At 42.2% G+C, this 137,575-nt stretch overlaps 4 protein-coding genes across 5 annotated transcripts; 3 read left to right on the forward strand and 1 right to left on the reverse strand.

Annotated features, from left to right (window-relative positions):
- The first annotated feature begins 392 nt into the window (after positions 1-392).
- Positions 393-36,854, forward strand: UAP1L1 (UDP-N-acetylglucosamine pyrophosphorylase 1 like 1). The gene is made up of 9 exons (XM_027851237.1): positions 393-962; positions 22,085-22,289; positions 22,647-22,822; positions 23,568-23,740; positions 24,217-24,410; positions 28,548-28,688; positions 29,623-29,808; positions 33,794-33,860; positions 34,923-36,854. The coding sequence occupies exons 1-9, from the start codon at positions 674-676 to the stop codon at positions 35,007-35,009; spliced, it is 1,518 nt and encodes a 505-aa protein (XP_027707038.1). The 5' UTR covers positions 393-673; the 3' UTR covers positions 35,010-36,854.
- A 12,610-nt stretch (positions 36,855-49,464) lies between these two features.
- MAN1B1 (mannosidase alpha class 1B member 1) lies at positions 49,465-89,834 on the forward strand. Its single transcript, XM_027849126.1, has 13 exons — positions 49,465-49,693; positions 54,011-54,119; positions 54,641-54,768; positions 57,410-57,567; positions 60,478-60,590; positions 64,082-64,267; positions 72,460-72,608; positions 73,301-73,489; positions 74,767-74,957; positions 78,847-78,967; positions 84,647-84,844; positions 84,947-85,078; positions 86,874-89,834. The coding sequence occupies exons 1-13, from the start codon at positions 49,577-49,579 to the stop codon at positions 87,075-87,077; spliced, it is 1,995 nt and encodes a 664-aa protein (XP_027704927.1). The 5' UTR covers positions 49,465-49,576; the 3' UTR covers positions 87,078-89,834.
- Positions 89,835-91,454: 1,620 nt separating this feature from the next.
- Positions 91,455-109,194, reverse strand: DPP7 (dipeptidyl peptidase 7). Its single transcript, XM_027849156.1, has 13 exons — positions 109,080-109,194; positions 104,966-105,079; positions 104,323-104,462; positions 103,563-103,726; positions 101,677-101,812; positions 101,231-101,312; positions 100,626-100,792; positions 99,923-99,983; positions 94,589-94,707; positions 94,329-94,485; positions 93,973-94,037; positions 93,536-93,606; positions 91,455-92,292 (listed from the first exon to the last, which is right to left on the reverse strand). The coding sequence occupies exons 1-13, from the start codon at positions 109,177-109,179 to the stop codon at positions 92,193-92,195; spliced, it is 1,476 nt and encodes a 491-aa protein (XP_027704957.1). The 5' UTR covers positions 109,180-109,194; the 3' UTR covers positions 91,455-92,192.
- LOC114033565 (kelch-like protein 9) lies at positions 94,721-98,822 on the forward strand. Of its 2 annotated transcripts, XM_027849144.1 has the most exons (5): positions 94,721-96,311; positions 96,822-97,074; positions 97,859-98,019; positions 98,351-98,486; positions 98,624-98,822. In XM_027849144.1, the coding sequence occupies exons 1-5, from the start codon at positions 95,370-95,372 to the stop codon at positions 98,692-98,694; spliced, it is 1,563 nt and encodes a 520-aa protein (XP_027704945.1). In that variant the 5' UTR covers positions 94,721-95,369; the 3' UTR covers positions 98,695-98,822. The 2 variants fall into 2 exon arrangements, with proteins under 2 accessions (XP_027704945.1, XP_027704940.1); XM_027849139.1 differs by having other exon boundaries at positions 98,351-98,822.
- Positions 109,195-137,575: the final 28,381 nt, after the last annotated feature.

Genomic DNA, 137,575 nt, shown 5'->3' on the forward strand with positions numbered 1-137,575 from the left:
GTGGTTCAAGATAAATAACTAAGCCCAACACTCTTTACAAGTTGAGAGAGAGATGGGATGTGTATTCACTCTCCCACCACACCAACCCCCTAGTCGGTCGCCAACTCTACCCAGTCTCTTAAGTCCTGAGCCACTGAGAGGGTGAGAAAAAGCTGAATCTTCCTCCCTGGAGCAGAGGCTTTGGAGAAAGTGCTAGCTAGAGCAGCAGAATCTGCCCCATGGGGCAGGAAGGAGCTGGACTCTGTGCTTTATGATTTAACTCTAGGCCACCTCGTTCCCTTGTTATCCAACTGGTGATAGTAAAGTCCAGGGCTACTTCCACCAGGAAGCCCAGCAGACATTTAGCACGCCTCTACGGGAATGGTACTGGGCATGCGCGCCAGAAACTTTTCAGGGGTGGGAGGGAGCGGGGGAGGAAGACCCTTTAGCTGACCCAGTCCAAGGACCCGGAGGCCCAACCCACAGGTAAGAGGAGAATATTTGCTGGCGTTGGGAGCCTATAGGTTGCCTGGCCCTGGAAGCGCGTGACATTAGCTCAGTTCCTGGACCGGTCACGAGTGCTCTGTGCTAGCTTAAGGCGGGAGACCACGTCCTGGAGCAGTCGCGACCTCCTGGGGACGTTCCACGGGCTCTGGCTTCTGCTTCTGCTGGTGGTGGTGCCTGGAGCGCAGGTATGGTGTCAGAGCAAGAGATCCGAGCCAAACTGGAGCGGGCCGGCCAGTCCCATCTCCTGCGCTTCTGGGCTGAGCTGGAGCCGGCCGAGAGGGCGTCCCTGCTCACCGACCTGGCCCTGCTGGACTCTGACGAACTGAGGGAGCACTGCCAGCGGGCGGCTGCGGCCTGCGCCCAGGAGCAGGGTCCTCTGGAGCGCCTGGACTCCAGGATGCAGCCGGTGCAGCCCGAGTTCCTGGGCAGCGTGCGCAGGAGCGACCCCCAGACCCTGCAGCGCTGGGAGGAGGAAGGTAAGACCGGGGTGCGAGATCGGGGGTCCTGCCTAAGGCAGAGGGCGTGAAAGGGAAGGAGTGGAATGGAAGAGCGGACCAGAGGGCCACAGCTTGACCCAGGGGCCCGCTTTGACTTTAAAGGCATCAGCCCAAGCCTGGGGCAGTGTGGTGAGGGGGACAGACGGAGCGCTGAGTCTGAACTCTGGGGAAGTCCTGATTCATGCTCATCTCCACCCATGTGACTTTAAGCAAAGTGCTTCATCTTTTTGGGCCTCAGTTTCCTGACATTTAAATGTAAGGATTTGGAGCAGATGGCCTAGAAAGGCCCTTTCAACTCCTATTTTCCCTGTGACCTTTTGGAATGCTAGGAGGGAGAGGCACCCTGGGGCAGTGGGAGCTGCTACTTGGCTCACTCCTGCTTTTAATCTGAGCCTCCTAGCAATCAGTTCTTTCAAATCTGTGGGCCCGCCTCCCTGCCCCCTAGAGGTTAGGGAGGAGCTCGGGTTGCCCTATGGAGAAGTGAGGCAGCTGGTGTAATGGACAAGTGACTTCCAGTGGGGCACACAGTGGGCCCTTAATAAATACTTGTTGACTAATTGGTTTTCTCAACTGTAAAATCTTTTCCAGTTCTGACATTCTATGATGTGATCCTTCTTTAAAACGTTAGTGGTTAAAGTCAGTTCCTGTGGTCTGGGATAAGATTAGGAAGGGTTGGAGGGGGAGGGCTGAAAGCCAGTGGCAGTGTGGATGAGTGGATTAGTAGGGGTTGATGGAGCTTTTACTTAAAAAATATTTGCCGCCTGCTATTGTTTGGTGATAGTTCTAGAACTGGTAGCACCAGCAATAAGAGAAGAGAAAGAAATTAAAGACTTAAGGACAGGCAAAGAGGAAACAAAATTATCCCTAGTTACTGATATGATGGCTTACCTTGTCAGAGTGGACATTGATTTAATAAAATAATGAAGGCACACCATCCCACTAAAGAGACAAAATGGCATGTCCTCTTACCATAACCGAGTGAGATCAATCTCAGTCATAGATTTTAGACTAAATAAATAAGACCAGAGTGACATTGCCCACGAAGATTCTTCAGATTCACTGAGGCAACTGATGGGTCCTGTATAAAACCAGGGAGCTTGGGGGAGAGAAAAAAGTTCTACCTAAATTCCGAGAAGGAATTGATCAGTGACAAGGGAGCAGATGTTGCTCTCTGTGTCTCTCTCTACCAGAGAAGAAAGACTTTGTGAATTTCAGATATCTAGAGTACTTCCCATCTTCCCATCACCATCTTAGCATTGCCCCCTGAATCAACTGAGTCAGTGCTGTTGTAAGAATCTAATGAGACAATTTATAAAGCTTTTAGTGTGGTGCTTGGCATACTACAGGTACTTAATAACTGCTTAGGTACCTATGTGGTTTGAGCCAGCTAAGTGGCTCAGTGGATAGAGTACCCAGCCTGGATTCAGGAGGATCTGAGTTCAAATTTGACCTCAGACACATGACACTCACTAGCTGTGTGACTTTGGGCAAGTCACTTAACCCCAACTGCCTCGGCAAAAAAAAGAAAGAAAGAAAGAAATACCAACCTAAAAAATTGGAGGAATGTTCAGTACTCATGGTTGTGCTGTATCAATATAATAAAAATTATGATACTATCAAAGTTAATTTACAAATTTAGTGCTATAACAATTAAATTGCCAAAGAGATACTTTAGAGTTAGACACAACAATAACAAAATTCATTTGGACTGACAAAAGATCTAGAATATCTAGGAATAATGAAAAAAAAATAATGATGGGGGCATAGCACTTCTACGTCTCATACTTTATTGTAGAGCAGCAGACATCAAAACCATTTAGTTTGGATAAAGTAATAGAAAAATAGATGAATGAAACAGACTAGACAGGGAAGCATCAGAGATAATAAAACTCCAATATCCTAGGGTTCAATAAACATAAAGCCATGAATTCCCTAAGACTTTACTATTTAATAAGAATTTCTGGGATAATTAGAAATCAGTTTGGTAGAAATTAGGATTAAATCAATATTTATATCTACAGTATCTGCAATAAGTTCATAATGGATACATGATCTAGATATTTGACTAGAAGAAAAGTGGGGGGAAGCTAGATGGTGCAGTGGATAGAGCACTGGCCCTGGAGTCAGGAGGACCTGAGTTCAAATGTGGCCTCAGACACATAACACTCACTAGCTGTGTGACTAGTCAAGTCACTTAACCCCAATTGCCTCACCAAAAAGCCAAAAAAAAGAAAGAAAGAAAGAAAGAAAGAAAATAAAAGTGGGTAACATACCTTTCACAGCTGTGAGTTAGAGGTGAGTTTTTAAAAGGGACAGACACAATTACAAAAGATAAAATAGATAATTTTGATCACATACAATTGAAAAGCTTTTTCATGAAGGAAATTAATGATAATAAGAATAGTTGTGTTTCAGGAAAAAGTCCATATTAAACATCACTTATAAGGGTTTGATTTCTAAGATTAATTAACTGCTAACAAATATATAAGATAAAAAGGCACTTTATTTCCCTATGACCTTTTGGAATGCTAGAAGGGAGAGGCACCCTGAGGCAAGGAGAGCTGCTACCTATCTGGCACCAGTTCTTTGTCTGAGCCTCCTAGCAATGAATTCTTTCAAATGTGTGTGCCCACCTATTTGCCACCAAGAGGTTAGGAAGGAGCTCAGGTTGCCCTACCTAGGGTTCTGGAATAGGGTTTTTTAAATGCACTGGATCTCAGAGAAGTGAGACAGCTAGTGTAATGGACAAGTCACTTCCAGTTGGGAACATAATGGGCCCTTAATAAATGCTTGTTGACTGACTGATTAGTTTTCTCATCTGTAGTATCTCTTCCAGTTCTGACATTCTGTGATCAGACCTTTCCATAAAACTTTAGTGGTTAAAGTTAGTTCCTGTGCTCCGGGGTAAGATTAGAAGGCATTGGTCGAGGGATAAAAGCCATCTCAGTGTGAATAAGTGAATCAGAGGGGGCTGATGGAACTTTTACTTAAAAAAATAATGTTTGCTGCCTGCTATTATTTGATAATAGTTTAGAAATGGTAGCACTAGCAATAAGAGAAGAGAAAGAAATTAAAGACATAAAGACATAAATAAATAAGACAAAAAGCTATTCTATAGTAAGATAAGGGATCCAAAGATATAAACAATTTTCAAAAGAAGTGAAAATTATTAGTAATCATATGAAGAATACCCCAGTCACTAACAAGAAGAAAAATATGAATTAAAGTAACCCTAAGGTGTTACTTTCCACTCAGAATATTGGCAAAGATGACAGAGGGCCTGAATAGTCAATATTGGAGGGGTTGTGAAAAGACTGGCACACTAATGTATTGTTGGTGGAGTTGTGAATCAACAGAATGTTGTGCACAACAAATTAGAAAGCAGTTTGGAATTTTGCAAATAAAGGGAGTAAAATGTCTATAGCTTTGACCTAGAGTTTCTACTGCTAGGCATATACCCCAGTGAATTAATTGACATAACAAAAGGTTCTATAGATTCCAAAAATATTTATAGCAACACTTTTTATGGTATCAAAGGACTGGACTCAAGAGCAGTGCCCATCAATTGGGGAATGGCTAAACAAATTGTGGTATATGAGTATAATGGAATATTACATTGAAATATTGCTGTAAGAAATGATGAACATAACGTGTACAATGAAGCATGGAAAAATGTATATAAACTAATGCAAAGTAAAGTAAGTGGAATCAAGAAAACAATATATACAATGACTAAAACAATGTAAATGAAAAAAGCAACAGCTACAATCAAAACTGAATGTTGCAAAATTGTGAAGCACAAGGTTTGCCCCAAAGAAGGATAGGAGAAGATACATCTTGCCCCTCCTTTTCAGAAGTGATTGTCCTACCATCTAAGCTAACTATCATCCTGTATCTCTTCTCTTTCACGACTAAACTTCCTGAAAAGGATTTCTATAATTGGTGTCTTTACTTCCTTTCCTTTCACTCTCTTCTTAACTCTTTGCAGTCTGACTTCCCTCTCATTCAACCAAAATTGCTCTCTCTAAAGTTACTAATGATCTCTTAATCCTCATCCTTCTTGACTTCTGTGGAACCTTTGATTGACGCTGTTGATCTCCATCTTCTTGATATTCTTCTTTCTAGGTCTTCATGACACTACCATCTGACATTATTCTCTCTCCTACCATTCTTCTCAGTCTCCTTTGCTGGGTTCTCATCTAGATCATGCCTGCTAATTAGAGATGTTCCTCAAGGCTCTATCCTGGGCCTTCTTATCTTCTCCCTTTACACTATTTCATCTGGTGAACTCATGAGCCCCCATAGATTCAGTTATCATCGGTCTCTATGCAGATGCTTCTCAGATTTGTTTGCCTAGCTCTAACCTTTCTTTTGACCTCCGGTCTTACATCTCCAACTGCTTTTTGGGTATCTCAAACTAGATGTCTTATAGACATCTTAAATACAACATATCCAAAATTAAATCCTCTCCTTTTCTTAATTGCTCTGTTACTAGTGAGGGCAACAACATACTCCCAGTCACCCAAGTTTAGTCAGTCAACAAACACATGCAGGGTACTGTATTAAGTACTCAGTACAAAGAAATTCAAAAGATAGTTCTTACTCTCAAGGCATTCATAGTCAAATGGGAGAGACAACATGCAAACAACTCTGTACAAACAAGTTGTATATAGGATAAATTGGAAATAATCAACAGAGACAAAGATTTACTGTAAAAGGTGGGATTTTAGCTGAGACTTGAAGGAAGCCAGGGAAGCTAGGAGGCAGAGATGAGGAAGGAGAACATTCCAAGTATGGAGAACAGTCAGTGAAAATGCCTGGAGTCTGGGATGGAGTGTCCTTTTTAAAGAACAGCAAGGAGACCAGTGTCACCAAGTCTTAGAGTATGAGGAGGATGTGGGGATGGGGAGATGGTGGGAAGAAGGTTATAAAAAGGATGGAAAAGGTAGGGAGAACAGTTTATGAAGGACTTTGGACACCAGTGGATTTTATATTTGAACTTTGAAGTGATAAGGAACCACTGGAGTTTATTGAGCATCAGGATTGCATAATCACATTGACAGTTGAATGGCAGATGGACTGGAGTGGGGAGAGATTTGTAGCCAAGAGGCCCACCATCAGGGACTGCAGTGGAGAGGCTTGATGCCCCAAACTAGTGGTAGTGTCAGAGGGGAAAAGAGATGTTACTAAGATAAGGTTGACAGACTTTCATAATAGATGGTATATCAGAAGTAAGAGAGATTGAGGATAGCATGTAGGTCTGAGTGACTGGGAGGATGGTGGTGCCCTCAACAGTAGTAGGGAAGTTATGAAAAAGGGAGGTTTTGTTGGGAAAGATGAGTTCAGTTTTGGACATGTTGAGTTTAAGATATCTATGGGACACCCAGTTTGAAATGTCCATTAAGCAGTTGGAATTACCATCCTGGAAGTCAGTAGAGAGTTTACTGTTGGATAAGTGGATTGTGAATCATAAGCATAGTTGTTGTTTGTCCTTCATTCTCAAAGAGGGCCATGATATCAAGATGGTGATGTGAGACTTGCAAGTGAATTGGATTTAAGTGAGGAGGGTTGTGCAAAGTCCCCAGCCTCACTTTCTCCTCCAGAGCCATCTGGGTCTAATGGCAAGATAGAGATCTGGGTTACTGGAAATGACCCTGGATGCAGTGGGAGACCTTGGCCTTTTTTAAACTGAGTTTTCACTTTGACTGAGGCAAGCCCATTTAGTGATTAAGGCTAGGTAAGAAATGAGCCAAGGAATAGCCCCTTTTACCTAATTTAAAAAAAAAATCGGTCTGGGAGGGGAAGACCCTCAGGGTTTCTGGGCAAAACTGAAACAATTATTATTTACTTTCACTGGGAGCCATCCAGGCCCAAACAATGACCATTAAGTGGTGTTTGGGCTGGGACCTATTGTTGGCCAATCAATGAGAGCCAGAATGAATTGGGTTTAAGGTATGTTCTTTAAGAAAGAAATCTAGTAAACCCTAAAATAATCTTGCTAGGATTCAGCCATCAAAAGTTAGATTCCTTTGGGCAGAGTGAGTACCGAAAGGTAAGGATGTGATAACCTATGTGGACTGAGTGACAGGAAGAAGGAAGGGAAAGAAGGAGTTGCATTGCCCAACTGGAACTGGCCAGTTGGGTCCCCAGTGGAGCAGCTCAGACTACTCACTGGTTGTTGTTTGTTCTTCGTTCTCAAACAGGACCATGACATCAGGAAGGGGATGCCATGACTTGCAAGTGAGTCGGATTTAAGTGAGGGAGGCCTATGCAAAGTCACCAGTCTCACTTTCTCCTCCAGAGCCATCTGGGTCCAGTAGCAAGATACAAATCAGGACAACTGGAGATGTCTCCCCCGCCATCAACATAGAGATTATAATCGAATCCATGGGAACTAAAGAGATCAAGTAAAATAATATGGTGGGGGGAGAAGAGGAGACCCAGAACAAAACCTTTTAAGACAGACCCAGTTAGGGGCAGCTAGGTGGCACAGTGGATAGAGCACTGGCACTGAAGTCAGGAGGACCTGAGTTCAAATCTGGCCTCAGACCAAACACTTAACACTAGCTGTGTGACCCTGGCCAAGTCACTTAACCCCAATTGCCTAAAAATAAATAAATAGATAAATAGAGAAAAACAAAAGACAGCCCCAGTTATTGAGCAAGACTTAGATGAAAAAACCTTCACTTGATTCTTCCATCCGTGCTATCAACTTTTGACTTTTGTAGCTAAACTCTTCAAGTCTACCATAGGTAATTCCACTTTCTGTCCTCTCACTTTCTTCTTAACTCTTTATAATTTGGCTTCTGATATTATCATTCCACCAAAACTGCTCTCCCCAAAGTTACTAATGATCTCTTAGTTGCTAAATCCAGTGCCTTTTCTCAGTCCTCATTCTCCTTGACCTCTCTACAGCCTTGATCACTTTCTCCTTCTTGATACTGTCTTCTCTCTAGGTTTTTCCAGACACCACTCTGTCCTAGTTTTCCTCCTACCAACCTGACCTCTCCTTCTGTCTCCTTTTATGAATCCTCTTCTAGATCATGCCCTCTAATCATAGGTGTCCCTCAAGGTTCTGTACTGGGTCCTCTTCTCTTCTCCATCTATACTACTTCACTTGGTGAGCTCTTTAGCTCTCATGGATATAATTACTATCTCTATGCTGATGATTCTCAAATCTACCCTTCCTGCCCCAGTCCCTCTGGTGATGGCCAATCTCACATCTCTAACTTCCTTTCTGACAACTTGAACCGATGTCCAGTAGACGTCTTAAACTCAATATGTCCAAAACAGAGCTTTTTATCTTTCCCTCAATCCACCCCACTCTCTATCTTCCTTTTAACTATGGATGGCAACACCATCTTCCCAGTCCCTCAGGCTAGAAGTCCTGCCAGATTCCTCACTATCTCTCTCTCACCAACCATATCCAAGGTGTTGCCAAGGCCTGCCTATTTCACCTTTGCAACATCTCTCGAATGTGCCCTTTTTTCTCCTATGACATTGCCACCACTCTGGTGCAGTCTCTTATCAGCTCACGTTTGGATTATTGTAGCAGCTTGCTGGTGATTCTGCCTGCCTCAAGTCTCTCATCCTCCAGTCAGCCACTAAAGTAATTTTCCTAAAATTCGGGTCTGATCATGTCAAACCCAATCCTTCCTCCCTCCTACCCCCCAATAAACTCCAGTGGCTTCCTGTTGTCTCCAGGAGCAATACAAAATGTTCTGTTTGACATTCAAAGCTCTTCCTAACCTAGCCCCTTCTACTTTTTGAGTCTTCTTATGATTCAGTAACACTGACCTCCTGGCTGTTCCACAAACCTGACCCTCCATCTCTAGGCTCTGGGCATTTTCTTTGACCTTATCAAATTCCTAGAATGCTTTCCTTCTCCATTCCAACTACTGACCACCTTGGCTTCCTTTAAGTTCCAGCTAAAATCCCACCTTCTTACTATATCATACCTATCAGATTGGGTAACATGACAAAACAGGAAAATGATAAAGGCTGGAGAAGATGTGGGAAAATTGGAGCACTAAAGCATTGTTGGTGGAGTTGTGAACTGATCTAACCATTCTGGAGAGCAGTTTGGAACTATGCCCAAAGGGCTGTAAAAATGTGCATACCCTTTGACCCAGAAATACCACTTCTAGGTCTGTATACTAAAGAGATCATACAAATGAGAAAAGGACCCACATGTACAAAAATATAGCAACTCTTTCTGTGGTGGCAAAGAATTGGAAATTGAGGGGATGTTCATCAGTTGGGAAATGGCTGAATAAGTTGTGGTATATGAATGTAATGTAATACTATTGTGCTATAAGAAATGGTGAGCAGGCAGACTTCAGAAAAACCTGGAAAGACTTACATGAACTGATGCTGAGTGAAGTGAGTGGAACCAAGAGAACATTGTACACAGTAACAGCCACGTTGTGTGATGACTAACTTTGATAGACTCATCTCTTCTTAGCAATGCAAGGTTCCAAGACAACTCCAAACGACTCATGATGGAAAATGCTGTTCACATCCAGAAAAAAAACTATGGAGTCAATGCAGATCAAAGCATGTTATTTGCTCTCTCTCTTTTTTTCTTCTTCTTCTTTTTTTTTTGTTTGTTTGCTTCTTCTTTCTCATGGTTTCTCCCATTGGTTCTAATTCTTCCTTACAACATTACTAATGTGAAAATACATTCAATATGAATGTATATGTAAAGCCTATATCAAATTGCATGCCATCTTGGGGTGGGAAAAAAATTTGGAACTCAAAATCTTATGGAAGTGAATGTTGAAAACTAAAAATAAATAAATTTAAAATAAAATAAAATCCCACCTTCTACAGGAAGCCTTCCTCAACAGCCCTTTTAGTTCCAGTGCCTTTCCTCTGTTATTTCTCATTTATCCTATATTTAGTTCATTTTGTTATATTTGTTTGCATGTTGTCTCCCCCATTAGATTGCTAGCTCTTTGAGGGCAGGGATTTTCTTTTGCCTCTTTTTATATCCCTAGCACTTAACATAGTGCCTGGCACATACATAGTAGGTACTTAATAAATGCTTATATGATTTGATAGAATGGCCTTTCTCCTCTTTCCTGGAAGGGAGGAGTTTGGTACTAGATGGTACTAGATCTTCCCAAAAGAAGGCTGGGTACTAGGCAGGAGACCCCAAAGGCAAGAGACTGATGCATGATGGAATGGTGTTTCTCTTCTCACCCTAACAGAATGGAGACCAGGCAGGAGATGGGTGAGCTGTACAATGGTGTTTCCCCCTTGTGTCAAAAGCAGGAGACTGGTTTGGAATGGAATAGCCTTCCAAACCTAGAAACCGAGGTGTTATTATCCTTGACTCCTCATTTTCTCACACCACCACCAAATACTGTCAAATTGATCTTCCTAACATCTCTTTAAATATGCCCTCTTTTCTCCCTCAACACTGCCACCATCCTCATGCAGACTCTCATTTACTTGAGCCTGGACAACTACAATACCCTGCTGACTGGTCTTCTTGCCAAAAGTCTCTCCCCATTCCAGTCCATCTTTCACTCAGTAGTCAAAGTATTCTTCCAAAACTATAGGTTTGACCAGGTCACCACCACCCCTCACCCCTGATTCAGTATACTCTGGTGTCTTCCTGTTATCTCCATGATCAAATATAAAATCCTCTGTTTGACTTTTAAAGTCCTTCCTCCCTTTCCAGTTTTCTTACACCTTGCTCCCCTCCAGGTACTCTATGATCCAGTGACCCTAGTCTCCTTGCTTTCTCTCTAAACACATGACAGTCCATCTCCTGAGTCTGGGCTTTATTACGAGTTCTCCCCTCTCCTTGGAATTCTCCTCTTCCTCACCCTCACTTTTTGGCTTCTCTGGCTGCCTTCAAGTCTCAGCCAAAGTCCCAAATTCTATAAGAAGACTTTCCAAATCCATCTTAATGCTAAGACTCTGAGATTACATCCAGTTTATCTTATATCTATTTTTGTTTTTTACGTAGTGCATGTTGTCTCCCTGAATTCCTGGAAGGCAGGGGCTGTTTTTTGCATTTCTGTGTATCCCCGGTGCTTTGCACAGAGCCTAGCACATAATGTAGGCATTTAATTGACTCTTGTTGACTTGACATGACTTTTTTGATGTGTTGACTGGTTTTGCTGGTTCTTCTTTTAAAAAAACAAAGTTTATAGTTATTTGTCAAATAGTCCTCATACTCCCTTGACAATCATATTCCCTCTAGAGGTATGGGGACTAGGACTGTGCTGGAGCCAGCTTATACTGGATATAGCCGTTGGTTAAATTTTCAGTGTGAGCATTTATACCTCAGAAATCAACAAACACTACAAATCAGGACTTGATATATTGTTTTATTTAAGAATGTGGTGTAGGCAATGTTAATTATGTTGATTAAATTTGAAAGTATGTCCTGCATATATTTGGGGGGGGGTTGGGAATTGTTAAATATTTACCAGCACATTTGATTGGAAACCCTTGAATTAGATGTTCTTAAAGATTCCTTCCAACTCTAAAGAATACAAGACCTGGAAGAGATTGATCATGTTGTCCAGCCAGGCCAGTCATTTACAAAGAAGGAACCTGAATTCCTTGGAGGGTCCAATCACACAGAATTAGTGGTTGAATCCTGACTGTACCAAAGTTTGAAATTGGAATCTCTCTTCTAGGATTGTATCTTTGAGCTGTTACATTGAATATTAAAACCATTTTTAGTATCTCTAATCAAAACCATTTTAAGAGGAAAACAGCTCTGACTTGGAACCACAGAGAGATTTAGAAACAAATTTTACACTGTCTTTTTTTCTCACTCCCCTGCTGTGGGTTTGCTCTTCTCTGAATGGGGTTGACTGCTGCATGGGCGATACTGGTTGATTGATTGGCAGAATCATTGAACCAGTGGGTGGTTAATTACTCTGCACTGACTTGGAATAAAGAGTGAGTCATCTCCCTGCAGCATTATCGGCAGGCTCTATTGTTTGGTATAAACTCTCATATTCCCTACAAGGCGCTGTAGTGGGTAGGGTGCTAGACCCAGAAGGCCAAACTGAGTGGCCTTTGCTTGTCCTGTAGGTAACAGGAGAACCTCAATTCATCAGAAATACTCCCTTATTGTTGCTTTGGGGTCCTGATTATGAGACAAATATGGTTACCCTCTTCTGATCACCCCAAAGATTAGGTATATATTTTTTTGTAAATAGTATTTTATTTTTTCCAATTACATGTAAAGATAGTTTTCAGCATTCATTTTTATAAGATTTTGAGTTCCAAATTTTTCTCCTTTCCTCTTTCCCCTCCCCCTGCCCCAGACAGCAAGCAATCTGATATAGGTTATACATGTACAATCATGTTAAACATATTTTCATTTTAGTTATGTTGTGAAAGAAACAGAACAAAAGGGGAAAACAGGAAAAAAGTGAAAATAGTGTGCTTTGATCTGCATTCAAACTCCATCAGTTCTTTCTCTGGCCGTGGATAGCATTTTCCATCACAAGTCTTTTGGAATTGTCTTGGATCATTGTGTTGCTAAGTAATGTTCCTCTGGTTCTGCTCACTTCACTCCTCATCAGTTCACATAAGTCTTTCCTGGTTTTTCTGAAGTCCACCATTTCTTAGAGCACAATAGTATTCCATTATATTCATATACCACAACTTGTTCAGCCATTCCCCAATTGATGGGCATTCCCTCAATTTCCAATTTTTTGCTACCACACAAAGCTGCTATAAATATTTTTGCACATGTAGGTTCTTTTCCCTTTTTTATGATCTTTTTGGGATACAGACCTAGTAGTGGTAATGCTGGATCAAAGGGCATGCACAGTTTGATTGCACTTTGGGTCTAATTGATTAGATATATTCTTAAACCTTTTCCATGCTGCTCCCCACCTTACATTTCATAGTGATCTATAGATATGCCACCTAGACTGATTGCTCCAATCCTTTAAATTAAAAATTTTTATTTTCATTTTCAAAGTCTTTTTCTCCTTCTACCCCCTTCCCCGTCATTGAGAAAACAAGAAATATAATACCCATTATACATATGAAGTCATGCAAAATGTATTTCTATGTTTAAATTTTTTAAATTAGAAAAAAAAATTTTTTTTAAGGCAATTGGGGTTAAGTAACTTGCCCAGGGTCACACAGCTAGTAAGTATCAAGTGTTTGGTCTGAGGCCGAATTTGAACTCAGGTCCTCCAGACTTCAGGGCCTGTGCTCCATCCGCTGTGCCACCTAGCTGCCCCCTAAATTAGAAATTTTTAATATTTACATTTATTTTGACATAAAATATCTTTAAAAACTGTTTATTTTTAACGTTTATTTAGCACTTACTATGTGCCCAGGCACAGTTATTATGTCATTTAGTCCTCACAGCAACGTTGGGAAGTAAGTGCTATTGTTATCTCTGTTTTACAGATGAGGAAACTGAGGCAACCAGAGGTTAAGTGACTTGACCAGGGTTGCTCATCTAGTAAGTGTTCCAGGCCACATTTGAACTTAGATCTTCCTGACTTGGATCTATATACTGTGCCATCTTACTGCCTCGATTTCTACAATCCAACGTGGAACCAATTTATATTCCCACTTCTCCAGTAACAAGTTCCATGAGCCTTGAGCATTGTGGCATAGTGGAAGGAGCCCTGGATTTGAAATCAGAAGACCTTAGTTTGAAGCCTGGCTTCAGCCACTTACTACCTCTGTGACTGTGGGCAAAACACTTCTCTAGGCCCAAGTTCATCAGCAAAATGGGGGTTAGACTATATGACCTCTAAGAGCTTTACAACCTCATAATTTTATGATCCTTTGTTCTGTTAGGTGAATGAAATAGGATGGTTCATCATCACTGAGTTTCCAAGATGCCCTTAGATTAATAATAATAATAATAATAATAACAACAACAACCACAACAAACAAGATTTAGTGCTTTACAAATATCATCATTCAAGCCTCTCAACAACCTGTGAAGTTAGTGCTATTATTATTCCCATTTTACAGATGAGGAAACTGAGGCACACAGTGAGTTCACAGATTTTTGCCAGAGTTAGGAACGACAAGTCCAGCATTCTGCACTGCAATAGCTAGAGTTTAAGAGTTATAGTTCTAGTGATCACGCTTTTATGAACAAGCCCATTTTTCTTACTTCCATCCCCTCTGTGATTTCATTCAAATTTAATTGAATTTCATTCAGATCTACATTTTGCTGGAGACCTATAGAACAGAGATAGGCAGACATTGAGGCCAAAGCTGGGGCAGCTAGATGGAGCAGTGGATAGAGCACTGGGCTGGAGTCAGGAAGACTCATCTTCCTGACCTCAGACACTTACTGGCTGTGTGATCCTACACAAGTCATTTGTCCCTGTTTGCCTTAATTTGTCATCTAATAAAATGTGCTGGAGAAGGAAATGGCAAACCACTCCAGGATCTTTGCCAAGAAAACCCCAAATAGGGTCATGAAGAGCCAGTCATGATTGAACAACTGGGGCCAAAGCTGGTAAATAATATATGACACTGAGGTAGGTAGTACACGTATTATTATCTCCATTTTACAGATGTGGAGATAGAGACTTAGAGAAGGGAAGCTAGAGCTCTAGTTTCCCTCAAAGCCCAGCTCAAGCATCGCTTCCTGCAGGAGGCCTGTTCTGATCTCTCCAGCTGCTAGGGCCTCTTCCACTCCCTGAAATGCTCCTGCATTTATTTATTCATTCATTCAACTTATTTATTTATTTATATTCATTCATCCATTCATTCAATTTATTTGTGTGTGTACATGTGTAAACACACACACAAAAACATGCATTGTTATGTCCTTTTGACATGCATACATATTGGAAGGTTTTTTGTCTTTTGTTTTTGATAGAATGTAATCTCCGTAAGGGTAGAGACCATTTAATTTTTGTCTTTGCATCCCCCAATACCTAGCACAGTACCTGGCACATAGTAGGTACTCAATAAATGTATGCTGACTGATTGATTGAAGTGACTTATCAAAGGGGTCATATTACTAGTAAGTGCCTAAGCCAGATTGGGATCCAGCTGTTTGTACTCCTAAGTATTATTATAAATTATTATAAACTCAACATTCTCTTAAGGTCAAAGATTTAGAGCTGGAAGGAACCTCATAGGTCATCTAGCTCAACCCCCTCCTTTTTACAGATGAAGAAACTGAGGCACCAAGAGGTTAAGTGATTTGCCCAAAATTTCCTAGGCAAGAAATGTCAGAGCCAGGATTTAAACCTAGGTCAACAAATGCAAATAAAATATGGAATTGAATCCTAAATATAATCAGAACTATTTATATTTTTATTAACAGATATGTGCATACAAGATTATATATATTATAGGGTATGATAATACATAACATATAGAATATATAATTATATATAACGCACCATGTCTTGAAAGTCTTAGTTCAGTTTAAAGCTTTAATAGCTTAAAATTGCATTCAGACTTCTGTAACACTTTGTATAAACTTTAAGAAGATAATAGCAATTTATTTGTCCTGTGTTCTTTTATCTCTCTTCTGTACTTAAAGAGTTTGTATGACTGTATTTTTAAAATATAGTCATAGTCTCTGTTTAGGTTGTTCTAAATCTATTTTCCTCATGTTGAATCACTTCATGTGTCATTCCTCTTGCCTGGTATTTTTCCTATTTGTCATTTTTATGGCAAAAGAATACTAGATGGCCCCTAAGGTCCTTTCCGGCTCTAAATCTAGCATCCTAAGTATGCCATAATGTTCTACAATTTACTCAATCATTCCTCAATCTTTGAACAAGTACATTGTTTCCAGTGTTTTGCTATTACAAATGGATATTACAAGTAGTAACTATTTTTGTAGAGATAGATCTTTTTTCCCCCCCACTTTCAGGATGTTATTAACTATCCTGCAGTGAGGCCACCTGCTCAAAGATAACTGTGTTTTTTTTATTTTTATTTTTTTGGTGAGGCAGTTGGGGGGGGGTGTTTAAGTGACTTGCCCAGGGTCACATAGGTAGTAAGTGTCAAGTGTCCAGGCTGGATTTGAACTCTGGTTCTCCTGACTCCAAAGCTGGAACTCTATCCACTGTGCCATCTAGCTGCCCTGGTCAAAGGTAGTTCTTAATTTGGGGCTTACTCTCCAAAAGCTTGCTACTGTTTATATCCCAACAATGTCGTAAAGTATCTGTTTCCCTATGGACAATCTATTTTATTCTTTTAATGTGTTGTTAACAATTTGATGGGTGGAATATGGTATCTTTTTTTCTTTTCTTTTTAGGCAATTAGGGTTAAGTGACTTGCCCAGGGTCACACAGCTAGTAAGTGTCAAGTGTTTGGTCTGAGGACAAATTTGAACTCAGGTCCTCCTGCCTTCAGGTCTGGTACTCTATCCACTGCACCACCTAGCTGCCTCATGGAAGGTGGTATCTTAAAGTTATTTTTATTTGCATTTCTTTGATGCTAAGCATTTAAACAACTTTTCAAATGGCTTTTGACAATTTGTATTTCCTATTTTGAAAATGATGTCCTTCAACAAGTTCTTACTTCAGTATATTTATGCTAGTTCCTTATAGATGCTAGAGATCAGATTTTTATCAGACATATTTACTGTGAAGTGTTTTTCTCCAAATCTGTTTTTCTTTCTTAAAAAATGTTGCTTTCAACATGCAAATTCATTTTATTTTTGTGTAATTAAATTAATCAATTCATCTCTAATACCATTTGTTTGATAAATATTTTTCTTCCCTACACTACTGACATGAAAATGTTCATTTTTCTTCCCTTTTAAAAACAATTTCTAGTTAGAGTGTTGATCCAGTTGGAGCTCATTGCATTTTGTGGCATAGGAAATGTGGCTCTAAACTCCTTTTTCACCATCCTATCCAATTTCCCAACATTTTTTTGTTGAATAGGTGTTCTATTCCCTACCGTTTTTTTAGTCTTGGTCTTATCAAACACTAATCTCTTAGGTACACTAGGTTTTATTTCCGAATTCTTTGTTCTGCTGAGCTAGTTTTCTATTTTTTTAATCCTGTGCCAGACTTTTTTTTTTTTATGATTGCCACTTTATAATATACTTTAAAACCTTGCAAAGCGAATCATCAAGTGCACTTTCCTCTGCACCAGGCTGAACAGAATTTTCCATTTTACATTCTCTCTCATCCTTGGAGCATGACCTATCTTGGGGTCATCCCTAGCCTATAGCCCCTCCTTCAAGGAAAGGAGAAAGAACTAGACTCCTGAGAGACTCAGTACCAGGGAAAGAGTGCTGAGCAAGGAGACATTAGCTCGGAGTTTTATCCCTAGTTCTGCCATTTGTTGTTTCTGTGACCTGATAGAAATAATTTCGCCTTACTGAGTCTCACTCAGTTTCCTCATCTGTCCAATGGGAATGATAACGTCTGCCTTACCTGCTATAATGAGGATCAAATGAGATTATGTGAAAATACTTTACAATTCTATTACAAATTTAAGAGATTAATGGGCATAATAATAATGTCATAGCTTTTCTTTAGTTCCCTCTTACTACTTTCTCTGAAAACAGAAACAGAGAATCAGAACAGGATTTCTGGGTTCTAGAGCTCCTCTTCCCCTTTCTCTGCCAAGTATCATTAGATTCCCAGCCCCTGAACTTGTCCCTGTCAGAGATGGGGAGTGGGGCGGAGTGGGCAGGGAACCAAGTTTCTCTGCAGAGGGAGTTGGGTCAAACGGTGTTGTCTGGCAAGGAACGTACCACTAGGCGTGAGAGAGGCAGCTTGGAAGGATCAGTGCCAATCTGAAATGCGGAAGATCTGAACTCTAGGGTAGAAATAGCAAACTCTTGTCTTCCAGACCTCAAAACGCCTGAGTGTGGCAGGAATCAGATTAAATGTAATTGGGAAATGTTTAACAAAGTAACTGAAAATATAATTCAACACAAATAATGTGAATTTGTGGTTTTCTAAGTCACTATATATGCAGCTGGCAGGGACCCATTTCTGTTTTAGTTTGATAGTACTGCTCTAAGGCATCCCCCAGTTTTCTTGACATGGGATTATAGAAATGGTTTCCCTAGACCTAAGAACATTTACCATAGCCCATATCCACCCCGACTCAAAAAGTTTGCAAGGTTGGTAGGACTTGTCTGAGCTTGTGCTCTCTGGGAATAATCTTGGCAACTCAGGTCTCTCCTCCTTACTGAAGCAACAGTCAGATTATACAGCAGGGCTTCGTAAATTTTTTCCACTCATGACCGTTTTATGTCTGAGAAATTTTTACGTGACCCTGGGTATGTAGGTATATGAAATAGGTACACATATCAAACATTTAATGATAATAAATCATAAAGAAATTTATTTTCAAACAATTCTTTGGTATGCATATAATTTTGCCATTTATTGAAGATGAACGCAAATTTGCATACTAATGAGATGAATGTGCTTATTTATTTTTACATAAAGAATTAAACCTTGGTGGAATATTTGATACTGCAGGACAGAGAGCATTTACAACATTTTTCAGAGTTGATTGATATTTTGATTTTATAATTGTCAATGTTGAGAACGCCTTTTTACATAAATACATAGTACAAAATGGCAGAAGTATGTTTAGGGCCATTTGAGAAATTGTTGGAAATTCTATCCTAATCCCAAACCAAAATTCATTTAAAGATTTCTTAGGAAACTCAAGTTTTAAACCTGCATTGCTTGATAGGTTGGCAAATTCTTCTTGAATTTTTAATGGCAAATGACTGACATTTTTTACTTCAGTTGAGTACAGTTTATGAACCCAACTTAGTTTTTTAGAATCAAAATTTGAAGGGAAATATTTCTGAAACTGTGTCTCCAAGCACTTCAGATGATCAATTATAACTCTTATAGTTAAATCTTTGGGAAGGTTATTTTTGATTATAAAATCATCTGTAGCTGTAAACATTTCTAAAGAACCATTTCCCACCCTATTCTTCCATATGTTAACTTTCTTTAGTAAAACTTTTGATTTTATCTTTTAACATGAATGTTACAAGTGAAGACCCTATCACATTGTCATTAATATTTTTACCTCTTCTATTTAAATTTAGCTACTTATCCATACCCCAAAAATATTTTTGTCCTAAAATATAAAAAAATTGCTAATAATTTCTCAAATAAATACTAGCTTTAGTTTATGAAATTACATTTATTTGTACCTAGTTTAAAAAATTGATATTCATACTTACACATACAGTGGTGATGGTTGAGAAATATTATTGAAAGGCTTTTGTTTTTACTTGCTGTAATTAAACATTTACATTTCTATTAAAGAAGCAGATAACAACAATTTTTTTTTTTTGGTGAGGCAATCAGGGTTAAGTGACTTGCTCAGGGTCACACAGCTAGTAAGTGTCAAGTGTCTGAGGCTGGATTTGAACTCAGGTCCTCCTGACTGCAAGGTTAGAGCTCTATCCATCGCACCACCTAGCTTCCCCAATAACAATTTTTAAAATCAAACATTCTAACACAATACAATCCAAATATATACTAATTTGATAATTATATGCTGAGTAATAATGATAGGAAAATATTAAAAGTCTTTATTTTCCATAATTAAACTATTATGTTTCTGTAAGAGCAGAAAACTTTGTATATGCAGTAAAAAAAAAACCAAAACACTGCAATTCATAACATACAGTAGTCTTGAATCTGAACCAAGGTGTTTCTGACAGTGTTCGTTGGCTTTGCGTGGCATGATGGCGTGCATAGTGCAAAGTATGTAAGTTTTGCGTTCAGGACCAAGGCTGCAGTGAAGTTGCAAGATGCAACGTGGGCAAGTGCTACCAGAAACACCTTGGATTCATTAAGCATTTGATTTTGCATTAATTTTTGGTCGTTGCATATTCAGAAACCTTTTACCGTCGCCAAATTTTTCACGACTCCCACATTCAGTTACATAACCCCGTATGGGGTTGTTACCCACAGTTTAAAAAGCACTGTTCTAGAGCAGGAGTGAGTAGACCCATTTCATTTACAATTAGCTCATTAGTTGTATGATGCAGTTAAGTTCTAAAAAGCAATTTCCGGGCAGAATGTTTAACATAAAAGAAAATAATTCTTATTTCTACGATTGATGAGCTTATGAAACACTTGGCACATTGGGTGCAGGGAAACTTCAACCCAGAGACTGCCAGTTGATGGTGAATGTCGGTCTGACTCCCAGAGATTTTACTCTAAACGTGGACAGCGTTGGCTCTCCATGGTCAGGAATGGGTGATTCTGTGGAGAAGAGGCAGGTCCCAGGCCTTTGACTAATTATAGTTCTTCTTTTTGGGGTTATACTGAAGCCAAATCCAGTTCTTCTGCATTAGCTCATCCTGAGGTCTTAGGATGGACAGTTTGTCAAGATCAGGCTCTTTCTATCCTCAGATCTCCTTAGTGTCATATTGATTAGTCACACTCTGCTTAGTGCGACCCCCTGAATACTACTCCCATATCCAAAGAAGAAACAGGATCAAGGGATCACAGATTTACAACTGGAAGGGACTTTAAATGTCATCTAGTCCAACACCTTTGTTTCAATTATTTATTTATTTTTCTTTTAAAAACAAAAGCAAAAACGTGCACTTATTTTCTCTCCCTCCCAACCGCCTCTTTAGAAAGAAAAACAAAACCTTTGTAACAAAAGTGTATACTCAATCAAAACAAAATCCGGCATTGGCCAGCTCCAAAAATCTATGTCTTGTTCTGCATCTTAAGTCCATCACTTCTCTGTCAGGAGGTGGGCAGCATGCTTCAGCATCAGTCCTCTGGGATTGTCAACCCTTTCATTCTACAGATGAGGAAACGGAGGCTTGGAAAGGTTAACTGAGTTTCCTAATGTCAAGAGCCATTAAGTGGCACATTTAAGAATTCATTCTCCTTTCTATCTTCTGCTGTCCCTGGTCTGTTGGTGGACCTTCAGGGGTGGACAATTGCACAACTCCTGGATAAGCGTCTTTTCCCTCTTTAGGGAGACAAGCATTGAGGAGTATCCAAGGGACCTGAACATAGTCATAGTATCAACTCAGACAAACCAAGAGGAGAGAACGCCTCGGTAAGGGTTTTGTTCCCTTGTTGAGGGGAACAAGAGCAGGGTTTTCTGTTTAGGAAGCAGATTCCTCCAAGCTCTGGACTCACCAGCTCCTGGGCAAAACAAGTACTTTAGAGAAGGGAAGAGGAAATGAGAAGGGAAGAAGGGAATATAACATCTACTAGGGAGGTGTACCGATGTTCAAGGAGGACTAGCCCCTGTGGTGTGAGGGATTGCTGAAATCTTTTTAGGGCTGCTCACCCACCTTTTGTGTCCACCTGGCACTCAACTCTCATCTGTGGCTCCCAGAAGCTGTAGCATATTCAGTGGCCACCCTTCTGTAAACCATCTCTGCAGATGAGCTAAACCAGGTTGAGGGTAACTCTCAGGCCTCAAACCCATCAGTAAGTTAGTAGGACGTTCCTGATGAAATGGCCAGATGAGAACAATTTGTTCCAAGGGCCATGAAGGCTGCTGAAGCAGGTGCTGTGGAGCACTTAGAGCTTGGTCAGACATCGAAGATGCCATGGTCATCCAGTGCATTCCAGGCTATCACCAGTCATCATGACTTTTGTCCTGCCACTGAACTTCCATGACTCTGGAAGAGAGTGAGGTTGATGACTTTGTGAAGCTCTGTTTCACTTAAATCCAATCCAAGAGCAAGTCAAGCTATCACCTCTTGGTGTCATTGGTTCTCTTTGAGAACAAAGAACAAACAACTATGTGCCAGGCACTGATAGAGGGAGAGTAGCTAAATGGAAACTTCTAGGTATCCCACTATCAGAATCATTTATTCAGTGACCATCCTCACCTGGAAATGGGCAAAGAGGGCTCCTATCTCCTAAGGAGTGATGATCTTTTTTTAAAAAATTATTTATTTTTGAAATTCATTAAAAAATTTTTTTGAGTTCCAAATTCTCTCCCTCCAGCCCCTCCACCACCCATTGAGAAGGCAAGCAATATGATACAATTATATATGTGAAGTCATGCAAAACATATAGGAATGATGATCTAAGGCAGATATGTCTTGCCATGATGGCAGGTGGACATGCGTGTGGCCCTGACTGGAAAGGAGAGTTAATGGATTATGGTTCCTGACTCTTTTCTCCCCACAGGTTTCCGCCAGATTGCTCAGAACAAGGTGGCTGTCCTGCTACTTGCTGGGGGACAAGGCACTCGCCTAGGGGTGACCTACCCCAAAGGCATGTACCGAGTGGGCTTACCTAGTGGGAAGACACTGTATGAGCTCCAGGCTGAGCGAGTCCGCCGAGTGGAGCAGCTGGCTGGCCACAGACACGACACACACTGCACTGTTCCCTGGTGGGTTTCCCTGCCCATTGCCATCTAGGCTTTTTTTTTCTTCCTTTCTCTTCCCCTTTCTCTGCTATCCCTCCTAGAGTAACCCCTCTCTTTGGGATGCAGAGAGATGACTGTTATCCCTGGGGCTGAAGTTTCCACATTCTAAAGAGACTGGGAATTTTTTTTTTCATCTATTGTATTCAGGTCAATATGCCTTTGCTGAGACTCGCTGCTTACCCCCATGCCCAATATATCCATTGTTCCTTTGACTGGTCCCTGTTTTTAGCTTCAAGTGAATAATTCTTTCCTCTTCCATTTTTCTTAATGTCCGTGATATGGCCTGTTTATCCCACTCAACCTCCTCCCCTCTTCCTCTAGGTACATCATGACCAGTGAGTTCACTCTGAAGCCAACAGTTGAGTTTTTTAAGGAAAATAACTTCTTTCAGCTGGACCCAGCCAATGTGATCATGTTTGAGCAGAGGATGTTACCAGCTGTGGACTTCAATGGCCAGGCCATCTTGGAGAGAAAGGACAAGGTTGCAATGGCCCCAGGTATGCTACCTGGGCCTGTTTTCTGGGTGCTTTGCTGTCCAAAGAAGATTAAAGGAAGGAGATAGGGACAGAGATTTAAGTTGGGAATCAGGAGACCTGGATTCTGGTTTATTTGTTCATTCACTGTACTTTTTAAAAAGCGCTTAGTGTATTGATATCACTGTTCTCTGTGCAAGGAAAGAAACAAAGTTTAGGTAAAACATAGTCCTTACTCTGTTGGACTTTTATAGTCTAGTAGGAATGAATTAGACAAAAATATTACAATGCAGAATATTAAGCAATAAATTAATCTGAGAGGTAAACAAAGTGTTATGTAAGATTCCATCCTACTAATAACTTTTGTGACCATGAACAAGTCATTAAATGTCTCTGATCATCGGTTTTATCATCGGTCCAGTGGGAATATTAATACCAGTCACATCTTCCAAAGTTAGGGTGAGGATAGCAGTGAGACAGTGTTATCACCTGAGCCTGCAGCCGGTCCCAGGAGGCACTGCTGATGGTTAGGCTATGGGGTCTAGCTCAGGAGACCCTTTGGAGTTAGAGTTTGGCTGCGGTGATGTAGGCTTGATGCTTTTACTTCATGATGGGAGGATAACTCAAGGTAGCATTCCCGGTGGGGGCCTTACTTAGGCTTAGCTTAGGATCATTAGTGCTCACTCCTGTTGCTCTTAGCCTGAGCGAAGGCTGCCAGATACCTCTCTTGCTGTGTGTCCTCTTCCCTCTCTTCCTCTTTTGTATTCAGATGGCAATGGTGGTCTGTACCGAGCTCTGATGGACAATGGAATTTTGGAAGACATGGAGCACCGTGGAGTAGAGTATGTCCATGTATACTGTGTGGACAATATCCTTGTTAAAATGGCTGACCCCGTCTTCATTGGCTTCTGTGTCCTGAAAGGTGCAGACTGTGGGGCTAAGGTCAGCATGCTGTCTTTACCCTGGTTAGATATTTCCCCCCAAGCCATACCTAGATCTTTATCTAACCTGGACACTAATTCTGGTTCCTGGACTAGTTTTATAGAATCAGAAGATTTAGAGCTGAAAGAAACCCAAGAGACTATTTATTTTAACCCTCTCAGTTCAACCCATGAATACGAGCTTGTCTGAGGTGACACAGAGCTGGGCAGATTGAGGATTTGAACTCAAATCCTCTGCTTCTTAAGTCCAGGGTTATTTACTCCATTGTACTCTAGTTCCTTTCACCTGATGGTTTGATTTTTCTACAGTCAGAATATCTTAGCATCTGGGAGGGAATGTCACCAGGATTGACTGCCCCTGAGGATCAGCCTATGGGGACTATAAGGATACAGGGAAGAGAACCCCATTGTCCACTGGTCCCTAGGAATAATGGGCTTCCTGACACCTCTCCTCTTTTCCCTATAATTTGTCTGTAGGTAGTGGAGAAGGCCTACCCCACAGAGCCTGTGGGTGTGGTATGCCAGGTGGATGGCATTTACCAGGTGGTAGAGTACAGTGAAGTGGACCTGGAGACAGTACAGCGTCGGGATGAGAGCGGGAATCTGGTCTTCAATGCAGGCAACATCTGCAACCACTTCTTCACCCGGAGCTTCCTCCAGACCATTACCCAGTGAGCTTTCCTCTCTCAAGCTAGTGATCACTGACGTGGGCCTCTAGGACTCTCTGTATGGACAGTGTCTTTGTCAAAATGACTGACTGTTTTCATTGGATTTTGTGGGCTGCAGGGTATGGAATCCACTATGTGTCAGGCACTGTGTTAAGCACTTTAGATACAAAAAAAAGGCAAAAGACAGTCCCTGTTCCTAAGGAGCTCACAGTCTAATAGAGAAAATGTGCGAGTAACTATGTGTAAGCAAGCTATGAGGATAAATTGAAAATAATCAGCAGAGGGAAGGGAAGGCTTGCTGTAGAAGATGGAATCTTAGCTAGAACTTGAAGAAACTCAGGAAAGCCAGGAGGCAGAGATGAGGAGAGAGAGCATTCCAGGCATGGGGGACAGCCAGAGAAAATGCCTGGAGGCTAGTGATGGAGTGTCTTGTACAAAGAACAGCTAGGAGACCCGTGTCACTGGATTGCAAAGTATGTGAGAGGTTGTAAGAAGACTGGAAAGGGGTGGGGGTGGGGCAGGGAATGGGTTTTGAAGGGCTTTGAATACTAATCAGAAGATTTTATATTTGATTTTAGAGATGATAGGGAGCCACTGAAGTTTATTACTAAGAGTGGGGAGGGGGGGATGCCGCATTTTGTTTTATTTGACATGATCAGACCTGGGCTTTAGGATCACTTTGACATCTTAATGGAGGATGAATTAGAGTGGGGAGAGACTTGCGACAGGCAAACCAACCAGCAGGCTATTGTAATAGTCCAACTGTAAGGTAATGAGGACCTGCATCAGGATGGTGATAGTGTCAATGGAGAGAAGGAGAAATATGATAGAGATGTTGTGAAGGAAGAAATGACTGGTTTTTGCAACAGATTAAATATGAGGAGTGAGAGAGAGTGAAGAGTGGAGGATAACATGTAGGTTGTAAGCCCTGGTCACCAAGAGGATGGTGCTACTCTTGGGTTTTTTGGTTTTTTTGTCAAGGCAATTGGGATTAAGTGACTTGCCCAAGGTCACACAGCTTGTGAGTATCATGTGTCTGAGGCCGGATTCAAACTCAGGTCTTCCTGACTCCATGGCCAGTGCTCTATCTACTGCGCCACCTAGCTGCACCCCCCATGGTGGTACTCTTAATAGTAATAGAGGACGTTAGGAAAGGGTTTAGGAAGAAAGATAATGAGTTTAGTTTTGGACATGTTGAGTTTAGGATATCTATGGGAAATCCAGTTTGAAAGGTCCAATAGACAGATCCAGTTGGAGATGCCAAACTGGAAATCAGCAGAGGGGTTAGGACTGGATGAATAGATTTGAGAATTGTCAGCATAGATATGATCATAGCTGATGAAATCACCTTGTAAAACAGATGGAGGACAAAGCCGGTTGGGATACTGGATGACTTGGATGAAGCTACATAGCAAAGAAGACTGAGGAATGGTCAGCTATCCGAGTATAAGTTTCCTCCATTGTACTCTAGCTCCTTTCACCTGATTGTTTGATTTTCCTACAGTCAAAATATCTTAGTATTTGGGAGGGGAACATTATCAGGATCTGACTGTCCCTGAAGATCAGTCTGTGGGGGCTATAGGGATACAGAGAAGGGAATCCCATTATCCACTGGTCTCTAGGGATAATTGGATTCCAGATTCCTATCCTCTTCTTCTTATAATTTTTCTGTAGATAATGGAGAAGGCCTACCCCACAGAGCCTGTGGGTATGGTATGCCAGGTGGATGGCATTTACCTATAGGATACCTATAGGTAGGAGGAAATAGCAGTGTCATGAAAACCCAGAGAGAAGAAAGTATCAAAAGAAAGAGGGTGATCAACGTGTCAAAGGCTGTAGAGAGGTCAAGAATGATGAGGATTGAGAAAAGGCCATAATCATCAGTAACACTGGCGAGAGAAGGGCTGAATGATGAGGTTGGAAGCAAGACTATAGAGAGTTAAGAAGAGAATGAAAGGAGAGGAAATGGAGGCACCTCTTATAGATGGCCTTCTCAGGGAGGTTTGCTTTAGTGTCCCAGAGCCCAGTTCTTCCCCAGGGCTTCGTCCTGAACTTGTTTCTTATGTTGGGAATAAGTCCTTCAGCTTAAACTGAAGTTTAATAGTTCCTAGGAACTGCTGGTAACCAGCCTATTCTTTGAATTCATCTAGAGAACATCTTCAGTGAACTTCCTAGCTGTCCCCTCTTCTGAGATTGTTTCACTGCCCCTCATGGGCAGCATCCTTTTGACCCTCAGATTCTTAACCCCTTTTCTGCCATCTGTAATAGGTGCCTCTAAGCAACTCAACTTTATTGCCCTTCTATAAAGCTTTCTGTACTTTCCCACTCCACTGGTGATTATCATTTCCTTAAACTTCCTTCTAGCCTTTTGTTTTTACTATCTGATTGGCTTAAAATAGTACTTAGGATACAACCATTTTGGAGAGCAATCTGGAATTATGCCCAAAGATTAAACTGCCTAAACCCTTTGACCCAAGAATATCACTACTAGGTCTATTTCCAAAGATTGGGGGAAAAGGAGAAGCACCTATGTTCCAAAATGTTTAGAGCATCTCTCTTTGTGGTAGCAAAGAACTGGAAATTGCAGGGATGCCCATCATTTGGGGAATGGTCACGCAAGTTGTGGTATAGGATCATGATGGAATACTACTGTGCTATAAGAAATGATGGGCTCAACAATCTTAGAAAAACATGGAAAGACTTACATGAAATAATGAAAAGCATAATGAACAGAACCAAGAGGACATTATACAGTAATAGCAATATTGTTTTAAGAATGACTTTGAACGAATAAGACATTTTGACTATTGTAAATACCCAAATTAACAATAAAGGACATATTAAGAAAGATGCTATCTGCATCCAGAGAAAGAGCTGATGAATAGAAGTATGTATAGAATAATTTTACATACATATACCTATTTGTGTCTAATGCCAAGCATCTCTAGGATGGGAGGGAGGGAAGAAAAACAGGGGGAAAAAGAAATTTACATGATAACTATTATAAATTTAAAAGGAATAGCAAGTTGTACATAATAGATTTACAGTTTCTTTTGCAATCTCTTTTTTTAATTATACTATGTTATGGAAATGCTTGATTTATTCCATAAATTAAAAATAAAATAAATTTTTTAAAAATAGTACTTATGTACACAATATCCCTGTTTTCTTATCCCTTTACTAAGTTATGGCCAGGGACCAATTCTTATCTAACTTTTTTATCTCCCTATCACCTAAAACAATATTCTACACACAATAATACCTATTAAATGTGTGTTATGCTATATATTTGGGAGATATTCCCTTGAGGTTCTTGGACTTACCTCTTTGTCTTTCCCTGATGTTCGCCAGAATAAATAGACTGGTATGGAAGAGGAACATTATGGGGTAAAACTATGCAATTAGGCACAATTTTGCCTCTCTGGGTGGAATGATGAAGAGAAGGGGTAGAGATTTGGGTGCTGGTGCCCTACGGCCATCCCCAAAGTTCAGATACAATGGTCATTTCTCCTGGAATCTTACGGGAGATGCTGGAGGGGTGTTGGAGAGAGTAGGAAAGTCCCTGAAGTCCCTCCTCCTCCTCCTGCTATTTCTTCATGCCTTCAGAACAACACTGTCTTTGGAACAGAGTGGCCAGATTCAGGGGCAGCCTCTAGCTGGGTTTTATCTGTTTGACTATAAGTAAATACCACATCCCAGACTGGGCTGCCCAAATGTGAATAGCCTGGAAAAATGTACCAGCTCTCTCTGCCACTTGCAAACTGGAGAAACATTTCCCAGGTCTTTCTCTTCTCTTTACCAGCCTGGAGTCCAGTATCTGTGAACACTAGTATTAGATCCAAACTTCCTCCAATTTAAGTCCTTCAGAGGGAGGAAGGAGGCATTGAGCCTCCTGGTGCTTCCTGCACAGGGTCCTCAGATTTATTTTCATGTTTGCCTGCTGATATAAGTGTTGCCCCCACCTGTTAGGCCTCATGCCAACTGTACCTATTTAACTCATGTTAGGGCAAGAGCTCCTGGTGAGATTTTTGGAGATTGCTTCTCCAGGCTCTTCCCTATCCTGTAGTCCCTATTGAGGATAATACTATAATGAAGTGAGATGGTTTATGTCTTCCCCTCTCTTCTTCTTGCTCCCTACAGGGAATCTGAGCCTTTGTTGAAGTCACATGTTGCCATCAAGAAGGTCCCTTTTGTGGATGAAGATGGAAATCTGGTAAAGCCACTCAAACCGAATGGTGTAAAGATGGAGAAGTTCGTGTTTGATGTGTTCCAATTCTCAAAGTTAGTGGCAGAAATGAATCTTTCCCTTCTCAGCCCTCCATTCCCTGACTATCTCTTCCTTGGTTGGGTCAAAGTTTCCATGACCTAGTACTTCCCAGGGCACTAGGAAATTTGGAATTATTGTGTGTGTGTGTGTGTGTGTGTGTGTGTGTGTGTGTGTGTGTGTGTTGTACTGGAGGAGGGAAGAAAGGAGTGGAGGCTCAGGACACAGTGGAAAGAGTCTTGGATTTGAAGCCAGAGGATTGAAGTTCAAATTTTAGCTCTGCCATTTGACACCTATGTGACTACAGACAGTAATTTCTCTGGGCCTCAGTTTCCTTTATTTGTGAGATGAGCAAGTTATACTAGATAAATTCTAAGCTTCCTCTCAGCTCTAAAATGTATGGTCCATGTCCCCAGGTAGCAGGTTTCCAGAGGGGTCCAGGCTGAGGTCAGGCAAGCTCACCACACCCAATCTCTTCATTAAGGAGTCAGTGTAGAAATGCTTTGCATTTCTCCAAAAGCACTAGGGAAAAGAGGGCGCTGAAACATTAAAAATGGTAGGGAGATCATGATAACTAAGCAGCTTCAGACCCGAAGAGAAGGCATCTGTTTTTAGGGAGAGAGGATGGTGTGAGAGCCAGTGAGTTTAAGTGGCACTGCTCTTCAGAGTCATAAATAGAAGAAGGTGCAGGTGTTTCAAGTGGCCCTCTGCTCCCCTTTCTCCTTTCTCACCACTGAGTTTACACACCTGATGTTTTTTTTTTTTTACTGTTTTTGGAGAAAGAGTTTAGAACTATAAAACCCCGACAGACCCAGTGTAGTAGGGTTGAAATCAGAGTCTAACCAGACTACCCTTTCAGAACCCCTCTCTTCCCACCTCTCCCCTATTCTCTCCAGTACTCCCCGCACACATGACAGGGGCTTCATTGGATACCATCTCTTTTTCCACTAGAAACTTTGTTGCATTTGAAGTCCTGAGGGAAGAGGAATTCTCTCCCCTAAAAAACTCGGACGCAGCGAACAAAGACAACCCCACTACTGCCCGGCAGGCACTCCTAGCTCAGCACTACTGTTGGGCTGTGCGGGCTGGTGCCCGCTTCGTGGATGAAAATGGAGTCAGGATCCCAGAGCAGCCCAGGTGAGCCTCTGATGAGCACAGCCCTCCCCCAAAGGCTGGTGTTTCATTTTGTCAACTTCCTCTCCCTGGTGAAGCCCCCCTTATAGAGAGCCAGCACTCTGGAGCTCCCCACACTTGTTCCCTCTGTCCTATCCAATTCAGCAAACATGGAGTAAGGGCCTCTTATGTGCAAAGGTCCGTGTTAGAAACTTGGAATATGAAGACAAAAATGAAGAAGTCATGCCCTCAGAAAGCTTACATTCTCTTTCGGGGGGGGCAGGGGGCATGTGCTATGTGCTCCATGTGCACATAGGAATATGATCCAGTGTAAGGAGCAAAGGGGACAAAGGAAAGAGTGCACACAGTACTCTAGTTTCTCCTGCTTGTCTTCTTTGCTGGATCATCATTCTCAGCCTCTTAACCATGAGGTCCTCAAGACTCTTCCCTGTACCACCCTCTTCTCTTTTCTCTCTATGTACTTTATGGATCTCATTTGCTTCCATGGAGCTTTAATGACAAACTCTACCCAGATGATTCACAAATCAAGATGCCCATTTTTTTAAAAAATGGTATTCATTTTTTTGTTACATTTTGAGTTCCAAACCATCTCCCCCTCCCTCCTAACCCTGCACTAGAGAAGGCCACTATTTGACATAGAGGGTGGATGTGGGTGTATGGAACCATACTATGAATACTTCCATTTATCAGTTCTTTCTTTGGAGGCAGCTAGGTGGTGCTAGTGGGTAGAGTGCCTCACACTAGCTGTGTGACCCTGGGCAAGTCACTTAATCCTGTTTGCCTCAGTTCTTCTAGTGAAGAGTCAGACACAACTGAAACAATTGAACGACAACAAGATTCCCAGAAGGTGGATAGAGAGCATCTTCCTTCATAAGTCCTTTGTAGTTGATTTGAATATTTATAATACTCTGAATAGCTTAGATGTTCACAATTATTCTTTGAACGATATTGCTACTACTGTATACAATGTTATCTTAGTTCTGCTCATTTCACTCTTCGTTATTTCATGCAAGTCTTTCCATGTTTTTCTAAAATCAACTTGTTCATCATTTCTTACAGCACAAAGATACCCATTCTGAAATTTTCCCCACGACTTTAGACTTGCTGGACATCTCAAACCTGGATGTCTCCTCCATATCTCAAAGGCAGCATGTCCACCATGGAATCTATTATTCCCTTCCCCCTCTAAGTCTTCCCTTGGTCCAAACTTTTTTTTTTCCAAATGGTACTACAGTTTTAGTCATCCGGTCAGAACCTTGGCATCATCCTAGACTCTTCCTTCTCTTTCACCATTCCCTACCCAATCTGGGGCTCATTCTGTTGATTCTATTATTGCTCCTACATCTATCCTCCTCTTCATTCATAGGGCCCCTATCCTATCAGCTCCTACCTGACCTCTAATTGTCTCCCAATTGGTCTCCCTACTTCTCATCTCTTCCCTCTTTAGTCTGTCCTCCACACAGCTATGAAATAACCTTTCTCTCTTCAAAAACATTTCCACAGATACCTCTCATCCCCAGGATAAAATACAACTCCACAGCCTGGCATTTAAGGTCCACTTTTCCAGCCTTATTTCACATTTCTCCCTTTCACATACTTTATGTTCCAGCCAAACTTGACAAGTCATAGAAAATTCCTGGAGGGCAGAACAGAGACTGTTTTGTTTTCACCTTTATATTCTTAGGGTCTAGCATAGTTCCTTGGGCAGTCAGAGCTTAATAAATGTTTGTTGAATTGAATTGAGTTCAATTGAAGAGTTCACTTAACCTCTCTCATTGAGTTGAGAGAGCCCTAACAGCTGGCAGAATGGAAAATCTAAGCAGAGGCGGTGGCACCTGAGTCAAACCTGAATTAATATAAAGATTTAGCAAGGGGGAGTTGAGGAGGGAGTATGTTTCAGGCATAAGGGACTGTGTAAGCTTTCAGAGGTAGAAAATAACATTTTGAGTTCACACAGATAGAATGTTAGGTAGAATGTGACATTTAGACAAAATGTTCTAATAACATTTGGGGAGGAAAACAAGACATCTGAGGACAATATCAGGGAATGATTTATGGAGCAAGTACCATCTGAACTGAACCTTGTAGGCCAGAGAAGGATTTAAAACAGGGCTTCTTAACCTTGGGTCTGTGGATAGATTTCAGGGGGTTCATGAACCTGGGTGGAAAAAAAATTTATATTTCAATATCATTAATTTTCTTTGCAACCTTATTTATTTTGTTTTGTTCATTTAAAAGCATTATTCTAAGAAGGAGTCCGTAGGCTTTACCAGACTGCCAAGGGAGTCTGTGACACGTACAAAAGGATAATAGCCCTTAATTTAAAGAGAAATCAGGAGGGAGTATTTTTTTTTAATTATGGAAGATAGCCAGTTATACTTGAAATAGGGAGACAGTAAAACAAGTTTTGAAAGCATCTGTTAGTACAATTTGCCTGAAACATGGAGTGCATGAAGGGGAATGGTATGAAATTAGGTTGAAAAGGTAGTTAAGTTAGGACCAGGTTATTGAAAGCCTTAAATGTCAGGTCTCAGGGAATTTGTAAGTTATTCTGGAGGCCGTAGGGAACCACTGAAGGCTGTTGAGCAAGAGTATGATGTGATCACACTTATGCTTTAGGAAGATTATGTTGGCAGCCTTATGAAGGATGGCTTGCAAAGGGAAAAACTAGAGGCTAGGAAACCTAGGTGGCAGTTGTGCTGATTTACTTCCCCCTTTCTAATTGGCTCTTTTTCCAATGTGTCTCCCCACTTTTTTTTTAAGGCAGTTGGGGTTAAGTGACTTGCCCAGGGTACAGCTAGTAAGTGTCAAACATTTGGTCTGAGGCCAGATTTGAACTTGGGTCCTCCTGACTCCAGGGCCTGTGCTCTATCCACTTCGCCACCTAGCTGCCCCATCTCCCCACTTTCTAAGCAGCTGTTATTCATCTTAGTTGGCTGTCACCCAAGTATTCCCCTCTCATTGTAGACAACTGTTATCCCTTCTCCACTTATCCTAAATAACATTTATGCTGGTCTGATATCATGTTTCCCCTCCCTCCCCTGCCAATGTCGAAAGCTGTTGCTAGGAGAAAGAGGTTGGCCCCCATCATCCCACTGTTGTCTATGGTCTCTTGACAAGTGCCTACATTTAACCACCCTTGTGTCTAGTGAACCAGAAACAGTAAGACCTTTGCTCCTAGTTGGTTCTCCTAGTTGCTTTAGCAATCCATGGAAGTGGGAGGACTGGGCTTGGATGGAGAGGATCTGAGCAGTGCCATATGATATTTGTAGAAGAGAGCTTAGACTTATTCTACCTGGCTGAACTAGGAGAAATGGTTGGAAGTTTCAGAGAAGCAGATTTAGGCTCTAAGTAAGGAAATGCTTCCTAATAATAAGTCATGCTGAAGGGAAATGAGCTAGCTACCTTGGGAGGTGGTGGGTTCCAGGTCAGTGGAGGTGTTTAAGTAGAAACTGTCTAATCACTTGTCAGGGGACTGGTAGAAGGGAATTCCTGTTCAACTATGGGCCTATTAGAGTACTTCTAAGGATGATTATGAAGATCTCTCCCCATCACAGATGAACAGCTTTTGGACTGTCTAATGAGCCTGTGAGATCTGCTCAGAATATCAGCAAGAGACAGGCCCTTAGAAGCCCTCATCCATATATTAATAAACTCTGAAACACGAACTGAGTGATGATATTCCAAAGATGGCTTGGGTCGTTTCATTTTTCTGAACCAGAAAAGGAAAGGAAATTAGATGTCTTTTTCCACTCCTCATTGACATAAACTGCTGAAATCTGAATGTTCCCAAAGCCAGGCTTTTGAAGCCTTTATAATATGAATATTTTACAGCCCAAAGCAAGAACTTTTCTGTGGGTGGAAGGAGAGTTTGGGTTCATGATGCTATAGGTCATGTCCGGCCTCTGTAATTTGAGCCCCCAGAGAAGGCTGGGCTAAGGAGGAGCTGTATACTAAGCAGGTGCTAATACGTGCTTTTCTTTTACAGTACTCTGGGAACTGAAAACCCTCCTGTCCTTTGTGAGATTTCTCCGTTAGTATCCTATTTTGGGGAGGTGAGAATCTTTTTCTCAGTTTCAGGGCCTTGTTGGGTTGGAGTTGGAGACCCTGGAAACTAAGATGAAGGATGTACGTGTTAGAACCAAACACTGCTTTTAACTGACCTTGAGCAGAATTCGCTCTCAACTGCATCTGTTTACCAATCTGAACCATGGGCCCTAGAGTTTCTGGGGACATCTCAGAACATGGTAGCATAAGGAGATTCCTTCTGCATGGGGCATAGGCTGATTCTAGGATCTGAACAAAACCTGTGCCAGGCTCTGGATTTTTCTTCTTTTATTGAATGGCAAAATGACCCTTAATATTACATGCCATATGAAATGTGGCCTCCCTTCCACATCCTTTGAACAAAATTTTTTTTGCTCGGTTTCCTGAACCACATGGTGTCTTGGTTTCCCTAAGAGATAATCTTGAGTTTGGTTTTTGACCTTTGCCCTAGACACACCACACACACACACAGCCTAGTGCTTGGAAGGATGTCAAAAAGAGGATGTTGTTAGAGGACTTTGTAGACTTTGACTTGAGGTCCTTTAAATTTATGCCATTGGTGTCTTACTGGGTTCTAGTTCCTATTCGGTCACTAATATATTTCACCATGAACAAATGTCTTCCTCTCCCTGAGCCTCAGTTTTTTCATTGGTAAAATGAGAAGGTTGGGCTAGATGATTCCCAAAGCCCCTTCCAGCTGTGACAGTCTATGTACTGTGACATTGGGCTTGGCTTCAGGCCTCCTATTTTCACAGAAAGCTCTTCCTATCTCTTAAGATGTCCTCTTTCAAGCCTAACCAGGAGAGCTGGGGTGGAAGTGGCCTGGTTATTCTGTCTATTAAGTGGTAGTAGAGAAAGAGGACAGTGGGATCCAATCTGAAGTCAGTGTATGTCAAAAAATTTGCTGCCAAATCCAAGTAGCTTCCCATCATCTCCTGCTGTCTTCTTTGGGCTGTATGAGATGTTTCGGACATTTTTCTATGACTTTAGTATTCCTGAGATTAGCCAATCACATGTGTTGATACATCTCTGGAGGAGGAAGAGACATTTCTTTACCATTGTTCTTGCAGGGTCTGGAAGTATACCTGAAGGATGAGGAAATCTGTTCACCCTTTATTCTTGATGAAAACAAGGCAAAGCTGCTGGAAAAGGCTTGATTCATTTCAAGACCAAATCAAATCTGTCCTTGAGTCCACCGGCATGAAATTGTTTTTTGATTTGAATAAGACACAAATATTTCTGGAAGCAGTGCTGCTCAGCCTTGGGTACTAGACTTCAGTAGCAAATATATTTATGATGAAATATAAATGCTAAAATTTATTTTGCTAAGTATAGCTGGCTTCTATCATCTAGGGCTGATCATTTGAGTCCTGTGCACAGTACTGCTTTTCTTGTTGAAATGTGGAATAACTGCTATAAAGCTAAAAATATTATTCCTCTCTCATTCCTGCCTCCTTTTCCCCCTGAGGCTAAAATCTTGCTCTGCTGATCAATTCTGTTGACATTTTTTATATTTCTGAATTTTTGCTAAATTCCTTCAGGCAATCAATGGAACAGATCCAGGCTGCTAAGAAAGTACTGGGTCCTAAAGGCAAAATGATGTTGTATGATGTTATGACATTGTTGTTAATCATCATACCATCATAGTGGAACACTAGCTCAGAGGCTGCCCCCTGTCCTTGTTCTGGGTTGCAGATTAATTTCATTTGGGTGCATTTTCCCCTGGCTCATGGTGCCTTGTGGGTCAACAGGCCTTCCACTTCCTGTTTACCTACAAACCTGGGGCAAATGGGAAGACAGCTGCTATTGCCCTGGCTTTAGTTCTCAGCCCAGAAGGAAACTGTTTGGAGAATCAAGGAAGAAAGGCCAGTGTCTAGTGAGGTCTCCCACTGCCTAGAGGCCCCCAGCAGCTTTGTAATAGCTAGGTTTATAAGACCTTCTTAGGATTCGAGAAATACCTTCAGCTGTGAAACAGTAAACTGGGTGGATCTTTCTGTTTTCCTGCCTCAATGAGCAGGGCCCTGAGCACTGGAGCTGCTTTGTGTCTAGCCTTGTGACCCTAGGCAAATTGCATGGTATGCCTGTATTCTGCCTTCTTCCCCTCTGAGTAGGGATGGTGCTATTTACTACCTCGGCGCTGTTGTGAGGAATAAAACAGAGAATAAGCCTTCTACAAACAGCGCTATTTAATTACCCTTTCCATTTTTTTCTTTGCTAAACCTTCCCCTGGTATTTTGTTCAGTGGCTGATTCCTGCTTGGTGTCTTAGGCTCATGCAGACAGGAGCTAATTACCATCTTTCCCTTTTCTAATCAATTTACCCAGTGGAAGGAAATTATCATGAATGGAGTAGGTCTTGACTCTAGAGCCTGCAGGTTCTGCAAGGGATTGGTGAAGGCTCAGCCTAGGCATAGGAAGGCAGACAGTATTGGGAAAGATTAAAGCCCTGTGGGATGGGCTCTGGATTGCTAGGGAATTTTCAAAATTCTCCTCCTCCCTATAACCCCCAAGAAAGCCAGGCCTTACTGGTAATGGAGCTTCCAAGGAGGCTGGCTACTCTGTAGTTCTAATAGAGAGATTTCTCCTTAGAACCCTGGGGCCTGGTAGGGAAAGGGGAAGTCCCTGTGCTCTATGTCTGAGGTAGAAGGTCAGATGGAGTTGGTTAGCCTGGAGCACCTGCAGGACGTGTCAGACATGGGAATGTACTCTGGATCATAGCTACTGTTGGAGCATTCTGGAGAAGGTTTTTTTTTTTTTAAATAAGCTTTAATGACAACAAACTTCCAACTTCCAAATAACTGCATGTATCTTTCTCTATATAAATGTATAAATTCAGTCAGTTTCCTGTTATCAACTATGAATCTTTTTGAAAAATGTTTTATTCATACATTTTGTTTTTCCATCACAGCCAACTATGAATTTTAAAAAAGCAGATTGCTTTATCTTTTGTTTTAACTCTGAACATGCCAGACTTTGATAATAAAAACCATGCAATTATTTCTACCAGCATCCTGTCGGTTGTTTTTGTACTAGAGCATAATGGGTGGTGATAGAGAACCTATAGTTGTGGGATTCTTAGTCCTTCATTTAGGTGTGCCTTCTTTGTTTTGTTGCTTTATTCTGCTGGATAAACTGCTGTTCCTTCCAGGATCCAGGGCTTTGTATCAAATCAAAGGCAGTAGGGACAAAGAGAGCCAAACATACCACATTTGGTATCAGTTGGGCTGAGCGTGAGCTTTACCAGGCCATAATCATTGATCAATAATATAGCTGGAAGAAACCTTTCCAGTATCTGTCCATTACCTCTGCCTCATGTCAGAACTGCACTCAAACCTCTAAATGCACAGCTCTCTCTTAATACCACTTCACATCTGTCTCTTAATTCGGCTCGCTTCTGAACCATGGTTTCCCACAGCAACCAGTTCCAGTTACCTACCTAACCACAGTGTTTTAGAGTGGCTTTGACAGAGAACAGTGGTATAATAGGATGACTCAGAGAACAGCAGAGACAAATTAATCTGCTTACTGGAGGAAAAGGTCAGAGACCTACAAGAATCCTGTCTAGATGGGAAAGTAGGTCAAAACCTACTTTTGATTGAAATTAATCTAAACCAATGTGCTAAAATGTAATCACAAAAGGCAAAAACTGAAAGATAACAGGAATAAGGTAAAATGGTGGAATTATAAGGTCTGAGGAACAGTCTAGGATAGTTCTTAGAAAAGGACTTTGGGGAAGCTGTGATATGGTAGGGAAAGCTCCATATTTGGAATAAGAACAACTTGATTTTGAATCTCGGCTTTAGCCTTTGAGTTTCAGGTATTTCATCTGTAAAATGGGTTTAATAATACCTGTCCCTGCAGATTGGGGGAGGAGGTAGTTAGAAGCAAAACACTGCTGAGGAAGGACAGGATGAAAGGAGAGAGAATAGAATAAAGAGTGGGGGGATAGAATGGTGGGAAATACAGTTAGCAATAGTAACTGAAAAAAAAATCTCAAAGTAAGTTTCTCTGACAAAGGCCTCATTTCTCAAACACATAGAGAACTGAGTCAAATTTATAAAAATAAGAACCATTCCCCAATTGATAAATGATCAAAAGATATAATCTATTTTCAGATGAAGTAATCAAAGCTATCTATAGCCACATGAAAAAATGTTCTAACTCACTTTTGATTGGAGAAATGCAAATTAAAACAATTCTGAGGTGCTACTTCCTACCTATTAGATTAGACAAACGTTGGAGGGGATATGGGAAAAATGAGGCATTAATGCATTGTTGGTGGAGTTGTGAACTGATTCAACCATTCTGTAGAGCAATTTGGAACTATGCCCAAGGGTCTATAAAACCTAGCAATACCACTACTAGGTCTGTATCCCAAAAGAGAAAAAACAAAAAGGAAAAGGAAAAGAACCTATCTGTACAAAAAGATTTATAGCAGCTCTTTTCTGGGGATAAAGAATTAGAAAGTGAGGTGATACCCATCGATTGGCTGAACAAACTATGCTATGTGATGGTGATGGAATACTATTGTACTGTGAGAAATTTTTGATAAGCAGGATGCTTTCAGAAAAACTTGGAAAGACTTGCATGAGCTGATGCAAAGTGAAATGTACTCTGTGTACAAAGTAATAGCAATATCGTATGATGATCAGCTATGAATGACTTCTCAGCAATACAATGATCCAAGACAGCACTGAAGGACTTATGACGAAAAATGCTATCCATCCCCAGAGAAAGAAGTGACAGTGTCTGAATACAGACTGAAGCACATTTTTTTAAGCTTTATTTTTCTTGAGTTTTTTTTTGATCTGTTTTCTTTAACAGAATGACTTACATGGAAATATGTTTTGTATGACTATACATGTATATATCAAATTGCTTGCCTTTTCAATGGGGGGGTGGCTAAGGAGGAAGGGAGAGAATTTGGAATTCAAAGTTTTAAAAACAATGTTAAAAATTGTTTTTACATGTAACTGGGGAAAAATAAAATACTAAATACAAAAAAAAAATCAAAAAAATACCTGCCATGAGTATTCTACAGGGTTCTCTTGTGGATCAAATGAGATAATTTGGGTAAAGCACTTTGTAAACAGTGAAGTGCTATGTAAATGGCAATTTACCATTTTTATTATTATCACTAAAAGGGCTACTAGGTGGCGAAATGGATAGAGCCCCTGGCCTAGAATCAGTAGGACCTGGGTTCAGATTGGGCCTCAGACTCTTAGCTGTTTGACCCTGGGCAGGTCATTTAACCCTATTTGTCTCAGTTCCTCATCTGTAAAATGAGCTGGAGAAAGAAATGGCAACCCCCTCCAGTATCTTTGTCAAGATAACCCCAAATGGAGTCATGGAGGGTTAGTCACAACTGAAATGACTCATCTATGACTACAACAACAAGAAGGCAAATTGCAGATGTGATCCCAGCACTGTCCTAGGAGAGAGGTGCTTGAACAAAATAATAGTCAAATAGCCCTAGGAAGTATGCTTGGACCATGGGAGATGATGGCTGTGGCACTGTACCATGGTCCTGGGTACATACAGTCCCATATGATTCTTACCTGGAGAATGGTTTATTATGTTTTAATGTAACATGAAAATATTACTTGAAATCATCATATTCCCTGATTCCAAACTTAACAAGTGATCTTGATGATATTAATTTGGTTTCACAGGTAAGTCTCCTTGCCTCAGAAGAAGGGGAGCCCTTTGGGTAGCTACAGTACTTGTTGTAGGAGTACCCCCAAACGACCTGGTCCAATATTAGGTGTTCACTCCAGTCTAGCTTGTCTAGGTTTCCACAGAGGTAGGCAAAAGCAACCCCCAAATCTCATACAAACATTTAAGGTAACTAAGTAACAGGTACAAGAAGGTCTTTATTAACACTCCACAAAGAAAAAGCAGACAATTCAGAGGAGTTCTGAATTTTTGTTTACAGACTACATGAAACAATAAAAAACATGCATCTCCCTCTTTTGTGGGTCCTTTAACTCAAAGCAGTGCCCTGTTGTTTGGATTTTTCTTGTAAGGAATGTAAACTCGGTATTTCTAAGCAGCTTATTTCCAGACCCACACTATTCAAAAAACACATGATAATGACACAGGGCCAGGTCTAGATCCCTTGTTCCCCCACATATCATGGCTTTTGTCCCATGGAGTTGTTCCCCTCAGTCCCATGGACCACAGGCATGATCCCATTCTCACAGCTGGAGACACATTGCTGAGGAAATTCACCTCCTTTCAATAGAAGGCCAGATCCTTAAACTCTTACACCTGGGGTTCCTCCTATAAGAATAACTGTCTCAGAAATAACCCTTTCTCTTGCTAGAAGACTAGGTTCCAAATTTCCTTCGGTTAGAAGGCTGGCTGGATTTGGGGACTCAATTTGAGGCCTATGCTAGAGATGCAACTTTCACAAATTTGCCGCCTGACAATGTGGTTCCTTCATCCGTGACAGATATGTAGTTGAGAGATTATATACTGCCTCTTTAAGTCTAAGGCCAGGAATTTGACCTATCCTGGGAGAATAGTTCCACACAATGTGGGTGAGCACTTGACTGCCTCTGCCATGTTCCTCTAGCAACTCTTGATACTTAACTACTGTCTAGCATGTTATCCTCTGGTAGTAACTCTGGTACTAGGGGTTGGGGAAAAGGTCTGTTAGGCCCTGGGGTTCAGGAATTCTCCTCCTGGGCCACGATAGACTTGACTTGAGCACATTCAGTTTGTCGTGGACTTCTGCCCCACAAATGCTCTGGAATGGAGGTGGGAGGGGAGGAATCTCACCCCCTTCCCACAATGCTCCAGAAGAAAGGCAAAGGAGAAAATATCTATTGGCTTCTTTTTATAGACTAGCATTACAAAAAGGTTTCTCCTAGTCTGTCTCACAATATGGAGTACCATCCTCTGGGCAATTTTAATCACTGAAACATTCTGCAGGAGGTCCCAAAGGGACACAGTAGCTCCACAGGAGGTGATAATCTCATGTCCTAAACAAAGGTTCACCTCTCTGTAAGCTCATCAAGTTGATTAGAGAAATCACTTGATCAATCCCTAATATTAATCAGCCAGAGGCCACAGTTAGTTCAAAGGCACTTAATAAAATGGTATACAAAGAAAAATAGCAATTAAACTTTTCTGCATAAACCTGAGGCATATTTTCCCACAAATATACATAACATAAGTGGGAAGCATGACTATTTGAATATGTGGACCCAGAGAACAAGGATGGCAGAAATAGACACATAGGGAACCTGTGGCCAGGGTACACAATGTGGAAGGGCAACTTACCTCAGATGTAGGACTAGAAATGTATTCTGGTGATGTCATCATCTTACTCTCACTAACATATTCTCTATGGTAGCTACCACATCCCTCTGCTGCTCCTTACCTCTTAATGCTGGTTTCTCTGTCTCACTGTCTCTCCTTTATTAAAAGAAATTTTAATGATATTTTGGGTTTTATATTACCTTAAATTCCAAATATATCCTTCTTCCTCCCCTACCCAGAGGTCTATCCTTTTGTAGCAAAGATATAAAGATAATAATAATAATAATAATAAATAAAATATAAAGATAATAACCCAAGACATCCACCTGGTCTGACAGTATATGCAATATTCCACACCCATAGAACCCCTGTCCCATATCTTTTTTTATTTTGACAAACTGTAGTATTTATTAAATTATAAATTTTGTAACAAAAATATATATGTAATATATAAGTGCATATGTGCATATATATGTATATATGTGTATATATGTGTTTCCCATATCTTAAAGATGGAGATGCATTTCCTTATCTCCTCTGATGCTAACCTTGATTATAATTATAATTATACATCATTCAGTTTTGATTTTTTTGTTTTTTCCAAGTATATTGTTGTAGTCATTGAATATATTTCCTCCACACCTTCTGCTTATTTCCCCCTGCATTAATTAAATAAGCCTTTTTTGATTCTCTGAATTAATCTTTGTCATTCCTTACAGTACAATAATTATTCCATTACATTCATGGACCACAATTTGTTTAGCAATTCTCCAGTCACTGGGGAATATACCTACTTCATTTCCAATTCTTTGTTATCACAAGAAACAATCCTAAGAATACTTTTTGTCTTTGATACCTTTCTCTTTGTGTTTTGTCTTCCTTGGGGTAAATGATCTGTGGGTCAAAGAGTATGAATATTTTAGTCACTTTTTAAAGTATAATTCTTAATCATTTTCCAGCATGATAGGGCCAATTCACAAATCTCTCAAGTTTGTTAGTATGCCTTTCAGCAGCCCTTCCAACATTAATTTTTTCCATTCTGTCATCTTTTCCAATTGTTTTTGTGTGTGAAACCTCAGAGTTATTTTAATTGCATTTTTCTTAATTACTAATGATTTGGAAAAATCTTTCATATGGTTGTTAATAGTTTATAATTCTATTTTTAAGATTGTTCATATCCTTTGTGCTGATCTGTCCTTGCTGCTGCCATCTGCTGGTCCTTAGTTGAAATGTTAATTCTCTTTAAGAGGACTAGGTTTTACCAAGCTTTCTTTTAGCTTGGACTTCAGGATGTAAGTTTTAGGGATTTTTTTGGTGAGGAATGTAGATCCCTCACACACACTGGCATCTGATTAGGAAAAAAACATTCAACAGCTTCTTATTCCATAAAGAGACTGAGAGATCTACCAGTCCCCAGAGTCATGTGCCACTTTTCTCTTGATAGGGAAAAAAGTCTATCAGTTCCTAGAGTCTTAAATTTCAAGAGCTAAACTCTCTTAGAACCAATTAGAGACTTCAGACATTTAATCTGCCTTTGAACTTTTTCTTTCTATAATCAATGCTTCCATTTCCTCTCTTCTTACTCCCTTCGCAACTTTGCAGTCTGGCTTCCCAACTCAGCATCACTCAACTGAAACTGTTCTTTCTAAAGTTACCAATGATTTCATAATTGCTGAATCTAATGGCCTTTTCTCAATAGTTATTCTTCTTGACCTCTCTTTATAGTCTTTGACACTGATGATCATCCTTTTCTACTTGATATGTTCTCTCTGGGTTTTCATGACACTGCTGTTCTCTTACATGGCTATTGCTCCTCAATTGATTTTACTGGATCTTTATCTAGGTCATCCACGTTAACCATGGATTGTCCCCTAAGGTTCTGTCTTGGTCCCTCTTCTCTTCTTCCTCCGTACTATTTCACTTGATGATCTTATCAGCTCCCATCATTTCAACTATTGTCTCTATACAGATGTTTCTCAGATTTATTTGTCCAGCCCTAATCTCTTTCCTTGATCTCACATTTCCAACTGCCTATTAGGCATTTCAAATTATGTTCCATGGCCATCTTAAAATCAACATGTCCAAAACTCAGCTTATTATTTTTCCTCCCAAGCCCTCCCCTTTTCTTAACTTCCCTATTAGTGTTGAGGGTACCACAATCCTTTTGGTCACCTGGGCTCTCAACCTAGGTGTCATCTTCATTTCCTCACTCTTTCACTCCCACATATCCAATAAGTTGCCAATGCCTGTTATTTCTACCTTCTCAACATCTTTTATATGAACCCCCTTCTCTCTTGTCACTGTTACCATCCTGGTCCAACCTCACAGTCAGACTATTGCAATAGCCTGTTGTTTGGTCTTCCTGTCTCAAGTCTCTCCTCACTACAATCCAAAATTACTCTTCCTAAATCACAGGTCTGAATATGTCATCTCTCCTATTTAATCAACTCCAGTGGTTCCTTATTGCCTCCACTATCTAGTATGAAACCCTCTGTTTGGCATTTAAAGCCCTTCACAACCAAGTACCTTCTTACCTTTCCAGTTTTCTTATACCTTACAACCCTTCCTCCCCTCTACCCCAATATACTCTGAGATCCAGGAACACTGGCTTCCTTGCTGGTTTTTTTTGAATAATGCTCCATCTTCTGACTCATGACTCCAGGCATTTTCCCTGGCTTCCTTCAGGTCTCAGCTAAAGTTCTATGTTCTGTAAGAACCCTTTCTGGAGCCCTTTTAATGCTGTTGTCTTCCTTCTGCTGATTAACTTTAATGTATCCTTTATATTTCTTATTTGTACATAGTTGTTTGCATGTTGTATCTCCTCCATTAGAGTTTCTTGACTGCAAGCATTATCTTTTACCTTTGCTTGCATCTCTAATGCTTAGCATAGTACCAGGCACACAGCAGGTACTTCATAAATTCTTGTTTAGTAACTTGTTGACTTTTCTTCCTGCTAGTAGAATTCAGGTCATTGTCCCAAGCCTTTGGCTGACTTAAGGCTAGAAAATACTGATTAGATCTTGTTTCATCCATGATTGCTAACCTGCATCTGTTCAATAATTTCTGGGCCTATCATCCAGCAAAATATAAAAAAGTAATTTGAGTCTCAGGTGCTGAAGTTCTTCTCAGCTCCCCACAATCTTTTGGGTCATCTATGCAAATAGAAGAGGGAAAGTGGATACAAAATCCTGATGGAGTCCCTCAGAATCATTGTCCTCTTCTTCAATCTTTTGTTCTAAATTCCCGCCTTTATCATGTTTATATGTTCTTACTCTTTGTCACAAAACCCTTTTTGGGGTTTTCTTGGCAAAGATACTAGAGTGGTTTGCCATTTCCTTCTTCAGCTAGTTTTACAGATGAGGAACCTGAGGCAAACAAGGTTAAGTGACTTGCCCAGGGTCACACAGCTAGCAAGTGTCTGAGGCCATATTTGAATTCAGGAAGATGAATCTGACTCCAGGCCTAGTACTCTATCCACTATACCACCTGGCTGCCCAGATTATATTTATGCGCATGTCTACTAATCTTCAAGCTGCAGACTTGCCAGACATTGAAACTGGTTATCTTGTTTAAATTGTATGTAAGTCATACTCTCATAAGTCCTTCTGCTTAGGTTGAATCAGTTTGGCTGAAATGGCTGGAATAAATTAGGCCTTTCATCAGAAGTGCCAGTGGGTTCAGCACGATCCCAACCTAACTGTGAGAGTACTTTGGAGACTGTTAGAATTTAAAATGACTAGCACTTTGGAATGATCAGAACCAAGTTGAGTCTCCAAAGTCCTTTCCAGTTGAAGCATTCATTCTGTGAATTTATGAGCAGAGTTCTAAAAGATCGGGTCTAAGACCATTAGATAAGGTAAACCAAACCATTGTCTAAATAAAATGTGAGAAATCGGGTAAAGCTAATCTCAATGTTACAGTTGTTTTTACAGTGCCAGTGGTATGTCCAGAGAGGGATCCTTTTGTGTTGCACTAACTGTGCTTTCTGAAAAGAATATATAGGTAAATAAGACCGACTCTCTGTCCTCAAGAATGCCATAGCTTGGACTTTTGGTGAGCCCCAAGCAGTCCTACTTAATCTTATTTTGTAAGGAGGGGTATAAAGCAGAGTGGGGAAAATGGGGCAGGGCCTCTGGGCTTGAATTTCTGGAAGGGTCTTAGGTCAGAGCACTAGTGGAGAATAGGACCACCACTCTCTGGTGGAGAATAGAATCATAGAAGTGGAAGGTGCTATGGAAACATTTAAAACGTTTATTAGTAAAACTGAAAATATTAAGAAACAATACTTTCCTCTGAAGCCCTTTCCAGACTCCTGGGAAAAGTCCCTAGGAAAGCTGGGATAGGCCAGAACAAAAAGGGAAAAAGGGAAGCCTTTCATTAAGTGAACAGAAAATCAGTGAAAACCAAATTTAACTCCCAGTCTTATTCATTTCCTTGCCTCCCCACCCACCTGAAGTGATTGATTCTCCATAGAGAAAAGATCAAACAATGTTGGTTCCATCAATTAGTTTAATTTCTAGAGCTAGTATAATGGCATGAGAGGGAACTAGAGAGTGACTTGGTTGCTCAATTCTAAAATGTGAACTCTGAGTGTATTTGTAAGATATTTTTTCCCTTGTTTAAGATTTCTTGATGAACAGGCTGACTTCAGAAAAACCTGGAAAGACTTGTATGGTCTGATGCTGAGTGAAGTGAGCAGAACCAAGAGAATGTTGTACACAATAACAGCCATGTTGTATGATGACTAATATTGATAAACTTAATCCTTCCCAGCATTACAAGGATATAAGACATCTCCAAAGGTCTCCTGATGGAAAATGCTATATCCACATCCAAAGAAAGAATGACGGAAGTTGAATTGCTATTTTTTTTCTTTTCTGTTGAGTTTTGTTTCCTCTTTCTGGTGGTTCCTCCTATTTGTTCTAATTCTTACTTACAACATCACTAATGTGAAAATATGTTTAATAGGAATGTATATGTATAGCCTATATCAGATAGTGCGCCTTCTTAGGGAGGGTGGTGGAGAGGAAGGGGGAGAAAAATTTTAAACTCAAAAGCATATGGAAATGATTGTTGATAAATCAAAATAAATTAATTAAAAAAAAAAGATTTCTATGTCACCTGAAATTATCTTGGGGCAGACTGCCATCAGATAACACTGGGAACTATGCCAGTTTGGAAAGCTTTCCAATCTAGAAATGGCTGGGATACAGATTAATGTTAAATAAAATTGTTTGAGGGGTAGACTTGTGCCTAAATCTGAGTACAGTGTAAGTATTAGTTTTTTTTCTTCCATAGGACTCGGTGATAACCTGGTAGTCAACCTTTTGGATCACTATAGATCTATAACACAGCAATTTATCTAAGTCCCCCAAGCTTGTTTATACTCCAATGTGTGGCATCTCTTAAGGAATAAATTCTCTAAGTTTTCTCCTAAAGGACATATTGGGAGGGAGCATGGTATAACAGAAGAATGAATGCTGGATTTGGAATTAGCAGATCTAAGTTCAAATCCCATCTCTCAACTCAACCTCTCTGGGTAAAATGATGTAGTTCAACAGCATGACATGTAAGGTCCTTTCTGGTACTAAATCTATGATGCTAAGTAGGGAGCTTGTGATTTATATGTGTTGTCTCTCCCAGTAAGAATTCGAGCTACTTATGAACTGTTTAACTTTTTTATATTCTCAGTGCTGAGCACATTCATAAACAACATTTATGTCATAATAAGTTTAATGTAAATAAGTGCTTAATAAATGATTTTTCATTCATTCATTCATCGTAGCACGGAGTTGGCCTTGGGCTCTTGAACAGAACAGTTATATACAAACAGGACCTATCAAACTGGGAAGGCTTTGTGCATGGGCCAGGGATACCGAATTTGTGTATGATCTGAGGATCAGCCAAGCTGAGGGCATTATTATCAGAAAGGCACAAAATGATAAGGTTTTGGGTTTTTTTTCCCTCAAATATAGCAATTCACAAAGTTCTGCCCCAGACATGGAAGGAATAATAATTTTGTTGTTCAGTCATTTTTCAGTTGTGTCAGATACTTTGTGACCCCATTTGGGCAAAGATACTGGAACGGTTTGCCATTTCCTTCTCTAGTTCATTTTACAGATGAGGAAACTGAGGTAAACAGGGTTAGGTGACTTTCCCAGTGTTACACAGCTAGTAAGTGTCTGAGGCCAGATTTGAACTCTTGAAGATGAGGTTTCCTGATTCCAGGCTCAGTACTCTATCCACTCTGCCAAAATAGTTAGCATTCATGTAGTACTTTAAATTTGCAAATAGCTTTATATACGTCATTTGATTCTCACAACATCCTGGGAGTTAGGTGTTATTATTATCCCCATTTTGTAGATGAAGAAACTGAGGCTAATAGAGGTTAAGTGACTTGCCCAAGGTCACACAGTATCAGTGGTAGAATTCAGAATGTCTTCCTGACTCCTAGTTCAATACACTATGCACTGGGCCACCTAGCTGCTTACAGAGTACCCCATACTAAAGAAATTTTACCTCTTTGTAACTTGAGGGGGAGGTCCCTCTTTCTGGGTGGGAAATGCAAGCTCACATCCCACATCTGTGTCCAGGACACAGATTTTTATAGAACTACATCACATCTTCAGAGCCTGAGACTTTCTAGATTTGGACAGGTCTCAGCCTTATAGAATGGCAGTCCTTAAGGGACTTGGAAATCATCTAGTCAAACTTTTCTACTTTACAGACATGGAAACTGGGGCTCAGAGAGAGGCATTATCTTGCTCACGGTTACACAGAGAGACTGGTAGATCTGGGAACTGTTTTTTAGTCTCCTAAATGCAGATCCAGTGTTCTTCTACACCATGCTGCTTCCCATCTGGACTTCCCTTGGGGAGCTCGTCAGCTTCCATGGATTCAACTATCATCTCTATGCCTAAGATTCTCAGATCTATTTATCCAGCCCTGACTTCTCTCTAAACTTCCAGTTTGGCATCTCCAATCTCCTATTGGACATTTTGAACTGGATGTTCCATAGACATCTTAAATTCAACACATCCAAAATTGAACTCTTCATCTTTCCCCACAGATCTTTTCCTAATTTCCCTCTTACGGATGAGAGTACCACCATCCTCCCAGTTACACAAGCTAGGAACTTAGGTATTGTCCTCAACTCCTCACTCTCATCTCCCATATAGCCAATCCATTGTCAAGTCCTGTTGTTTCTACCCGGTAACATTTCTCACCCTGGCCCCTTTCCCACTTGTGGCATTGCTACCTCCCCAGCACAGGCCTCAGCACTTCACAGATGGACTATTGCAGTAGCCTGATGGTTGGTCTCCCTGCCTCAAATCTCTCCCCCTCCAGTCATCTTCCATTCAGGTCTCAAATTGATCGTCTTAAACAATGCTACCCATCTCCTCAATAAATTGCAGCGGCTTCCCAATACTTCCAGGATCAAATGTAAAATCCGGTGTTTGGCTTTTAAATTAAAACCCGAAGTAGCCTAGCTCTTTCCTACATTTCCAGTCTTCTTACACCCCATGTAATCTTAAACCACAGTGACACTGGCCTCCCTTCTGTCCCTTACATGAGACACTCCCCCTCTAACTCCTGAGTGCTCCCCAGTAGTGCAGTCCTTTCTCACCTCTACCTCCTAGCTTCCCTGGCTTCCTGCAAGCCTAAGCTAAAGTCCTACTTTCTACAAGAAGCTTTTCCCAGTCCTCTTAATCTTGGTACCTTACCTCTGAGACTTATTCCCAATTTTTTCTGGGTCTTGTTTGTACGTAGTTGTTTGCATGCTGTTTCCCTCATCAGACTGGGAGCTCATTGAGGGACGGATGTTTTGTTTTGTTTTTTTTAATCTCCAGCACTTGGCACAGTGTTTGGAACACACTAGATGCTTAATAAATGCTTGTTGACATGTTGCCCGAGTATGAGACAGAGCTTTGGACAAAGAATTCAGGAATCTGGTTTTCAGTCTGCGTCAAGAATCTTTTTCTTTTTCTGGGCTTCAGTTATTCCAACTGTAAAATGGATGGGTGAAGTTAGCCTTAAGGATCACTAAAATCCTGCCAGCTCTGACATACAGTGATTCTCTCTTGTTCGCTCTCCCCCAAACCTATCCACCTGAACCCAAACTAGTGTATTTAGACACAGATGACTGCCTGTAACAGCCAGGGCTGGGGGCGGGGTTCAGCTTCAGGTACTTCCTGTACCTGGTCCTCGTTCCCTTCCTATGGCTGCTACCATAGAGTCAGGGCTGGTGAGATAGACCTGACACTACGGAGTCGCCCCGGAAGTTCCCGCGTGCCCCCGGATGTGGCCTCTGCCGCGCGGGTCTGGGCGGCGTCAGCTTTCGGCGGCGGCGTCGCGGCTATGGCTGTCGACTGTGGGCGACAAGGAGGCGGTGAGCTTGCGGCTGCTCCTAACCCGGCTTCCTGACGTGCCTCGGCCGCTAGCCCGGTCCGGCCGCTGCCATGTACCCGCCGTCTCCGAGGCAGGACTTCTTCGCGGTGACTCTGAACTTGGGGGAGCGGTCCCAGGGCGGCGGCGACGGGAGCAAGTACTGGAGGCGGCGGCGCCTCTGTTGGCGGGTGAGGCCCGGGCCGGAGGGGCCGGGTGTGGGGGCACCTGGGGAGGGGGACGGAGCAACCACAGCTGCTCCGGCAGGGGCTGGGGAGGGCCTGGAGCGGGGCAGGGGTGGGGAAGAAGGCTCTGGGGGTCGGGAGCGAGTCCGTGGAGTTGAAGGTTTGGGAGAGAAAAAGATACCAGGGACCTGGCAACAGGGTAGCGGCTGCTTGTTAGTCTGGGGTCGGGAGCAGCAACGGGGCTGCACGTGGAGGAGGCCCAGGTTTGGGGTATAGAGAGTGAGGAAGGGACAAGGGATCTGGGGGGCAGGGCAGCAATGAGGCTGGGGAAGGCCTGGAGTAGGGGCACGGGAGGGAGGAGGGAGCAGGGACTCTGGGAGACCTCCATAAGTAAGTCCACCTTACTCTACGCAATGGGGGTGTCCCGAGTGCACCGGGCCCCAGGGAAGGGCAGGGCCTGGTGGGAGGAGTGGGACCTGATGGGAAAGCGTGCTGGAACTTTAGACTGGGTTCAGGGAGGGGAAAAGGGCAGGGGACTGTGGACTTGGGAAGAGTCAGGGTGTGTGTGCCTGAAACCCAGGGCTGTGTACCCTGGAGGTGGTATTGAGACTGGAAGAGCCAGGGTGAGAGGTGCCAAGGAAGTTCTGCTTATGCTGATGGATGGGTGAGGTCAGGCTCCTGGTTGGGGAGTAGAGAGTGTTTGGGGGGGAGGGTGTTGCAGATTGGAGAGGAATGGCTGCTGCCTGGAAAGGCCTGGGTGGATTTTCTTAGTGGGAATGATGAAAGAGCAGGCCTTGAGAAAGGGGCGGGGGGAGTTCTTGATAACTGGGTAAGGTCTTACTCAGAGAATGGGGCACTGTGCTAAACAAGAAGGTTTTGCTGGTGGCTGAAGGGTATGGAGGGATCAGAATAAAGGGTGGAGAAATAGAGAAAGTTTTACTTGGTGAATGAAGCTGGGGATCAAGTTGGGTTTGGGAACTGAGCTGGGCATCTCTTATAGGTGGATAAGGCCAGAGGCATAGGGGAGATAGGAGAGTGAGGCCTGAAACAGAGAGCTACAGAGCTTGTGTGGGAGGCCTGGAATGAAAGGGCTGGGAGAGTAAAGGAGCAGGTGGTAAGAAAGAGTAAGCGAGAGAACTATATTCCAATCCTGGTTCTGGGGCAGTAGCAGGGCTGGGGAGGACCCGGAGTGGGCACACGATCAGGGGCATGGAGAAGGAAGAATCAACTAGGGACCTAAGGGATGAGGCAGCGGTGAAGCTGGGGAAGATCTAGGGTCCTGTGATTCTGAATAAATTCCTTAACCTCTTTGAGCTTTAGTTTCTTCATTTATTACAATAATATTTAGGCATAAAACTATGTAGATTTGAGTTTTTATTATCATTTTGAGGAAAGATTAGAATCTTGGTAGATTGGAGGGTTGATTGGTGGAGAACAGTGTTACTGAACTGAATTACTGAGGGGTGTTGGAAAGACAGTAAATTCTTGACTGTATGAAGTGGGAGAGTTGGAGTGAGGACAGGCCAGGGAGCTGTCTAGGGAGGGAGGGAGTCAGGAAAGAACAGAAAGCTGGGTTTTTGGTCACGAGTGGGAGATGGATCTAATCTGGTTCAAGAAATAGTAATATTTGTTCCATTCTCTTTCTTACTTCCCTCATGGTCAGCTATATTGTCAGTTTACCCATTCCTCTGTGGCGTAGAGTAAGGTGGACTTACTTATGGGAATCACCAGAGAATTGTACCATCCCCAAGACAGACAGAAAACTTGCCGTCCTGCCATACATAACACTAACTTGGGGGGAAGCAGGATACAAAATTTGCAATACAGAGATGACTAGAAAGTAAGATTAGACAGAGCATGGAAAAGAAAACAAAATATTTCCTAAAGAAGTTACTGCATGAATACATCAAGGAACTATTGTCCATAGTAGACGGGTAGTGTTTGATTATACCATTGATTAGTAAACAGAGTGCTGAACTTGGAGACAGTGAGACCTTAATTTGAAATTAACCTCAGACGCTTACTAGTGTTATAATCTGGACAAGGTACTTTAATCTGTCAGTCAACCTCAGGATTCTTATTTTTATTAATGAGGATAATAACACCTACTTCACTGAGGATCAGATGAGATGATGTATGTAAAGCACTTTGCAAACGTTAAAGTATCGTATAAATGCTACCTGCTATTATTATGATTATTGATATTAGTAGCAGTTACAGAGAATGTAGCAGCTCCACTGTCCAGTAAGGCCCAGGCTGGAGCAGGCCCTGAGCGTCAGGGCAGGGGTAGTAGTCTTAATAGTATGAGTGGCAATAGCAGTAGTAAGAATAGTAGCAATAATGACCCCAAGGGGTCCCTACCTCCACTTATTTACAGTTGTGGCCTACTGGAAGGATTTGTTAACTACTGGGAAGAACTGATGTTGGTGATAGGGATAGAGAGGGAAGTGGTACTGGATCTGGGCCTGATAAGAGATGGGACCTGGCCAGGCAGAAAAGGGGCTTCAGGGTGGTGTGAGTAGGAGGGGGAGGAGGAAATCTGAAGAATGTGTTTGCTAGAGGATTGGACCAAGACCAGTCACATAGAAGAAATGAAGAAGCATTGAGTTTGGAGAGTAAAAGGGAAATTGTGTATGTTCTAGGGCAGGAGGAACCAAACAATTCTCTACCCCCTTCTTCCTCCTTCAGTTCCCTCAAAGATTAGGGTTAGGATTGAGAGGTATATTTGCTTTTCAGGGGACAGAGATATTTTCTTCTTCTCTTTGACATTGCTGTTCAACCTTGCAGAATAGAAAGAGCACGTTAGCTGGTGGGGAGTCCTTGGTATCAGGGATTCCATCTTTTCTGAGGAAAGCTGTGCTCCACAGCCACCAGTGACCCTCCTACCTATTTGAGTGCTGACAGACAAACCTGGCTCTGAATTGATGCCCGCAGTGGCATCTAGCCACACTTCTGGGCAGCCCATTGACAGATCTTTAAGAGACTTATGGAGCTGGCAAGTTCTCCTGGGATACAAGAGGTTTTTTTTTGTTTAGTTTTTTTTGTTTGTTTTGTTTTATTTTGTTTTTTGGTGAGGCAGTTGGGGTTAAGTGACTTGCCCAGAGTCACACAGCTGGTAAGTGTTATGTGTCTGAGGCCAGATTCGAAAGTTTTTTTTTTTTACAAGAGGGTTTTGAAAGACTACTTCTAGGACAAAGACAACTTGAACACCTGTTTATGGTCATTTAGCATACTTATATGAGGAAGCTTCCAGTTTCATTTCTGTGTATTGTACAATATCATGCCCTGCCCCACTCCCAGTTCCACACTCGAGGCTGAATGTTTTTTTTTTTCGGGTTTGGGTTTGGTTTTGTTTTTTTTTTAACTATGTCACTCTTCTGCCGAAGAAGTTCTAGTATCTGCTTCTTTTATTTCTAAAGTAAAAATTTTTTTCAAGTAAAGATATACTTCACCTCCCTTCTAACCCCCCCAGTTGAGAAAGTAAGAAACACAAATTCCTATGTCCATAAAAAATATGTGGGAGTATTTTGTTTTGTTTTTTTACTACAACTTTGTTTACAGTGGTTAGAGGTGTACTCTAGATTGACTTCCATTATTTCCTTGGCCTATCTCTTCCAGGTCACTGTGATATTCTACTTAAAGGATGGCATGTTTGAGTAAATATATTATTACTGGCTATTAAGTCTTTGAGGACCAGGATTATCTTATATTTGTGCCCCCATTTCCTGATATATAGTAGGTGCTTAATAAATGCTTCCTTGCTTGATCAAATTAAACAACATTAGGACCTACTATATATAATACCCTAGACTGTATGCAGTGGCCTAGATTCTAGGGATACAAAGCTGAAAAAAAGGCACAGTCACGGTCCTTGCTTTCAAAGAACTTTACTGTATGGGGGCTCAGAAATGTACACAAATAATTGTTGTGATCAGATTCACGCATCCCTGTTAGTGTCCTAATGAGAAACATGACTCATTTAAGGCTCTTACATAAACCAAACATAAAGGAAAAAAGTTAACTTTCTGAGCAGCTATACCTGATGACTCTTTTCCCAGTGAGTTTGACTAGAAAGAGTTTTGAAATAAGTTATTTATTCTCATCTGGCATGTTCCAGCACGTTATGTTATTATCCTTATCCAAACAGGGTATAACATGTTCAGAAATAATTTATTCTTGTTCAAAGTAAACAACAGAACTTAGCACTTGCATTCTTTCTCTTGACTATTTTTGGAATATGGTAGAGATTTTTCAGTAGCTCTATTCAGTTACTGTGTTATCTTCAGTAAAAAAAAAAATGTAATTTTTTCTCTTTTTTTCTAGAAATGGAAACAGTTATCACGATTACAGCGGAATATAATTCTTTTCTTCTTTGCCTTTCTTGCTGTCTGTGGACTCATTTCCTACATCAATGTGGCTAACCACGGGAGAGGTATCAGAACAGTTTGCATCTAAAAGTTATATTTATGTTGCATGTTGACTAAGCAGGAGGTGAGTTCTAGAGTGAATTAATGAGCCTGTGGATAGCATGACATGGCACCAGATTGATGAACCATCAAGGTCAGTAGAGATGCCAGAAATGTAATTGAAAGTTTGTTGGGTGTTTTAGTGTGGAGGTCATTGAAGAAAACCAATTTGATCATAATTCAAAGTTATGGTTCTTTTATATTCTGTATTTATAATAGAAGGCTGTGTTAGTAAGGTATTAGATCCCTTTTAAATTTGCTAATTATAGTCACTTTCAGTGGGACAGACTAAATCTGTTCCAATTTTCCAAGCCTTTTGGAGGTGAGTTATTATCATTCATCTCTTCTTGACTCTATAAAAACTTTCCTGGGAGAATATATTTCTATTGTATATGGGTAATAAATGTTAGAATTATTTTCCTAATGATTTTTAATCAATGTTACTCCTCAAAGCATTTTATATACTAAGATGTACTTTCATATGTAGCCTTCACCAGCAGATCATCAGAAGAACAGAAGATAGAACTTGACATTCCTGAACTAAATCCAGCTGTTTTAGCAGCTCCTCAGAAAGCAGATGCTAATCAGGGTGACTTTCCTGAGATTTTGCCTCAGGTATTTTACAGACTTTGTTATAATGGAAGCTGTGGTAACCATGTAGTCAGCTATAATAGTGTGAATAATAATAAATACAGCAACAATAATAGTATTTATAGAGCCTACTATGTGCTAGGCACTCTGCTAAACACTTTACAATTATTATCTAATTTGATTCTCACAATAACCTTGGTAGGTAGTTGTTGTTATTATCCCCATTTTACAGTTGAGGAAACTGAGGCAAACAGCTTAAGTGACTTGCCCAGGATCACACAGCTGGTAAATGTCTGAGACTGCATATGAATTCAGTCTTCCTGAAAGCAGGCCAAGCATTTTATCCACTGTGCCACCTTAGCACTAGTTCAGCCAAAAGTTATTGTTTTAGAGTAGCATCACATGCTATCATTTCTGCACTTTACTCTCTAAGTTCGTTTGAAGTATGAGGGTATACTTCTTCCCAAAGGTGCTAAGAATGCCATTGTTTCTTAAAGTGAATTAAAATTAAATGTGTTTTGTTGATGGCATGATAACTTCTTAGAAGGAGATATTGAGGGGAAGGGGTGTTTCACAGCAAGGCTAGGAGGAATGCCAGAGTAGTTGCTAGAATATGAGCTAGAAGGGGCTTCTAAGATGTAATTAAAAAATCTTTGTTCTACAGATAAAGACTCTGAGGCCCAGAGAGGCCAAGTAGCTTGTCCAAAGCATGTAAGACATCATAACTAGTTTTGTAGGTAGAGACTTTCTCAGAAAAAAAGCATTTGTTTACATTTATTTCTATTAGATGTCTGTTTAAATCAATTTTCCCATTGATTAATTCAAAAGCATTTCAGAAATGCTATATTTTTACATTTTATTTACCTCCTAAGACTTGAGTTAGAAATGTTTTTCCTCCTTTACACTGTTCTTAATCAGATCTATAAACAAACCCTTAAATATACTTTGGGAATTAAAATGTAAAGAGCAGCACAGCTGTGATGAATCTTCAGTTGTAAAGAGTTTCCTCCTAATTTATCATTTGGTTCTGCAAATATTGATATCAAAGTCCAGGGAGATTTGTATGCCATAGTTTATTTGAGTACCTTTTACTTAGTTAATCTTATCTAATCCATAACCTTGAGCTTTCAGAATATGCCCTTTTTTGCAGCTCTTAAGAATGATCTCTTGAAGTTTAATGTAACTTCTGAAGTATAGTTGATTTAATGGAAGAAACATTTGTGAGGTTATATAAAAACTACTGAAAGAGACTGGCATAGTGCTTTGTTAATGGCTATAAGTACTTTTTTTGTGTGCTTGAAAAAAACCATGTTGTTGGTTTCTAACGGTACAGTATGTTTCTAAGCTTACTGTCATCTTTAAAGAGGAGAAAAGCACATAATTGGTTTTATTGGCCCCATTTTTGTCCATTAATGCTCTGTAATTTTGTGAAAGGAACATGTAATTTTCCCCCCTTTGCAAGTACATTTTTATTGCTTAAAAGCATTATATAAGCCAATCTTTTGGAAGTCATTTGGGGGATAAATGTGGAGGGGGCGGTATGGCAGGAAATGAGCTTTCTTTCATATGTTCTATTTGGAAGAGTTGCATTTTCTCAGTGCTCTTTGCATGTAAAAAAATGAACTAAATTGGGGGCATTATGTTCCATAGAGGTCCTTACTGGTGTTTTTTTTGTTTGTTTGTTTTTACTTATTGTAGACGTGTAGCAGTCTTTGTAAATGGCTTGTGTGGGTAGTGATAGTGTGTCTCCACAAAAGGATGCTTCCTAACCCTACAGCTGTCAGGGGTTGAGTTCAGAGGGTAAAGCTTTAAAGTATGAGCCCTTCTCCCTTTTCTGTAACATACCACCAGAATTTCATCATTTTTAGTTTGGAGAGTTAACTACATGCAGCCTCAGCTGTACAGTAGACTGAATCTGTATATTTTGAACTCTAGCAGTCATCATGACTGTCCTGATCAATATTGACCCTTTATTACAGTATGGGTGGGTGGAGAAGAGGAAGGGTCTGGTTGAAGTTTGGCAAGCTAAAAATCTAGGTAGAGCTATATGAGAGAGAGGGACAAATAGGGCCACATAAAGCTGAGAAAAACTAATTCCAGTTCTGGAAGGAAATGTTTAGGTCTGAAGTAACAGGTCTGGAAGCATTCTTTTGCCACCTTCTTCACTTTGCTACTAACCCTTTTTTCATCTAGGAGTCCATAACAACTTTGATGTACCTTTAGGGAATTGGGCATTCACACTTAAATTAACGTAGGCACCTTCCCCATGAATGAAACACTTCTGATTTCCTCATTTAAAATTTGTGATACTGGGCTTCAGGGCTTTTGGTGTTGGGACTCTATATCTGTTAGGCTGCTATTTGTAGGTTTTCAGGGTATCAGCAGATAACTTACCACCTGCAGTGCAGAGGAAGTTATCAAGGGGAAGCCTTTAGAATCTCTCAAGCTGTGCTGGTTAGTCTGATAGTTTCTCTTTTGTTTTAGGCTCGTCATAGAAACAAGGATCTGAAATTGTGTGGGCACCCGAAACTCTGTGTACTATTTTAATAATTTTCATGTTTTCATTGATATAAGCCACTCTACTGTGCTTGAGGGTAGGGATATTAAAAAACCCCAAAAGAGTATATGCAGTTAATTTCATGGGAAGTGCTTACATCTCTTACAGAAAACCCGAAATCCTCGTCGAGGGAGGCTTGTGAATCTACAGATCAAAGCTCCACAGGAAGATTTGAAGGAAAGGTCACATGATGATGACACCAAGAGGCTGGAGGAGGAACATGGCCAGGCCAGCAAGGAGAATAAATCTGAGAGGACTGTTATTAGGTATTATAACAATATCTTGTTATTTGTTGCAAGACAAAACATAGATACTAGGATGGTTTGAAATTTGTTTTTTGGAAAGTAAATCTCACCATCACCCCCCCCCCCCCAAAACCCAAAAAAACAAAAAAATCAACTTATCTTTTGCCTTGTCCAGATTATATATTATCTCTTGATTCCACGTTATGGGTTAATAATTATGCAGGTTACATGAAAAATAAAAACCAGAAACAGCTAGTCTAGAAGCCTTTCCCAGAATGCAAAACCCCTAGTAGTTTTTTCTCTTTTAAAATCCATTAGCTACTACAATTTGAGATGGAATAAGGTGGGGTTTGGGGTTTTTTGTTTGTTTTTTGTGGAGGAGAGGGTGGAAGTGGGGACAGTGAGTCAAAGTTAGGAGATGGAACGGAACCTCTAAACACATTGGCGAATATTTAATCTGTCTTTCCTCTATCTTGTGGGTCAAGCTACTCTGCTAAGATAAATGCTTTGAGTTATTGGCAGCTTCCTGCCATTTAAGTTGCTATGAGAGTTTTGGAGGTGGCATTCTCTTCCCAATAGCTGAGCACTTTCAGTTCTAGAGGCATGGGACCTCTAGGCAGTTGTAAATTGTTTCTAGTTATCACAATGATGGTGTGTAACATTTACCTGGCAGCGTTTTTTAATGTATGTGGAAAACCTTTATGCTGTGCAGGTTTTTTTTTTTCATTCTAATTTTTTTCATTAATTTTTTTTGAATTATCAACAGTCACTTCCGTAAGCTTTTGAGTTTTAAGTTTTTCTCCCCCTCCCTCCCCAGGATGGCACGCAATCTGATATAGGCTTCACATTAGTGATGTAAGGAAGTATTAGAACCAATAGGAGGAACCATCAGAAAGAGGAAACAAAAGACAACAGAGAAAAAAAAAAAGCAAATCGTATGCTTCCATCTGCATTCAAATTCCACAGTTCTTTCTTCTTTGTGGATAGCATTTTCCATCATGAGGCTTTTGGAGATGTCTTAGATCCTTATATTTCTGAGAAGAGTTAAGTCTGTCAATATTAGTCATCAAACTACGTGGCCATTACTGTGTACAACGTTCTCCTGGTTCTGCTCACTTCACTCAGCATTAGACCATGCAAGTCTTTCCAAGTTTTTCTGAAGTCAACCTGTTCATCATTTCTTATAGCACAATAGTATTCCATTACATTCATATACCACAACTTGTTCAGCCATTCCCCAGTTGTTGGGCATCCTCTCAATTTCCAATTCTTTGCCACCAGAAAAAGAGCTGCTATCAATATTTTGGTACATGTATATCCTTTTCTCATTTGTATGATCTCTCTGGGATGTAGCCCTAGAGGTGTTTTTGCTGGGTCAAAGGATATGCACATTTTTATAGCCCTTTGGGTATAGTTCCAAATTGCTCTCCAGAAGGGTTGGATCATTTCACAACTCAATTTCACCAACAATACATTAGTGTTCCAATTTTCCCACACCTTCTCCAACATTTATCATTTTCCTGTTTTGTCATGTAGGCCAATCTGATAGGTGTGATGTGGTACCTCAGAGTTGTTTTGATTTGCATTTCTCTAATCAATAGTGGTTTAGAGCCTTTTTTCATATGACTCTAGATGGCTTTAATTTTTTCATCTGAAAACTGTCTGTTCATATCCTTTGACCATTTATCATTTGGGGAATGAATTGTATTCTTATAAATTTGACTCAGTTCTTTATATATTTTAGAAATGAAAAAGGGGTTTTTTGGGGGGTTTTTTTTGTGAGGCAGCTGGGGTAAAGTGACTTGCCCAGGGTCACACAGCTAGTGAGTATCATGTATTTGAGGCTGGATTAGAACTCAGGTCCTCCTGACTCCAGGGCCAGTGCTGTATCCACTGCGCCACCTAGCTGCCCCTGCAGGTTTTCTAAATGCTTGGAGCTTGGCTGTGAGATACATATACTGTTCTTTAATATATTTGACTTGAAGAATTTTTATTAAACTCAATATTTAAATATCTGAAAACATTTTTATTGTTTAATATATTTGTATGTGTGAAATTATTTTGTGAAGATATTTCCCTCAAGCACTACACCATTAGAAAAGTTTTGTGGGATTTTTAGCTCTGTTGAATGCTCTAAAAATCTAGGAAAGGCTGCTTGCAACTTAAATATAACTAGGGATTGATTTTTTAAAAAGCTGCTCAGTAAAGAGCAGTTTTACTGTATTCTATGTGTGCAAACAGACAAAAAAAACAGCATTGCTCAAACAATAGCAAAATATTCCACCTCTGGTACAATAAGCCTGTCCTAGCATTGGCATAAAAAGCAGAATTCTAGGTTTGTAGCTTATTGAAATAGTAATTAGCTTCCTTTTGGTCAGTGGAAATACTTTCTCCCTCCTATTTATATCATGATGTTCTTTTGCTAAATGGTAGGGCTCACTAAGCTTTAGAAAACAAAAATCTTGGCGCCTGGAGCAGAGTGTCTTAATGATTATCCTTTTGTTCTTGGTGAAAATAATTAGTAGCAACAACTAGTATCCTGCTATGATCAAGACTGTGCTGGGATCCTTATGCTAACTCCTCTTTTACCCTTAGGAGTTATCAGTTCACAGAAGTTTGAACTCTCATTGAAAAGCTGTGGTTGTTTTGTCATTCCCTAAAGACATCATCATCCTGAACTGATATTCCCAGGGAGTCTTACCCACCTTAAATACAACCCATTCTGTACAGTCTTCTTTGCGTTGTGCCACATAATTTAGTATGTATTAATTGTCTTGTATTATTCCCTGTGTCCTCTAATAAGTCTTAAGCTTCTTTGATATAGATTAATACTCCAGCTTCTAGTGGAGAACCAAACAAATTGGTATTTAATTACTTGATAAATTTTATGTTCTTAAGTCATTTTGATTATTGTTTCCCTGTGTCTTATAGCTGGAGAGGTGCAGTGATTGAGCCTGAGCAGGGCACAGAACCCCCTTCCAATAAAATGCGAGAGCCAAGTCACAGGTCTTCAACAGCAGAAATTAAAAGCCAGAAGAAACCAGGTAGTCCTCTCTCCTTTCCGTGTTTTTGTTATTTATTCTTACATTAAAGTTGAGTTGTAATCTATTTGATAATATTTTATTTTGTGTTTTTGCATCTTCATTAGGGAAATTGGTCTTTTTCTTTTTTAATCTGTATTTTAAACATGTTTCAATGGCAGAGAAAAAGTCTTTTTAATATATACATAAAAGCAAGCAAAACAAAACAGATTTCTGCATTGGCTGTATCTGAAAATGTGTGTTCTGCAATTTTAGTCCATCTCTCCTTCAGGGACTAGTTAGTATACTTCATCAGTCTTGGAAACTTGGTTGGTCATAGCATTGATGAAACTTCTCATGTCTTTTGAAGTTATTTTTCTTTTTAACACTGTTATTGTATAACTTGTCTTGACTCTGCTTCACTGCATCAGTTAATACTAATCTTCAGAGGTTTCTCTGAAAACATCCATTCCATCATCAATATTACGTTAGGTTGATACACCATAATTTGTTCAACCATTCTCCAGTTGATGAGTATTTCCTGAGCTTCCAGTTCTTTGCTGTAACAGAGAGCTGCTATAAATATTTTTGCACATATGGGTCCTTTTCCTCTTTCTTTGATCTCTTTAGGGGGGCATAGGCCTAGTAGAAGTCAAAGAGAACACATGTTTAGTGTTATCTTGATCAGTGTCATATTTACTCAAAAGCAATTGGATAGGGTTCTGTCTTCATATATAAATAATCTGTGTGATAATTATGGATTATTTATTCTTGGAAAGTTTAAAAGAATTTGGCTGTGAATCTTTCTAGGACAGGGTTGTTTTTTGTTTTGTTTTTTTTTTTTTTGAAAATTTTTTGGGTTACTTTTAAAATCTCTTCAGCCAAGATAGATCAATGTATTTAATTTCCTCTTGTGTCAGTTTGAGTAATTTTTTTTTTTAGGTAACCATTTACTTTCTTTACATTCTCTAATTTGTTAGATTATAGCTTTGGTTTTGTGTCCACCTTTTGTGTTCTCCAGACTTTCTTTTGTGTTGTGATCTCTTCTTTTTTCATTTGGAATTGCTCCTGTATGCATCTTTTTTCTTCTTTTTCTATTAAATTTGTGAATTTTATTGGCCTTGTTTTATTCAGTCATTCTTTCATTTTCCATTTCATGTATTTTGTTAATTACACAATTTTTCCTTGTCTCCCAGATGAATTCACAGATAAACTGTTTTAAAATTTTCTAAGATGGTGTAATCTACATATTATAGATTACTAAAAAATAGAGAAATAAAATACTATCCAACACTTTTTATGAGGCAAATATGGTGTTGATTTTTAAACCTGGCAAAAATAAAACTAAAAAAAGGAAATCTTAGAAAAAATAAGTTTTTTTAATGAACAGTTACAAAAATACTAAATAAAGTATTAGTAGATTTTAGTAATGTATTTTAAAAAGTTACTTATTGTTGCCAACCAGGGTTCATACCATTATTTGTAGGTATTTATTTGGAAAGCACAACTATCTTAGTAGAATCCACCTAGACAAGACTTTAAAAAACGGGGACTATAAAAAAATATGAGAATGAAATATCTTTATCTTATTTAGGAAGGGAAGATGCCTTTTTAAAATTCCCAAATAAAAGGAATTATTAGAGCCAAGATGTGTGCCTTTGATTGATGTACATAAAATAATTTTTAAAATGAATAATAGATGGGAGAAGTGTTTTTTTGCAAAATTGACAAAAATATTTAAAATCTAAAAAATTTCAAAGGCCCTGTTGAAATGATCCTTTCCACCTGCTGTTATTTCTCCTTCCTTTGGATTTCTATAATAACTTGGCTTGTATATTTCATGTGGCATTTCCGTTTGTCTTGTCTTATAGTTTATTTTGTATTTGTCTTTTTTTTTTACTTGTATATTACTAGATCCTTGAGAGTAAGAATTGTTTTATCATTTTGATATCTTTTTAACCATCTAGCCTGGTGCCTTTCACAGAGATTATATTTATTTATTAAATAGTTAAAGACTTTCCATCAAACGAATAGAATAGACACATGTTTTATATGAAAGGAAATAACAAGAAGTAACAATTTTGCTCCTTAAATTATTGAGTTAAGGGGGATCTAGGTGGCATAATGGATAGAGCACTGGCCCTGGAGTCAGGAGGACCTGAGTTCAAATTCAGCCTCAGACATTTGACACTTACTTGCTTTGTGACCCTGGGCAAGTCACTTAACCCTGATTGCCTCCTCCCCCCAAAAATTACTGAGTTGTAATATGATATGATTGATAAATAGACTAAGAATTCAGGGGCTCAAACTTTAATTTCTCCTTTGCCATTTGCTATGGGATCCTGGAAAAGTCATATATCCTAGTCCTCAGTTTAAAAAAGGGGGGGAGGAAGACTTGTTTTGTTTTGAAACATTGCTGATTGAATGTAATACTATCAAAGTACACAAAGGCTATAGCATTGCAGATTCAGGCAAGTGATTATGTGTTTGGTTGAAGTTTTGTCAGGTATAGGTAAGTTTAGTAGTAACTGGGGAGAGGTGTTAGCATCTCTGTTCATCTCTGTAAGCATTTCTAAAACATGCATGCTTATGTTTTGAAAACTCTTTGGGACCCAGTACCTTATGATACAATTTGTTTGGTGATAACTTCTGGAGAGGTGGAAAGGGCATTTAGATCTGTCAAATGAGTGTCCCAGCTACTGCAACCCTTAGGCTTAGAGAGGGCAGGGTAGTCTGAACCAGGAGGAGGGTTATGGTGACCAGGAAGTAAATGTAATAGGATTTTATAGTTGGAAAGGAGGTTTAGTCCAATGCTGTCATTTTCTAGACTAGGAGATAGGCCTAGCGAGGCTAGTTGACAAAAAGTGACACAGCTGGGATTCAAACCTTGGTCTTAAGGTGTAATACCATGTTCTCCCTGTGCCTGTGATTCTCAAACCTTTCTGTCTCAGGACCCCTTTACAGATAAATCAAATTAAAAAAGAAAACCTATTGAGGATCCTTCCCCCAGGAGCTTTTGTTTAGGTTGGTTATGTGTATCAGTATTTACTATATTAAAATTTTAATGTCATAGTATTATTATGAAAATAGTTTTGACCTTGTGAACCCCCTGAATGAGTCTCAGGGACTACAATTTGAGAACCACTGCTCTGTACTAAATTGCTATAGTAGTCTTATGGGATTTTAAAGCTTTCTGTAGAACTCCTGAGCAGCCAGATTTCTTGTCAAATTCATGGTAACCCTTACTTCATCTCAATTTAGCTCTTTTCCTCTCTTTTTTTCCCTCTGAGTTCTGAGGTAGAAGTGAAGTTCTTTATTTTTATCTTGGTTATGACACACAATGTCTCCTACTGTTGACTCTGAATAGTAGAGGTTTAGAATGCAGTATCCATAGCAACCATAACTCCGCAGTAACAGATGGTCCTCCTGAGGATCTTGAGACTTGTTTATTATATTCAGTCAGATCTTCCATCTTTTTGCCATATTGAAAGACAATGTTCTCTTTAATCTTATAGTTCTCATCAATGAAAGGCAAAAGGCTGTGATAGAAGCGTTCCGCCATGCATGGAAAGGATACAAAAAGTTTGCCTGGGGACGTGATGAACTAAAGCCATTGACACATTCATTTAATGAGTGGTTTGGACTTGGTCTGACAATAATCGATGCCCTGGACACCATGTGGATTTTGGGTTTAAAAGAAGGTATTATTTATTGTTCATATCTCCTGATTATCCCTTGTTTGAAAGTATACTTTGCTAGACATAACCCAAAGTAGTATACCAAGTACTTGATGCCTTTTGTTTTGTTCAGTCAGCAAACATTTATGTACTGTATTGGAGGTGGAGGAGATAGAAAGGTAAGTATAGTTCATCCCACCATTCAACTTATATAGTAGAAGAGGAAAAGACTTATAAACAGAAATATTACAAGTTAGAATATGTTAAGTACATAAAAGAAGTATAAAATGCTATGTGATCAAGTGAGGAGAAAATGGCACTTTTATATAAGAGGTAGCTTTTAACTGACCATGGAAGTGTGGGTGGAATACCCGCAAGTGGAGATAAGGCATTTCAGGTGTTGGAAAGAATGTGAGTAAAAGGAGCAGAGGTGAAAAAATTTGCATGGGGGGATGGTGCACAATCCATTTTAGCTAGATTATAGAGTACTTAAAGGGAGAAAGAAGAGGAGATAAGGTGGGATAGATTGGAGCCAGTTTGTGGAGAGCCTTGGATGTCAGGCTAAGGAATACAGGCTTCATATCATAAGGAGTGGGGAGCTATTAAAAGTTTTTGAGCAGACAAAGAACATGAAGACCAATATGTGAATGATGTGTAGAATGGATTGGGAAAGGTATGGTGCTTTCTGATGGCAGGGGTTGGATTAGATAACTTTTTTTTAGATTAATTTATTTTTAGTTTTCAACATTGAATTTCACAGGATTTTGAGTTCCAGATTTTCTCGTCTCCCCACCTCCCACTCTAAGATGGCATGTATTTTGAATAGTTTTTCCTCTAATCTGCCCTCCCTTCTATCATCCCCTCCTTCTCTTATCCCTTTCCTCTTCTATTTTGTTTTGTTTTGGGGGGGGGTTGAGCAATTGCCCAGAGTCACACAGCTAGTAAGCTTTATGTGTCTGAGGCCAGATTTGAAATCAGGTTCTCCTGAATCCAGGGCCTGTGCTCTATCCACTGAGCCACCTAACTGCCCCTCCCTTTCTATTTTCCTGTAGGGCAGGATAGATTTCTATACCCCTTTGTCTATGTATCTTACTTCCCAGTTGCATGTAAAAACAATTTTTAACATTTTTTTTAATAAGTTTGAGTTCCAGATTCTCTCCCTTTCTCCCTCCCCACTCACCCTCATTGAGAAGGCAAACAATTTGATATAGGTTATACATGTGTAGTCATGCCAGACACTTCCGTAATAGGCATTTGTGAAAGACTATATTTCCCCCCATCCTGTCCCGTCCCTCATTTTTTCTATTTTCTCCTTTGACCTTGTTCCTGCTCAAAAGTGTTTGCTTCTGATTACCTCCTCCCCCGATCTGCCCTCTCTTCTATCATCCCATCCCCTTCCTCCCCTATTTTCTTATAGGGTAAAATAGATTTCCATACCCATTTGAGTGTGTGTATGTTATTCCCTCCTTACGCCAAATCCGATGAAAGTAAGATTCACTCATTCTCTTTTACCTCCCCCCTCTTCCCTCTTCACCTCCACTATAAAAGCTTTTTCTTGTCTGTTTTATGTGAGATAATTTACCCTATTTTACCTCTCCCTTTCTCCTTCTCCCAGTACACTCTTCTCTCACCCCTTAATTTATTTTTTAGATGTCATCCCTTCATATTCAACTCAACCTGTGCGCTTTGTCTGTACACACACACACACACACACACACCCACACACCTCCAACTACCCTAATACTGAGGAAGGTCTCATGAGTTACAAATATTATCTTTCCATGTAGGAGTGTAAACAGTTCAACTTTAAAAGCCCCTTATGATTTCTCTTTCCTATTTACCTTTTCATGCTTCTCTTGTGTCTTGTGTTTGAAAGTCAGATTTTCTATTCAGCTATGGTCTTTTCATCAAGAATGCTTGAAAGTCTGCTGTTTCATTGAATGTCCATTTTTTCTCCTGAAGGATTATGCTCAGTTTTGCTGGATAGGTGCTTCTTGGTTTTAATCCTAGCTCCTTTGACCTCCGGAATATGATATTCTAAGACCTCTGATCCCTTAATGTAGAAGCTGCTAAATCTTGTGTTATCCTGATTGTCTTTCCACAATATTTGAATTGTTTCTTTCTGACTGCTTGCAGTGTTTTCTCCTTGACCTAGGAACTCTGGAATTTGGTTATAATCCTAAGAGTTTTCATTTGGGGATCTCTTTTAGGAGGTGATCAGTGAATTCTTTTAGTTTCTATTTTACCCTCTGGTTCTAGAATATCAGGGCAGTTTTCCTTGATAATTTCTTTCTTTCTTTCTTTTTGGTTCATTTTGTTTTTATTATAAAAAACAACAAAGAACATGTACATATACAAGCATTTTAAGAAATAATGAATACAAGATAAATCAGAACCATGTTGAGTTATTAAACCCCTTTTCTATATACAAACATTAAAATTCCCAAAGTGGGGCATCACCAAATGTGAAACACATAGCATTATACTGTACATTTCAAACATACAGAGATCTGGTTATCTCTGAATCTTTTATATACTGTAGTTGATACATAAAACTGCATTTAGAGTTTAGTTTTACTTCTCAGATGTCCCTTCCTGCTACAATAAGATGAAATTGAACAGTTTTTACTAAAGTTTACAAATGAGGAGAAAATAAGTTAAAATGAATTTCTGGTAAGAGCTTTGTCTTTTATTCTGTCCAGAAGCCCACTAAAAACAAAAAATACAGTTTTGTAGCCCATCCCTAGGTTCAGTAGTGGAAGACTCTGCTATCCAAGTCTTTTTTAGCTATATAATTCTCTCGTCTTGAGTACATAGTCCAGAAACTGTTTCGGTTCAGGAAGCAATAGCATTTTCATTTAGTTAGGTTAAATTTAAAATGCCATGTATTTTTTAAAAGCCAACACTAAAAAAAATACTTTCTGCAGCATAAAGGGCAAAGTTCAAGTTTTTGTTATCTGATCATAATACAATATTTCAACCATCATCATTTGAAACACGTTGGGCTTATATGAAATGTATAGTCAATAATACGATAATTTTGTGAAGGATATCCCTTCTCGAATAAAGTCATTCTTATTTTTTCTTTTCTGCTTATAACAATAAGGAATGTCTGTCTTTTGCTTGGTTTTGTTGTTGATATTGCTTTGATTATTTCTCAGCTATATCAACCAGCTCTTCTGATAAAGACAAAAGGGCACTTGGACAGATGCAGTGTTTTTCTCCTCCGTGGTTTAGCTGAGGTCTCCTGCACACAACAAGTTGACTTCAGTCGTAGCAGCAGATGAGATGTTCTTTGCGGTCATTCTTGTCCAATTTTCTCGTACCTTGGACACTTCTGCTGGATTGCTGGGACTCAAGTCACAAAGAGCATATACAGTGGCTAACTGAATACTCCAGGATACATCTTCTTCATTTAAATGTTGTGTGAACATACAAATCATGGAACTGATATTTTTCACAGCAGAAGAAAATCCTTCCTTCAAACGTAGTTGGCCTAAATGATCTCTTTTCCAGTTGGGAATGCTTGCTGGAAGGCAGGCTTTCATAAGCAGTTAGCCAGAATACCTTGATAATTTCTTGAAAGATGATGTCTAGGCTCTTTTTTTGATCATGGCTTTCAGATAGTCCAATAATTTTAAATTAACTTGTCCTGGATCTATTTTCCAGGTCAGTTGTTTTTCCAGTGATATATTTCATCTATTTTTTCATTGTTTTGGTTTTGTTTTATAATTTCTTGAATTCTCATAAAGAGTCATTAGCTTCCATTGCTCCATTCTAATTTTTAAGGAAGTATTTTCTTCATTGAGCTTTTGGACCTCCTTTTCCATTTGGCCAATTCTGCTTTTTAAGGCATTTTTCTCCTCCTTGGCTTCTTGGACCGCTTTTGCCATTTGGCTTAGTCTTGTTTTTTTAAAGTGTTATTTTCTTTTTTTTTGGCAATTGGGGTTAAGTGACTTGCCCAGGGTCACACAGCAAGTAAGTCAAGTGTTTGGTCTCAGGTGAAATTTGAACTCAGGTCCTCCTGACCTCAGGGCTGGTGCTCTATCCACTGCGCCACCTAGCTGCCCCTTAAGGTGTTATTTTCTTAGGTATTTTTTTGGGTCTCCTTTAGCAAGTTGTTGACTCGTTTTTCATGATTTTCTTGCATCACTTTCATTTCTCTTCCCAATTTTTCTTCTATTTCTCTTACTTGTTTTTCAAAATCCTTTTTGAGCTCTTCCATGGCCTGAGACAAATTCATGTTTTCCTTGGAGGCTTTGGATGTAGGAACTTTGACTTTGTTGTCTTCTTGTGGTTGTATGTTTTGATCTTCTTTGTCACCAAAGTAAGATTCTGTAGTCTGAGTTTTTTCCCACTGTTTATTTACGTTCCCAGCCAATTACTTGACTTTTTAACTCTTTGTTAAGGTAGGGCTCTGCTTCTAGTGTGGAGGTGTACTGTCCCAAGCTTCAGTGGTTTTGTGCAGCAGTTTTCAGAGATAGTTCTAGGGACCTGTAAATGTTCAGTTCTTCCAAGGTGGTATGATCAAAGGAGAGGTGTTTACTTCTTTGCTGGCCTGTGCTCTGGTCTATGAGTGACCACAAGCATGCTTTTCTGCCTTGGAACTTTGAGGAGGACTCCCTCTCCACCGCTGCCATAAGCTCTGCCACGCCAACACTCCTTCTCACCCCAGGACCGCCACCCAAAACTTCGACCCAGATCCAAGCACAGGCAAAGCAAGAGAATCCTGCCTCAGCTCCAGCAAAGAGATCTCTGCAGTCCCCCTCTGATCAGCTGTTCGTTCCTCCCACTGTCTGTGGAAGCACCTGCCAGGGCAGGGGCTGGACTGAGCTCCTCTCTCACCTACGTCCAACAGACCTTTCCCACTGACCTTTTAAGTTGTGTTTGGCGTTTGTGGGTTGAGAAGTCTGGAAACCGCCTGTGATTCAGTCTCTTGAGTCCTACTCTGGGTTTGTCTTTGCCTGTGCGGCCCACACTGTACTGTTCTCCTCTTCCAGCCCACCGCAGCAGAACTTTCCTATCACTCATCCAGTTATCCTGGGCTGGAAATTTGTTTCACTCTGTCTTTTTGTGGGTTCTGCTACTCTAGAATTTGTTTAGAGTCATTTTTTACAGGTATTTGGGAGGGGTTTGGGGGAGAGCTCAAGAGAGTCATTGCTTTTACTCTGCCATCTTGGCTGTGCCCTGACTAGATGACTTCTTAATGTCTTTTAGTTATATGATGTCATGCTGTTCTCATAGGTTGTCTAATGTAACTTAAAAAATATAGGGTGGTATTCAGTATCCCTTATTGCATATTCTTGTTTGGCTGTCAAAATCATGAGTCCTATGTGCTACTCCCTTTATTTTTAGGAGACTGGAGACAACTACTTATCGCTGTAGTGCAAGTGAGACATAATGAAAGCTTGAATAAGCATTTGTGGCAGAGGTACAGATATTTGGGTGTTTCCTTAATCTGTTGTCAGTAGTAGTTAAATAAATGCCTGTGTTTTATTCATATCTCCATTAACATAGATTTGGGATTATAGGGTTTTCTTTCTGGAAACCTTTTTTTTTTCTAGATTTATTTTTTTTATTTTTCTTTCTTTTTTTTATCAATTTATTTTAATTTATCAGTAATCACTTCCATATGCTTTTGAGTTGGAAATTTTTCTCCCCCTTCCTCCCCACCACCCTCCCCAAGACGGCACACAATCTGATATAGGCTATACATTTACATTCCTATTAAACGTATTTTCATATTAGTGATGTTGTAAGTAAAAATTAAAACCAATAGGAGGAACCAGCAGAAAGAGGAAACAAAACTCAACAGAAGAGAAAAAAAATAGCAGTTCAACTTCCATAGTTCTCTTTGGATGTGGATAGCATTTTCCATCACGAGGCTTCTGGAGATGTCTTAGATCCTTGTATTGCTGGAAAGAGTTAAGTTTATCACTATTAGTCATTGTATAACGTGGCTGTTACTGTGTACAACATTCTCTTAGTTCTGCTCACTTCACTCAGCATCAGACCATACAAGTCTTTCCAGGTTTTTCTGAAGTCAGCCTGTTCATCATTTCTTATAGCACAATAGTATTCCATCACATTCATATACCACAACTTGCTCAGCCATTCCCCAATTGATGGGAATCCTCTCAGTTTCCAATTCTTTGCCACCACAAAAAGAGCTGCTATGAATATTTTTGTACATGTGGGTCCTTTTCCCATTTGTATGATCTCTTTGGGATATAGCCCTAGAAGTGCTATCGCTGGGTCAAAGGGTATGCACATTTTTATAGCCCTTTGGGCATAGTTCTAGAAACCTTTTTAAAGAGAGACAGTGTAGAGTAATGTAAAGAGTGCTAGACTTAAAGTCAGTAGAGACTTGTTTCACTTGCCACCTTCAACACTTAATATCTGTGACTCTGGGCAAAACTACCTCCTGGATATCAGTTTCTTCATCTGTAATTGGGGATGATAGTTGCACTCTCTACCTCATAGGAATTTTGTGAGGAAAGTGCTTTGTAATCTTTTAAGAAAATGTTATTTGTATTCGTAAATTAATAACAATAATAATAAATTAATTATACAAACTATTTTCTCTTGGAGAAGATGTTTCCCGATGGTAGGAATTTTAAGGATTTGTCCAACCATGTGAAACTACGCTATCTTATCAGCTTGCACAGTATAAACATAGTGCATATCACTATAGTTTATCTGCATTGCTGTAATCTCTACATATATAAAAAAAATCACAGTGATGTGTGGTACTCCTGATTATTCCTGTATGGCTATCAAAATGGTTGATATCCATTTGTGTTCTTTTCAAACATATTAATGCTGCTCCTGACTCTTTCTAGTTACATAAGTAGGTATTTGGTTGGGAGGTGCCCGCAAGTGAGCCTGTTATTTTCCTTTATGTATATATGTATTTAAAACAGGCAGAGATTTCCATAGGTACTTTAAAAATTTGTACAGACATAACTTTTTTGTTGTAATAGTTTATGACAATCACAGTTGACTTTTTTCCGGTCTCTCCTCATATTAGCCTTTATCACTTTCTACTTGTGTGACCCTGGGCTTCAGTCTCCTCCTCTATAAAATGAGAGGATGGACTATGCCTTCTGAGTCTCTGCTGCTCTAGGCTATAAAAGAAGTTTGGGTAGTTGGAGTAGAGCTCCCTTTACTAGACAGTTTAATTTAATTATATTTTTTTCAAGTCTTATTTGGTGCCTTTGGTTTACAAATTTCAGTTAAAGCCATTTAACTATACGCCTTTTACTCCTCAATGAATCCTTCTACCAACAAAGAAAAATACCTGAACAAATTGACCAGTATCGTAGGTGGCCCATGTCTGACAACATTTTACATTCATAGTCCCTGACCTCTACTGAGTTAAGGCAATTGTATTTCATCAGCTATATCTGGGACCAAGATTGATTATTAAATTTAATCCAAGTTCAGCTGCCTTTAAGTCTGGATAGCTTTAAAATTAGGTTCCTGGTAGTACCATCTGTTTGTCAGATCTAAAATATGTGTCTTCTTTAATTATAAGGAGAGCTGTCGATTTGTGAAAGACTATTATATTTAACCTTAGTACAGCTCTGGTCTACTGTACACATGCCCAGGTTCCAGTATATTTCTTTTCCATCTAAATTTTAAGCTTTATGGTTCTACTTAGTTTATGGGTAATATAACTCTAAAATCCCCTACCTCCCCAACATGTCTGAAGAGTGTGCTCTAGATACTTTAAACTGTGGTGGGTTTTTTTGTTGTTTGTTTGAGGTTTTTTGTTTTTTTTTTAACTTGGAAGATTTTGAGTGGTTTGGCTATATCTTGACCCTTGCCATCTCAAATGATAAATATTTGTAAAGTGCTTAGCACAGTGCCCAGCAAATAGTAAAAGCGATATAGATGCATATTCCCTTCTCCTTCCCCCTTTGCCTTCGAAAAACTAGCATCATTAACTTTTCTTATTTGGAGTCCTACTTAGGTATCCTCTTTTTTTTTTTTTTTTTAAGGTATCCTCTTTAACCCCAGAGACTAAAAACAAGTTTAGCCTTGACATAGAAAATTCATTTGCTAGATGGAAATAACTTTTTTTTTAGTCATATAGTTAAATTTTCAAACCTGACCGTAGAATCATAGATTTAGAGCTAGAGGTGATCTAGAATATGTGCAAGTAATATCCTTATCAGTTTAGTCCCTTTGGCCTTTTTTGTTTTGCAATGTAGAATTTGAAGAAGCCAAGACATGGGTGAAGACGGAATTGAATTTTGGAAAAAATGTGGATGTAAATCTGTTTGAGAGTACTATCCGAATCTTGGGTGGACTTCTGAGTACCTACCATTTATCTGGAGATAGTCTTTTTCTGGAAAAGGCAGTAAGTGATCTGAGTTTCCCAATTCAAGGTCCTTTTAAAGTTCTTCCCTTAAAAGTCACTGAATTGATATTCTTTCACTTGGTTTTTGTTACTGCCATGTTTAGGGTGGGGCTAACTTGATTATAATTTACTCCTTTATCATCATATTTAGCTATTTAATCACATCTTTGTGCCCATAATATGAGCTTGGCCCCCAATTGGTGCTTCTTCCACTTATAATTTTTTTAAGAAATGTGATTCACTGATGATTACAAATCGTATTTGAGTTTATATTGAGTCAGTTGGGTACAGGCAGATAACAATTCCTCACATTTCTATAGTGCCTACTATTTTAGGTAGACTTTATCTTATTTGAGCCTTTTAGTAGTCCTGTAAGATAGGAATTATCCTTCATTTACTAAGAGAAAATTGAGTTTCAGCGAGGTTAAGCCACTTGCCCAGCCAAAGTCACAACATGCTAGTGACAAGACAAAGACAGAACCTTGGTCTTTTGAGCTCTCTTCTAGTGTTCCTTCCACTGTAGCTGTTTCCTCAGACACTCTGTGGTTGCAGCTTGGTACATCACCAAGCAGCCCTCCTTACATGAAAATGGTGGGGGTAATACATCGGCCGAGCAGTATATAAAAAAGGTAGGTTCTTGAGGACTTTTATATGATTTATTGAATGTTTTCTTTTCTTCTCTTTTTTATTAGAAAGATATTGGAAATCGGCTAATGCCAGCATTCAACACCCCCTCCAGGATTCCATACTCTGATGTAAACATTGGAAGTGGTGTTGCCCACCCTCCTCGGTGGACCTCTGATAGCACTGTGGCAGAGGTGACAAGTATCCAGCTGGAGTTTAGAGAGCTGTCTCGACTCACTGGAGATATGAGATTCCAGGTATAGATCAACTTGTTATTTAGATATTTCCTTCTCAGGAAAAGGGGATCTTTTATTATGAGGCAGAAATTTAATCATTTATGGTCCCCTTTCTTTAACTTTATCCTTTGCTAATTAGTGCAAGAGGTTTGATTTTGTACTGTGCAACAGTAGTTGTAGAAAAAGAATGTCAGTAGCCTAGATGTCTGTCTGTAGTTCCAAATAAAGAGTATAAAACTAACTTAGCAGACATCATCATAAATTAGTCATCTGGCAAAGTTTGTTGGGATTGACTTGGTTCTAACAGGTCTTCATGGAAGAAAATAGTGGTTGGGGGTGGGTTTCTCCCTTAGGTGGGAAAACTGGAAGTCATTTCTCTTTAACATTCTTTAAATCCCGTAGATTTATTAAAAGAGGCAAATAATTGCCTTTATTCCTTTGTATCTTTTCCTTATTGTGGTTCCCAATTGAATTCTCTGCTAATTTAGAAACAGAACAGTTTTTAGGTTTCAAAATCTCAACTTGTGGGACTGTTTGACTCTTTAATGACTCCAGTTTGAGTTGATAGTTCATGTATTTATTCTGGGTGAGCTACTGCTTCTTTTAATATGTAATTTAGAAGCTATTTTATAGGTGCATGGATTCAAGGAAGCTTAGAGCTGTACTGACCTTTAGAGATAATCTAGTTCATCTCTCATAATTGATGCTTTTAAAGGTCATAATAAGGTTTGAAAACAGATTTGTTTTTGCTTTGCCTTCCAGGAAGGTATATGAATCAATAAAATTCAACAAGAATTCAACAGAGATTTATTCATCATTTCATATCAGCTGTTGGTCAGTGGCAGGCAACTTATAAAGTAAAAGGCTCCATAGTCATTAGATTGAATAAAAATTAACTTAGGGACTTGAAAATTGTTAGGAAGGTAAATTAAGCTCTTCTGTACCCTGTCAGAGAATACCTGCCAGCAACTTATCTGCCCCTAAATTACTTTAATATTATGTACCAGGGTCTGAATTGCCTTTGTAAACCTCATTTAGAGTAATCTGAGTTAAGCCTTTGTTAAATTCCAGCCAGGTGCTGTTTGGTTATGGGAAATGAAGGCTGCCAGGCAACATTTGGCTTTTTTCATGATGACCTATTCTGCCAACCTTAATTAGGAAATGCAGCCTACTGAGGCAGACTTGGGTATTCAGAGATTCATCTAGTTAGCTTCCCTTTGACCTCTTGCTTTAGCTCTAGGACCATAACATTCACATATTTGTTCTTCTCTACCTGTTTCCTTTGTTGAATGCTACAGACAGCTGTGGAAAAAGTGATGAAACATGTTCATTCCCTATCAGGGAAGAATGATGGCTTGGTTCCCATGTTTATCAATACCAACAGTGGCCTCTTTACTCACCTGGGAGTCTATACTCTAGGTGCCCGAGCTGACAGCTACTATGAATATTTGCTGAAGCAGTGGATCCAGGGAGGAAAGAAAGAAAATGAGTGAGTTCTGCTTTCTCTGCTTTTGAAATAAGGTCTTTGTGAATTCAATTTGTACTGTAGCTCTCTACTGGCATTCCCAAGTTTAATTCACCAAACATTTTGTAAGTGCCTACTGTATTCAGAGCAGTGGGTAGACACTAGAAAAGATAATGAATCCTGGATAAGACATGGTTTTTGTACCACATGATTCTCATGTCCTACTATGGTTCTGTGTCATGCAAGTATAATACAAAGTAGTAACATAATTGCATTACGAATGTGCAAGCAAATTGAATTTTGAATGGGAAAGTCAATTACTGACTAGGAGAACCATCCAAGGCTTTTTGGAGAAGATTAACATTTGAGTTGGGCTTTACAGGATGGATAAGAAGTCTTCAGGTGGAGATGTGGGGGCAGGGTAAGATTCTAGGCACAGGGGGAACAGTTGTGGGCACAGGGTGAACAGTTGTGAGTACAGTTTCTGTTCAGGAGAGAATGAATGGTACAGCTTGTCTGGAGTGTGAGAGTACGTAGAGAGGAGTTATCAGGCAGGAGAGACATCATGGTGCTGGTATATGGAAGGCCACAGGAATTCCAAGCTAAAGAGTTATAACTTTACTCAGATAGTAGTATGCCATTGAAGAGTTTTAACCGAAGAATGATATGACTGGATATCCTAAGTAAGGATTAGTCTGGTGGCAGTATAAAGTGATCAGTGGGCAGAGACAGAGTTGGAGATGAGCGTGGGAAGACCTAGAAGGAGGCTGTTTTCCAAGTAAGTGGTAAAAAGGACCTTAGCAAGGTAGTGATAATGGGAATAAGACAGATGGGAATGGATCAGAGATGTTGTGTAAGTAGAATTGATAGGACTTGGTAACTGATTAAATTTTTCCACTTTCATATCCAGTCATCTACCAAGTTCTGTCAGTTCTACTTTTGCAATAACAGATAACACAAAACTTTTAAACATGTGAGACTGACAAGAATAATGATATTAGAATAGAACCCAGGGGTTTTTGTTTTGTTTTAAAGAAATAATAAGCTGGGGTTTGGAAATGTTGAATTTGAAATGATGACAGGATATCCAGGTGGAGATGTCCTCTAGGCAGTTGTAGACAAGTCTAGATTTGTTATGTCATCAGTTTAGGGCAAATAACCCATGTAGGAAACTCCCTGCACAGATTTGTATTAACAGCTCCATTGTAACTTAATCTTAAACAGTTGTCTTGGGCACTAAGAATTTAAGCAATTTAACCATGGTCATATAGCTAGAAGGTAGTATTTGAACTGAGAGCTTTCTGACTTCAAAGCCAAGCATCTATTCTGCTGGGCTGTCTCGTTTGGAGATGCAGGTCTTGAAATTTAAAAAAAAAAAAAAAAACTTTGGTTGCTAAATTGTTCTTTTTTTCTTCACCTATCATTATTTAAAATTAAATTTCATTTTATTTTTAGATCTGCATTCTCTCCCTTTCACCTTTCCCCCACATTGAGAAAGGAAATAAGCAACACCCTCACACCCCACCTCTATTACAAATATGTGTATTCAAAAAAGTTTCCTACATTGGTCATATCTAAAAATTTTTATCTCAATCTGGACTCTTGAGTCCATCATACCTTTATGAGGAGGTGAATAGCATTTTTTACCTTGAGTTCTCTAGAATTATGGTTGGTCATTGAAACACCAATAGTCTTATCACTGGGATGCTTCAGATTCTTAAGAAGAAAAGTTTATAATATGACAGAAAAGGAAAATGACAAATGTTGGAGGAGATGTAGGAAAATTGAGACACGAATGCACTATTAGTGGTGTTATGAACTGATCCAACCATTCTGGAGAGCAATTTGGAACTGTGCCTAAAGGACTATAAAACTTGACATATTCTTTGATCCAGCAATACCACTACTAGGTCCATATCCTGAAGAGATTAAAACAAAAAAGGAAAAGGAACTATATGTACAAGAATATTTAAAGCAGCTCTTTTAGTGTTGGCAAAGAATTGGAAATTGAGGGGAAGCCCATCAGTTGGGGAATGGCTGATTGTTATGGAATACTATTGTGCTGTAAGAAGTGATGAGTAGGATGCTCTCAGAAAAACCTGGAAAGACTTACATGAACTGATGCTGAGTGAAATCAGCAGAACCAGGAAACATTGTACACAGTAACAGCCATATTGCACAATGATCAGCTGTGGATGATTTAGCTATTCTCCACAATACAAAGATCCAAAATAGTTGGACTTATGATGAAAAATACTATTCACCTTCAAAGAAAAAACCAGTGGAATATGAATGGAGATTGAAGCATATTGTTTTTGTTTTTGTTTTTTTTTTAACTTTATTTTTTTTTTCAGTTTTTTTTGGTCTGTTCTTTCACAGCATGACTAATATAGAAATATGTTTTGCATGATTGCACGTGTATAACCTTTATCTTGATAGGGCGGGGATAGGAGGGAGGATGGGAGAGAATTTGGAACTCCAGGTAATTTAAAATGATTGTTTAAAATTGTTTTTACCTGTAATTTTTAAAAATTCCTATCTTAGGGCCGCTAGGTGGCGCGGTGGATAGAGCACTGGCCCTGGAGTCAGGAGGACCAGAGTTCAAGTCTTGCCTCAGACACGTAATACTTACTAGCTGTGTGACTCTGGGCAAGTCACTTAACCCCAATTGCCTACCCCCCCCCCCAAAAAAAATCCTATCTTAAAAAAAGAAAGACAATATTATATTGAACAGTTTAAATGTTGATTAAAAAAAAAAAGTAAATACTTTAGCTCTTGGGGGGAAAAGTGAGATCTAGATCACCTTTACCATAAAAACTTTGTTGACCCTCCCTGTTGTTTTCTTTGACATATAAATCAAACTTTATGTTGCTATCACTCTTCCACTTGGGGTTTCTAGAATATCTTTACCTTTGTAGTATTAAGAAATATTTGTCATAGGGTCTGTAAGCTAAAGCCTCAAGTGAGTTTGACTTCCCTGAGAGAACTATAGGATTTTATATAATCTTTTAAGTTGAGAAAGAAGATAAAACATGTGTCTTTCTGGACAAAAGAAAAAGTTACACTAGGATTCATCAAAGGCAAATTTGAAATCTTATTGTTACAAATAAAAACACTGGACTTGATATTAGAATAATAGGAAGTCCTGGCTCTAGCACTTAACTAACTGGTCACATATCCTTGGGCAAATGACTTGGGTCTCAGTTTCCTCATCCATAAAATGGGGGTGATAGATACATACATGTATATATATATATGAGACTCTGGTGGAAAATGCATTTGGTAAAGTACTATGGAAATCTGTTCATTGTATTAGTATTTGTGATTTCTTGGTTTGGAAACTCCCTTTCCCAATGTGGATCACAACTTACAATGTTGAGAGAATTGCTTCAGGTTCAGAGTAGTGAAATAACATTCATGGTTATACAGTAGCTAGCATGAGATGGAATTGAAACCCAGGTTTCTGAGGACTTTTTAATATCAGCATTCAGCTGCATTTGTATGTAAGTGCAGGCAAATCATCCACCAGTCTTTCTGAGTCAGTCTTTACCTTCAAAAACTCTGCATTCCTACATGCTAGAAAAACATTTATAGAGAAGACCAGATACATTTATTGTGTCCTTGAAAAGGCAGTACAGCATTGTGGATAGAAGACTGGCCTCTGATACACTGACTTCGTGACCCTGGGCGAGTTGCTTAATTTCTTAATGTCCAAGGCAGCTTGATAAGACTAGAGATTGCAGAGCAGGTGGTAGTGGGACAAGAAGGAGCAAGTGCCCTGTATGAGTGTAATCACAGGTCTTGTTTTCTACCCCACCCCTCCCAATCCTTGTCCTCAGTTGCAGCTCAAACGTGGGTCGTAGGGATGTAGATGTCTGTGTGTATAAAATTGGGAAATTGTTTTAATTAACAGATTGCTGGAAGAGTATATTAATGCCATAGAAGGGGTCAAAAGACACCTACTTCGGAAATCTGAGCCCAGCAAGCTGACTTTTGTGGGTGAACTTGCTCATGGCCGCTTCAGGGCCAAGATGGTGAGTCTCCGTACTCTTTGTTGCTTTATGGATGTGGTGACATTTTCCAAGAGTAGGAAACTTAAATTGAGGCCAGTTGAACAAGTAAAATTATATAAGATGAAATGCTCACGTTGAGCCCTTAACTATCAAGAAAAGAATGTGAAAATGCCTGGTTCTGACCCACTAAAATTAGGAGGGAGAGAAGATCCTGATGGTAACCCAGACAGACCTTCAGGTAGATGTTGCATACGATTTCACAAAGTTCTAGTGCTGTAGTGTTAGTCATTTGGACAGGATTTATTGTTATTGAAAGAAATAGATCATCTGAGTCATCAGGTTCTATACCAAACAACTTGGCTGTAGGTAGATCACAAGACATTTCTCTCCTTTTAGATAGATTTTCCCCACCTCTCCCAAATAAAGATCTGTAGACCCCCACTGACTTGTGGCCAGCAGAACAACTTTAGAGTTAGTTGATCCTTTATCTTTGAGTAAAGAGTGGTATTTTATCCCATGTCATATGTCAAATTGGGCTTGTTAGCAAGGAGTAAATGGAGAGTAAATGTTTCTTTATACTGTTGCTTTAAGGTTTTTCCTATTAAAGTTACAGTTTTTTTTTTAAGTTATTGCATCCCATTATGAAAGGATAGAAGCTTTGGTAGAATTTAAGTTGCTTATGTTAGGGTATTCAGCTAGAAAGTAATTCTGACTTAGCATGCTAATATTGTGGCTCTTACAGCTAATTCCCTTCCTCCTGCTCCAGTGTTACCCTCTTGGCCAGGTGTAGATATGCTCTTCAACCTTGAATTTGAACTATGGGTTAAATTAGCCAGAGTTGTCAGTGGGGAAATAGGGTTTTATCTTCCCTGTTGTATCCCAAAGGGTAGTTAGTGTGAGGTAAGGCTGTCCCAAAGGGTAGTGTGAAGTAAGGCTGGCAGGAAAGTTGTGATTTTTGAGATTCTAGTATTTGCTGTTCATCTCCAAAAATAGGTCAATGACTGTGACAACAGAAAAACTATTGTTTAAAACAAACCTGTGAATGTAGCTTACATTGATAGAAGCATAATGTCCAGAATGAGGGCTGTTAGTTTCTCCCTAGTCATTTGGAGTATTGTGTTTGATTCTCACTCTTATGTTTTAAAATGAACATTGACATACTGGAGCATGCCTAAAAAAAGAGCTACAATGCTGTTAGGGAGTCTGGAGGCCATACAGTAGTACAAGGATAGGTTGAAGGAATTGGGGGTGTTTGCCCTGAATAAGAGGCATGGGGAAAGGGGTTGTAGTTTGAGTATCTCAAGCATCATCATATAGAAGAATGTTGTTGCTAGACTCCTGAAGAGCTACTCTTACAGATTTAACCAACTCAGTTTGAGGGCAGAACTGAAAACAGTGGTGGAGACTGCAAAGAGGCAGATTTCTGTTTGATTTTGAAATCATAGGATCATAGATTTAGATCTGGGTTGGACCTTAGTGGTTATCTAGTCCAGCCTCCTCATTTTATAGATGAGGAAACCGAGTCCTAAAGGAAAAGTTAGTAATGATCAAAAGTGGAATTGGCTGCCTCCAAAAGTTGTGCATTCCCCATCTCTGAATAAATAATACAGCTTGGTTATCTTCCAGAAAAACTCTTATTTCTTTTTCTCATGGATACCTAAGGTTGAAAAAAAAATCATGCAATCTTAGTAATTCAGCTATTATTAAGTGCCTGCTATGTGCGACATATATTCAGGGCCCTAACTAGGAATTTTTGCACCTGGGGCTAGGACCCTGACCTATGCCTAGGATGAACAGCACTCCTGGTGATAGACTCCTGGACACTATGAGGCCACCATAGAAGAGGGAAGTAGCCTCACCACTCCCACTATCAAGAGGAAACAGCCATTTGGTAGCTTCCTGTTTTACTAATTATTCATGATAATCAAATGCTGAGATCAATTATTTTCACATGTATTGTTCAAGCAGGCCTGTTTCCCCCCACCCCCAATTACTAGCAGGTGGGGCCAGTAGAATGGTAACCCTCATACCAAATTGATAGAAATATTTTGGGGAAGGAGGCTGAAGTAAGGTTTGAAAGCCCCCACAAGGTATCAATTTAGAGCTAGAAGGGACCTTGGGAATCATTAGTCCAATTTCTTCATTTTTACAGAGGAAGAAACTGAAGCTTCAGAGAGAAGTAATTTGTTAAAGGAGGCTTATTCATTTCTTACTGAAATTGAGGCTGAGCTGGGGTGGAGACAGTCTAAATCTCCTGGACTCATAGGACTATTGGAATTAGAAGGGTCCTTAAAGACCCACGTTGTCCAATTCATTTATTTTATAGAGGAGGAACCAGGCCCAGAGTTAGTTTCGGAGCTCAGTCAGGTTGTTGTTGCTAGACTCCTGAAGAGCTACTCTTACAGGATTGCTGAATCAGCGTCAGGCCTCCCTCCCCAACCTCTAGGGCACTCAGGTCTCTGGCCTCTCCCAGGTCAAAGGAGGAATGATTAATCCATTCAGCTTTGGAATGCCCATCCTAGGGTTGAGTAACTTTTTTTTTGTGTGAGTGTACATTTACCTAGCTTTATATGTAGCTGCTTGTGTTTCCCTTCCAGCGAGCTGTCCGCCTCAGCCATCTGTGTCCTCTTTTCCCATTCTTTCCCTTTCAACACTTCTCCCCCTACTCCTCACCTTGTGTGGCTTCATGAAAGTGAACTTTGATTCACTTCTGTGGGCGTTGTCTTCCTCTAGTAGAATTGCAAGTTCCTTGAGGGTAAAGATTGTTTCACCTTTTGTATTTGTATCCTTAGCACTTAGTACAGTACTTGGCATATTAAGCATTTGATGCTTTTTATTTTTTACAAAATTTGTTTATTTTCTGAATTTTACAACCACCAAGTAAAATGAACATTCCATATAAATTGCAGAAGAAAGAAGGTTAAAGGTACATGAAACTGCAAATCTGTTTTGTATAGCTTGCTTTTCTTTTTAAATGTGTAATAAATTCAACCTGTAGCTTTCAAAGCTGTTCTGCCTGATTCTTTCTGCCTTCTTTTCTTCTCTACATTAAAAAAAAAATCTCACACCAAAAAAAAAAGTCTCTATGACTTTGTCTTTTTTTTTTCTTCTGCTCTATTTCCTCAACTCCTCTTCCACCCCACCTATTAGAGGGGGAAAAAGGAGATGAAACAAAACCCTTATGACAAATATGCTTAGTCAAGCAAAACAAGTTCCCACATTGTCTGTCTGGAAATGTGTATCTTAACTCTGCATCTTGAGGCTATCACTTCTTTATCAAGAGGTTGGTAACATGTTTCATCATCAGTCCCCTGGAATTGTGGTTGGTCATTACATAGATGAGAGTTCTTAAGTCTTTGAAAGTTGTTTTTCCTTTATAATATTGTTGTACTTGTTCTACTTGTTCTTCTGGTTCTGCTAACTTCACTTACAAGTCTTCTTAGGTTTCTGTGCTTTTTCATTCATTTACATCTGGTGCTACTCTTACTATCTTGTCTCTTTACCTCACTTGTTCCTAAAACAGTCTCCCCTGCCTTTTCTCCTTCCTGGTAGTACAAAGTCTGTTAGGTTTCTTAAATCATTAAATTTCTGTCCCTGGGGCACATTTCTAATTTCTCCACCTTTGGGGTAATCCTATAGGCTAAGGAACATATAAAGGTGAGTAGGACGTAGTTCCTACTCTAGAAGACATAGAAAATATACTCCAAATGACAATTACAAAATAGTCTATGATAGAGATAAAAGTGGTGTGGGAACTTTTAGGAGAACATCATCATTGTCAGTGTGGGAGAAGGGAAATCGTGGAGGAGAGAGTGTTTGAGCTGGGGATGAAGGATGAATATTATGTCAACAGACAGAAGTGATGAACTCAAGGTACAGAACGAGATGTTTTAGATACAGCCAGTATAGGTATTGATTTTGCTTGACTTTGCATAACTGGTACAATGATACTATTTTTCTTTTGATTTGAAGAGAGGTAAGGATGCGAGAAGGGGAGAGAGAACCAACAACAATGTTGGGATTATTAAAATAGGGAGGAAAAGCAAGAATTGTGGGTCATCGAGGCATTGTAAAAATGTAGAAGAGAACACAGTGAAGGTCAGCAGGAAGAGTAGGTAGCTTTGGAACTAATGTGTTGAATTTATTATGTGCTTAAAGAGAAAACCAGACTGTTTATGGCTTCTGTCCTGTGTAAGGAAATGTTCACATTTGATATGGGTTAAGTTCGAATTTTGAGAAATAGGCAGAGCTTGATGGGGGGATGGACTGATGATGATATTCTCTGTGGAGAAGGAAATGGCAATCCACTCCAGTTCCTTTGCCAAGAAAAACCCAAATAGGTCATGAAGAGTTGGACATGACTGAAACAACTGAACAACAACAAATGTGGGGAACATGTGGGAAGTGTTTGAACAGTGAGTAGTCTGTTTTGACTAGAGTGAGGAGTATGTGGTGGGAAATAGTGAGAAATAAGTCTGCAAAGGTAAGATCATAACATGGTTTTAGAGCTGGAATGAACCTCGGAAGTCATCTGGTCCATCCCCTTCATTTTAGAGATGAGGAAACTGAGGCCCAAAGAGGTTTAAATGACTTGCCCAACATTATACAGGTAGTAAGTGCCAGAGGTGAGATCTGAACCCAGGTCTTCTGGTTCTAAATCCAGCACTCTGTCCAGCATACCACACAGTGCCGGGTTGTGGAGGGCCTCAGAAGTGGGCTAACAAGTTTGGACTTTATTTGATGGACAGTAGGGAGTTACTAAGGCCTTTTTTTTTTTTTCAGAGCAGTGTAATGAAATAATTAAGTCTGTAGAAGAGAAATATTAGTCTGAAAGATATACATAGGATCAATTAGAGGAAGGAAAGACCTGAAGTAGAAAGGCTGATTGTAATTTTGTAGGTGTGGGACCTCCATCTGTTAAAGCCAGGAGTAATGACGGCGTGGATGTGGGCAGCAAGAGTGGAAGAGAAAGGCAGGAATGTACAACATGCGGTAGAAGTGCAGACAGGACTTGGCGACTAAATTGGGCAAATGAGCGATAAGCTCTCAGAGATGATGCTGAGGTTTCAACATAGGTTACCGGGAGGACGAGGAAAGTGCTGACAAGTGTAACTTCTGTTAACATTAGTAGACGGACTTTGACAATTCAAGTTTTGTTTCTGTTTGGCTTTGAAAAGTGTTTTGTCACTTTAATTTGAATGTGGCTGTAACCCATCAGGAAATTCACGAGACTTAATGAAGTAACAATGTAAAGAAAGACCTGACTTAGGAGAATGTCGTTCTCCAGCTTTCTCCATCCTCCTTATTTCTCATTTCAGAGGTAAGACCTTTTCTCAGACTTATGTCAAGATGCTGGCCCAAGTCAAGTACCCTCTATATCCTCTGTTAAGTATTTTTGTTTAAAAAGGTAGTCCTTTTTAGGTCCTGTTAGATTGTGCAGGCAGAATGAGAGAGCAAAGGAAAATGTTAACCAAGAAGATGAAAACAAGATTTGCCAGAGATAGACCAAAATGTGTATAATCAGGAGGAAACTATGTATGTATTTATCTGTTAGTTTGGAAACAGATCCTAATTTTCAGTGTCTAAGCCAGTGCTTGGGCCTGTGAGTGTCTAATGAATGGTACTAGTAGACTGTCCTCACAATGGCCACTTGAACGTTGTTGAGGGTTTCAGTGGTTTTAAAAAACTTCTGACTTTCAGGATCACCTGGTGTGCTTCTTGCCTGGTACTCTGGCTCTTGGAGCTCATAATGGATTAACAGCTGAACATATGGAACTGGCCAAAGCTCTCATAGAAACTTGTTACCAGATGTATCACCAGATAGAAACTGGCCTGAGCCCAGAGATTGTGTACTTCAACATTCATCCTCAGAAAGGCCATAAAGACGTGGAGGTCAAGGTAAGATGATGGTGTGATCTGGAAGCCGCTGGTAAAGGAAAGAATGGCCCACTTTTCTTCTTATTCCAGCTCTCTGAGTTAATAATCGTTGTTTTCCTCTAGTCTTCAGATAGGCATAATCTGCTTCGGCCTGAGACAGTAGAGAGCCTCTTCTATCTATATCGATTTACTGGTGACAAGAAGTACCAGGACTGGGGCTGGGAGATCTTGCAGAACTTCAACAAGTACACGAGGGTGAGGCCACATCTACAAACTGCTCTGAATTTTTAGTGGAGAAGGGTTTAGGCCCAGAGTCCTGAGCCTTCCTTGGCATGTTCATCCCTTTATTAAGTCTGGAGAGGGAATGATTTATGAAATGTTGAGTGAATCTTAGAAGAATTATAGAAGTGTAAGTAATTATATCTGTTATTATTTATACCTGCAGTGAGCTTGGTTAGTTACTTTCTGGCAATTTCCATAGGTGGGAAGAGTGGTAGAAAGTTGATGCCTAATACATTACCAGAAGGGTCTTTAGGGGTGTGTGTATGAGGTATGCCTGGGAGATTATCAGGTTAATTCTGGTTCTTTGTATGCTTTTTTCCTCCAATAGTTGGTCTCTCACTTGTGCACCTGTAATCTACTCTGGGGTACTTACTTCTAACCTCTTGTTTCTAAACTTTCACTCCATGAAGATCTTATTTTGTTTTTTTTAATGTTCAGGAATGCAATTTGTCCAATTACCCCTTTCTGCTTCTGGGTGGATTTCCAAGTGTCAAGGAGAAAAGATTCCCTTTAGACTTTGACCTTTATTTTTGTTTTGTGGGGTTTTTTCCTTAATTAAAAACAAAATTTAACAAGCATTTTTTTTCCTGTCTCTCCCCCCTCCCTTAAAAAATTCCTTGTAACAAATATGTATAGCCAAACAAAACAAATTCCCCCATCAGCTATGTCCAGAAGTGTATGTCTCATTCTGCATCTTAAGGTCTATCACTTCTATTTCAGGAGTTGGGTAGCATGTAGAACTTGTCTTTTTTAATGTGATGTATGACTAAGCTAACATTGTAGTATATGGTCTGTTCTCTGGGGTTCAGAGAGAAATAGGAGAATAGATTGCTGGACCCTGAATCAGGAAGACCTGTTCAAAGAGGGCCTCACACACTTACTAGCTGTGGACCCTGGGCAAATTACTTAACCTCTGTCTGCCCCAGTTTCTTCTGCTTTAATGGGGAATGGTATACTTCCTGCTCAGTTAGCATTCCCTCACAGGGTCCAGGGGTTGGTGTGAGGATAAAATCAGACACATTTGTAAAGTGCTTAGCACAGTGCCTAGCATATAGTAAAGTGCTTAATAAATGCTTGTTCCCGTCGTCTTCTCCCCTCAGTGGTGGGGTTTTTCTGCTGCAGCCCAGCTGGGTTCTGGGACATCCTGGGGCCAGGAGAGGTTTTATTATTGTCCATACTTTGGGGTAAAGAGAATATCCCTTGAAGGCTCTTTTGGGAGGGATTGCTTGATGGGTGGCCCTTTTTTAAAAAGGAAACTTTCGATGAATTCACAGAAGAACTACATTGGTGAGTAAAAGGAAAGCAACTAGCTCTTCTTCCAAATAGCTTTACTGGGTGAATTGATATTTTAAAGGTCTACAGTTGAATAGATGTTGACCTTTTGGGCTCACCTCCAAGGCATTCTTTTCTTCCCTACTGAGCTTGCACTGCAAAATGTCTGTTGTAAAGTGTGTTATGGTATGAAATGAGTACTTTTTAGCTTTGCTTTGGAAAGGGAGTATGGATTGTGTTGATTGCAAGTTCACATTCTGAAGGGTTGGTTTTTGTTTCTTCCAAAGCTATTTCTGATCCCCTGACCATTTCCCATTCATAGACTAGGCAGAAGGTTAATTTGCATATATTTGAGATAACTTCTGCATAGGTTTTCATAGTTTAAACATGAACCTGTTAGCAGTAGCTTCCGGATGTTTTTGCCCACTTTTGTCTTGCTGTGGCTCTAGCCTGGATTTTATGATGAAAGTGACAACACTGTGATTCTTATTTGCAGGTCCCTGCAGGTGGTTATTCTTCTATTGATAACGTCCAGAGTCCCAGCAACCCGCAGCCAAGAGATAAGATGGAAAGCTTCTTTCTGGGAGAAACGCTGAAGTATTTTTTTCTGCTCTTTTCTGATGATACGGACCTCATCAACCTTGACCAATATGTATTTAATACAGAGGCTCATCCTCTTCCCATCTGGGCTCCCGCTTAACAGAAATCCAGGAGAAACAGACCCTCATGGAGGGGGGGACAATTTCTCCTGGTCATGGGGCCTTTCCTAGGTGAGCAGGGATTGTACACAGCACAATTTTCAGGCCTTCCTGGAGGACCAAATGTGGGAAAGCCTTTCTCCGCTTTGGAGAAATCAGCCATTCTTAGACATCCAGCCGTGAAGTGTGTGCTGCACCCAGCTGCTGGGAGCCAGATGAAATCCGACTCAGGGCTGAAGCAGTGGGAGGTGGGAGGCCTAATCCAGAGGGACCACCAGGGCCTGAGCCATCTTGTGCCATTTTCCTTAAGAGTCCCTGATTCAGGGGGTTGTGCACACTGGCTTTAGGGGCTTCTTTCCCTTCAGGTTTTCAAATCATAGATTCATCTAGAACGAGAAAGAATAAGTCAGCAACTTGTAGGTCTAGGATAAGGCTGTAGTCCTGACTTAGAGATGGAATAAGCAAGAAGTCATTCCACCTTCATCAGATGATTGTAGTGTGCTTAGCTAGCAGTGGTTCCAGGCACTCTGATCTCACTCCACAAATACAAAACAGTGTAGTCATTTGGAAAGGCAAATGGCTTAAGAAGCATTTTTAGTGTCATTGTTCAGAAAGCACTGTGAATGTATCCGTGAGGGACACGGAGTTCCTTGTAGAAAGTTAAGTGTGGGAATTGCTGCTGTTTTGGCTCCGTGGTATATAATTTTATAGCTGTGTTTCCTTTTTGTTTTTTTTTTTAAACATGTAAGACTCAATGTGAAACAAAGTCAAAAAATTGCTCATACATTTGTATTTGCATCAGTTAGACTCAGGTATTCCGACTGGAAAGGCTGCTTTGTGGTGCTGAGCTAGGAGGGCGTAGTTAGTCTAACTCAGCTTTGTCTTACTTTCCTCTCTGCCTTTGCCATATTCCCCTATTGGGGTGCACTAGGCTTAATCCAGGCCAGTGTAAATTCCTATAATGTCTTACTTATTTGTACTGAAAGGGTTTTAATAAGTCTGCTTGTGTAGATGGGGACATTTCCTCTAAAGGACGGTTTCCCTTTGGGGTTGACTTGTTGAAATTACATGATTTTATCATGGAATCCTTGTTGAAACATTCTTTCCCCCAAATGTGCATAGATTTAGCAGGAATTGTAGCTGACATAGAAGTGAGAAAAGATCACAGTCAGTGCCCCAGAATTGAGTCTTGTGGTAGCCCAGTGTCATGTGAACCAAGAGGCTTATAATTTTCTGGAAGTCAGTGGAGCCCTACCAGGTCTTCCCTTTTGAAAGAGCGGCCCCTCAATCTGCCCAAATAAGTAAGTGCAAATAGCAATTTTCTACATGTTGGGAAACAGCTTGGAGCATCGGACATTTAACTGTTGCTAAGTGGACATGACCTTTCTACCTTAGTTGGATAAAACTGCTCAACTGTGTGGGACCATATGTAATTTTTGACAACACTCTTTATCATTCCTTCTAGTGATAGCTCATGTGTAAAGTCATTTCTGCAGTAAATAGGATTTATTTGAACATTTCATAAAGCCCATGATGCTAGAAATTGGGGTTGTCTTGCCATGACTAGATAATATGCGGTCTCCTATTTTTAAGAACTTAGGAAGAAGGATATGCATTCATGAATGGGGGTTCACAAATAGGGAGACCCATGGAGAGATGTGAATTTTCCCATGAGGTATGAACGCTGGACCATGGAAGTCAAGCTGCATTGTCTGGTTTATGTCTACATTGGAGGACTTTGTACACTGTGAAAAAAAGATGCCAAGTGCTATTAGAATGTGGGAGGTTAGATGAGTGGTGTCTTTTCCTTTTCTTTACATAAATACATGAATTTTCCCTAACTCTGTCCTATCACTACCACTGTTTCCTGGAACAAATGCTTATTTGAGTTGGTTTTTCTTTTGTGTTTTGTGTTAGTGGGTGCAGGGAGAATGGAGAGGAGAGAGTATATACCCAGCACTGGCAGAATTGGTAATGATCTTTCTTGGTTCATGAAAGCACTCTTTCCCCGGATGACTTCCTCAAAAATGAGCCTGAATTGAACCAGATTAGTGTACCTCTGTACTCCTTCACTTCATTCAGTGTTTCACTTTGGGGTGGAAATTAGTGAGGAAGATGCTATTTTTATGGAAACTTTAAGAAAGTTCATGTTATCTGAGCTCCACAGATAAGCTCCAAAATCTTATTTCAATCAATAAAGCCCTAATCCTAATTTCTCCTGCCCAAATTGTTCCCTAAGGACCATTATTCAGGTGGGAGGCAGCTTAGTGAAGAAAGAACACTGAAAATCTGATTGAGGCTAGAGAAATAGAGCCTCAGATCTGCCAGTATCTGTTTGACCTTGCGCAAGGCACATTGTCTCTGGCTCTCAGTGGAGGGAATTGAACTAGGTGATCTCTATGGTCCCTTCTGGCTATAAAACTAAGTGACTGGGTGGTATCTTGATCTCTAGTACCCCCATCTTCAACCAAAGGGAAAGAATGTGCCCTGGTGTCCTCAGAGTGGGAGGACACTGCTAAAAGTAAATTTGTAGCCACAGAATGTAAAAAGCGTCGAACTTAGAATCAAGACCTGGGCTAGGACCCAGGGCTCCTTACTCACAGGCCAATGTAATCTATTACATCTTGTCATACAGAAATTAATGTGCAAAAGAAACCCTAGGTCCTGTGGGGAAAGGGGAGAATTTTATTCCATGTTCTGAATCACCAAATAATGGAGTTCTATATTATACATTTTATTAAACTTAAAACTTATTTTAAGAGATTGTGTAGTGTGTTCATTGAAAACCTCAACCACTGTTTTCTGGTGATTTCTAGTTCCCTGACTTGAATATCCTTCTTTGTTACATATTTTTTACTATTTGGTAGTGATATGCTTGAGGTTTTGTTTATTTTTATGTACTTAGGTATAATGGAAGGCAGATATCTCTATGACCACCCCTTGTGAATTTAGTAAAGGCAAGGGATGGCTTCAGGGATAAGTATCTGTACCCATGTCAAAAGCCAAATCCCATTTAGGTAAGCAAAGTCAGTAGAAAAAGGCTGTTTCAGAAGATATAATTTGGTCATCTCTACACAGATGACTCCCAAATCTATAGATCCATTCCTAATCACTCTCCTGAACTTAGTCACATGTTGTCAGCAGCCTACCAAATAGCTCATCCTAAATGTTGCATAGAGGCTTGATTTATCAAACCCAACAGGTTCTAAAATGAAATCTCATCCTTTCCTAAACCTGCCCCTTCTCTAAACTTCCTTTATTTTCTATTGAGGTCACCAGCATCCTCCCAGTCTTACAGGTTTGTGACCTCCTAGTCTTCTTTAACTTTTACCTTTCTCCTCTATTCGATATCCAGTTACCTAGTCTTGTTGATTCTATCTCTACATCTTTTGCATCTGGCCCCTTCTCTCCCATCAGTCAATAGCCTCCTTCAGGCCTGGTCTCTCCAATCTCTAATCCATCCTCTACACAGTTGCTAACATGATCTACCCAGAGCTCTCATCTGACTGTACTAGTTAGGTTCAACATATCAAGGAAAGAGAAAGATAGCTACATCCATCTGCAGGGCTCAAAAAGGAAATAAGTTTTAGAGCTTATTTAACATAGGGTTAAATCATAGGATGTTGTCAGGGGTGGCACAAGATGATGTGCCAACCGTAGCCACATATATGCCACACTGCATACACATTTGCATACCTTCTTCTCACCTGGGGAAATGACTTTGTATGTTGCCCAAATCGTTTTTTCTACAAAGTCTCTTCTCTAAACTACTGTCTAGTCCACAGGTCTTAAAGGATTTGTAAAGAAATAGATGAAAGGGAGTTGGGTGTTTATATTCCAGTCACAGGGAAATAAGTTTAAATGCAAGAATTGGTAGAATTCTCTAGGCCTTCCCTTGGGTGGTCTACCTTGGTATTCTTTAGACCCAGTCAGGTCACTTCCTTGCTCAGGACCACAATGGCATCCCATTGCCTACAGGACAAAATACAAACTCTTTAGTCTGGCATTTAAGGACTTCCACTGTCTGGTCCCTACATGTTACCATACCTTTCTGACCTCACTTCTCAGTACTCTCCTTCACAGCACACATGTTCCATCCAAGAGGGACTTCTAGGTGTTCACCAGAACTTGTTCTGACATCTTCCTCTGTGTACTCCTGGCCTTCCCCATACATGGAATACTCCCTAATCACCTCTACCTCAAAGAATCCTTGGCTTCAATTAAGTTGTCCTCACTTTTATGTGAAACAGGGGTTTAAAGCTATACTGAGTATCGGGGTACCTCATATAGATTTGTGTAAACCTTTACATCCCTCCTGGCACATGGCTGTTGATTTGGCAACATTCGGTTCTCATTACAGTGAGCACACAAGGCTCCTGTCTAGAAACCAGGTGAAACTTTATTGCTGTTCATTACAGAGACAATGTGGCGTGATTCCTCTTAAGCAGGACTGACTGAATCTTCACTATTCTGCTTAGTCTTCTGCAGCAGCCTGGTACTATCTGTTACTCAGAGGTGGGGGAGAGAAAATTCCAATTTCAGTTACGATTGGGGGTAGGAGTGGCAGAGGACACCCATGGCTAACTTCAATTCATCTACCTTTAGAGAACCAGAATAATGTAAAAGCTTACCCTGGTAAAGGTAAAGGGTTCCTCTTTTTTTTTTTTTTTTTTTTGCTTTTGGGGGGTGCAAAAAGGGAAAATCCTACACACATTGCTACCTCTCCTCTCCCAGATTCCCTAAAATGGAAAGCTCGAGCTATGCGGGAACAGCAAGGAAGGGAGGTTTTGTTAAATAGGTCCAGGTAGGAGGGAACTCTGTGTGCAGATACTTCTTCACAGCCCAGATGCCATAGACTACTGGAGACTGCCAAGCCTTGTGATGATCCTACTCAGGAAGTTTAGGAGGTGCAATATCTGATCCTGGGGGACTGAGTTTATCAAGCAGTAGTCCTTGTCTGAGACAGTCAAAGGACTTTGAAAGTTTAACCCTGAGGATGAACAGACATCTAAAGCCTCTACTTTGGGCTCGGCTTTAGAAACAGTCCTGTTGGCCGGCACTGAAGGTAGAGTCCCACACAGTATGGCGATGGCTGTTTCCAAGTTTTGGAAGTCACGTTACTGTTTATGTCTTCCTGCTTCCACCCATTCATGGATATATTCAGCTTCTAGCTTCCGGACCTCTGTGACAGAGATGGGGTCTGCTGGATTGGACCCTCTGGAACAGGCAACACAAGGCAGGAAAGGTGAGTACTCTGCTTACCCTGCACTGGGCCTTTGGGAGGTCCTCCAGCCCAGAGTTTGGTGAGGGGCGAAACAGGATTACCAGGAGGCATGCAGGGTTGAAGAGGGGTAGAGGCTGTGGCCTGAGAGTGTTTCTAAAACCCTGGGATCAAACTAGTGATTTTGGCTTCAATCATATCATGTTCTAACTACTAAGTCATACTCCATACTTTGCCACCATGCTTCAGCTGCCTTCTCCCTTTGGCCCCCTTCTTTCTTTGGTGAGTTCTCCTGGGAACCTCCAGTTTGAGGAAAGGTCTAGAACCAGCATTACTCTAGACTTCACTACCATGTTCTCATAGGATACCTTCCCCTCCCTGCGTCCTGTTTTCAGCTTCTGCTTGTGTTGTCCTCCCTGCCCCCCAACTCCTTGATGGCAGGCACTTTTATTCGTATGTTTATTTTATTTGTATGTATTCCAATCACTTAGCAAAGTGCTTGGCACATAATAATCACCCAATAAATGCCTGTCTTAACTGCCCAAGATCTATTTCAACCCACCGCAGAGAGAGTTACCTTCTCCTGTCTAAACCCCACTTATCCTTTAGGATCCTGCTCAAATGTCAACCCCCATGAAGTCTCTGATTCCTTGCCCACAAGCACTTTTTGCCCTTTTTTTCCCCCTTTTTTTTGGGGGGGGGTCCAAACTAGTGATTTTACTAGTAGAGGAAAACAGTTCTGCAATGCAGAATGGTGCCTTTTCTGCATCTTCGTCTTAAGAGGGTTGCTTGAGGCACCAAAAGGTTAAAGAACTTGGCTGCAGTCATAGCCAGTGAAGTATACTTGAGCCCAGGCCTTAGCAACTCAGGGTGAACTTTTATCTCCACAACACACCTCTTATGAGGCTTTTATTCTACTCTAGTATAGTGTATCATTTCATTTAGCCTGTTAAGTTTCCTGAGAGCAGAGACTGGGCCTTATTTGTCTTTGTATTCTCACAGGTTCTTTGCACATAGTAGGCTCTTTATTTGTTCGATCAATTGAATAAAATGTTTTATAAAAATCTGTTGGTTTTGAACACTGTCTAGACACCCGTTAGCTTTAAGATGACCCCTGGGCATCACCCACCATGGCCCTAGAAACTAGATTACCCCCCAAGCTCCCTTTGGGGTAGGATTTTGCTCTTGTGGGTAGAATACAGACTGAGAGGAAATTCAAGAAGCCCATGCCTCCCCTACCTGAGATCTAGATGATGAGCTCCGCCCCGGATGGTGAGAGAGATCAAGGAAGAACTCAGATTACTCCTTATCTGTTCAGAAGAAAGAAACCCCCAGGAAAAGATGGGGGCTGTCAGTGACTCATACAGAATAGTACAGCACCAAACCTCTGGGGTGCTTTCCACAACCAGACAGAGACAGTCAAGAAAGATGCAAGAGGTTCATTCAAACCTTAGCCCTATGTGTCAGTCCCTATGGTGAAAGCTGAGCTTGCCTTGTTTGTTTCCTACCAGAATGGGAGTAGGGAGAGTTGAAGGTAGTTAGACAGGCCAGGCCTGTTCCCAGATTAAATGGCCAAAAAATACTTGAGAAGGATAGAAGAAGCTAGTGCCCAGCCTAGGTAGAGGAAAGGAGGTTGGCTTTTCCTGCAATGAAGCACAGGCTTACCAGATACTTACCCCACCCCCTGCCCAGGGATCCAAGTCTCCATTTGAAAATATGATGTTGCTTGCAGCTTTGAGATCTGAATAGGATAGGCCAGGGTATGAGCAAAAAAGGTGAGGGCCAAAACTTATTCACTAGAAACAAAGTCTACTTGCTTATTAGGATTTAGGAAAGCGCCAGCGGTACAATGTAGAATCCTGAGATCAGGAGCATGTCTGGAGGAATTATAGTTGGCTCCTGTACCCCATATTTTTGGGGGTGTCTCAAGTAGGCTGGGGCACTCATGTTGAGTGGAACAGAACCCATGGAAGATGGACTGTTAACCTTTACAAGTTTTAACAGTGCAGGTGAGAAGTGACCAATGACTTACTATTCCCCCAGAAGTTGGTCTGCATCCAGCTTTTCCGGGGCCTGACACCCCACCTATCAAAACAATACTTCTCTCGGAGGTCACTGGTGAATGGGATCTCAGGGAACATGTCAGTTACATTATTACTGTCAAAGGTGAGGTTGATCTCAGTGCAGGCCTGAAAAATGTCCCATCCCAAAACATACCAGGTCAGGGCAGGTTCACTATAGGCAAGGTTTCCATCCAGTCAGTCACCCACCCCACTGTCCCCAGCCCTGTACCTGATAATCCCAGGCCTCTGCACTGGGGCCTGTGCCACAGCCTGTGGGGTCAGCACACTTTTGGTAAAGTTTGTAGATATCATAACATGGCTCTGTACCAGAAGCATTGTAAAGCAATCCTAAGAGGATGGAAAGAAGAGGGTTTGGAACATAACATGAGTGGCCTGTGTGCCATAACATGGCTGTTAGGAGCTGTAAAAGAATTTCACATTCCAAATAATTTAATGGACAAGATTTATTACCTCTTTTCTTCCCCCCCACCCCCTACCAACTTAAATTATACTGCATACCCAAGGTTTTTTCCCCAAGTGGTGTTTCAAGAGTTCTGCCTGCTCTAGCTACCTCTACCTCTCTTAAGTAAAATTTAGTTACAGTACTGGGAAATCTTGGAAGAGTCAATCCCATATCCCCAAAGTGAAGCACCTTCAAGCCCCCTTGGATACAGATGAATTTGATGTAAAGACCAATCCATCCAGGCTCAAGGGCTATGCTCCCCAAGGCCCTGCCCCTCCCACCAATGCTAATTTAATCTGCACAGCTCACTGCTGGAGGCAGGCACATTGCCTCTCCCTGGATCCACCAATGCCTAGCAAGAGGAAACAGGTCCAGGCTTGCCCAGATGACATTTAAGTCCCTGACTGAAACAAGCCAATGGTAGTTAGGGACCCTCTTTCTGCTCTCCTCTGTTGACAAGAATTTCCCAGAACACTTGGAGCTTGGAGCGCGCAAAGTCACCCGGAAGGTGAGGGGCAGACACAGGTCAAAGGGGATCGTAGGAACCATGTCAGCAGCTCAGCCTGTGGTGTCAGCCACATATCCCCAGAAGCTGTTAGAAGGAGTTGGAAATCTGTGGCAGCTGGGGGTCTTGTGTGATGTGACCCTCGAAGTTGGTGGTGTCCACTTCCCTGCCCACCGAGTGGTCCTGGCCTCAGCCAGTGGCTACTGTCGGGCCCTTTTCCTGGGTGGTGCAGGCCTGGAGACCACTGTCCAGCTGCAGGGCATTCAGCCTGGGGGTATGGAGAATGTGCTCAACTTTATCTACTCTGGGAAGCTGCACCTCTCACCAGACAACTTCAGAGAGACAACACAGGCTGCTGAGGTCCTGCTGGTTCGTGATGCCATTCGCCTCTGCTGTGCCTTCCAAGGCACCACCACAACCCCACCGGGAAAGGTCACTGAAGCCCCTCAGGATGAGCAGTATGTCCAGGAGTTGCAACAGGATGCACTGAGTGAGTTACTGGAGAGAATGGGCATGCAGGGGGCTAGAGAGCCAACAGCGTTTGAGTTGATTGTGAGTTGGTTGGGGGAAAGCCCTCTAAGATTTCCAGAAGGCACCAAGATGTTGGGCCGGCTCCACTTTCCGTTGATGTCACCCACAGAACTTCAAGGCCCTGTGCAGGCCACATCCGCCATGGAGACTGATCTCACCTGTCCCAAGGCCCTGAGCTACCACATGCATGCTGGTGCCCAGCCAGCCCTGCAAGCTCAACATGGCTGCCCACAAGCCACTATCCCTACTCTGCTTGTTCTGGGAGGGCGTGGACCCAACAACCAGCTCAGTGGGGATGTGTGGGCCATGATGCTGGCTAATGGGACCTGGAGGCGAATGGGGAGGCTGGCCACACCACTGTACAATCATGCTGTGGCTGTGCTCAGTGGCTTCCTCTATATCCTGGGAGGCCAGTCCAAGTTTGACCCAGCTGGCCAGCATCCATCCAATGAGGTGAGAGCCTTGCATGAGGTCCTAGAGTAGAAGCAGTCAGAGCTGGGCATATCCCCAGTTTGGAGAGCACAATCCCAGCTACACTGAGACAAGAGTGAGACGCGCTTGAGAGAGCCAGAGTCCAAAATCCTGGGGAGACCTCCCTACCCTTCCACTGGCCTTTACAAAGGTGAAGGGCTTTCCCAAGCAGAGATGGTTCTGTAGTCTTACTCACTGAACTACAGGGCTTATTTACCTGGATACCCTGACAGAGGGAGAAGGGAGAAGTCAGGGCCCAGCGATGCTCTTCTCTTTATCCCCCAAACTCACCATGAGTCCCTTCCTGGTCATCCAGGCTGGTGACCTCATGCCTGGGGAGCTGAAATCCAAGTGTCCCTCTGGCCAATAATTGGGGCTTCAGTTTTCCTTTCTTAATGGGTGAACACAGGCATCCAAAAGCAGGGAGGGCTAAATGAAGAAGGGCCATACTCTGGGGCACACACCCTACTCACGGTGACCCCCGACCCCCAGGTATTTCGATTTGATCCCCAGCGTGGTACTTGGCTGCAGGTAGCCCGCATGCTGCAGAGGAGAAGCCGATTCCACGGGGCCGTCCTGGGTGAGGCTATTGTGGCTGTGGGCGGCGGGACACTTTTGGGGAAACTCACTAGGACCGTGGAGGCTTATGAGCCCATTCAGGACACCTGGAGGTGGCTGGTGCCCTTCCCTGTACCTGTGGCTGACCATGCTGGAACCACACATGAGGGCCTTCTCTATATAGCAGGTGAGCTAACTGAACGATGGCTCCCCTCCCCTGTGCAGCTGGAGGAACTGAGGAAGGAAAGGGAGGAAGGGAGGAAGAAGAATGGACAGAGAGAGGCCAAGCTCAGACAGGAATGCTGCCCAAACTCTGACCCTTGTTGGGAGCTTGAACAAGTCTGGGGACCAAACACACACCAATCTTTCTTTATCCGTGGGAAAGAAACAAAAGAAATTTACTTTCTAAAACGTGGCATAGTCTGAAAACATAAAGCAAGCTCCCAGGGGGTTAAATCAGGGGCCCTTAACCTTTCTTTATCATGGACCCCTGCAGCAGTCTAGTGGGGCCTATGCACACTTTCTCCCAATAGTGTTTTTTAAATGCAAAAAATAAAATATACAGATTAAAGGAAAGTCATCATATTAAAAATGACCTAAAACTCCACTTAAGACAGACTTTTGGAAAACCCTGTATGGCTCTATCTATCTGTGTGTGTGTACATACACACATACATATATGTGTGGGTATATGTACATATCGAGACAGATGGATGGGGCAAAGGGGAAGAAGGGAGGCAGGGAGGGAGAGAACACAGTTCATGGACCCCAAGTTAAGAACTTCCAGTTTAGATAAACCATGGCATTTATAACATCGTCAAAGGAAATCTGGGGGACAGGGCAGGATGAGATGGAGGCTCCAGGGACCAGGTCTCCCTATTAAATGTGAAGTGTTTAGAGTTTGCCAGAGAGTAGGAATTATGTGACTTCTCCTATCCTACCTCAGCCATTTCTTCCCTTCCTCACCCAAGGTGGCTTCTCTTCAGGTAAGACCTTAAATCTCCTGAGCAGTTATCTTCCACGTCTGCATCGCTGGGTCCCCAACCACCCACTGACTTTCTCCCGCTGTGAACACAGCCTTGCAGCTTCCAGAAACGCCCTCTTCTGTGTTGGAGGCCGGACCCTTAGCCCAGTGAGTGTTACGAGGAGAGGTTGGAGGGTGGGGGAAGGTTGAGCGTGGCTTAACTGAACAAGGGATGCATAGAGGGCCAGCCATTAAGTACTGTAACCCACCCCATCCCCAAACTCATTTCCATCTTATAGGTGAAAAAACTGAGGCCTCGGAGACACGAGTGTCTAAGATCATGCGGACAGCTCATGTCAGAGGCAGAACTCAGGTCTCCTGCTAATGTACTTTATTCCCATCATGGTGTAAGGCCCTGAGAATCCTGGTCTTCTTGGGAACTCCTAGGACTCCCAAGGACGGGTAGCTAGATATGACTGACAACCACTTGTGTGCACAGGCAGGGACATGGGTCCACGTTGCTGAGACTGAGTGCTACACCCCAAGCACAGACCAGTGGACAGTTCTGCGTCTCATCTCCCTGGGCCGATGTCAGCTGAGCATGGTTGGGCACGAGGACCAGCTCTATGTCACAGGTGGGGGCTCTTTGAGCACCAGGACCAAGGAGGCTGCAGTCCTGGTGTCCAAGCCAGCGGGGTGGGCCTGGCAGGAGGTGGGCTTCCTGCCACAGCCACTGCTGGATCACGCTTCTTGCATCTTTGCTCTACCCCAGGCTGGAGTTCCAGCCCCACAGGAAAGAGAAACCCAGCCTCAACCTTCTGGTTACCAATGAAGAGCAGATGAGGCTAACAGGAAAGTTACAGCAGGCAGGGGAGAAAGGCTGTCCGCCTTAATCTGGCCTCCTTTCTCTGAGCATCAGCATGCCCATCTGGGCACCAGTGAACTACTGAATAAAGATAAATACAACTCAATCCAGATGCACTAGGGGAGCTGTCGGGCTGGACAAGTAGAGGGGGGAGTCCTGGACTCTGGCATCACTGGCCCCAGTACTCACCCTCAGAGGTCCAACCCAGAACAGAGATGATGCGGACAGGCTGTGGCTGAGCATCGGACCCCAGTGGAGCCAGGGCAGAGGGAGAGCCCAAGGGACAGCACGTCTGACGCTCCCTATGGATTCCAGGGCCACAGTAACCAGAGACAATGCCAACACGTACCTCCCTAGACTTGCTAGTCCTCAGGGTGAGATGGGAGCTCCGACACTTTACTGATTGTGAGTCCTCAGGCAAATCACTGCCCCTCTTTGGAGCTCAGTTTCCTCATCTGTAAAATGATGGGGCTGGACTAGGATGGTCTAAAAACAGTGAGCATTTAAATAACAATGTTTTGCAAAGCACTTCATGTGTTCCCTCATTTGATCCTTTTTTAAAGATAAGGAAACTGAGGCTGAAACAGGTGCTAAGTGACTTGCCCAGGGTCACACACCTAGCAGGTATCTGAAGAAATATTTGAATGTCACATCTTCCTGACTCCCAGGCCAGCACTCACTGCATCACTGAGGTGCTGTGAGATCCCTTCAGCACAAGCCATTTGTTTAGGTCAGCTCTCCTCCATGGGGAGGCAGCTCTCCTCCATGGGGAGGCAGGAGCCTTCTTCTCTCTACTCTTCCTTATTCCTTACTGCTCCTCTTACACATACCTTACCATTACCTCTGCCCTCTTTTCTTCCCACCCTGACAGTCTTCTCACCATTTCTCTGCTGGGTCCCTCAAGCAGAAGGTGCCAGTAAAAGGAAGATTCTGCTCATAGCCCGGCGCCCTAGGGAACAGCTTGCCAGAGGGTGCTGGGATTCGACTAGGAAACGGCTCCTTGTTCACATTCCTTTGCTGTATGAACATGAAATTCTAAACCAGCCCTAAACTTGGAGTTCTCACAGAATATCAAAAACACCAGGCCGGTAATGGGCCATTCAGTCTATGTCTGCGATTGCTGGTTGCTGGGGCCAGATTGGCCAGATTCCCCTCTGCTCAGCAGGCTCCCAGACCTAACTCACCACAGGAAATTTGAGGACTTACCAGCCAGTTCCCTGAGCCCCTGGATCCGATTCTTTGCACTAAGTAGCCGATCGCATCCCACCTGGTAAGAGACATGCTGGTCAGTCTCCCTACTTATCTTACTGGGGAGCAGAGTTCAGGAATTCTGAGCTTGGGACACAAGACTTCCAGGATCATGGTCTGGACTCTCATCATCTCCAGCACAAACTGGGTGGATAATTTTGGTGACACAGGAGGGAACCTTGGTCCCAGGGATAAAAATGGGATGGCTCATAAAGGCAGTGGGATTGTGGAAACAAAATGGACATTTCTTCAAAAGCCTTGGGTTTGAATCCCAGCTCTGTTGTTTATTGCCTGTGTGATCCTTGGCTGGTCACCTCACATCTGTGGGCCTCAGTTTCCTCATATGTAAAATGATGGTTTTGGAACATGATCTGTAAGGTTCCCTTCAGTTCTCAATCCTCTAATTCTAAACTTTTAAGTGGCTGGACTTCAGCCTGGATTCATTGTTCCTTTTTAATCTTGTTTTGGAAAGCTCTTGTGGCCATGCACTTAGGAGCATCTTGCCACAGGCTCAAACAAGATGGCTCAGGCTAAGCCAGACCACCCATCTTTGCCTCCTTCCATCTGCTGGGATTTGGTATTTAGGAACAAGAATCCTCAGCTCTGACAGATGTTCTTTCACTCTCTCCCCCAATGTCCAGTGGCCCCTGGGACTCCTTACCTTGACAGGATTGGCTGGGAAATGGCCCAGGAAATCAGTGGGGTAGGGGTAGTCCATCATTGTGATCATGGTGAAGGCATTTCGGGCAAACTCAAACAGCTGGTTGATGGCTGAGTCACTTGAGGGCTGTGTGCAAGTGCCCATTTCCTGGCTGATTCTGTCAAAGGCTTTGAGGAGAAGAAGAAAAGAAGAAACGTGCTAGTCATTACATCCCAAGGGGATGCTGTTGCCTGAGCAAAGTGGAGCTAAGATGATATTCTGAGTCCAGGGCACACATCTTCCCCTCAGTTGGCTCAGGGTCCAAGAAGAAACATTTTCACTGAGAGACGGGGATACGTGACTCCCAAGCAATTTTTTCATTACATGGAGGAGTGTCCACTGATGCCTATGGCAGTATGGTTTGGGGGAAGGAGCAGAATCAGGATGCAGGACTCTATCACTACCAAATCACTGTGACCCTGGGCAAGTGACCTGGGGCCTCAGGTTTGTTTTTTTTTTTTATCAGTGAAATGAGGATACCTGCTCTGCATTTGTTCCAGAGATACTCGATGATCAAATAGATTAGTATATGAGAAACTACAAACACGAGGAAGAATTACTGTTACCTTGTTGTAAGTACAGGTCTCTGATTAGTCTGAAGGCTTCTCGCACTCCCTGGACACACTCAGGGCTATAGTTCTCAAAGTCCTGGGGGGGGAAACCCCAAAGCATGTGAGTTCCCCCTCTAATCCTTACTACAAGCCAAACCCTGTGCCCTTTCCCTGGGAAAAACCATGGCAATGCAGGACACAGAGGTGAAAGAGAAGGATCTATGGTGACCCCAATTCAATTTAATTCAACATTTGAAGACAAAAATTAAGCAGTCCTTGCTTGCAAGGATCTCATCTATTAGTACGTGGCAGTATGTACTAGTACACATACACAGATGAGTACAGTACAAGACTGTTCAAGGGCTGATGGCTGCATGGTGCTGCGAGGTACCAGCCTTTGGGCAAAGGCCACTGCTGGGACCACTAGGGCTCCTGCAGACTGGGGTGTTGGGTCAACTTACAGTAGTGACATCTCTGAAAAACTGGCGGGAATCTCCAATACCAGCGATGGACAGCACAGGAGCACTGGCAGCCAGTGCTCCGGCCACTAGGTTGGGGTACTTCATCCTCATGTAGGCACTGAGCATCCCTCCATAACTGGGGAGGCAACAAGGGAAGGCTCTGCCTGAAATACTCCTGTCTCCTGACTCTCTCCAGCCTTGTCTCCCCAACACATTCCCTCAACTCCTGCCTTGCCAAGATCCTTACTGTCCCCCTGGAAACACTAGGTTCGATCCCACCTTCAAACCCTACTTGTGTAAGATGAGAGTTCTAATACTTGTGCTATCTACCTCACTGAATGGAGAGTGCGGAAATAGTTTTCTGAACTGTAAAGTGTTATATGAAAAGGAGCTGCTATTATTATCTAAATCCCACCCATCCTTCAAGGCCTACTCCACAGAAGTATCTGTGTCATGTACGTACTCTTCCATTAGCATGTCTGGAGAGCAGTTAAAATTCCCCCAGGCCTGGAATAGCCGCAGAATGGGAGAACAGAAGGAAACTCCTCCCTGGGGCCCAAAGGAGAGAATTTTAGAACCAATAAGAAGTCCTCTTGACCCAGGGGCAAATCCCCCTAGCCTTTCTGGTCCTTAGTTTCTTCATCTGGAGTCAGAGATGCTCTTTTCCCTTCAGGAGAGTGTTGGGAGGATTAAATAAAATGATGCTTCACAAGGAAAAAAAAAACCCTACAAAGGCAGGTATTATCACCAGCCAATCAATGAGCAGTGTGCTAAGAGCCCCTGCCCTTGAGGAGTTAGGCAGGTGTACGCGGGCAGGTAGATACCGGACTGATACAAGAGAATTTCGAGGCAAAGGCAGCAGTAGCCAGAGGCATCAGGAAAGGCTTCATGTATGATATGGTGCTTGTGCTCAGTCTTGAACAAAACCAGGGATTCTTAGAAGCAAAGGTAAGGAGGGAATGAGGAAGAGTCAGGACAAAGGCCTAGAGAGAGGAAACATGCATGAGAAATAGCAAGAAGGCCAGTCTGGCTTGAATGGAGAGAATGTGAGGGTGAGTAAAGTTTAATAAGCCTTGGAAGGTAGGCTGGGGCCAGGTCACGAACATCTTTAAAAGCCAAACAAAGCCTTTTACATTTGCTGCTAGGGGCACTAAGGAGCCACTGCAGTTTACTGAGTAAGGGAGTAATGTAATCGCTGGCAGCTTAGACCACAGGGCGGCTGAAGGCAGGAAGATCCAGCAGGAGACAAATGCAATAATTGAGGGGAGAGGTGATGAGGGTCTGGGCCGAGATGGCAGCTGTGTCAGTGGAGAGAAGGGGACTGATACTGGATATGTGAGGGTAAGAGGGAGGTGTCAAGGATGAGCGAGGTTTTGAACCTAAGTGATTGGAAGGATGATGGTGTCCTCAACAGAAATAAAGACATCTAGCACAGGGGTGGGTTTGGGAGGAAAGATAAATGAATAGTTTTGGATATGTTAAGCTTATTATGCCTATGGCACGCGCAGCTCAAAACGTCCAGTGGAAATTCACTGCTATGAACTGTCACCAGTTGGCAGAAAGGTGGCAGGGACTGGTCGTATAAAACCATTCTGGGAGGGTTTGGATTATCCCCTATGAATCCAAACCACAGCAGGTCATTTAGGAAAACCTGGGGAGCTAAGGCACATGCCTTAGTTCCTTAGTGCTCTACTCTACTAGAAACTTCTAATAAGCTGGGCACCAAGTGAGATACCACAGCAGAGAACATGGAGGAAAAATCTGGGGCTGGAAGGACAGTGGGGCTGACCCGAGAAGGCCGGCCTTATTCTGAAATTTACCCCAAAGACTAAGCTTGTGAAGCATCCGCTGCCCCTTAGCCACCATGTGGCTCCCTAGGGACGTACCTCCCTCCAAAGGTGATGACAGGCACATTCTCGGCCTTGTATTCCTTTTGCAAAGCTTGGACCAGAACAGCAAAGTCAGCCAAGGCCTGCTCCACCGTAAGCAGGGCTGTATACCCCTTCTTGGTGGACTGAACCCCAAATGGGAGAGACTTTCCATAGTAGCGCTGGAAAATAAGAACCAAAAACAGACTGACTCCAACAATCCCATCTCAACCCAGCATTAGGCTCTACCGGCCAAAGCCATGAGCTGGCTGTTCCCTGGTAGGTCTCCTACTTGGGTCACAGGCAAATCCACTGCACAGGGGCAGCTCAACCTCATTTCTGAGCATCAGAAGTGTGTACACCATACCTGTGCAGGTTAAAAGATGACAAAGGCAGGGATGAAGAACACACGGGGCCGGATTATATCTTTTAAGTGCCAGAAATTATTCAAAATCTTTTCATGCCAATTGTAAACAAAACAGAACATCTGATTATGAACTGGGTGAAAATAACTAAACGTGCAACTTTTCTTTGAAAGCCTGAGTAAAAAGCTGACTCCATCAGGGCTGTCTGAATGCAGGCCAGACAAGAAACTGTCCTTGGGCCCAATGGCTGATGTCCTGATACAGAAGCAGAGCTGCTGCGACATGAACCAAAACGAACATCGAAGGAAGAGGATAGGGGCACGATCCTTTCCTCCCCTTGACTGGAGAGTTGGCCTCCCGTCACCTGCCCAGGAAGGAGCCCCAACCCTGAGAAACAGTCACACTATACCCACGTGCTCAGCAAAAACGACCAGAGCCTCCTCTACTGACGCTAGCTCCAGAATGAAATTGCAGTTATTGGCAAAGGCCCAGACATCACCTTCATTTCCCGTGTAAAAAAATATTGGTCCTGTTCCTTCCTTCCAGAACTTCTCTGTAAGACAGACCAAGAGAAAGAGATAGGGTGTTCTCTAACCATCAAAGAAAACATCCTGGGTTGTCCCCTCCAGGGAAAGGGCTTGCAATTTAATGAAATCAGATCTGGACTTTAAACCAGAAGCTCGATTTCTTCTCACCCTCACTCCCGGGAGCCCCAAAACGAGCCAACTTCAAAAGACTAAGCTGCGGAGGATCTGAACTAAACCAAAACCGCCCCTCCCCTCAAGAGGCTTATGTTCTGCAGGGCAGACTGGGGCTCTACCTAGGGGCCCTGGAGTAATGGTTTCCCCATCCACTGGCCTCTCCTGGCTGGACAGTTTGGCAGAAAATCAGATGGGTTGTGAGTCTTCCGCTGCCCATACTGCCAACGGCCCTCAACTACTCAACCAACATATACGTATGTGTGCATGTACAAACAAAATACATATATGGTAATTATTTTTGTGGAGAGAGCCCTCGCTGAGGTCCTCCCCTCCCACTTTCTTTGCCAGACCTCACCCGTCACCAGGAACCGCTGGAGGAAGGTATTGTTGCCATAGCTCTCAAAGTTGAAATGATCCAAAATCTGTTCAAAGTATCGCTCCTGGAAATCCACCTGGGGGGCTCCTTGAACTGGGGAGGGGTCACACTGAGTTAGCAGCTATGCCAGCGAAGGGACCCAGGACTCAGAGCTTGGAGGACATCGTGCTTGAGGAACAGTGCAGGTAGAGACCAAAGGGCAGAGAGGGGAAGGAAGGAGCTAACCTCGGGAGAGAGAGTGTGGTATGGGAGCTGAATGCAAGGCTATGTGTGTGCACAGAAAGATAGAGGTGGGGGCCAGGGATGGGATTTGAGAGAGAGTCAGGAAATCCATGTTAGTGGAGATGCCAGGAGGCTGACCTCTAAATTCTACAATGTTCCTAAGAACTCATCACCTCATCAAAGTTTGGGGAAGCTTCTGAGTAAAGGAGTTTGGGGAAAGGGTTTGGCAAAGGGGGTTTATTTCAATTCAAAAAACATCTGCTTATATGCAAGGTACTGTGCTTAGTGCTGGGGATACAGTGATGAAACAGTCCTGCCCTAAAAAGCTTACATTCTCCTGGAGAGTAATAACACACACAGATCCAAATTATGTACAGAGTAGGCAAAAAGACATTTCAAAAGGTAAAGAGTGATAAAGCTAGGGTACTCCAGAAAGATCTCATTTGGAAGGAAGCATCTGAGCTGTCTTGAAGGAAGCTAGGGATCCTTATAGGACAGATGTGAGGTGGGAGTACTTTCCAAACAGGGGGGACTGCCTGTGCAAAGACATGAAGGGGAGAGATGAGATGTTATAAGGCAACAGCTAGCAGGCCAGCTTAAGTGAAATGGAGTGTGTGGAGGGGAGTAATACGGATACTGGAAATGCAGGTGACAGTCAGACTGCAGGAGGCCTCAAATACCAGGCTGAAGATTTAATATTTAATATCATGGAGGTAATAGAGTCATAGAAGATTCTGGAGTGGGGTGGGGCAGCTAGATGGCGCAGTGGATAGAGCGCCGGCCCTGAAGTCAGGAGTACTTGAGTTCAAATCTGGCCTCAGACCAAACACTTGACACTAGTTGTGTGACCCTGAGCAAGTCACTTAATCCCAATTGCCAAAAAAAAAAAAAAAAAGATTCTGGAGTGGGGAGTTAAGATGGTCACCTCTGTTTTAGGAGTGTCAACTGGACAATGGTTTGGACAATGGTCTAGAGAAGGTAGGGAGCCCATCAAGGAGGCTACTGCAATGGTCTAGGCAAGAAGTAATGAGGGCCTGGGTCTAGGCTGTATGAGTGGAGAGAAGCAGAGAGATGGGAAAGAGGTCACTGAGGAGAAAGTGACAAGATGTGCCCACTGATTGTGCCACTGGAAACTCAATCTTCCCAAGTTCAAATGTGGCCTCAAGACACTTTCCAGTGTGTGACCCCGGGCAAGTCACTTAACCCTGTTTGCCTCAGTTCCTTCATCTGTAAAATGAGCTGGAGAAGAAAATGGCAAACCCCTCCAGTACCTTTGCCAAGAAAACCCTAAAAGGATTCACAAAGAGTCAGACACCACTGAAAAAGACTGAACAAAAAAACAACAGATAGATAACAGATGAATTCATAAATAAATCACACATCCTAAAACAGGCTGAGATTTAAAAAAAAAAACAAAGGGTTGAGACTGTACAGGGCCACATACTGAGTTTGCAGACATGGGTAACTGAAAAAAATACAATAGTGCCCTAAACAGAAATAAAGAAGTTAGGAAGAGGGGAAGGTTTCAGGGGAAACAGAATGAATTAGGTTTGGATGTTCTTTATTTGAAATATTGATGGGAGATCCAGGTGGAATGGTCCAGCAGGCAGCTGGTAACATGGCACCAGGGTTCTGGAAAGAAATTTGTGTGTGTGTGTGTGTGTGTGGCGATGGAGAGTTGGGAAATTATGTCCATAAAAATGATAATTTACCTTATGAGGAGCCCAATGAGATCTGTGAGCAGCTTATCAAAGGAGAGAGGAGAAAGAGGGCACAGTACAGAACTCTGAGGGATGTTGATATCCCATACATTAATTCGCCACCAGGAAACCAGGGCATACCTGGACATCTTGCCACCTGTCCAGCAGATGCAACCCCACCTAGAATAGCCAGCTTCAAGACAGGACCTACAAAGGCCATCCCCACCTCTCACCCACCCAAAAATTAATCCATGCAGCTTTGAAACTGTTGTACAGCTGAGAGATCCTAATAAATGAGTAAGTAGAAAATTGGCTAACACAAAATCATCAGGAAGCTAAGTGGCACAGTGGATAGGCCAGGACTTGGAGTCAGGAAGACATATGTTCAAATCCTGCCTCAAACATTCAGTTGTATGATTCTAAGCAAGTCACTTAACCTCTCTTGGCCTCAGTCTCCTCATCTATAAAACAGGGCTAATAACTGCAACCAACCTTAAAGGGTTGCTATGAGGACCAGATGAGATAACAGGTAAAGTACTTTGCAAACCTTAAAGCACTGTCCAAATGCTGGCTATTAACTGGCCATAGACCACACCACATCCAATCTAACTATCTACCACCAGAAAACAAATGTCTGCCTTGAAATCTTGTCATCTGCCCTGCTCTCCCCCAACTCCTTCCCCCTCTTCTTTTTCTAATCATCTGCTGTTGAAACAGTAATCAAATCTGACCTTGACAGCCAATGTCCCATGTCTCTGTGACTATACAGGCCTTTTCCTGGCCCCTACTCTCCTAGCTTTCTGTGACTTAAGGGTAGGAACTGTCTCATTTTTGTATCTATGTGTCCACAACAAAGCCCAGTGCCCAGTAAGTCAGTAAGTGAATATTCATTCACTCATTATTAGGTAGGACACAGATGATGAGCCAGCAAAAGAAGAAGTGTCAACTAGAAAGAGAACCAAGAACATGTCATGGAAACCAATGGAGGAGTTTTTAAAAATAGGATGTGGTTGATGGTCTCAAAAGCTGAAGTCCAACAAGGATGAACCAGTAGAAAAGGCTACTGGACTTAAGCAACTTAAGATTTTATGCAACCATAGAACGAATGATTAAGTGGCAAATAGAAAAATGGAGCCAAGTACAAGTGTAGGTGACCTTTTCTAGGAGTCCGAGAGAGACACAGAGACAGAGAGAGAAGATATTTTGAGGGCATATCAGAGTCAAGTGAACATTTTTTAAGGATGGAGGAGTTTGGGTAAGCAGAGGAGAAATCAGCAGATACAGAGACTGAAGATGGGGGTTAGGGGGGAGGAAATGACTGACTGATCCCGAAATCTTCCAGAAGAAATAGCAGGGGATAGGATCTGGAGTAAAGTAGAAGGATGGCCTTGGCAAGGAGGAAGGCCACCTCTTCATCAGAGAATATAGCTAGGCACAGAAAATGGAAATGGGGGTTGATGAAGCTCCTTGGGGGCAATTAAAAAAAGAACCCACAAGCATTTATTAAATGCCTACTATATACCAGACACTGTGCTAAGCATGGGGAAATAAATACAAACATGAAACAGGCCCTGCCCTCAAGAAGCTTCCATTGTATTTCAGAAGAGACCTGTGTCTATCTGAACATACAAAATAAAGAAGAGGTGAAGGCAGTAGCTGCTGAGTGGGGGGGGGGCGGTTTAAGTAGAGGTTGCCCCTTTATCTGGGTGTAGGAAGTGCTGGCACTTTTCTATTTGTACCTCCAGCACCTGGCTCCTGCTTGGCACACAGCAGGTCCAGCACAATGACTGGCAGATAAAATGCCCCGACAGCAGCCTCTGTATTCTGGTACCGTGGGAAAAGTCCCCTCTGAGAGGGCCAAGGGGAAGGCTTGGAACAGCCGCAGGGAAGAGCGGGAAGGCGCTGGGGTTAAGGGGGTCAGGCTAAGACAGGGATGGGGGGACAGGGCCTGGGGGAGGGGGGCTTTGCGTACACGGCCGGGGGAGGGCCGGCGTTTAGGGGAGAAACTGGGGAACACGTTTGGGCGAGGGAACTGGGGTGGGGCTGGCCTGGGAGGGCAGGGTTCAGGGGAGGTACGTTCTGGGGGCTGGGGACCAGGGCTTTGGGGAACCGCTGGGGGGGCAATTCCCAGAGAGGGGGGTCGGGGAGAGCAGGGGGCTGGGGTCACTCACCCCAGGACTCCCCGCTGCTCGGGCCCAGCAGCAGCAGCACCGAGGTCCAACTGAGGAGGCCGCCCCGCCGGGCAGCGCACACGCGGGTCCCGGCGCCCATGATCCTGAGGGGCCCAAGTCTAGCCTTGCACTCCTCCGCGCAGCCCGCCGAGATAGGGGACTGCCGACTGTCACATGACAGGCGCCCACGTGATTGCATGGACTCGGAAACCGGTCACGGGACAGGCGGAGCCTCGTGGGAGCACGGGACGCCGGTTCTCTTTCCAAGGTGACGAAGGCTGCTTGTCAGTGCAATTGGTGCAGCGGCCGTGGGCTCAGTTTCCCCATCCGTACAATGGGTGCAGCGCGTGAATGGATGTCCTAGGTCATCACCTCGCGGTGGGGCTTTAAGGTTTAGAACCTCCAAGGTCACGTGGCCCAAGCTCCTACCTCTTCACGCTTCCCTTGGAAAAACTGGGTCGGGGGAGGGAGGGTCTTTGGGTCTTGGGTGCGGGAGCTGCCACAGCGCCGGGAGAGCAGGAGGCTGAGGCCAATAGACGTCAAGCAATAATGATGACGGTGACCTCCAGTGATGAAAAGCCTGCACAATCACTGACACTTAACTCCTTGGGCCCAGTTCTTCCCTCTGGTCCAGCTCTGCGGCCACTGGGCAGTGCACTCTCCTGTGCCCCCACCACACAGTCTGTGGCACAACCAGAATTGGAACCCAGGTCTGCCAGCTGCCCAGGCCAGGGCGTGAGCACAGTAGGGGGCCGTGGAGTTTGCACTCTGAGCTCCTCAGTCTGGAGAAGGCAAGATTCACACAGTGAGAATCAGAGGACTCAAGGCTGGCCTCTTGTCCTCCACTCAAGGACAGATCTGACCCTGTCCCGTCCACTCCACCCCCCAATTCAATAAACTCCAGTGACTCTCTGTTATCTCCAGGGTCAAAAATTAAATCCTCTGTTTGGTTTCATAACCTGTCTCCTTCTGAGGAAGGAACACCTAGCAGAGAGCCGGGCCAGGTCAGGAAGACCTGATTTCAAGTCCTATCTGAGCAGCTTACTAAGCTGTGTGACTGTAGGCAAGTCACTTAGCCTCTGCTTGCCTCAGTTTCCTTAACTGTAAAATGGGCATGGCAACACCTACCTCACAGGTTCCCCTTCCATTCCTACCTTTCCTGTCCTCTGACACTCCTCCATTTATTCTGCAATTCAGTAACACAGGTCTCCCTGCTTTTTCTAGCACAAGACATTCCATCTCTGACCCTGGGCCTCTCCCTCTCATCTCCTCTCCTAGCTTCTCTTAGATCTCAGCTAAAGTGCTACCTTCTGCTGGAAGCCTTTACCAAAATCTTAATGCCTTCCCGCTTTTGATTATCTCCAATTTATCTTGTCTATATCTTGTTTGTACGTAGTTGTTTGCATGCTGTCTCCCCCCCCCCATACCGAGTTCTTGAGAGCAAGGACTGTCTTTTGCATTTCTTTGTATCTCTAGTATTTACCACAGTGCCTGGCATATAGTAGTCACTTAATACATGCTTCTTGACTTGGTCTCCATAAAAAAGGGTATAGGCATACCTCATTTTATTGCGCTTCACAGTTAATTATGTTTTTTACAGATTGAAGGTTTGTGACAACCCTGAATTGAAAAAGTCTGTTAATGCCATTTTTCCAACAGCACGTGCTCACATCATGTCTCTGAGTCACATTTTGGTAATTCTTACAATTTATGGTGATCTGTGATCAGTGAACTTTGATGTTACTGTTGTAATTGTTTTGGGCCTCCACTAACCACACCCACATAAACCAGGAAATTTTGTCATAAATATTGTGTATGTTCTGACTGCTGCACTGACTAGCTGTTTCCCATCTCTCTCTCCTTCTTCTCAGGTCTCCCTATTCCCTGAGACACAACAATATTGAAATTAGGCCAGTTAGGAACTTAAAAGTTTTAAAAATGAATGTTAAAAATTGTTTTTACACATAACTGGGGAAAAATAAAATACTACATAAAAAGAAATCAGGCCAATTAATAGCCCTACAATGACCTCTAAGTATTCAAGTGAAAGGAAGAATTTCATGTCTCTCACTTTAAATCAAAAGGTAGAAATGATTAAGTGAAGAAAGCATGTTGAAAGCTGAGACAGGCCAAAAGCTAGGCCTCTTACACCAAACGGTTAGCTAAAATGTGAATGCAAAGGAAAAGTTCTTGAAGAAAATTAAAGGTGCATTTTTTAGCAATAAAGCATTTTAAGTTAAAGTATGTACATTTTTTAGACATAATAATTTTGCACACTTAATAGACTACAGTGTAGTATAAACATAACATTTATATATACTGGAAAACCCCCAAAATCTTGTGACTTGCTGTAAGTAAGGTGAATTTTAGTGTGTGTAAGGAGGATTTTGTTATTCCTTTTTAGATAATATTTCCAGGATTCTAGCTAATATTTCCCATGAATTATGGTTGAAAACATCTCCACCACACTTGTGCAGTGAGATATAGGGAAGACATAAGTGATATTTACTACGCTTGCATTAAATGGAAATATTGCTAAAGTTAACCTGTGAGGCCATTGTTAGCAATGTGCCTTCTTTGTCTGTTGCCCTATAAATCAAGTGAGCACTGGTCAGTAAGTGGGGAACCCATGTTGGGATTTGGGTAATGCATAGAGGAATGCATGTACCTGCATCTGTATGCTTGCCTCAACCCGCCCCTATTCTCACCAGACCTTTCAAGAAGGGTGATTAGGGAATGCTGTGGGAGTTGGTGCTCCCATCATCAGAAACTCTTTTGAGAAAACTAGACTAGAATAAAGTAAGCTTGTTTAACCCCTCTGAAGCTATCATCGTATTTGACCAGATCAAAAGTGAACCTGTGTTAGAACACCTGTTAGTGTTAGGAGCCCTCCTGTGTTCTCCTGTCAACAAACGGTGTCACCAGTGTGTTTACCTGTGAAGCACTTGATTAATTTTGATACTTGCTTTATTGGGGTGATCTGGAACAGAACCCGAAATATCTCTGAGGTCTGCCTGTATAATAACATGAAGAGAGGGTTTGTCTCCCTTTGTATTTTTATCCTCACTTCCTGCCACAGAGCTTGGCACACAGGTAGGTATCCTTTGTTTCTATAGCCAATGCTTTTTTCTGTAGCATCATGGGCCTCTGGATTTCGTAGGGCTTTGAATGCTGCATGAGGGAGTTTGAAGTCTGCTCATGACAGAACAGATCCTCTTATGATCTTTTTAAATAAAGGAGTGACAAGACCAACCCTTTGCATAAGAATAATTAGTCTGGTCTTAATCTGAGGGGTTGATGGCTTGATTGATGAGGGAGAAAGTAGAAGCAGGAAGTCTTGTTCAGAGAGTAGCGAATTAGTTTACTTGGGTGGTAACGAGGACCCCTCATGCCAGGACATACTGTTCAGTTCTTTCAGTCATATTCAACTCTTGGTGACCCCATTTTGGGGTTTTCTTGGCAAAGATACTGGGGTGGTTTGCCATTTCCTTCTCCAGGCCATTTTACAGATGAGGAAACTGAGGCCAACAGCATTAAGTGACTTGCCTGGGGTCACACAGCTAGTAAGTGTCTGATGCCTAATTTGAACTCAGGAAAATGAGTCTTCCTGATTCCAAGCCCAGTGCTCTAGCCATTTCGCCACCTACCTGCCTAGGACGTGTCAGGCGCTTCATAAAGTATTTCTTGAGTTTGTAGGCTGGCAATAGTGGGAACAGAGGAAAGGAGAAACTTGAAAACATGGAGTTGGAGTTGGCAGGATGTATTAACTGACTTGAGAGATGTGAGCAGATACAGTGTAGAGCGCAAGCTAATCCAGGCCCTTAACCTGGGAAATTATTAGTGGAACCACAGCCAAAAATAAGGAAATCATAAAGAGGAGGAGGTTTAGGGAGAAAGTTCATGTGCTCCATTTTGTGCATGTTAAGTTTGAAATGCCCGAGGACATAAATCAGGAGATGGTCTGTGGGCAGTTGGAAGCCCCAGTCTAGAGTTCAGAAGAAAAGCTGAGATTGAAGATAAAAGATTTGGGAATTATGTTTTCCTGTTCTGTGAACCACCCCCACCCCAGCCCCCAACACAAGGTTGAGCACACAGTGGGTCTGAGTTGAAAAGTCAAATTTAATTTAGTAAAGATGTTGTTAAAGAAATGACAACGGAACCAGTTTCTACTATTGTATTGTTCTCCTAAAAGTTCTGTTCCTCACCAAAGCTCTAATTAGGGCAGGGAGATCTGTGCTTTGCTCCAAGGCGCTAAAATTTAAAGGGTGTTCACCTCTCTCATTCTTTTTGTTTTGTTTTGTTTTGTTTTTTAGTGAGGCAATGGGAGTTAAGTGACTTGCCCAAGGTCACACAGCTAGTATGGTCAAGTGTTTGGTCTGAGGTCAGATTTGAACTCAGGTCCTCCTGACTTCAGGTACCTCTCTCATTCTTCTCAGCAGCATAGAAACTGAGTTTATTGGGCAGATGAAATACATGTTAAGTGCTTTCTACGGGCCAGACTCTGTGCTAAGCATAGGGGGATACAGATACAAACAAAAAGAAAGGCATCCCCTGCCCTCAAGGAGCTTACATTCTAATGTGGGAAGAAACCACATAAAAGGGATCTGAAAAGTGGTGGGATGGGAGAGAAGGGTCCAGGGTTGGGGCATGGTGGTGAAGTCCAGAGCTTCCAAAGCACAGCTGGGAAGAGAATGAAGCATGGCTGACCTGGGTGAATCCCCAGAATGGAAGTTCCCCCCCAGCCCTGCCCCAAGGAGCTTGTTAATGGGAAAAAGGAGCATTCATGGTGGAGGGAAGTTCCAGCTGAGTCATCGCGGCAAAGCCTGGAGAAGCCCATCTAGGCTTAGGGTTCTTATTTTAGACTAAGCCTGTGGTTTAATCAATGTAAGTTAGAGCTCCTGTTGAGTTTCCTTTGCCAGTACAGATCAGCACCTTCTCTGATGGATCATCTTGCAGAATTGTCTGCAGCACTACAAAGTTAAATGCCTTCCCTAAGTACTGGGTCCCCTGGTAGAACGCGAACCCAGGTCTTCCTGATTCCAAGGCTGACTCTATCCTGCCTCTAGTTAGCATCTGGTTAGCAACAATAATTAAAGTAGGAAATTGCCACAGGGTGAGCTTGCTCCCTTCTCCCTTCCACCTACCTCCAGCCTCACCCCGGCTGAGCTCTTTCCCATCTCTTAGTGTGCCTCCCATGCCCTTGGCAGATAGACTGCTGTGTGTCTTTCTCTCTCTGTCGCCCCTTTACAAGGCTGTGTCTCCCTCTCCCCAATTGATTTTGTCTTAAAAATTGATTTGAAGGTGCAAGCTTCAAGCACAGTTTTGGAAGCTTGCCCTGGGCATCAAAAGTGTTACTTTGGACTCAGGTTCTCACCACTCCCTGCAAAGGTCTGGCTATCTGGGCCTATTTGATGTCTGAAGTGCGTCTGATAAAGGCAGGAGGTATTTCTTGACCCTGTCCTCACCTAATCCTGTGTAGCATTGTCCCCATAGTCAAAGCTGAATGGAGGTTTGATTCCTCCCGCCTTCTCTCACCCCCTCCTCTTTAATGAGTTTGGGAAGGGAAGGAGCCCTTGATGTGTTGGGATTGGGAAGAAGACTTTGCCCTGTCTGATAGATGGTTAAAGGTAAGTCTAAGCAAAACAACTCAGACTCTATAAACTTGACCAATATAACTTTGTACTTGTCTTTTATTTAATCTTAACAACATGATTGGCAGGGCCAATAAAACTTTCTGTCTTATCTGGTCTTCTCTGTAGTTCAATACTCCCTTCTCATTACCTGTATAAGAATATGATTTGGTCACTGAGAATTTCTTAACTACAAGTACTATCCTTCCTTACTCTAAGGAATGAAAATCAGTGTTGCTTTCTATGGAATATCTCTATCTATTTCCATATACATATATAGACATGTATCTATATATACACACATACACATGCATATACACATTTGTGCAATATTAGTAAGGAAAGCCCTTATCCCTTTATTAAGATCTTTGTATATGGAAAATTCATTTCCCATCACACTGGAATCTGAGCTAGCATTTTGCTAGTACAATCCCAGGATTTCAACCCACCTCTTCTCTCAAATGTCAGCATTCTGGAAGCTGGTGGCAAAGTTATTTATTAGAATTCTGGGCCTGGAGTCAGGAGGACCTGAGTTCAAATCTAACCTCAGACACTAACTAGCTGGGTAACCCTGGACAAGTCATTTGACCTCTTTTAGCCTCAGTTTCCTCAACTGTAAAATGAGGATAATAACAGTACCTACCTCACAGGGTTATTGTGAGGATCAAATGAGATAATATTTGCTAAAACACTTAGTGCAATGCCTGGCAAATAGTGCAATGCCTGGCAAAAAAAAAAACAAAAAAACTATATGCTATGTAAATGCCCATTCCCTTTCTCTTCTCCCATTCTCTCTCCATTGCTCCAGGCACTGGAGAGAAAAAGTCTAAATTTAAACATTCCCTACATTTAGGAAGTTTATATTCTACGGGGGAAGACATGTATATTGAAAAGTATATGCAAAAGAAATACAAAGAAAATTTTGGTGGGAAGCCATAGCAGTTTGGGAGGTGGGGTGGCAGGAGGGGTCTGGCAAGCAGGCAGGTTTGGAGGATGAGGAGTGGGAAAGACTTCATAGCTAGGCATGGGAGCACAGGCTTGAAATTAGGGAGGCTGAGGCTGACAGGTCTCTTATGCTCCCTTAGCTGGTCAACATGTTTATTAAGCTCCTACTTTGCCAGACACAGTACCAAGCAATAAGGGAACAAATTAAAAAAAAAAAAAAGACAGTGTCTGCCCTGAAGGAGTTCACAGTCTAATAGGAGAAGGCAACCCGAAAGACAGCTGAAAAGCAGGGATGGGGAGAGATCTGGAGGAAGGACATGATGTTACGTGGAGCTGAAAACAAGCAGAGCTGCTGATTGAGATTGGAGAAGAAAGTTCAGAGCCTTCTATAAAGTACAAATAACTATCTATGAAGACAATTTGTTGTTCAGTCATGTTGACTATGACCCCATTTGGGGTTTTCTTGGCAAAGATACTGGAATGGTTTGCCATTTCCTTTTCCAGCCCATTTTACAGGTGAGGAAACTGAGGCAAACAGGGTTACGTGACTTGCCCAGGGTAATACTGCTAGTAAGTGATTGCATTTGAACTCAGATCTTCCTGACTCCAGGCCTGGCACTGTCACCTGTACTACCTTTTGTATGGTCTGATCATGTCACACACACCCCCAATTCAATAAATTCCAGCGGCTCCCTATTACTCCCTATTCCTAAATTCCCTGGCTTTCTTTAGATCTCAGCTAAAGTTCTAACTTGGGCAAAGAGCTTTTCTCAGTCTTCTTTAATCTCAATTCGTTCTCTCTGAGACTGCCCCAAATTTCCCTGTATGTATCTTCTTTGTATGGAATTCAGGAAGCAGAGATGAGACAGAGGGACTTCAGGCATGGAAGGGCAGCCAGTGAAAATTTTGTGTCATATTTGAGGAATGGTTTGAAGGTCAGTGAGTGTCAGATCACAGAGTATGTGGAGGGGAACAAGATGTTAAGAAGACTGGGAAGGTAGGAAGGGATCAGGTTATAAGGGCTTTAAAAGCCAAACAGGATTTCATATTTGATCCCAGAGGTAATAGGGAGCCGCTGGGATTTATTGAATTGGGTGGGTGTGTATGTATGACATGGTCAGACCTGTATTTTAGCAAGATCATTTGGACAGCTGGGGGACTAAAGTGGGGAGAGATGATGTAGCAGCAGACTGTTGTAATAGCTTAGGGATGAGGTGATGAGGGCCTGCACCAGGGTGTCCGAGGAGAGAAGCAGGCATAGAGAAAGATGTTATAAAGGTAGAAACAAACATAAAGGATGACAACCAGGTTGGTAGCCTGGGTGACTGAGAGGATAGTGGTACCCTGGCCTGTACTAAGGAAGTTAGGGGAGAACTGTAGGGTGGAGGAAAAATAATTAATTCTGTTTTGGACATAGTGAGTTTAAGATGTCTATGGAACATCCAATTCAAGATGTCCAACAGGCAGGTGGAGATGGGAGACTAGAAGCCAAGAGGGAGGTTAGGGATAGATAAATAGATCTGCATAGAAATACAGATTGGAATTCATGGGAGCTGTTAAGATCATCAAGTGAAATAGTATAGGGGAGGAAGATTAGGCAACTAGATGGTGAAGTGGTTAGTGTGTTAGGCCCCGAGTTAGGAAGAGCTGGGGCAAGTCGCTTAAACTCTGTTTTGAAATGGAAAACCAATCTAGTACTTTTGCCAAGAAAACCCCATTCGGGGTCACAAAGAGTTAGATGTGACTGAACCAGCCAAGGAAAAGGACAGGACCCAGAGAAGAGAGTTGAAGGACACCCACTGTTAACGGGCATGATCCTAGATCAGGGCTTCTTAAACTTCTTCCACTCTGTCCCCCTTTTTGCCTTTCAGCAGCGTTCCTTGGGGCTTCATGGCCGAAGGGTGCAAAGTGCCCATGCTTCCTGTTCAGAACCAAGGCTGCAACGAAATTGCACAATGCAACATGGGCAAGCACTGCCAGAAACACCTCAGATTCATTACAGAGTTTGATTTTGAATTAATTTTTGGTCATTGCGCATTCAGAAATTTTTTACTATTGCCAAATTTTTTGAGACCCCATATGATGAGGTCAAGCCTTAAAAATCGCTGATCTAGATGAAGACCCAGCGAAGGAGATTGAGAAGGGGCAGTCCGACAGGTCAACCTGGGGAGAGCAGTTGTCATGAAAACTTACAAAAAGTATCAAGCAGAAGAGAGGGATAATTTTAAAGGCTGCGGAAAGGTCAAGAAGGATGACAAAGGAGAAGAGGCCATTAGATCTGGCAATTAAAAGGTCACTGGTAATTTTGGAGAGAAAAGTTTCAGTTAAAAGGGATTCTGAGCAGAAGCAGATTCTACAGATGAGATGTCTCCTCTGTATTAGTCCTCTACATAGTGAGCCCCTGGGAGTAGGAGGGAACCACCACATTGCCTAAGAACGGCAGAGGGCCCGGTGTGAAACTGGAGTAGGTCAAAGCTTCCATGATGATCAATAGTTGGTTTGGCCCTTAAGTATCCTCTGAACTTCTACCTGGCAAGATGAGGAGACCCAGTCTTAAAAAACAAACAAAGGCCCTGGAGTCAGGAGGACCTGAGTTCAAATCTAGCCTCAGACACTTGACTCTTACTAGCTCAATGACCCTGGGCAAGTCACTTAACCCCATTGCCTAGCCAAAAACAAAACAAAATAAAACAAAAAAAACACAAAGAAAAAACTTCATACAGGAGTTGGCACATGAGTTGACTTTGGAAAGAAAGTCAGGATTCTAAGAAGCCAAAGTGAGGGAGTATGTTCTAAGGATCAGCCTATTGCAGAGATAGAGTGTCATGTGTGAGGAAGAGGAAGATGGAGAGTTTGGCCTGATCGTAAGGCATGTGATGGGGAGTCATGTATGATTAGGCTGCAATGGTGGGATTGGAGGCAGGCTGTAAAAGGGTTTCAACATCAAACTGGGGACTTTGTATTTGACTGTAGACACAGCTGCCAGATTAATATTCCTAAGGCTATACATAGGTCCAACCAGTCACTCCTCAGTTCAAGAAGCTTCCATGGCTCCCCATTACCCTCAGGATAAAATGCATACTCCATTATTTAGCATTTAACATTAAAAGGACTAAACCTGTTGATTGACATTGATGCCAATTTTTAAAAATATATAATTTTATTATGTTGTTGTTTAGTCCTTTTAGTCATATTCAACTCTTTGTGACCCCATTTGGGGTTTTCTTAGCAAAGTTATTAGAGGGATTTGCCATTTTCTTCTCTGGCTTATTTTACAGATGAGGAAATTGAGGCAAACAGAGTTAAGGAACTTACCTAGGATCACACAGCTAATAAATATCTGAGGCTAGATTTGAACTCAGGACTTCCTGATTCCAGGGCCAGCACTTTTTCCACTATATCACCTAGCTTCCCAATCTTACTATAATTTCATCCATATATGCAAATGTACTTTTAAAACAAAATAACAAGTAGATATTAGAATTTTACTTTGAAATGAACATTTTCATCCTATTATCTCTGTTTTCTTTGCCTTAAGGATAAAACAAAATGCACTGTGGCATATTGGTCCTTGGCAGTATTCTTAAATTCCAGTTTTTGAAAGCCCTGGATAATCTGGCCCTACTTTATCTTCCTGAACAGCTCTCACATTGTTGCTGCCTCCTGTCAAGCCCTCTGGGATTTTGTCTTTCTATCTCTAGGGCCTAACACAATGTCTGGCACCTAATAGGTGCTTAATAAATTTTGAGTGATTGATTGGAGGATAGATTGGATAAAAGGGAGAGATTGGATTAGGGAGACATGGGCAAGCCATTTCACATGTCTGAGCCTCTGAAAGATGAGGGGGTTGGATGAGATGACCTCAAAAGTCCCCTGAATCTGTTTGATCCCTTACATAATTTAGGAAATAAGTCTTAGAGAGTTGCCTGGGGCTCAAAGGAATTAAGTGACTTGCTCCTGCTTACCTCCTCAAGTAAATTACCTTTAATAATTATCTGGTAAAATTTTATTGTTAACCTTATTGAATCTCCCTTGGCCTAAGGATTCAGTTCAACTAACATTTTATTAAATGGCCTCCCAGAATATGCACTTTGTTACGCACTGGGGATAGAAAGATGAAAAATTACATGATTGCAACCTACACATAGATATAAATGCAATAGAATGTGATAGGTACAAAAGACATCCAGACAAAATACTCTCTGGAAATTTGAGATGAGAACTATTTTGGGGGTGAGGGGTGGCCGTGGGGTTGGGGGGGTGTGTAGCAGGATGGGAAGCCTTCACAATAGACACAGTGTGATGAAGTGGAAAGAAAGCTGAATTTGGAGTCAAGAAGATCAAAGTTTGAATCCTGTGTGTGGGCATCTCTTTCCTCATCTGTAAAACAGGGATGGTAATATTTAGAATGCATACCAAAGAGACAACTAAATGGTACCAAAGAGACAACTAAATGGTACCAAAGAGACAGCAGGTGGTACCCTGGATAGCTACTGGGTCCCAAAGATCTGCATTCAAATCTTGCCTCAAGAGTACTAGGTGTGTAACCCTGAGCAAATCACTTAACTTCTATTTCCCTCAGTTTTCTCATCTATAAAATGGGGATAATAATAGCATATGCCTCTCAAGATTGTTGCAAGTCTATTTTTTTCTTTTTCTTTTTTTTAGGCAATTGGGTTTAAGTGACTTGCCTAGGGTCACACAGCTAGTAAGTGTCAAGTGTTTGGTCTGAGGCCAAATTTGAACTCAGGTCCTCCTGACTTCAGGGCCAGTGCTCTATCCACTGCACCACCTAGCTACCCCTGTTGTGAGTCTAGAAGAGATAATATTTAAGTGCTTTTCATTATAGTATAATGCTAGCTATTACTATCTCATCGAATAATGTTGTTGTTCAGTTGTGTCCAACTCTTCATGACCCTATTTAGGGTTTTCTTGGCAAAGATACTGGAGTGGGTTTGCCATTTCCTTCTCCTGCTCATTTTATAGACTAGGAAACTGGGTTAAGTGGCTTGCCCAAGGTCACACAACTAATAAGTGTCTAAGTACAGATTTGAACTCAGGTCCATCCTGACTCCAGGCCTGGCGCTCTATCCGCTGGCCTCGCCTACCTGCCCCACAGAGTAACAGAGGAGATTAAATCAGATAATGTGTATAAAATGCCATGGTAAGTTATAATGTCTGCAAGGTAAAGCCAGTGTAGGTGAAGTGCTCTCAGCTAAGGGGTTCTGAATTTGTTTCTTAACATTTTGATGATTGATTTCCTTTTATAATCTTAAGTATTCTATTTTCTGCATTTTAAAACACTTCTAGATGGGGCTCCCAGGGTTCTCCTGGCTGACAAAAGGGAACATAAAAGCTAAGAATTCCTGATTTAAGCCTTAAAGAGAACTTTTTTACCCAGGAGGGATGAGGAAGGAAGGTGTGGTTCCAGCCACTGGTGAGACATGAAGGAGAATGTGGGATGAGTTGAGAAACAGTCTGTGTGGAGTTGGCTTGTAATGTGCAGGGTGTGAAGGGAAATAGTTTTTGTTCCTCACCTAGGTTGGGGGGGGGGGGCAGTGGATCTGGATATACCAGTGACCAGGGCTGGTTTGTGGTCACATATCGAGGGTAATCTCCCTTTTGTTCTTAAAAAAAAAATGCCTGAGGTGTGAGCCTCTAAGGGAGAAAAGCCAGCCCCTGGGAAATGATCTGGGACTAGTTGGGGAAGAGGGATGGAGTTCCTTCCAGGGATCACAGAGAGAAAAGTAAGGGTGAGGCTGTTAGACCAACACTTCATTATCACCTGCCTGGGGATTTCTGTTCTCCACTGAGGGCCTTGTTGAGAGGACAAGGCTTGTTATAGAGGAAAAAGCACTGGAATGGGTGTCAGAAAAGCTGGGTTCTAGTCTTTTTTTAAAATTAATTTATTTTTCATTTTCAGCATTCACTTCCATAAGCTTTTGAGTTTTAAAATTTTCTCTCCCTTCCACTCTGCCTCCCTCCCCAAGACAGCATGCAATCTGATATAGGCTCTACATATACATTCCTATTAATTAATTAATTAGACATATTTTCACATTAGTCATGTTGTAAAGAAGAATTAGAACCAATAGTAGGAACTGTAAGAAAGAAGAAACAAAACAGAAGAAAAAAAAGAAAAGCAAATAGTATGCTTCAATCTGTATTCAGACTCCATAGTTCTTTCTCTGGATATGGATAGCATTTTCCATCATGAGACTTTTGGAGATGTCTTAGATCCTTGAATTGTTGAGAAGAGCTAAGTCTATCAAAGTTAGTTATCGAACAACATGGCTGTTACTGTGTATAATGTTCTCCTGGTTCTGCTCACTTCACTCAGCATCAATCCATACAAGTCTTTCTAGGTTTTTCTGAAGTCCACTTGCTCATCATTTCTTATAGCACAATAGTATTCCATTACATTCATATACCACAACTTGTTCAGCCATTCCCCAATTGATGGGCATCCCCTCAATTTCCAATTCTTTGCCACCACAGAAAGAGCTGCTATCAATATTTTTGTAGATGTGGGTCCTTTTCCCATTTGTATGATCTCTTTGGGATACAGACCTGGAAGTACTATTGCTGGGTCAAAGAGTATGCACATTTTTATAGCTCTTTGGGCATAGTTCAAACTGCTCTTCAAAATGGTTGGATCAGTTTACAACTTCACCAACGTGTTCCAATTTTCCCACATCTTCACCAACATTTCTCATTGTCTTGTTTTGTCATGTTAGCCAATCTAATAGGTGTGATGTGGTACTTCAGAGTTGTTTTGATTTGCATTTCTCTAATCAATAGTGATTTAGAGCATTTTTTCATATGACTATATAGATAGCTTTAATTTCTTCATCTGAAAATTGCCTGTTCGTATTCTTTGACCATTTCTCAATTGGAGAGTGACTTGTATTCTTATAAATTTGACTTAGTTCTCTATATATTTTAGAAATGAGGCCCTTATCAGAGACATTGGTTCTAAAAATTCTTTCCCAGTGGTTGCATTGGCTTTGTTTGTGCAAAAACTTTTCAATTTAATGTAATCAAAATTATCCATGTTGCATTTCATAATGTTCTCTGTCTCTTGTTTGGTCATAAATTCTTCCCTTCTCCATAAATCTGACAAGTAAAATTCCTTGCTCTACCAATTTGCTTATAGTATCAATCTTTATATCTTAATTGTGTACCCATTTTGACTTTATTTTGGTATTTGGTATAAGATTTTGGTCTCTGCCTAGTTTCTGCCATACTCTTTTCCAGTTTTCCCAGCAGCTTTTGTTAAATAGTGAGTTCTTATCCCAGAAGTTGGGGTCTTTGGGTGTATAAAATAGTAGATTACTATATTCATTGACTACCGTGTCTTGCATCCTTAACCTATTCCACTGATCCACCACTCTGTTTCTTAGCCAGTACCAAGTAGTTTTCATGATTGCTGCTTTATAATACAATTAAGATCTAGTATGGCTAGGCCATCTTCCCTAACATTCCTTTTCATTGGTTCCCTTGATATTCTGGACTTTTTGTTCTTCCAGATGAATCGTTATTGTTTTTCTAGCTCTACAAAATAATTTTTTGGTGGTTTGATTGGTATGGCACTGAATAAGTAAATTAATTTAGGTAGAATTGTCATTTTTATTATATTAGCTCAGCCTACCCGTGAGCAACTGATGTTTTTCCAATTATTTAGATCTGACTTTATCTGTGTCTAGGTTCTAACCTTTGCTCTGCCACTTATTTTCCTTCTCTAGGCCTCAGTTTCCTTATCAGTAAAATGAGAGCATTAGACTGGGTCATTTTTAAGATCTCTTCTGGCTTTCACACTCTGATACTCTGATTCTGTGGGGTTCAAACGCTTGGCCCACAAAACCCCGGCCTAGGTCAGATTGTACTTCAGTTTCTTTTCTGACCCCTGAGTGGTCCATTGAGTTTCTGTAGAACAGTAGAGGCCTCCCTGCCCATGCTTTGGGACTGGGCTGGGTTCTTAAAGTGGGGCATGGGGTAGAATTCCTTTAGCAGAGAGCAACAGACAGGGCCAGTGGTAGGGCAGATGTGAGGCCAGGGCCAAAAGAGGCTGTACCAATATGTTATAACTTCAAGGCTAACACTTTACATACCAGGCTTGAGGTGGGGAAGCAAGGCATGGTTTTCTCCTTCCTGCCTTCTTTTTCCTTCCTTCCTTCTTTCCTTCCTTCCTTCCTCTATTTCTCCTTTCTCTTTCTTTCTTTCTTTCTTTCTTTATCCTTCCTTCTCTCCCTCATTCCTTCCTTTCTCTTCCTCACCAAGTCCCCCTCCCCTTCCCTTTCTTCTAGCCTCACAAGGAGGCAACACAATGAAGTGGTAAATTCAATGTATTTGAAGTTTAAGAACCTGAGACTTTCCCACATGTACTTGCCACTCCAGCTTCCAATCTATCATCCGAGGGTGCCTTGTGATCTGGTCCAGGAAGAAGTTGTAAGCAAGATTCTGTAGTCACCACCCCCACCCCCACCTTGGGTATCGATTCCCTAGGGTGACACCCTCGGAGGGTATAGATCTAAGACAGGCCCAGTTGGCACTGGGCCAGCCCCAGGTGTTGGGAAACAATCATATTGTTAGCCTCTTTAACAGCCTGAGGAGTGATGGAGGGTATAGGGGAAAGCTAGTATTAATGAATGGAAAGACATCCTTCACATCATAGCTTCTAGTTACTCCACTGAGGGGCCCATGGTTATGGGTACTGAGTACATAGGCTTCTGATGAAGGGAATGGCGACTGCTCCTCGCCTCCCTCCCCCCCTCCCCAAAATTCAGTGTGGGTCTTCTTCCCAGTGACTCAATGTTACCATTTCCCATTACATCCCGTAGGAATTGCTTCCATCTCTGGGAGCTGATGGAGAAGAGAAGAAATCAATTTGTTCCTTAGATGCTGGGAGGAAGGGTCCCCCTCCCCTTCCCCACCCCACGCACACAGAGAGGGCTCGGTGAGTCACTGGGTTACAGGATTTAGAGCTTGGAAAGGGCCTAAGAACTCATCTAGTCTTACTCCTTCATTTTACCATTAAGGAAACTGAGGCCTAGGGAGGAGAAATGCCTTGTTCATGGTCATACAGGCTGTAAACTGCAATTCCACTCTGGCCGTCTGGGGACCCAGAGAACGGTTACTCACCCAGTTTTGGACCCTCTCCTGGTGTACAGAGAAGGAGCTAGGAATCCTTCCCCACGATTCCCTCCTTCTGGGGCACAGCAAGAAAACCAGGGTCAAAACTTAGCACATAGATTCCTGCCCCACACCCGGTGCCCTCCTCCTTCCCCCACCCTCCCCAGCCCTTCCGATGTTTCCTCTCTAAGCACTTTCTGCATCGTCCCTCGAGCCACTCTGGTCTCCAGGTTCCTTTTCTCCTTACACCTGGGGCTCCTTGTCGTCCCTAAACTAGACCTGGGGCTTTTCCTCCTCCCCTGGAGTAACTTCGGGAGGGCGGGGCGGGCCCTGGGCCGACGCTGGGAGGGACCCCGACGCTCCCCGCCTCCCAGTCTTCCCTGTGGGCGGCGGGCACACAGCGCTCCTGGCACAGCCTGGCCCAGAGCGGAGAGCGCAGCGCGCGGAGCGGGCCGTGGCACGGGGCGGCAGAGGACGCGGAGCCAGGAGCTAGAGCCTGGAATTGCGCTGAGAGCAGGTGAGGACGGCGCCGAGCCCCCGGGGGATCGGCGGTGCTAACGCCACCAGACCCGGGGCGCCCGTCAACCCTGCGGGCGAGCGGGGGAGAAGGGAGGCTGCCCTAGCGAAGGGGCCCGGCTTGAGCTGGTGTGAGGGACTGGGACTCCGCCGTTGGGGAGTTAGAGGTGCCCCCTGATTTCCCCTTGACCCGCCCTGTGCCAGCCACGAGCTGGCTCTAAGGATTCTCAATTGAACAGTCATTGCCCTAGAGTTGGAGAAGACCTCGGAGGCCATGTAGTCCAACCCTCTCACTTTACAAATGAGGAAACTGAGGCTCGGGGAGGTTAAGTTACTTCCAGGCAAGTTAAGGTCACACAAGTAGAAAGCACCAAAGGGGTAGGATTTGAAACCAGGTCCTCTAATACCAGAGCCAGTGCCCCTTCCAATGTACCAGACAACTCTCACCCCAGTCTGCCAGGGCATCTCAGTAAAGGAGAACCGGTACAGCAGAGGACGACCATGAAAATAGTCTCGCCGTGAAAAGAAAAAAAAAAAAAAGTGTTTTGTTTCAAACCTTTGTTTCCAAGCCTCGGATTCTGCTTTCTCCCACCTGAGCACCCCTTCTGAGTTTGAACTACAGAAAGGAAATAGCCCAGCCAAATCCCTGACCACCTACAGCCCTGTTTCAGGGAGAAGATTCGAAGCTAGAATAGCACCGAATAGCCTCTGGTGGGTTTCCCCTCAGCCACCCACCGGGTTTCAGTCTCTCAGGAGATGCTTTGAGATCTGGGGTTCATCTGGAGCCAAGGGCAAGACTAATTAGGTTTCTCTTCCCCATTTGCAATTCATGTGTATGTGTTTGGGGTGGGGGGAGGGTGTGAAATCTGGCATTTAGGACCTGTCAATACACATGGACAATTGACACGTGTCAATTCACATTCTTGCATGTAGTGCCTCTATTTACACAGTTGTACCTTATGAAACTGAAATGTTAATTAATGTTGCCAGTTTTTGTCTGGGCACACCATCTGGTTTCTGTTCCTTTTCTGAAAAATTCAAGAGTGGCCAGGCCCTGGGGGTCAGATTCACATACACATCTGCCCAGTGGATTAGCACTGCTCCCCATTGCAGCTGTGCCCCACCCCCACCCAAGGAATCGTAGTATGATTCTACAACTATATGGAATGAAAGAACCTTACACAGACGTTTCTGTCTGCCCTAGTCCAGGGAGTGCCATGCTGGGGAGTCTAGCAAAATCTCTCTTCAGTGGTAAAACGGGACCCTCTAAAGAACAGTACTTTATATCCTTTATCAACCCTACGAGATAGTGCGAGTCTTATCCCTATTTTACAGATGAAGAAAATGAGGCTCAGAAAAATTAATGCATTGCCAGAGGTCATATGACCAGTAGATGTTGGAGCTCACATAGCTGACTTCCAGATCAATTCTAGAGCTCCTGCCTGAACTTCACTAAAGGTAAAGAAAGGGGAGCGTTCTGCCTGCTCTGCCCCTTGGAGGAGGATTTGGGAAACTGAATGAGAAAAGAGGAAGCCAAGAAAGACCCCAGTGGTAAAGGCTTCATTCTAGGGGTTGGAGAACCTCTGGAAGAGAAAACTCCCACTACTAATGAAAGAACTGAAGACATTTCTGGGGCAAATAGGGGGTGCACTGAATGATGTCAGACATGGAATCAGAGAGATCTGAATTCAAATCCTGCTTCAGACACTTATTAGCTGACCCTAGGCAAGTGACTTAATCTCTCAACCTCAATTTTCCTCATCTGTAAAGTAGGGATAATAATAGCACTTACTTCACAGAGTTGCTTTGGGAATCAAGTGAGTTGTTATTTGTAAAACACTTTGTAAACCTAAAAACAAAATATAAATGATAGGTATTATTGTTATTGTCATTATTATTACCATCATCATCATCATTTCTGCTCTGTCCTTGGGACTGGCAGTTCTTACTTTAGTGATATATGCTTTTCTTCTCAGAGGTCAATTAATGTTCTTTGTTTGTTGACTGGCTGACTAGAATTGGCTGAGTTGCCCCATGTGGCATATAAATACGTGTGTGTATGGCTTAATGTGTTGGGCCAGATGGCCTTTCGATTCTTTTCTTTTTAGTCTCCCATAGATGCCTTTTTACCCCCCCCCCCCAATCTTTGGAAAGGCTGTTTCCTTTTTTTTTCTGTTCATTCTTATGAACTGGATTTGGATTTTGGATCTTTTCCCATATTCTTAACCTTGACTCCTAAATCTGGCATTGGTACTCTAATGGAGGCCAAGGAAAGATAGTCCACTAGTTCAGCACCAGCCTAAGACATCTGGTGCAATCTTTTTCTAAATCACTTCAGGGAGGGTGCAGTAAGGGGTTCTCTCCATCTCTGTGCACTAGTTTCTCAAGGGGAGTACCTTATATACAGTAGGCTTTTAATGAGTTTGTTGCTTGAATAAGTAAAGGAATACTTGTTTGCTGTATCTCTTGGGCTCTCATGAGATGTAATGAGAATGACCCATCTATTTTCCCCACTATTGAGGAGTTGGCAGGTTGACAATATGACCAACCAGATGATCATAAAGCCTTACTGGTTGTTCTCCAAGTTGGCTGTTCCCACTCTTCCTACCATTCCAGAGCTCTGTGGGATCACCCCTTCTTGATTATAAGTGATCTTAAAAATTGGGAGAAATCAATATTTCCTCATCAGGAAGGGATTGGGGGACCCCTAGCTTAAGGAAACTTTTAAACTCAAAGTGGTTAGTTACCTCATCCCTAGTGGGTAAACAAGTAATCCAGATTGACTTTGAATTTACAGCTTTGGCAGCAGGACCAACTCATTTATAGGACGGTAAGCCACAAATTTATGGAATTTTTAAGCTTCATGGAAGCAACTTTGATTGGTGAAGTAGTTTCCCAGCCCAACGTTTTAGCCATTAGATAGCACAGTGGATAGAGTGGCTGGGCTTGGAATCAGGAAGACTTATCTTCAAGAGTTCAAATCTGACCTCAGACACCTAGTAGTTTTGTGATCCCGGGCAAGTCACTTAACCCTGTTTGCCTCCATTTCTTCATCTGTCAAATAAGCTGGAGAAGGAAATGGTAAACCACTCCAGTATCTTTGCCAAGAAAATCCCAGATGGGGTCATGAAGAGTCAGACATGACTAAACAACAACAACAAATACCCAGAGTATAAATACTCAAAGAGAAGGAAAAGGGGAGGAATCATGTTCTAGGGACTATAGCCATGGAATGAGGACAACCTCATGAACTAGAGAAATTCCCATGATCCAGGAAGGTGGCAATGGTCTAGAGTGTCCCTATTGGGAAAGTGATATGAAGGAATTCAATTCAATTCAACAAAAGTTATTAAGGATCTGTGGTAGGTGTTGGAAGAATAAAGGGACTGTGGGTATCTGGATGGGTGTAGAGTGTCATTTCTCAGGCTCAGCATACCATGAGGCCAGATACAATCCACCAGGGATTATGATTAGGTCTCTTGAGGAACACATCTCCAATTTTATAATGGAAATAAATGGGGAAACAGTATTGACTTTGTAGAAATTAACTTCACTGGAAATCCTCTGCTCTGTAAAATAGACAAGGGCCTGTTTTCCCAAGGAAACTCTAGAAAGGCTGGATCCTGGCCTGGCTTCTCTGTTGTGGTTTAATACTTGGTGTTAATTTTCCTTCCCTTTTGAGGTACCTGAATGGCCCCAGGAGGCTGGCTGCCTGGTCATCGTCACGTTTTCTAACACATGTTCCTTGGGGTTTTCTGCCAACCCTTATTTATCAACTATGTCATTATCACTTGGGTGTGGCATTGCTGGGTGGCTGCCCAGGCTGACTTCAGATCATCTGGAGGGAGATGCATCTGGGGTAGCTAAGACCTTTCTGAAAAGACATATACAGAAAGGAGGATTTTGAGATTTTTTTTTTTGGTCATGTACTGGGGAAGCCGCAGGGGCCTGGTACCTGAGCCTGGAATTAGCTATGTTCCCAGTGAAGCCCACCCTTGTATTTTTCTAGCCTGGTCGGGGCTGTCACAGACAGGAGGGATTGTGGTCTCCAGTGGTTGTAAAAAGGAGTGGCTGCATGGGTACATTAAAATGAACTGCATGTAATTGTTACCTGTTATTTTTGAATCTGGAGCCTGGGAACTCTTCACAGTAAGATGGGTGGAGTTTATCTTGGGGGAACAGTAACTTCCCTCCCCATCCCTCATTTCTTCCCTTGTTCCTCTCAAGGTACCTCCAAATTGTCGTTCCTGACTCATGTACCTTCAAAATCCCTCTTAGAATCTCTCCCCATCCTGTCTCCTATTTCTTCTGAGTGAATGAATTCAAACTGCGTACGAGGAACCTTAGAAATTATTCAGTCCAGCTCCCTCGTCTTACAAATGAACAAACAGGCTCAGAGGTGTGGGGACTTGGCCAGGGTCACATAGCCAGTTAGTGACAGAGCTTGGTCTCCTAACTCTAGTTCCATACTTTTTCCAGTGAGTCAGGCAGCTTGCCTTTATTGGTTGGACCTTGGGCAAATCACTTCCCTTTTTGGTCCTCAGTTTCCCCATCTGAACAATGAGGGCATTGTACCAAATGAATTCTGAGATTCCTTCTAGCTCCAACATTGTGATCTTGTATCTCAGCCTATAGGGCTCAGGGTGACCACCTCACAAATCTAATAAAGATTTTTGCTAACGAGAGATAAGCATTTGTACTAATAAAAGAAGACTGCTTCCAGGCAAAATGTATGTTTTTTGCTATGGCCTCCTGGAGACAGAATCCCTGTCCCTGTAGTGACCTGTTAGTGACCCAAATGGTGGAATTTCAGTCCAGGCAAGAGAGGGAAGCATCATGTCATGGCAGGAGGAGGAAAACCTTCTAGTAAGGGGTGGGGGGGGCAGCTCTCTGTCTTGCTTGGATGTAGGGAGGGTTCTGGTTGGATGTATTGACTCTAAAGGACGGGCCTTTTCCTGGCTTAGGAAACCTGACCTATCAAATTGGGTGCTGCCTGAAGATGTGGGACAAAGACAGAGACCTTGGCCTGAAGATGGCCTTCACACACCATTTCCTGCATTCCCTTCTTTCCCAGCCAGAGAGCTTCCACCTGCACCATGACAGACAGATGCCAGACTTTCCAGTTCTCGTTCACGACCTCTCTGAGGTGAAAGCCACTGCCTACTCACCACCTTGGTAACTTTTGCAGCCGAGAAGCTCTAACTTTAACTCATCTTCCTGCAATTTGAAACCAGCTCTTTACTCAATGGACATAGAAAGATGTAAGAATGTGTAGCGTAACCTTGTGCTGGCCTCAGCATTTGGCTCTGCCCCTCCTCCCTCCCATGTCTGGCACACCCCTCCGAGGTATATGAAAAACCAGACATTTCATTGAGACAGAACTCTTGAAAATTGGTGTCATAGAAACCAGTACCGAGAGCGGGCTTTTGAGCCTGCATAAGCTGGAGCTGTGTGTGTGTGTGTGTGGAGGCAGCATCTGACAGGCACATCTGTAAACAGAAGGCACAGGTGCCTGAATCTGGGTATGGGCATGCACAGGTATACGCATGCACTCATATGCACTAATACACATTTGGACTCATGCACACACTCATCAACATACATTTGCACACAGGCACACACTTCACACAGGTGCTCTCAAATACAAGCATATGCATTCTCATAATCCTTCACATACCATACCCATTTGCATACATTTATATCCATAAATACATTCACTCAGTCCTAAATACATTCCCACATGTTTACACACACAAACCTTCACACACTAGAGCAAACTGCCATCCACAGAGTCTCATACACACACGTAGCAGCAACATCAGCAGTGACAGTGGGGTCCAAGTCTAGCTCTTGGGAAATGGGGATACTTTGCTGGCCTGGGGGGCTGGCCACCTTTGCCTTTGCCTCTGGGAGGTCAATGCTGAGCTTGGTGGGTGAGTGGGCCTGTCAGAAATGCAGAACGCCTTTCATGCCTGCCTCTTTCTTTTTCTTTTCTTTCTTTCTTTCTTTTTTTTTTTTTGCTAGGCAATGGGGTTAAGTGACTTGCCTAGGGTCACAGAGCTAGTAAGTATTATGTGTCTCAGGCTGGACTTAAACTCAGGTCCTTCTGACTCCAGGGCTGGTGGTCTATCTACTGTGCCACCTAGCTGCCCCCAAAATGCTTGAATTATTGATATTTTTAAATTGGACATATTCTTTGCCACCATTGCGGTTGAAATCAGCTGTCCTTGGCATTGTTCCATGTTTGTTTAGGTTTTTTTGCTAGGCAATGGGCTTAAGTGACTTGCCCAGGGTCACACAGCTAGTAAGTGTCAAGTGTCTGAGGCCAGATTTGAACTCAAGTCCTCCTGACTCCAGGGCCAGTGCTGTATCCACTGGTCCACCTGCCCCCTTTGCCTCTTTCTTTTAGGGTTCTTCTTGGGTCTCCTTGTCAGACAGACTTTCAGGATCCCCAAAGAAGGCCCCTTCCTCAGGGGGCCAGGGATTCCTTGAATTTTCCCTCCATTATAAGAAATGATCCCAGACTATCTCAGGCTGAATCCTCAAGAGTCCAGACGCATTGGATACCGTTAGGAAGTGGAGGCATGGGACTGATTCAAGCAGGTAGGAAGCTTCAAGCTAGAATCCTCTTTGTCCATCTGTCTGTAGCTGTGTCACTGAAGGCCTTTAAGTGAGTAATAGTGCCTGGGCCCAATTCCCCCCACCCCCCCCATACCCATTATTCAGGAGTGACTAAGTCTTTTGGAGGAGCAGAAGGCAGAGAGCTGGGTGCTTCCTGCCTGGTAATTATCTCTTCAGATGAAGGCTGCCTGATCCCTAGACAATGGCATGTGTGTGAGGGGTAGAGTGGTAGAGAATCACATTTTGGGTATGCATTGGGAGACTTACTTTGGACCTAGAAATAAAGGTCTTTTTTTTTTTTCCAGGAATGCCCCCTTAGGAAGGTGGAAAAGCCAGGCTTAAGCTGGCACTGTCCCTGTAGAAAAGAATCCTTGCTTTTCTTCTACATGTTGGCAAACTGAGGGCCAACCTATGCTATGCCACAAGGGCACCTAGATTTTATCTGTAGTATCAAGGAAAGCCAGGCTCAGGGGAGGAGGGGAGGAAGGTTAACTCCAACCATTTCCTATAGGAGAGCAGAGAGGAAGGCTGGCTTTTTGTCTTGGGGAGGTAGGGTGAGGAATTTCTGTCTGTGCTGTGCAGTGAAGCTGCCAGGAAGGTTTTTTTTCCTATTAAATTCAAGTCTGGGATTTCAAGGGTGGTGAGAGGCCTGGAATGGTGGGGGTGCTTGGAGCCAGCTTGCCAGCAGGCACTTTGGCTCCTTGGAGAAGCCTGGACATACCACACCCACACTGTGCCTGGCAGAACTGTGTAACTATCTTCTCTTCACTGATTTTTAAAGATGGTGTTTGAGAGTGGGGAGAAACAACGAGACAGTGTGTTTGTGCTTTTATTGTGGAATCCGGGGTGGTATTCAAAACCTTGGCCCCCAGATCACTGTAGTCAGGCCCAGGAAGTCTGTCGATGTGGGTTGGTAGCTGGGGTCACTTTCCCTTTCAGTAGGATGGCTGAGCATTCTCAGAGATCAGATGGTATCACTTCCCCAGGAATCTCAGAGCCCAAAGCAAAGGCTGCTCCACTGGGCTGGTTGGGGTGAGGGGGAGTGTATGTGTGTTCCTGTCAAAACTCAAAAAGAAACTATTTTACAGCTAGGGCTCTCTGGGGCAGAAATGAAGATATTTTAGAATTTTTCAGCTGGAAGTAACCTAAGAGGTCATCTATTCCAACTCCCTCATTTACAGGCCGGGGTCCCAAAAAGTGACGTGACCTCTGGGGATATGGCTAGCTAAGGGGCAGTGTGGTTATTTGAACACAGATCTCCTGAGGTTGTCCTCAATGGAGCTCTCCTTGCCACTCTTTCCTTCCTTCTCCTCTAATCATTTCTCACCGCTATGCCTCGACTTCCAGGCTAAGCAGGGCAGGCCTCCTTCCAAAGCAGAGATTAATTAGCAGGAAGTGCCTTGGGGAACTTCCATTCCCGCCTCAAAGTGATCTGTGGAAGGGAGGTGTTGCTCTCCTTTTTCCTTGCCCTTGAGATATTCCAAGGTCTGAAAGGTCTCTGGGGGATGTTTTAGGAGGAGGGCCCCCTCCTTCCCTCCCTCACACACTCCTTCAGGAGCCCAGGAAGTGAGGGCACACTGAGGGGCTGCCACAAAGCTAGGGAAGCCTGTGGGTGAGCATCTGTGAGGTTGGGGGCAGGAAAAGCTGCAAGGGGAGGTGTCCTTCCAGAGGCCCAGGAGGCCAGTAATGCTCACAACAAATGGGGAAATGTACCACCAGGCTCAAGGGGACCTAGAGTCTGAATTGAATGGTATGGCGGGATGCTGGCCCCATTTTGGTGAACCCTCCCCTTTTCCCTTATCCAGGAAAAAAGGCTAGGACCCTGAAATCTCAGAGCAGGGGATTAAGTTTTGCATTAAGGAATTCAGGCGTTGTTAACGAGGATCGAGAAAAGGATGGTAGAGATCTCAGAAAGAAGGTAAAGTGATTACATCCGACTTGGTCACCTTGCCTCAAGCCTCTACACCCCTTTAGTCCATTGTCCACACAGCTGCCAAAGTGACCTTCCTAAAAGAACAGGCTCGACCACTTAAGCACCACTTAAGCACACACACCTTTGTTTGGCATTTAAAGCCTTTCACAGTCTTAATCTCCCTTTCCAGGTTTATCATTACTCCCCTTCAGGCACTCTGTGGTTCTACCAAACTGCTCTTCTAGCTAGTCCTCATACATTCCACTTAATCTCCCACCTCTGTGACTTTGCCTAGGCTGGGCCCATGCCTAGAATGCCCTCCCTCCTCAACTCTGCCTTTTGAGCACAGCTCAAGTGGCAACACTGCCATGATGCCTTTTTTGATCCTCCTTAACTCCTAGTGGTCCCCCCATCCCCAACACCTTGTATTTACTTTATATATCCTTGTTTTTGCACCTGCTACTTCTTCCAACAGTATGTAAGCCTTTGTGGACAAAGACAATTTGGTTTTTTGCCTATATTCTCACCACCTGACACAATGCCTGGCCAATATTAGACCCTTAACTTGTTAATTGATTGATTTACACCTAAGTTGGGCCCTAGTTCAAACTGGCTGGCCTGTTTTCTATCTTCCTGGTCAGTAGGTATCCCTGCAGTTGGTGCTGCCTGGGCCTTGGCTTGGGAGCTTTGGTTGTCCCTTTTCACTTTAGGAAGTGAACATTATATTTCTTCCTCCTTTTCCATCTTACTTGTCTTTTCACTCTTGACACCTTTGGTTGTCTAAGTTGTTGGACCAAATCTATATAAGAGGAAATTTAAAAGGAATAAGTGCCTTTTACTTTAGTTACAAAAACAAACAAACAAACAAAAAACCCCACAACAGCTTCACAAACACAAGCTAGGAGAGATACGGTTAGCCAGGAATCTGTCTGAGAAAGATCAGAAGGTTTTAGTACACTGGAAACTCACTATAAATCAATAACATCAGAGGGCAACCAAGATAGCTAACGTAACCTTAGACCAAATAGAATCATAGTGACCAGACCAAGGTAGTACTGCTGTACTCTGCCTTGGTCAGACCACTACCAAGATACGGTGCTCAATTTTGGATACTACAAATTGGGAAGGATATTGGTCAGCTGGAGAGTGTCCAGAGGAGGTGAGGAAGGATTTTATTGATTGAAGGATCTGTGGATGTTTAACCTGGAGAAAAAAGACCTAGGGTTTAAGGGTGATGGTGGGAGGCCTGTCACAGACATGGGATTAGACTTCTTTTGCTTGACCTGGAGGGCAGATCTTGGCACAGTGGGTAAAAGTTGCAAAGAGGCAGATTTAGGCTTGAATGCAAGGAAAAGCATCCTAAGAATCAGAGCTAAGAATGGAATGATTTGTGCTAAGAGGTAGTGCTGCTCTTCCGAGGGTGTGCTAGCAACTGTTTATCAAACTGCTGGAGGGTGGGGGTGGTGTGGGAAAATACTCAGGAAATAATCTGCATTATTAACATTTTCTCTGTCATTTGCTTCAGTCTAGACAATCAACAAAACAATAAATCAAACCCTCAGTTGTAGCTTTTTGCAGATTTCTGAGCGGTGAAAGCTCACACTGCAAATTTAACAACCAGCTCCTCTCTGGTCTGAGCTGGCTCCTGCCCACCCCTGGTTCCTCCTCACTGAAGGCCTTCCACCAAAAGTTAAGCAATCACTTGAGTATATTGGAGTGGGGAGTCTTACTCTGGCATGTATTGGCCTAGAGGTCCCATTCAACTCAGATTTTGTGATTCTAAGCACCTCTGACATCTTGACCCTGCATTTCATCCCTTGCTGAGATATTAGGTTCTTAGGACATACCAGGTACCTGGAGAGGCTGTTGAGGCCCTGTAAGGGATTCATTTAAACCCCAAAGACAGACTGACAGTTGATTTGTCCTTAACGATTCCCAGAGGAGATGCCACTCTGACCCATCCTGACCCACGATCCCAGGCTCTGACAATCTTGGTTGCTGATAAGTGCTTTCTCATTTTCTGTTCGAATCTGTGACACTAACGACCTTTCTTTTCCTGCCCTGTTGCCTTGTGCCCCCCAAGTCTGTCTTCAGACTGTCTGCCTCTCCACCACTCCATCTCTCCTTTCAGATGGAGCTTTGAGCTACCTTCACTCAGCCTTGGGGTACTCCAGGGGCCATAAGTCAGATGAAGGGGCCTCTGCCCCTGGCAGAGGACAAACAGCTCATTGAGGGAGGGCTGGAGAGTGAGAGCCCTGCCCTCCTCCAGGAATCCCGGCAGCCACACAGAGAGCTATTGAAGAACAGAGTCTGTCTGGCTGGCAGGGGCCTGCCAGCGTGGGAATGGAGGGGAGGAGTAAGCTGGGGTGGGGGAGAGTTGAAAAAGCTTTTTCCTTTACTCCCTCCTCTCTCTTTCCTCCTAGATGGTGAAGAGTCCTAAAACTTTGTCATATGAAAGAAACTGGGGGTGTTTAGCTAGGAGAAAAGAAGGCTGAAGGCAGACATGATCATTCTCATTAAATATTTCAAGGCCTGTTCCATGGAAGATGGATTAGAATTGTTCTGCTTGGCCCCAGAGGGCAAAATTAGGGACCATGGAAGGGAAGGGAGATAGTTTGGGAGTCAGTTTGAAGATATTTCCAACTGCTAGAGATGGCCAGCATTTGAACTGGCTGTTTTATGAAGGAGTAAGCTCCCTGTCCCTGGAACTGTTCAAGTAAAGGGCTGTTGTAGAGGGGATTCACGAATGGAGTGGAGAGGCGGACTGCCTGACTTCTGAGTCCCTTCCGGCTTAGAGAGCCAATAGAGATTCCTTCTGACAAGACCTCCGGGCAGCATTAAGCTGGGCAGAGCCTGAAGCGGGGCTCTCCAGTGGGGACGCGCATCTATTTGTAAAAAGAGAGGCAACCGCTTTGTGAACAGTCAAGTCTGAGCTCCTGTCACTGGCTTTCAGAGGAGAGCTGGTTGGGAGGATGAAATGGAAGCCAAGGGGGATGTACTGATGGGAGGAGTGGAGCTCAGGGAGGTGTTGCTTGGAATAGCCTCAGGGCCTGTGGGTATCTCATGGTGCCTTTGTCCCCTCTGCAGCTCAGGTAGAGCAGCGCTGATGCTGCCCCTGTGGTGTTAGGTAGTGCTAGTATAAAGTGTTTTGAGATCCTCTGGAGTAGAAGTAGAGTGATGTCTATTCCCCGAAATGTGCCAGTGTTGCTCCTGCTCCAGCTGGGCGGGAGGCCAGCTTATCCTGCTTCTCCTAGAGCTGTCAGAAGCATATGCTGAAGCAATTACTTTGCTCCCCTGGGAGCTGTGGCTTCCAGAAGCAGTGCCCTGAGCAACAACAACAGGAACGGGCCCTGCCCCCTGCCTTGCGCCACCTGATAGGGAAGGGCTGGGGTCAGTCCGGCAGGTCCTACCTCCGCCACAGTACTACAGGCCCGAGTTAGAGTGGGGGATAAGAGCAGCGGCACCCATATGGGTGGGTGGAGGGGGCCATTTGTGTGCCAGCAGGTGGTGGCTCAGTGGGTGAAAGGGGCAGTGGGCCGGGATGCCAGGGCACAAGTGCTGCTAAAAGTAATCCAGACAATGAACCTAGGAATCTGGCTACCAGACAAAAAAAAATCAGTCATGTTAATAACTTCTATTTGGGTTTAAGCTTTAAGGTTTACAACAAGGCTGAGAAATAGTATGGACATTATTGTTCCTGTTTTACAGATTACAGGTCTAGAGAGCAAAAGTGACTTGTA

This window comes from Vombatus ursinus, unplaced genomic scaffold, assembly GCF_900497805.2.
Source record: "Vombatus ursinus unplaced genomic scaffold, bare-nosed wombat genome assembly UNPS02000580.1, whole genome shotgun sequence".
NCBI lineage: Eukaryota > Metazoa > Chordata > Mammalia > Diprotodontia > Vombatidae > Vombatus > Vombatus ursinus.

Excerpts from the sequence above, each read along its gene's own strand:
- LOC114033565 (XM_027849139.1), top strand. The coding sequence starts at position 95,370 with ATGTCAGCAGCTCAGCCTGTGGTGTCAGCCACATATCCCCAGAAGCTG. Across the intron at positions 96,312-96,821 it reads GCCAGCATCCATCCAATGAG|GTATTTCGATTTGATCCCCA; the intron begins GTGAGAGCCTTG and ends CCCGACCCCCAG. Across the intron at positions 98,020-98,350 it reads GAGGCCGGACCCTTAGCCCA|GCAGGGACATGGGTCCACGT; the intron begins GTGAGTGTTACG and ends TTGTGTGCACAG.
- UAP1L1 (XM_027851237.1), top strand. The coding sequence starts at position 674 with ATGGTGTCAGAGCAAGAGATCCGAGCCAAACTGGAGCGGGCCGGCCAG. Across the intron at positions 23,741-24,216 it reads GTGCAGACTGTGGGGCTAAG|GTAGTGGAGAAGGCCTACCC; the intron begins GTCAGCATGCTG and ends ATTTGTCTGTAG. Across the intron at positions 24,411-28,547 it reads TTCCTCCAGACCATTACCCA|GGAATCTGAGCCTTTGTTGA; the intron begins GTGAGCTTTCCT and ends TGCTCCCTACAG.
- MAN1B1 (XM_027849126.1), top strand. The coding sequence starts at position 49,577 with ATGTACCCGCCGTCTCCGAGGCAGGACTTCTTCGCGGTGACTCTGAAC. Across the intron at positions 49,694-54,010 it reads GGCGGCGCCTCTGTTGGCGG|AAATGGAAACAGTTATCACG; the intron begins GTGAGGCCCGGG and ends CTTTTTTTCTAG. Across the intron at positions 60,591-64,081 it reads TAAAAGCCAGAAGAAACCAG|TTCTCATCAATGAAAGGCAA; the intron begins GTAGTCCTCTCT and ends TTAATCTTATAG.
- DPP7 (XM_027849156.1), bottom strand. The coding sequence starts at position 109,179 with ATGGGCGCCGGGACCCGCGTGTGCGCTGCCCGGCGGGGCGGCCTCCTC. Across the intron at positions 104,463-104,965 it reads CCAGCGGTTCCTGGTGACGG|AGAAGTTCTGGAAGGAAGGA; the intron begins GTGAGGTCTGGC and ends TCTGTCTTACAG. Across the intron at positions 101,313-101,676 it reads TTTTCAGAGATGTCACTACT|GACTTTGAGAACTATAGCCC; the intron begins GTAAGTTGACCC and ends TTCCCCCCCCAG.